The sequence below is a fragment of the Mirounga angustirostris genome, unplaced genomic scaffold (genome assembly GCF_029215605.1).
Source record: "Mirounga angustirostris isolate CCGP_5_RB_7025 unplaced genomic scaffold, mMirAng1.0.hap1 SCAF_17, whole genome shotgun sequence".
NCBI classification, from domain to species: domain Eukaryota; kingdom Metazoa; phylum Chordata; class Mammalia; order Carnivora; family Phocidae; genus Mirounga; species Mirounga angustirostris.
The window spans coordinates 30,766,241-30,889,599 of NW_026991725.1; the positions used below are offsets into that span (position 1 = coordinate 30,766,241).

General features: G+C 36.5%; 2 protein-coding genes across 3 annotated transcripts; one reads left to right on the top strand and one right to left on the bottom strand.

Moving 5' to 3' along the window:
• Positions 1-8,513: 8,513 nt before the first annotated feature.
• EFCAB13 (EF-hand calcium binding domain 13) lies at positions 8,514-107,023 on the top strand. 2 transcript variants are annotated; one of them, XM_064582291.1, is made up of 15 exons: positions 14,857-14,953; positions 24,584-24,698; positions 27,312-27,394; positions 29,375-29,518; positions 68,113-68,250; positions 69,499-69,570; positions 74,892-75,035; positions 78,183-78,257; positions 83,122-83,265; positions 85,840-85,911; positions 89,143-89,286; positions 89,875-89,946; positions 93,826-93,975; positions 95,498-95,548; positions 106,785-107,023. In XM_064582291.1, exons 2-15 carry the CDS (start codon positions 24,586-24,588, stop codon positions 106,982-106,984), a joined length of 1,602 nt encoding a protein of 533 aa, XP_064438361.1. In that variant the 5' UTR covers positions 14,857-14,953; positions 24,584-24,585; the 3' UTR covers positions 106,985-107,023. The 2 variants fall into 2 exon arrangements, with proteins under 2 accessions (XP_064438362.1, XP_064438361.1); XM_064582292.1 differs by lacking the exons at positions 29,375-29,518; positions 68,113-68,250; positions 69,499-69,570; ... (7 more) ...; positions 95,498-95,548; positions 106,785-107,023 and adding exons at positions 8,514-10,827; positions 26,283-26,413 and having other exon boundaries at positions 14,793-14,953; positions 27,312-27,457.
• LOC123853624 (protein boule-like) lies at positions 41,410-42,532 on the bottom strand. Its single transcript, XM_045888195.2, has one exon. The coding sequence runs from the start codon at positions 42,517-42,519 to the stop codon at positions 41,410-41,412; it is 1,110 nt and encodes a 369-aa protein (XP_045744151.2). The 5' UTR covers positions 42,520-42,532.
• Positions 107,024-123,359: the final 16,336 nt, after the last annotated feature.

The following is a 123,359-nucleotide window of genomic DNA, read 5'->3' on the forward strand; positions in this document are numbered from 1 at the left end:
AGAGAGCAAGGAGGAAGCTGCAATGTCTTTTATGACTTAGGTTTTTTTTTTTTTTTTTAAGATTTATTTATTTATTTGAGAGAGAGAGAGAATGGCAGAGAGGGGTAGGGGGAGAGGGAAAGAGAGTCTTAAGGAGACTTTGTGTGGAGCACAGAGCCTGACATAGGGCTTGATCTCATGACCCTGAGATCATGACCTGAGCCGAAACCAAGAGTCAGTCCTTTAACCTACTGCACCCCTATAACTTAGTTTTTTGTTTTTAAAGATTTATTTGAGAGAGAGAGAGAGTGTGCAAGTGAGCATGAGCAGGGGAGGGGCAGACAGAGAGGGAGAGAGAATCTCAAGCAGACTCCCCACTAAGCATGGAGCCAGATGCAGGGCTTGGTCTCAGGACCCTGAGATCATGGCCTGAGCTGAAATCAAGAGCTGGACACCCAACCGACTGAGCCACCCAGGTGCCCCCATGACTTAGTTTTGTGTCATATTATCACTTCTGCCATACTCTATTCATTGTAAGTAGTCTTCTATATCCAGCCCACATTCAAGAAGAGTAGACTCGATGCCATCTTTTGAAGATAACAAGCATTGAAGTAGATAGAATTGTTGCCCCTGCCCACCCCCGTCCCAAGGATATCCACGTCCTAATCCCTAGAACCAGTGAATATGTTATCTTGCATGGAATAAAGGATTTTGTTGGTGTGATTAAGGACAGAAACAGGGAAATCTCATGGATTATCTGGGTAGCCTTAATATCATAAAGGTTTTTATAAGAGGAAGGTAAAGGGTCAGAATGAGAGTAGAAAATGTAATGATGGGAACAGGTCAGAATGAGGTGGCCATGCGTCAAGAAATGCATATAGCTCCTGAAGCTGAAAAAGGTAAGGAATAGATTTTCCTCTAGAGCCTTCAGGAAAGCAGCCTTTGATTTTAGCCCTGTAAGACCAATTTTGAACTTCAGATCTCCAGAAATGTAAGTTCATAAATTGTTGTTTAAGCCACTAAGCTTGTGGTAATTTGTTACAGTAACAAGAAGGAACTAATACACCAAAGAATTTGTGGACATATTTTAAAACGGCCACAGTCCACCCTCTGGTGACAAATTATTTATAGTCCTCCCATACGCAAAATGCACTCACCCCTCCCAAGACCCCAGAGTCTTAACTCATAATAGCATTCACTCAAAATTCAGAGTCTTGTCCTCTAAATAGGTCTTGGGGCAGACAAAGCTTTTTGGATATATTTCCTTATATTCAGCCACTTGAGTACAGTACCTCTCAATTTGAAGTCATACAGAAAAAAGCTATATGCTTCCTTCCTACAACAACCAATGTAAAAGTTAGGGTACTACAGACACTCCTGTTCCAATAGTCAGAAATACAGAAGGTTCACAGAAGTCCCTGGTCCATAGCAGGTCACTGGGTACAGGTTTATAGTTCCACATTCAAGGCCTGGGAATAATTTTTCATGGATTTTTGTTCCACCCTCTAGGCTCTTGGTTTTACGCCGTAAGTCATTTTTCTATTAAAGGTAGCATGTGTTTACATCTAAGTAGTTTTCTCGGCCTGCTTCCTGCTTACAGAACTTGGGGGCCAAAAGGCCTCTTTCCTTTTTGTACTTGGACTCTTTCAGCCCAAGCTAGCGGGGTTTCTGACAATACAATAGTCTAAAAAATTATGAATCTCCTTTGAATCTTTTTGGGTTTCAGTCCATTAGATAAGAGCCCTACCCATAAATATCTTTGAGCTAAATCTTTTTGTACCTTGGGCTTCTGCAGAAGGACAAAAGCCTTAAGCTTCTTCGAAGGCGTATTATTTGAATGAGAGGATCCAAGAAACATAACCTTAAAATCTTTACAGAGGCTTTTGTCTGATTGAAGGGTACTCTGTCATACCTCCCTGAAGCTGCCACTGGAATGAAAGCCAGTGGAGCAATTAAATAGAAGATGGTGTGCCTGCAACTGTGTAAACAATTATCTTGCCTCCCAAGTGGCTATTTCTGAATCTCCTAAATGTGAGAAATAAAAGTCTATCTTGTTTGGCCACTATTATTTAGGGATTTTCTGTTACTGGTAAAAGAATCTAATACTAACCAATATACTCTTGGTGCTACTTTGGGGGGGGTGTCCTGTGAAACCTACTAATACAGAAACTAACTCGTCAATAAATTCAGTACTAAAAACCACAAGTGTTCAATATTTGTGAAGCATCCACAATCTGTTGGTCAACACACAGACCGAAACCATTATAATCCTTACACATTAGAAGTTGATGGTTTATGAATAGGTGGAAAACGGGCCGAGTCCCTTAATAGATGTGACTGTAAACAGTGTAGGGGGTGGGGAAGTAGGGAATGGAGGGTGGGGTGTTTACAAAAAAAAAAGACATGGTCTCAGCACTCAGATTATTTATAGACTTATGGGAGATAAACCACATACATGTTAAAAGTACTAAAGAATACCTACAAGCAGGATTTAAGATACAAACAGGCACAATAGTATCTCCGAAGGAGTTAATTATTTTAGCATTTATTGAGCACTACATATACATTTTTGAATTATCACAATCCTGAAAGAATGGGAAAATTGGGGCTTAGAGAGCCTAAGAAGTTTGCTCCACTGCATACAGTAAGTAATTCGGATAATTGGCTGAATAACTGAATTTGAATAGATCTGTCTCTAAAGCCCATGCTGTTCACCACAATGTTAACGGAGATCCACCAACAATGAATCAATTCATGTGAATAAATTTACCTCTGCGTAAAGAACATATACCTCAAATCGTGGGCTTTTTTGGGGAGAGTACTGCAAAACGCTCTTTGCTTGACAGAACACTTACTAAATTTAGTTTAGCAAACCTTAAAAATGATTAATTTCACTGAATTGGATTCCTAAATTTTAGTGACACAATAATCGGGGAAAGCCATGAAAAATCGCTTTGTGTCTTTTACCAATATCATCTGGTCTGCAGGATGCACACACACAAGAAGCTGATTTTCAAAGAAAAACAAAGTATCTCTTCCCAAAGGAAGCGTTAGCCGTCTGAAAGGCAGCCTGGAACAAATTTCTGCAAAGTAGCAGAACAAGGGACCTTGCGCCGAAGTCCGTTGTAGAGTAGTAGAAACCCAAGAAGGATGGAATGTTTTAGAAGGGAGGGCGGGAAGTATTCAAAGGATGGATAGAAGAGAACATTGAAAAGCGGTCAGACCAGGGCGGGACAGCGCACCGGAGAAGGAGAGCAGCAGGAAGGGTAGGGAGTGCAGGATGGAGGGCGAAACTGAGGTGCCCGGAGGAGAGCCCGCGGGGAGCAGCCCCTCCATTCGGGTCCAGGCCGCCGAGCCCGGCCGGGTGAGGTCACAGGCCCTTGTGAGGTGGGGTAGAGCGGTGGGGCCGTAAGGCTGCCCAGTCGGCGCAGAGGCGGCAGCGAGCTCGGCCGCTCCTCGCGGCCCCGGAGCCCCTGCGCCGCGACGGCGGCGGCGGCGGTGGTAGCGGCGGCAGCGGCAGCCTGGGTGCAGCGCTCGACCAGCGCCCGGGGCTCGGTGGGCGGAGGGTCGGCCTCGGTCAGGTGACCTGGGGGCGGGGCCTCGCCGCGTGGGAGGCCGGGAAGGCGGCGGAGCGAGAACGCGCGACTGCGCGAGGGGCTGTGGGGTTTGCGGCGAGGACCCACTGATCCCGGAGGATTAGGGCCTTCGGGCCGTGAGGCGGGAGGAGGGAGACACCCCTGGGAGCCCCAGGGGGTCCACGCTGGGACCCTCAGGGGACAGAGGTGGGGAAGCAAGACTTGTTGAGAGAGAGAGTAGAGCCTCGGATATTGAGGGAGGAGCGCGCAGCACGGTGCGAGGGACAAAGTAGAACAGTTATGGAGATGGAGGAAGGTTCCAGAAGGGGCAGCGAGGTGACTGGGCCAGACAGTAAAGGGGCAGAAGGGTGACGGGATTGGGTCTGACGGTGCCTCGGAAATGGTGGTGGTTCGGGAAGGGCGGAGGTCATTGTGGTTGGGAAGCTGCCCCGCTCCTTCAGCATATGCTTAAACATGCGTCAGAGCCCTTGTTTTCATCTGGTGGGTAGTTTAACTTGTTTACATGTCTACTTACTTTCTTCCCTAGAAGTCTAAACAAGCAGGGCCTATTGGAATGTTCCACAGCACAGGTTCTTGCATGAAGTGGAAGTTCACTCAGTATTTGTTAAAGGTGGTAATTGGGGGTGATGCGTGTCATGTTTGAACTTTAAGGGCTGCAGGTGCGGTGAAGAGATGTATGCAGTTGCTTTAATGGACGTTTGCGGTCAGCATAGCGAGGGAAGAGTGAGTGAGTGAGGGGGGCGACTTGTGAGGCAAGTCAAATGGAAGGAAAGAGTAGGAAGATTTCATGTAACAAGAAAGAATCCCCCTTAACTTTATTTATTTTAAAATTTGCTTATTTATGTATTTAAATTCCAATATAGTTAACATATAGTGTTAGTTTCAGGTGTACGACACAGTGATTCAACAATTCTATACATTACTCGGTGCTCATTAGGATAAGTATACTCTTAATCCCCATCACCTATGTCACCCACTGCCCCAGCCACCTCCCCTCTGGTAACCGTTAGTTCTCTATAGTTAAGAGCCTGTTTTATGGTTTGTCTCTCTTTTGTTCTTTTTCTTTCTTTCTTAAATTCCACAGATGCGTAAAATCATGTAGTATTTGTCTTTCTCTGACTGACTTATTTCACTTACCATTATACTCTCTAGCTCTATCCATGTTGTTGCAAATGGCAAGATTTCATTCTTTTTTTATGCCTGAGTAATATTCCGTTGTGTGTGTGTATGTATCTTCTTTATCCATTTATCTGTTGATGGACACTTGGGCCACTTCTATAATTTGGCTATTGAAATAATGCTGCAGTAAACATAGGGGTGCATATATCTTTTTGAAAAGAATTGAATTGATTCTTTGGGTAAATATCCAGTAGTGTGATACTGGAGCATATGGTACTTCTTTTTTTTAAGATTTTATTTATTTATTTGAGAGAGAGAGAGAATGAGAGACAGAGAGCATGAGAGGGAGGAGGGTCAGAGGGAGAAGCAGACTCCCCGCCGAGCAGGGAGCCCAACACGGGACTCGATCCCGGGACTCCAGGATCATGACCTGAGCCGAAGGCAGTTGCTTAACCAACTGAGCCACCCAGGCGCCCGCATATGGTACTTCTATTTTTAACTTTTTAAGGAACCTCCATACTGTTTTCCCCAGTGGCTGCACCAGTTTGCATTCCCACCAACAGTGCACAAGAATTCCTTTTTCCCCATATCCTTGCCAACACTTGTTTCTTGTGTTTTTGAGTTTAGCCATTCTGACAGGTGTGAGATGATATCTTATTGTGGTTTTGATTTGCATTTGCCTTACGATTAGTGATGTTGAGCATCTTTCCATGTGTCCTTTGGCCATCTGTATGTCTTCCTCCCATAACTGTAACATATATCTATTATACAATTTTGAAAATTCTATACTTTGCCAAGAATTGGAAAACCCTTTAGTAATAATATGATAGCTTGATCTACATAGGGACTGAATCAATATGATACTTTAAAAAGTACTTGTGATGTATCAGAGGGTTTTGAATTTCCTCATTTCTTTTTGATAGTTTTGATGAATCAGATAGTGACGACCAAGATGTAAAGGAAATGAGGAAGAACAGTGTTTATTTGGGAGCGTGGTGGGCAGAACACAGGTATGGCTGGTGGTGGCTGTTTTCTCTCTCACTCTCCTAGTACCACTGGGACAAGAGGGGGGAGTCGATGACCCCTTCTTGATTCTAATAAGTGCTTCCAGACATTTTTTTCATCCCATTCTCAAAATGCTCAGTTTTGCATCTCACATTATCAGATTATACCACCCACTGCCATTTCCTGTTGTTTCAGTCAAATTTCAGCTCCTGGCTTTCTGTTGCTCTAACTGTACTATCATAATTCTTGTGATTTTAGCATTCATACAGATGATCCTTCTAGTACCCTGATCTCTCAGTTCCTATCCTCCTACAGTAATTTAATCTTTCCTTTGTCACTTGCTCCCTTTTTCATATTCTCAGTCTTGTATTACCAATAAGTGCAACTCTTTTATCTTAATACAGTAGTCCCCCCACCTTATTCTCATTAGTACCCCCTTATTTAGATTTCCATGGTTTCAATTACCCATGGTCAACTGTGGTTCAGCGGAAGATCTTCCTGACCCATCATCAGAAGGTCAGTGGTAGCGTAATGCTGTGTCACAATGCCTATATCATTCACCTCACTTCATCTCATCACGTAGGCCTTTTATCTCACATCATCACAAGAAGAAGGGTGAGTACAGTACAATAAGATACTTTGAGAGAGACAACAGTCACATAAGTTTTATTACAGTATATTGTTATAATCTATTTTATTATTGTTAATCTCTTACTGTGCCTAATTTATAAATTAAACTTTATCATAGGGATGTGTGTATGGGTAAAACAACATTTACTGGGTTTGGTACTCTATAGTTTCAGGCTTCCAATGGGGGTCTTGGAATGGATCCCCCATGGATAAGGGTGGGGGGAGTACTGTATGTCCCACTCTCCAACCATCGCATTCCTATCTTTCAGGCTCACTCTGACTCTAAATAATCCTTGGATCCCACCAGGATCTCCAATCCACTTTTTTTTTTAAATGTCACTCACCCTCTCTTGTACTTATTTCCCACCCACCTATTCAGTTTGTTTCATGGTCAATAATTAAAACCGCTCCCTTGCATTTCCCCCCAGTTCCTTTATCACATTTTCAGTTCGTTTTACTTTCTTGGCTAAATTGTAATCCTAGATTAAATCTAGATCTCTGTCTCAGTGCGAGCATTTCTGCACTGAACATAGCTAGAGAAAGAAACACAACTATGCTTACTGGTTTCACTTTAAATTCATGATCACTTCCTCAAGGGGCCCTGATGCTGCCCAGCAACCTTATCAAGTATCCCTGGGCTATGAATTCTTCCATTCTCCTAGAGGACTGTTTTGTAACAATACCTCTGTCCTCAAACATCTAGCATCTCTTCTCACATCCTTATTCTCAATTGATTATGTTCCTTCACTAAGAAAACTAAAGCAATGAGGGGCCCCTGCTGTCTCAGTTGGTAGAGCATGTGACTCTTGATCACAGGGTCATGAGTTCAAGCCCCTTGTTGGGCCTACTTAAGATAAAAATTTAAAAAAATATATATATATATATAAATATAATAAAAGAAAACTAAAGCAATCAGGTGATTTCCACAAGCCTCCACAACCGCATCTACTCTTCATGTAATTAAGCCAATTACTCTGCCATGTCTACTCCTATGAGTGTATTCTAGGCTAAGAACAAACCCTGCCCTTGTGCCCTAAATCTCATCTCCTTTATCCTTGAGAATATTGTTTCAGTAATTCTCCTCTACTAGATTATTTACCTTTATCTTCCCCCATCCTAAACCCTCATAACCCCTTTACCCCTCAGCTACTATCTCGTTTCTCTTCCCCTTTATAGCATAACTCCTTGAAAGAGTCATCTCTTCTTTTTGTCTCCTATTTCTCTCCCCCACTCTCTCTTGAACTCACTCCAAGGACATTATTTCCTTACCATGCTACCCAGATAGCTTCTGTTTTTGGTGTCTTCCATGTTGGAAAACCTAATCAGTCATTTAGTACTCATCTTACTTGGCAGCATTTGTCCCAGTTCATTACTCATTCTTTTGAAGTATTTTTTTTTCCATTTGGCTTTTAGGAATCTAGATTCACTTGATTTTTCTCTTTGTAGCAAATAGAGTGATTCTTTCAGAAAGGACTTTAGATCATGTCATCTCTGCTCAAAACACTCCAGTAGCTTCCCATCTCAGAGCACAAACCAAAGTTCTTACAATGACCTAGGGGCCTTCTATATCTGCCTCCCTCTCTTGATCCCCCCTGATCCCCTTTACTCCTTTCCCTTTGCTTTCTCTGCTTCAGCTTTGTGGGCCTTTCCACTGTTGCTCGAACAATGAAGTTCCTTCTTACTTCTGAGTCTTTGTACTTGCTTTTCTCTGGCTGAAATGCTTTCCCCTAAGATATTCATTCAGGGCTGTACTTAAGGTCTCCCTCTCAGTAAAGTCTCCCTTGGCTGCCCTATCTGTTCCCTGCATCTTTTCCCCAACACCATACTTCATATTCTTCTCCCCTACTTTACATTTTTTTTTCTTTAGTGCTTATCACAGAAAACACACTACATGTTTTACTTATTTATCTATTTTATCGTCTCTCTTTTTTTTTTCCTTTTCTTTTTCCAGTTTCAATTATTTTTTTTTAATTTATTTTTTATTCTTATGTTAATCCCCATACATTACATCATTAGTTTTAGATGAAGTGTTCCATGATTCATTGTTTGTGCACAACACCCAGTGCTCCATGCAGAATGTGCCCTCCTCAATACCCACCACCAGGCTAAACCCATCCTCCCACCCCCCTCCCCTCTAGAACCCTGTTTGTTTTTCAGAGTCCATCGCCTCTCATGGTTCGTCTACCCCTCCGATTTCCCCCGCTTCATTCTTCCCCTCCCGCTACCTTCTTCTTCTTCTTTTTTTTCTTAACATATATTGCATTATTTGTTTCAGAGGTACAGATCTGAGATTCAACAGTCTTGCACAATTCACAGCGCTTACCAGAGCACATACCCTCCCCAGTGTCTATCACCCAGTCACCCCATCCCTCCCACCCCACCCCCCACTCCAACAACCCTCAGTTTGATTCCTGCGTATTTTATCGTCTCTCTTTGACGAGAAAGTAAGCTCCATGAGGGCAGGATTTATTTTTTCCTGTTTTTACTGGAGGAGAGCCTAGTACATAGTAAGTATACAATATATAAATGTTGAATTCATATGGATTAAATTCATATGAATTTTATGGGTGGAGGGGTGAATGGATAGATGATTGGAAAAGAGGGATACAGCTCTTTGTCTTGGTTTGTCCTTGCAAGTTCACATATGTGTCATAGGATTGAAAGAGTTGAGAAACAATTCTCTTGTCGGATTTATGGGGAAGAGACTTCCTGTACTATTTTTTCTCTTAGCTTGGAGAGGGTTATGGTATGTGGTATCTGATTCATCCAGCAGATTAAAACCTGTCGACTTTTTGATAGGTCAATAAATTATGAAACTTCTTCCTTTCAAGGTTTATTTAAATAAAGCTTACTCTGCTAAATTAAGTACTTTGAGGGGTGCCTAGGTGGCTCAGTCGGTTAAGCATCTGCCTTCGACTCAAGGTCATGATCCCGGAGCCCTGGGATTGAGTCCTGCATCAGGCTTCCTGCTCGGGTGGGGAGGCTGCTTCTCCCTTTGCCCCTCACTCCTGCTTTTGGTGCTCTCTCTCTCTCTCAAAAATAAATAAATAAAATCTTTAAAAAAAATTAAGTACTTTGATACCTTAAGAAACTCTGAGTAAGCTCAATACGGAGGAAATGTCTTCCTTCTTTCACTCCTCTGTCTCTTCCTCCCTCCCTTCTTTCGTTCTTTCATTTATTATATACATATAGCATTGTGTTTGGTATTGTGAGTAATAATTCAAAGAATGATACCAATCCATTTCTTTCAGTCCATCCATGAAATTTAGATTATAGTTGATAGAAGAGATATATATGTGATAAAAATACAAGGCAAATGATTAATGCCAGTTGAATAGTGAAGACAGTAAGCGCTATACCAAGTAGTTTACAAGTAAAGATTGTACCGGTTAGAGAAGATCTAGAAGAGGTTACAGAGACTGGGTTGCTGGGGAAATCTGCATAACCATCTAATGTCTTCTGAGATGGATATTTGTCACATGGTTTCATTTTATTTTAATGTGTTTTGAATTCCAGAAATGTTGGACATATCACATTCAATAATTAGGATAACATTTTAGAAATAAGTGATTTTGAAGTACTGTGTCTATTAGAATATTAATACTTGCAGTTAAACATTACAGTATGAAAATGAGACATAATTACAACTAACAGTGTAATATGACTAGCAATGTAATGAATAACACATCCAATGTGACTCAGATAGGGGTATAAAAATGTGAAAATGTGGGGTATTTCTAAAGTTGCTTGCTATGTGATGTGGAAGTCTCTGGTTTAAAACAGGCTAAGTCATCTTTTGTTTGCAATAGCATTTTTTTTGAGAGGCAATGTTACAGGGTTCTGAAGACCACAGGTGCTTGAGTTAGGCTGCCTAACTTCAAATTCTGACTCCACTGTTTGTTGGCTGTAATCTTGGGCAACTTGATCTAAGTCTTTATTTTCCTCATCTGTAAAATAAGAGTAATAATAATTCCTTAAAAGATATTTATGAGGAATAAATGAAATCATTTATGTCAAAGTGTTTATCATAATGTCTAATACACAGTAAGCATTTAATAACATTAGTGATTGCTTCCATGTTAGTAGTTCTGCTTCTCTGGGTTTATTTGAATAAATCAATTTAACTGGATTTTTCTGCTTTATATGCCATTTGAATTTGGATTTCTCTATTTCTTCTTATACCACAAAAGGTAAAGTTAAGGGACTGGATGATCTTCTGTGAATTACAATCTACGAGCTGTTTTTTCTAGCTTTTGCACACATACCTATTCCGTATTATGCTGTGAGTGTTACATTACAGGGATAACTTCAGGTAGATAAATATAATTACTTAAGTCTCTTAAACAGGCACATGATTTTTTCTTTGTTTCTTTTTTGGACAGGAAATCCTTTTGTGCTATTGCTCATTCATACTTGTTCATCAAGGCCATTGAGTCCTCAAGGGCAGAATTTACCACTAAACTGAAAAATGGAAACTAAAGTACCTTTATTCTGCCAGGTATTTTTTCAAAACAGTTTCTAAAGACTCCTTCCTCTTCTTTTAAAAAAAATTAGTTTACTTTAAAAAATTATTTTACATTATCTCACATCCTTAATCAGTAAGCAGATTTGTAGAGCAATATAGATACAAGATCTTGCCTAACAACCAAGGTGACTTTTGAGGTCTTTTCATGGGCATATACTGAAACTTCTCATCCCAGCAACCTATGTAGTGTCAAGAGATCTGTGGTGTATGGTGAGAGTATTTTGGGGGGTTGGAACTGGGATAATTTTTCAGGAGAATAAAGGATTTAAACCTACATGAGAGGTTGTAGATGACATAATTAATGATGTGGGAATCTAACTAGATGGTAATATAAAAGATACCAAGTTTCTCTAGCCTTCTTATCTGTGATTCAGGGATGTTCTTATCCATTGGCCAGTATTGTGTCAAACAAAAAACCAACCTGGACTTAGGAGAGATTTTATTCAAAAGGATTATTGTGAGAGAGAAAAGGGACTATTTATTGAAATAGCAGGAGGGGGGACTATTGCAATAGGGAGAAGGCTGTGACCAGAAGATCTGCAAACATCTCAAGGGCTAGGCAAAAAGGGCTTTTTTTTCCCTTCTTAATAGACAGGAATCAACAAGGCTAGAAAGAACTGGGTATGGGGAAGTGGAATGAAAGAGTGGCATGATTGGATAAATAGATCAGAGAGTATTTTAGGGGCCTGGAGGAAGGAGAGAAGCTTAACCAAAGTTTGGCTAATAAGCATTTTGTTCTGATTAATCAGTCAGTGGGGTTAAAACAGTTTGGCTAATCATTCATGAAGCAAAGAAAGGGAATTTTGGCCTTGTCATAGGTAAACAAGGAGGGCATCTGTGAGTTTTATCTAAAGTGTATGGGGAAGGATGGTTCTTTGCAGTAAGCCATTTTCCAGAACACAAAGAGTGAGGGGATTCCTTTAATATTCACTGTTTTCTGGAAGCACAGGGCTCAGGTAGAACTCAACATTGTCAACTGAGAGTCTTAACCTTTTAAATTTACACTTTTAATGGATCTGGTGCCACCGGGTAAGACATGTATCTATACTATAATCCAAAAAAAAGAAAAAAAAGAAAGAAAAAAAAAATCAAGGCTTCTTGCTAAGTACTGAGGTGTGTGATATATATATTAACCTATTCTACCTTTTTATACCTAATGCGTTGTTGATTGTGCCCTCATAACCTGATTTTGAAGATGAATTCTTAAAAATTAAAAGAATTAACAATATTAACATATACCAGTTTGTCTTCCTTAGGCTATATAGTTTATACTTCCTACATCTTTAACATAGAGTTTCAGAGGTGGTTTCATTTTCTGTATCATCTAAGTTTCTGTTCACTATTTGACTGCTTCTGTTCATCTGGTCTTTTTTTTTTTTTTTTTTAAGATTTTATTTATTTATTTGAGACAGAGAGAATGAGAGAGAGAGAGCACATGAGAGGGGGGAGGGTCAGAGGGAGAAGCAGGCTCCCTGCCGAGCAGGGAGCCCGATGCGGGACTCGATCCAGGGACTCCAGGATCATGACCTGAGCCGAAAGCAGTCGCTTAACCAACTGAGCCACCCAGGCACCCCAACATCTGGTCTTTGATAACAGGTTTTTGTGCCTAGTTTTTAGATCTTCCTCTTTTTATTTTCCTGGTTTCTATTTTGAGTCATTCTTCTCAATATCCCTAGGAAATTTTTCATCATTCCTAATGAACACCTCGTTAAGGCAGCAAATCCGATTGCCTTTTTGAAGCAAGTTGTTAAAGATGTGTCTCTGTTGTAAGACGCATGTATGCAGACCCTAAAAGTCACTGAAATAGTTCCCTTAATTTCCATTTTATGTAGAAATAGAGGTTCTCTAAACTCCCTTGGTGATCTGCTTTATAAATTGCCTGTGTAATTTGTTCAGGGGTTAAACACTAATATACCTTTGACCCACTAGATGCATTCCAGTTGTTTTAAGCAAACAGCCAAATTTCAAAAGAGTATATTTCTAACTTCATTCCTCTTTTTCTAAACATGTTCATTGCTTCTAGGCTCTAGTTCCTTTTTTGTCGGGGGGCCTGTCTATTTAGAAGTAATATAGCTGCTGCTTATTTTTTTTTTCTCAATAGATTTTATTTTTTAGAGCTGTTTTAGATTCACAACAAAACGGAGTGGAGAGTTCCCATACACCCCCTGCCCCTGTGCATGCGCAGCCTCCTCCAGTATCAACATCCTACACCACAGTGGTACATTTGTTGCAATGAACCCACACTGGCATATCATTGTCACCCAAAGTCCATAGTTTACACTGGGATTGACTCAGAATTGTACATTCTATGAGTTTGGACAAATATATAATTACATGTTGCCATTATTATAATATATAGAAGAGTTTCATCGCCCTATGTATCTTCTGTGCTCTGCTTGTTCAACTCCTGCCATCCCCCCACTCCCCCACCCCAGCAACCACTGGTCTTTTTAGTCTCCATAGTTTTGCCTTTTCAGAATGTCATAGAGTTGGAATCATACAGCATACAGCCTTTACTTTCTTGTTGTGAAAGTTGGGCTCCTTTCACTTAGTGACATGCATTTAAGGTTCCTCCACGTCTTTTCATGGCTCGATAGCTCATTTCTTTTTTTTTTTTTTTAAAGACTTTATTTATTTATTTGAGAGAGAGAGAGAGAGCACAGGAGAGGGGGGAGGGTCAGAGGGAGAAGCAGACTCCCTGCTGAGCAGGGAGCCCGATGCGGGACTCGATCCCGGGACTCCAGGATCATGACCTGAGCTGAAGGCAGTCGCTTAACCAACTGAGCCACCCAGGCGCCCGCTCATTTCTTTTTAGTGCCAAATAGTGTTCCATTTCCTAGACGTATCACAGTTCATTTATCCATTCATCCATTGAAGGACATTTTGTTTTTTTCCAAGTTTTGACAATTATGAATAAAGCTGCTATAAACATCTGTGTGCAGATTTTTGTGTACATATAAGTTTTCAACTCCTTTGGGTAAATACCAGTAAGTGCAATTGCTGTAACATATGGTAAGAGTATGTTTAGTTTTTTAGAGACTATCAAACTGTCTTTCTAAGTGGCTGTACCATTTTGCATTCCCACCAGCAATGGCTGAGAGGTCCTCTTGCTCCACATCCTTGTCAGCATTTGGTTTTGTCAGTGGTATCTTGATAATTTAATTTGTAATTCCCTAATGACATGATGTTGAGCATCTCTTCATGTGCTTTGCCATCTATACATCTTTGGTAAGGTGTCTATTAAGATCTTTTGCCCCCCCTTTTTTTTTTTTTGAGAGAGACCAATGTGCAAGTGGGGGCAGGGGCAGAAGGAGATGGAGAGAGAATCCCAAGCAGGCTCCATGTCCAGGATGGAGTCTGTTGTGGGACTCAGTCTCATGACCTCAAGGTCATGACCTGAGCTGAAACCAAGAGTCAGATGCATAGCCAACTGAACCATCCAGGCGCCTCAGATCTTTTGCCTATTTTTAAGTTGGATTGTGCTTTTTGTTATCATTAAGAGTTCTTTGTATATTTTTTGAATATACAAAAAAAAAATATAGCCATTATCAGATATGTCTTTTGTAAATATTTACTCTCTGTCTATGGCTTGTCCTCTCATCCTCTTTAGAGTGTCTTTCGCAGAGCAGAAGTTTTTAATTTAATGAAGTAAGCTTAAAGATGCTTTAAGAACTAGATTCAACAATTGTTAGATACATTCATGAATGCTGGGCATTTTATAGCTGTATAATGCACTGAAGATAGTTGGTGACATTTAGAATATGTACCTAATCTGAACTAATGCACTAATAATTAAATCCTTTACAACAAAATTCTGTTTGGTAGCATCATTTTAGAAAAAATATTAATCTACAATGAGTGATTTGACCCAGAATGTCATATTTAATTTATATGTGCAAAGAGAACATAGTTGACTATGGATCTTGGTTGCTCCCCAGGGAGAAGAAAATACCAATTTATCAGATAATGGCTGTAATTCATTTGCAGCCAACTTGCCATCAAGACATATTGACAACAAGAAAGACGTCAAGTTTTCTAAAACAACGCAGAAGAGAATGTCGCATGAAATTAGGGGTTTGAGACTAGAATACAAAAAAATGTAAGTTAAACTTTGAACTTATTTAGTTGAATTATACTTCTGTAAGTTTGAGAGAACCAAAAATGTAGCTCATAAGTTCTCCTCTAAAATATATAGGATCATGAATATTTGTGGCCATTCTTTCAGGAGTGTAGTTTTAATTCCTAGATAGCAATTCTTTTCATTTTTTTCTCACTTCTCTCACAACTTTGTGGAAGCCTATGAGCCATCATAGATTTCCAGTTATAGGAGAGCAGTTATCCATATGTCTGTAAGTTTATCTTTTTTTTTGACAAAGTAATATATTTAAATGTACAATATGACGATTTAACATATGTTTGCATTGGGAAATGATTACCACGTTTTACTTATTTCACATATTTACCTTATTTACTTATTTATTTTTGGTGAGAACATTTAAGTTCTATTCTCTTAGTAAATTTCAATTATACAATACAATATTATCAACTATAGTCATCATGTTATATATTAGACCCACAGACCTTATTTATCTTTTAGCTGAAGTTTTGTACCCTTTTACCAGCCTCTCCCTATTCCTTTTTTTTTAAAGAATTTTTTATTTATTCATTTGAGACAGAGAGATACAGAGAGAGAGCAGGAGCAGTGGGGAGAGGCAGAGGAAGAGGGAGAAGCAGACTCCTTGCTAAGCAGGGAGTCTGACATGTGGCTCCATCCCAGGACCTGGAGATCATGAGCTGAGCCAAAGGCAGACGCTTAACCATCTGAGCCACTTAGGCCCCCTCCCTATTCTTATTTACTGTACCTGCAGCCCCTGGAAACCATGATTCTACTCTGTTTCTATGAATTTGGCTTTAAAAAAAAAAAGATTTTACTTATTCATTTGAGAGAAAGAGCGTGAGGGAGAGAGCACGAGCCAGGGAGAGGGCCAGCAAGAGAGGGAGAAGCAGGCTCCCTGCTGAGTAGGGAGCCAGATGTGGGACTCTGATACCTGGACTTGATCCCAGGACCCTGGGATCATGACCTGAGCCGAAGGCAGATGCTTAACTGACTGAGCCACCCAGGTGCCCCTGAATTTGGCTTTTAATAGATTCCACATATAACTGAGATCATCCAGTATTTGCCTTTCTCTGTCTGACTTATTTTACTTCACATAACACCCTCAAGGTCCATCCATGTTGTCACAAATGGCAGGATTTCCTTCTTTCTCATGGCTGGATAGATTCCTCTGTGTGTGTGTGTGTGTGTGTGTGTATGATATATCACATCTTTAACCATTTATCTGTTGATGGACAGATTGTTTCCATATTTTGCCTATTATGAATAATGCTGCAATGAACATGGGGGTACAGATACCTCTTTGAGACCTGTTTTCATTGCCTTTGGATATATACCCAGAAGTGGAATTGCTGGATCATATGGTAGTTATATTTTAAATTTTTTGAGGAAACTCAACAATTTTCCATAGTTGCTGCACCAATTTACATTCCCACCAGCAGTAAACAAGTACTTCCTTTTCTCCACATTCTTGCCAATACTTGTTTCTTGTCTTCTTGAAAATAGCCAATCTAAAAGGTGTAAAGTGATATCTCATTGTGGTTTTGATTTGCATTTCCTTGATGAGGAGCGATGTTGAATACCTTTTCATGTACCCGTTGGCCATTTGTATATCTTTTTTGGAAAAGTGTCTAGTCAAGTCCTTTTTTAAAGTGGATTATTTGTTTATTTGCTGTTGAGTTGCATGAATTCCTTGTATATTTTGAACATTAATTTATCAGATATATGGGTTTGCAAATATTTTCTCCCATTCCATAGGTGGCCTTTTCATTTTGCTGATGGTTTCCTTTGCAGTGCAGAAACTTTTTTAGTTTGATGTAGTCCCATTTGTTTATTTTTGCTTTTGTTGCCTTTGCTTTTGGTATCAAATCCAAAAAATTATTGCCAAGACCCATGTCAAAGAGCTTACTGCCTATGTTCTAGAAGTGTTACTCTTTCTTTCTCAAGATTGCTTTGGCTCTTTGAGGTCTTCTGTTGTTCTATACAAAGTTTAGGATTATTTTTTCTATTTCTGTGAAAAATGCCACTGGAATTTGGATAAGAATTGCATTGATTCTATAGATCACTTTGGATAGTATGGACATTTAAACAATATTAATTCTTCCAAGATACAAACACAGAATATCCTGCCACTTATTTATGTCTTATTCAGTTTTTTTTAATTAATGTTTTATGGTTTTCAGTGTACAGATCTTTCACCTCCTTGGTTAAATCTATTCCTAAATATTTTATTTTTTGATGCTATTGTAAATGGGATTATTTTCTTAATTTCTCTTTCTGATGGCTTGTTGTTAGTTTATAGAAATTTCTGCAACTGATTTTGTATATTGATTTTGTATCTGCAACTTTACTGTATTTATTTATTAGTTCTAACAGTTTTTTGATAGTCTTTAGGGTTTTCTGTAAAAAAGATCATACCATTTGGAAACAGTTTAACTTCTTCCTTTCCATTTGAATTCCTTTTATTTCTTTTTCTTGCCTAATTGCTCTGGCTAGGATTTCAATACTATTTTGAACAAAAGTGGTGAGAGTGGGCACCCTTCTCTTGTTCCTGACCTTAGAGGGAAAGCTTTCAGTTTTTGACTGTTTAGTATGATGCTAGCTCTGGCTTGTCATATATATCCTTTATTGTGTTGATGTATATTCCTTCTACACCCCTTTGCTGAGATCTCTTATCATGAAAGAACACTGAATTTTATCTAATGTTTTTTCTGCATCTTTTGAGATGATCATATTATTTTTATCCTTCATTTTGTTAATGTGGTTATGTTTGGAAAAACCTCAGTTCTCCTATGTTTCTCCTTTACTGTCATACTACAACCATATACATAACACTTCTGAAACCAAATGTGTGGGTTTTTCCCACACCAAGTCATTCTGTGACACCAGTTGAATGTCCTACAATTTAACTCAATTCTAATGCTATCTACCTAGAGATAGCATCAGATCCCACAGGTTAATGGCTCAGTCCCATGATACTGTCCCCCCACCCTGCCTTTATATGCCAATCTCAAGTAGTAAGTTCCCAGGTTCTCCACAACTTCTGTTTGATTTAGATACAAATCAGAGGTTCCCATGACCCCTCCTTTGGTTTAATTAATTGCTAGAACATCTCACAGAACTCAGGTAAACACTCATGTTTACCAGTTTATTAAAGGTTATGAGAGAGTATACAGATGAATAACCAGATGAAGATATACACAAGGTGAGATTTGGGAGGATCCCAAGCATAAGAACTTCTGTCCGCATGGAGTTGGGGTGTGTCACCCTCCCAGTTTGTGGATGTGTTCACCAACCTAGAATCTCTCCAGAGAGGGGAGAAGGGCTGGAAATGGAATTAATAATTCATCATGCCTACATGAGGAAGCCTCCATAAAAATCTCAGTAGTATGGGGTTCAGAGATCTTCCTGGTTGGTGTAAACATCCATATACCAGGAGGGTGATGCACTCTAACTCCGTAAGAACAGAAGCTCCTATGCTGAGATCCTCCCAGACTTTGCCCTATGTATCTCTTCATTCGGCTTTATCTGTATCTTCTATGACTTTTAAAATAAATTGGTAAACATAAGTAACTATTTTTCTGAGTCCTGTGAGCTCTTCTGGCAAATTAATCAAATCCAAGGAGGGGCTTGTAGGAACCTCTGATTTATAGCTGATCAGTCAGAATCATAGGTACAACCTGCTGTGATTGGCACAAGTGGGTTGGGGGCAGTCTTGTGGGACTGAGCCCTTAACCTGTGGAATCTGACAGTATATTCAGGTAGATAGTGTCAGAATGGAGTTAATTTGTAGGACACCTAGCTAGTGTGGCAGAGAATTGCTTCATGGGGGGGTGGGAACCTCACACATCTGGTGTCAGATGTGTTGTGACTATGGTAGTAGTGTGAGAGTAAAGGAGAAACACAGAGGAATGGGTTTTTCCCTATATTGTGGTGTATCACATTTACTGATTGGCCTATGTTGAACCATATTTGCATCCCAGAAATAAATCCCACTAGATCATTAATGTACTGTTCGTTTGGTTTGCCAATATTTTGTTGAGAATTTTTGCATCTATGTTTATCAGGGATACTGGGCTCTAATTTTCTTTTCTTGTAGTGTCCTTGTCTGGCTTTGCTATGCTGAGGCTAATGCTGGCCTCATAAAATGAGTTTGGAAGTGTTCTCTCCTGTTCAATTTTTGGGAAGAGTTTGAGAAGATTTGGCATTAATTCTTTAAATATTTAGTAGAATTCACCAGTGAAGCCATCCTAGACTCTTCTTTGTTGGGAGGTTTCCGATTACTGATTCAATCTCCTTACTAATAATTAGTCTTTTCAGATTTTCTATTTCTTCATGATTCAGTTTTATATGTTTCTAGAAATTTAGAAATTTATATATTTCTTCTAGGTTATCTAATTTGTTGGCATATAATTATTCATAGTTTCTTACGTTCTTTAGTATTTCTGTTATCAATTGAATGTCTCCTCTTTATTTCTTATTTTATTTATTTGAGTCTTCTCTTTTTTTCTTAGTCTAGTAAGATTTGTTAATTTTGGTTATCTTTTCAAAAAACAAGCTCTTAGCTTCTTTGATCTTTTCTACTGTCTTTTTAGTCTATGTTTCACTTGTTTCTGCTCTAATCTTTTTTATTTCCTTTCTTCTGTTAACTCTGGGCTTAATTCTTTTTCTTTCTTCCAATTCCTTGAAGTATAAAATTAGGCTGTTTATTCAAGATCTTTCTTTTTTCCTTATATAGGCATTTATCTCTATAAATGTTTCTCTTAGAACAGTTTTTGCTGCATCCAGTAAGTTTTGGTATGTTGTGTTTTCATTTACTTTGTCTCCAGATGTTTTTTATTTCTCTTTTGATTTTCTCCTTGACCCATTGGTTGTTCAGGAACATGTTGTTTAATCTCTATATATGTGATTTTTCCAGTTTTTTTCTTGTGATTAACTTCTTGTTTTATACCTTTGTGGTCAGAAAAGATGCTTGATATGATTTCAATCTTCTTAAGGTTTTAAAGACTTGTTTTGTGATGATCTACCCTAGAGAATGTTGCATATATGCTTGAGAAGAATGTGTATTCTGCTGCTGTTGGATAGAATGTTCTCTATATGTCTGTCTCTATAGGTCCCTCTGGTCGATGGTGTAGTTGGAATCCAATGTTTCCCTTTGTCTTTCTGTCTAGTTTATCTATCCATTGTTGAAAGTGGGGTATTGAAATGTCTCTTGCTATTGCTGCATTGTTGTCTATTTCTCTCTTCAGATCTATTATTATTTGTTTTATATATTTAGGTGCTCATATGTTGGATGCATAAATATTACAATTGCTATATCCTTTTGATTAACTCATCCCTTTATCATTATATAATGACTCTTGTCTCTTGTTACAATTTTTGGCTTAAAAACATGTACTGAAGGGGTGCCTGGGTGGCTCAGTTGGTTAAGCATCTGCCTTCGGCTCAGGTCATTATCCCCGGGTCCTGGGATCCAGCCCCATGTCGGGCTCCCTGCTCATTGGGGAAACTGCTTCTCCCTCTCCTCCCCACTCGTGCTGTCTCTCGCTATCTCTCTCTCTCAAATAAATAAATAAATAAAATCTTTTAATTAAAAAAGTATTGAAATTTCTTTTGTCTAATATAAATATAGCTACCCCTGCCCTCTTTTGGTTTCCATTTGCATGGAATATCTTTTCCTATCCCTTCACTTTCAGTCTATACTTGTCCTTAAAGCTGAAATGATCCTCGGGTGCCTGGGTGGCTCAGTTGGTTAGGCGACTGCCTTCGGCTCAGGTCATGATCCTGGAGTCCCAGGATCGAGCCCCACATCAGGCTCCCTGTTTAGCAGGGAGTCTGCTTCTCCCTCTGACCCTCTCCCTCTCATGCTCTCTCTCTCTCTCAAATAAATAAATAAAATCTTAAAAAAAAAAACAAACCTGAAGTGATCCTCTTGGAGGCAGCATATATTTGGGTCTTTTTTTTTTTTTTTTTTCTTTAATCTGTTTAGTCACTCCATGTCTTTTGATTGGAGAATTTAGTCCATTTATATTTAAGATAATTATTAATAGGTATGGACTTACTATTGTCATTTTGATTGTTTTCTGGCTGTTTTATAGTCTCTCTGTTCCTTTCTCTTACTCTCTCCGTTTGTGATTTGATGATTTTCTCTAGTGATATACTTAAAATTTTTTAATTTTTATTTTTAAGTAATCTCTACACCCAATGTGGGCCTTGAACTTACAACCCTGATATCAAAAGTCACATGCTCCACCAGCTGAGCCAGCCAGGTGCCCCTCTAGTGATACACTTTGATTCCTTTTTTTTTTTTTTTTAATCTTTTGAGTATTTACTATAGGTTTTTGCTTTGTGGTTACCATAAGGCTTATATAAAACATCTTATAGTTATAAGTTTATTTTAAGCTGATAACAACTTAACTTCAAAGGTTTATAAAAGTTCAACATGTTTACACCTCCCTCTCATTTTGTTTTTGATGTCACAATTTACATCTTTTTATATTGTGTATCCATTAACAGATTATTGTGGTTATAGTTTTTTTTTTTTAGTGCTTTTAAAATTTTTTAACTTTTTTATTAACATATAAATGTATTATTTGTTTCAGGGATACAGGTCTGTGATTCATCAGTCTTACATAATTCACAGCACTCACATAGCACATACCCTCCCCAATGTCCATCACCCAGCCACCCCATCCCTCCCACCCCCCTCTACTCCAGCAACCCTCAGTTTGTTTCCTGAGATTAAGAGTCACTTATGGTTTGTCTTCCTCTCTGGTTTCATCTTGTTTCATTTTTCCCTCCCTTCCCCTATGATCCTCTGTCTTGTTTCTCAAATTCCTCATATCAGTGAGATCATATGATAATTGTCTTTCTCTGATTGACTTATTTCACTTAGCATAATACCCTCTAGTTCCATCCATGTTGTTGCAAATGGCAAGATTTCATTTTTTTTGATGGCTGCATATATTTCATTGTATATATATACCACATCTTCTTTATCCATTTGTCTGTTGATTGGACATCTTGGCTCTTTCCATAGTTTGGCTGGTTATAGTTATTTTTAATATACTTTTGTCTTTTAACCTTTATTTGAGAGTTCTATATGATTTACCTACCACCATTACTATAATAGAGTGTCCTGAATTTAAGTATATATTTACCTCTGTCAGTGAGATTTATACTTTCATTTGTTTTCATGTTACTAATTAGCATCCTTTCATTTTAGCTTGAAGAACTCCCATTAACATTTCTTATAAGGCCAATCTAGTGTGATGAACTCCTTTTACCTTTTTTTTGTCTGTAAAACTCTGTCTTTCCCGAAGGACAACTTTGTGGGGTAGAGTATTCTTGGTTGGCAGTTTTTTCCCCCTAGCACTTTGTTTTTGTTTTTCAAAGATTTTATTTATTTATTTGACAGAGAGAGAGAGAGACAGCGAGAGAGGGAACATAAGCAGGGGGAGTGGGAGAGGGAGAGGCAGGCTTCCCGCTGAGCAGGGTGCCCAATGTGGGGCTCGATCCCAGAACCCCGGGATCATGACCTGAGCTGAAGGCAGACGCCTAATGACTGAGCCACCCAGGTGCCTCTCCCTAGCACTTTGAATATGTCATACCACTCTCTTCTGGCCTGCAGGTTTCTGTTGACGAATCTGCTGATAGTCTTATGGGGATTCTCACTATTCCTTTGTGTTAGATGACAGAAGGCAAGGAAGGAATGGGAGGTGGTATAAGTGTTCCTTTACTTTCTTTCATTAGCATTGTATAAAATAGGTTAACACCTGGGGACACACAATGCCCTCGAGGAAGTGAAGGTCTGGGAAAGGAAATGTATAGATGAGCCTGGAGCATCTGGTGTTACAGAAATAAGGAAACTAACAAAGACTCCTACCAGGGATGCATCAAAAGGACTCAAGAGCCTACTTGAAGAGACTCCCACTATACATGTGATAATTAGGGTATCAATAAGGATAATAATTACAAGGATGAATTTAATGTATATAAATCCAAGTGTACAAAATGATATAAAAATTATTTTGTCACTATTGGAGGTTACAAGTGAGCCAAGTCAGTGTTATGAAAAGTGGCAAATAAGGAAAAGAATAAAGTAATTATCCTGCCTTTCTGTATGAACTATACCACTGAGTAACCAAATAGTTCCTAAGAGGAAGTTTTTCTTTAAAGAAATATTCTAGCTGGGGTGCCTGGGTGGCTCAGTCGTTAAGCATCTGCCTTTGGCTCAGGTCATGATCCCAGGGTCCTGGGATCAAGCCCCACATCGGGCTCCCTGCTCAACAGGAAGCCTGCTTCTCCCTTTCCCACTCCCCCTGCTTGTGTTCCCTCTCTCGCTGTGTCTCTCTGTCAAATAATAAACAAAATCTTTAAAAAAAAAAAAATTCTAGCTAATGAGTGAAGAAGGAATGATGATAGATTTAGGTATAAATATTTTATAGTCCCTGATGATTTGCTGAGTCTAGTTATTATGTATAAATATAGCAGCTAATACCACAGTTAGAGAACCACTTGTACATTATATGCCTCCCAGTGGGAAGCACCGGCATCTATATAGTGGTTTTGCCGAAAAAAACAAACAAAAAATGTTAATCCGATTAAGTCTTTAAAATCCTACAACCAGGGATGCCTGGGTGGCTTAGTCAGTTAAGCGTCTGCCTTTGGCTCTGGTCATGATCCCACATGGGTCTCCTTCCTCAGTGGGGAGCCTGCTTCTCCCTCTGCCTGCCGCTCCCCCTGCCTGTGCTCTCTCTCTCTCTCTCTGACAACTAAATAAATAAAATCTTGAAAAAAAATCCTACAACCATGGTAATACAATTAGCAAAATCCAGACTGGAAAATCTATAAGACGAATTGCCTGAGAATAATGATGATGATGATGATGATCATGATGATGATCATGATGATAAAAGACATGGTAGGAGAACCTATAGATAAATGGAGATTTAAAAGACACATCAACAGGGGCACCTGGGTGGTTCAGTCAGTTAAGCATCTGTCTTTGGCTCAGGTCATGATCCCAGGGTCCTGGGATCGAGCCCCATATTGGGCTCCCTGCTCAGCAGGAAGCCTGCTTCTCCCTCTCCCACTCCCCCTGCTTATGTTCCCTCTCTCGCTGTCTCTCTCTTTCTGTCAAATAAATAAAAGCTTAAAAAAAAAAAAGACACATCAACAAACTGTAATGGGGACCTTATTGAATCCTGATGCAAAGTGTTAAAAAATGTTGACATTTATGAAACAGTTGGAAATTTGAACACTGACTATGTTTGATAATATTAAGAAATTATTATTAATTTTTTGGGTATCATAATTGTGTTTCAAATATATTTTTAAAAGAAAAAACACCTTGTAGAAATTCATACTAAAATCTTTACACATGAAATAATATAACGTTGGAATTTGCTTCAAAATAATAAGAAATGGAATTAGGGATAGGGATATGGATGAAATAGGATTGCCCATTATTGAAGCTGGGTGATGGGTACATGGGAAGATCATCAATTACTCTACTTTTGTATATGTTTGAAAATTCTGCAAATAAAAGATGAAAAAACAAAAAGTAAGGAAAAAAGCAATTCAGGAATTATTCCAATTTTCTGTGCAATTTAGGAATGAAACAACAATATTCCTGTGTGGAGAAGAAAAATCCTCTGATTTTTCAGGAGAAAAAAAGATCAAGAGAAAGAAAAGTTTTCAAGGACAATTGCATACTAAAAGAACTGAGGTAAATAATGATCTGAAAATATTTATTTTACTTTTGAGTGTTGTTTTTAGCTTTCAAACATTCCATCACATTTTAGTTCAAGTATTGAAATGTCACAGTCTTAAATATTTCCTCTTCCTCTTCTTCCCTCTCCCCCTCCTCCCCCTTTCCTCCTTTTCTTCTTCCTTTCCTTTTTTTTTTTTTTAATATAACAAGGAACCCTTTCAGAAGAATATGACATTTTCCCCCTTTTCCTCCATTAGATCTTTATTTTTATTACTGTGCTCTCTGTTAATACTTCTGCTGTTATAACAATGACCCTAGGCATTCCTTGGCTGTGGCAGCATAAATTCAGTCTTGGCCTCCATCTTGCTCCGTATATGGTCTTCTTACCTGTGTCTGTATCTCAGGTCTCCTTCTACTTCTATAAGCACATCATTGTAGATCTCATCTTGAGATCCTTGACTTTGTTCCATCTGCAAAGACCTTTTACCAAATAAAGTCACATATATAGGTTCCAAGAATTAGGATATGGACATATCTTTTTGTGGGGCTGTCATTCAACCTATTACACTCACTATATGATGTACTTAGATACACTCTCTTTTGTCTGGATAATTTCTCCCATCTGTTTTCTAGTTTTTCTTTCTCTAGCTGAATCTAATCTGCAGTTTAACCTGTCTATTGAGATTTTAATTTCATTGCTTATATTTTTTACTTCTAGTGAGGGAGGGAACACAAGCAGGGGGAGTGGGAGAGGGAGAAGGAGGCTTCCAGAGGAACAGGGAGCCCGATGCGGGGCTCGATCCCGGGACCCTGGGATCACAACCCGAGCCAAAGGCAGACGCTTAACTGACTGAGCCACCCAGGCACCCCTAGTCCTCATTTTCTAAAGTGACGCTTTTCTATCTACCTAGCTACTTGCCACTTTTGAATCATGTTTATACATACATGTCAGGTGGATCGTTTTCTCAATCATAAGGATAATTTAAAACGTAACTACCTGTGTTTTTTTTTTTTTTTTAAGATTTTTGTGTACTTATTTATGTGTGAGAGAGAGAGTAGAAGCAGGGGGAGCAGCAGACAGAGTGAGAAGCAGGCTTCCCGCTGAGCAGGGAGCCCTATGCAGGACTCGATCCCAAGACCCCTGGGATCGTGACCTGAGCCGAAGGCAGCCGCTTAACTGGCTGAACCACCCAGGTGTCCCACTACCTGTTTTATTTGAATAACTGTTTTGCTTCTTTACATTATTTTGCTCATATAGTCAAAGCCTGTATATATAGCCAGAATCTGGTGGTCTTGTCTTCACTGTACCATAGATTTGCCCTGCTTTGTAAAATCCATTATTATAAATTGACACAATATTAATATTAATTAGGAGATGATTTAGTTGCATATTTAGAAAAATGTGGCTTTGCAAAAAAAATTTTATAGTTTATTTCAAATTTTAGTATATGTAAACTAATTTCCTTACGAAAAGCAATTTTACATCAGTGAGGAGCCTAGATATGATATGAGGAGCCTATCTTATAACAGGTTTATTGTCCAATAATGCTGGTTTATCAACGTGATCTCAGTCACCAACGTTCTTGTATTTGGCTCTAGATTGCCTCTTCCTCAGTGAAGCTGTTGAAGGAGAAGATGACTAGGGAAGAAAACTCTTTATTCAAGTTGCCGAATCAGTACAGTGTTCATAAGACTTTATCACCCTTTTGTACATCTTCCTCAATTATTCGGTATTTAAGTCATCGTATTTTTTACCCTAAATGTTGCATTCAGACTTGGGTTTTTCTTTTTGGAATCATCTATCCTTTCCACATAAGTATGCAAAGTAGTTTGTGCAAAGTAAGACTCTGCTCTTAGGAAGGATGGTGTAGAGCTGAGCCCACTGTATATGGAAATGAAAGACTTAGAATTGAGTATTTATTGACCTCACATGCTAGCTTAGGCTCTTGTACAATTCACTTTATATCTCTGGGCCTCAGTCTCCACATCTGTACAAGAATCTTGTACTAGATGGACTCTGGAGATTTCTTCTAACACTAACATTTTATGATTTCAGTTATTTATGTGTTATGGGATTAGATAAATCATCTTTTCAAATTGTTTTACTGACAGGTTGTGGAACCTGGGATTCTTTGCTGTTTAAAGATATTCTTGTTTTTCCTTCCTATAATAACTTTCTAAAAATTTGCTGTGACTTGAATTAAGGGTAGCAATAATTGGACCACAGCCAAAGGATTGTGGGTCACGGCCACTACTTACTGACTAGGATAAATTCTGCTCCATAGAGCAGAAAGAAGCAAGGTGGGAGTTCTGGGGTAAAGAATATATAATTCACTATCACTTGGACAGTTCTTTAAGAAAGGTTTTTGTGGAGTAAGACACTGGAGAATCTCAATCCATTGATAGGTTTGTTTTTATTTTTGTTTTTGTTTTTAAATTTAATTTAATTTAATTATGTTATGTTAGTCACCATACAATACATCATTAGTTTTTGATGTAGTGGATAGGTTTGTTAATATTTTAATGGAAAAATGGCATAAATATTGTGTGTGTGTGTGTGTGCGTGTGTGTGTGTGGTGTTTTGTTTTGTTTTTGTGCTGCTTTCTAATGTGGCTGTTTCTTTGACAGGAAAAGGGAAATGATTTCTAGCCTCTACAAGACATTATATAATCAAGTACCTCAAGGAGACTTATACTCACAAGAATTAAGTGGTAATAATAAGTTCTAGAATTTCTTTTTTTTTTTTTTTTGTTGAAGATTTTTATTTATTTATTCATGAGAGACAGAGAGAGAGAGAGAGAGAGAGGCAGAGGGAGAAGCAGGCTCCCAAGGAGCAGGGAGCCCGATGTGGGACTCGATCCCAGGACCCTGGGATCATGACCTGAGCCGAAGGCAGACGCTTAACCATCTGAGCCACCCAGGCGCCCAAGTTCTAGAATTTCTTGAATTAATTTCCTGATTGTGTGCTTTATTAAGAATTGTTTCAGTGGTTAGTATCTCTTTACTCCTAATGGCATATAATATCAACTAATATTACATGATATGGCAAATGCCGTGAGCAAGGCATAAGTAAACTAAACTAAGTATTCATGAATATCTTCTTGTTGTATTGATGATAGGCAAAATAATAATATATGTGCTTATTCTAGTTCAAATTTTTTGGGAAAAAAGTCTGGATATTACACCCAATGAATATATTAGTAAGCACTGGAGTCACTGATTTTACTGGGATTTAGTTCTTGGTATCTTAATATTAAGAATCATAGTACCCTTCACTTCTTGACACTGAGTTCTCCCAAATCTTGGGCCTCTCCTCTATATTTATAGAGTCATTTGGCATATTTTTCCACTTACCTTAACTCTGGTCATCATATTAGACATTTTTTTTAAGTAATCTCTATGCCCAATTTGGGGCTCAAACTCACAACCTCAAGATGTTGCATGTTCTAGTAACTGAGCCAGGCAGGAGCCCTTATACTAGGCATCTTTTGTCCCCCAGTTTTATTGGGATATAATTAAGATGTAGCCCTGTATACGTTTAAGGTGTGCAGCATAATGACTTGACTTACATACATTGTGAAATGATTACCACAGTAAGTTTAGTTAATATCTGTCATCTCATGTAAATACGGAAAAAAAGGAAAACATTTTTCCTTGTGGGGAGAACTCTTAGGATTGTAAACAACATCCATGGCCTTCCCTTTGGTCTCATTGGAGAAAATGCCCTTTCATGAGACTAATCCCTTCACTCTTGATTTTCTTTCCTGCAGTTTTCTTCTGCTTCCTCAGGGACTATGTAAAATTTTTTAAAGATATATTTATTTATTTGAGAGAGAGAGAGCAGGGGGAGGGGCAAAGGGAAAGGGAGAGAGAGAATCTCAAGCAGATTCCCTGCTGAGCATGGAGCCAATGCAGGGCTATGTCTCACAACCCTGAGATCATGAACTGAGCAGAAACCAAGAGTCAGACACTTAACTGACTGAGCCACCTAGGTGCCCCAGGACTATGTCAACTTTATACTCTGCTTTTCAAAGAAGCTTCTTCAGAGTTGTTTTCCTTAATTATTTATTTACTTCCCATAACACTGAAACCTGGTTTCCATCTCCAATACTCTATTAAAACTCCTATTATTAAAATCATTATTATCAATATTTTAGTCTTTCTCTGGTATTTAGCCCTGTCATCCAGCACCTGTTTTTCTGAAAATTACATGTTGTATCCACTGAACTAAATTCAACTCAGCAGACATTTTTTGAGGATCTATCCTGAATTAGACACTGGCACTTGAAGAATGAAAAATCTTGCCCCCTAAAAGTTGACAGTTTAGTGAGGAATATTAACATGCAAACAGTCACAATACCAAGAGCTTTGACTTAGATACATACCAAGTGGTATGGGAGCATGGAAGAAGGATTTAACATTCCTAGGTAAAGTTGTGGAAGCCTTAACGATGTGAATTTTGCATGACTTTCTCACAGTTTCTGAGAGTCCTTTAGAACAGATTTAGAGGCCATTCACCCTTGACAGACCTAAATAAGTCACAAGATCCATTTTAAAGCAAAGGATTAGAACACAAAGATTTGATCCTCTTTCTTCTTTTAGTGATTATTGTTGTTTTTCCTTGAGAGAGGGTGTATCAGGGATAAGGATAATTATTCATTTGAATTAACTGTTTTGGTGTGTGTGTTTAGCACTTCAGAAGGCCTGTAAAATTTTCAGCAAAATTCAAAGTGGTAAGATTTATGTGAATGATCTGCCAATGATCCATCATACCTTGAAGATTTCTATAAGTGATTCAGAAATGCGAAAGGCACTAAAGACTATTGATATTGATGGTAAGTTTTATGTTTTCATTATTAGTTTAAGGTCTGCAAACATAGATATAAGTTATATGTTGGTTAGATTAATTGCAAATTATAGGAAAGCTAAGCATTATAATATGTTATAAAAACTGTTTTTTTGCACATTTATGATAATGATATTAAAAATTGGGCCTCAGGTACATAATTGGATTGTTAATTACTGGATTGGATTATGACATACTTTCATCAACATTTGGTATTTTTAGACTTTTGATTTTTGCTAATTACATGGGATAGGGAAAGTTTCTTAAGGCAAAAATGTTTGAGTATAAAAACAGATTAATATAAAATTATTATAAAAATTAATATAAAATTAAGAACTTTTATTTATCAAGACACCTTAAAGTAAAAAGACAAGTTACAAACTTGGAAATATTTGCAATTCACAGAACTGGCGAAGAATTAATTTACAGAATGTGTAAAGAACTCATACAAATCAGTAATAATAGAATAGAAAAATGGGTAAGACACATGGACAAGTATTACACATAAAAGAAAATATGTATAGCCAATAATCATATAAAAATATGTTCCATCATCAGTAGCCAAGGAAATGTAAATAAAAATCCTAATAATTTCATTTGAAATCACTTAGAAAATAATTATTCTTTTGTAGTCGGTGTCCAATACTTTAATCAAAGAAGTAGATAATAGGGAACTGATTACATTTATAGACCATTCCAAGCTTGTTAAGGAGGAGAGACAAGTTTAGAATAAAAATGGCATAGATAAGTTGAAGGGGTGGCCAGAAATAAAATAAATTCAGTACACATAAATGCAAAGTAATACTCTAAGGTTGAAAGCATCAAGCTGCTCAAATATAAGATGTGGATTTATTATTATAGAAGATTTGTAGATGGAAAATCCTAGGATAGGTATGGACCACCAATAGAATGTTACTAAGCAATCTAATAGTATTGAATTGACAAGTTGCAATACTGTGTAGGTATCCATCTGTCCATCTATCCAAGTCATCCCAACATTTTTTGAGTGTCTAATGTAGACAGCTTTCAGAGGGTATAAAAATAAAATGATAAAAATAAATAAAACTTTTAGAAAGGTTAAGAAGCAGCTCTATTCTTTCTGACATGTTTATTTCTCCGTATGTTAATTTTCTTGATGATTTTTTTGAGATTTATATTAAAATAATTATTCAAAGTGGAAATAACTTCATTCTCTGGAAGCACAGGAGAATATAAAGAAGAAAATAAAACTTATGTGTAATCCCACTACATAGAGCTGAACTTTGGTATTTTTGCGTGTATTTTTCTAGGATTTTTCTAAGCATATGAGTGTGTGTGTAAATGTGGTATATACACATGCATGAACACATAATTTAAAAAAATATATATGGACTTATATGCATACAGTTTTGTTACCTTTTTCTGTTAACATTATATGTTAGTCAACTTTCCATGTAAGTATAGATCTAAGTATAGCTCCCTTTTAAATGACTGTGAGTTATTCTGTGGGACAGATCAAAAAATGAAAACAAATTGTTTTGAAAAATAACCTATATAACAAAAAATCTATATAAATATAAATTATTTCTAATATTCTTATAGTTACAAGCAGTGTTTTCTTTCCCATCAGACAAAAGATAGCTAAAGTTGAAATTGCTAGGTCAAAGAATGTGAAATTTTTAAGGTTTTTAGGTAATATTGTTATTAGAAATCCAAAGCAATAAAACTGTAGAACTTTAGGTATTCAAGACATTAGATGTAGCTTCTTCCAATTACCTGGATTTACCATTGGGGAAACTGAAGGATAGAAAGATGAAAGTCTACTCTAAACTATCATATTTGTTTTTATTTCATTTTAATTCCAGTGTTGTTAACATATGGTGTTATATTGATTTCAGGTGTACAATATAGTGATTCAACAATTCCATATATTACTTAGTGCTCATCAAGATAAGTGTACTCTTAATACCCTTCACCTATTTCACCTACCTCCCGTCCACCTTTCCTCTGGTAACCACCAGTTTGTTCTCTAAAGTTAAGGATCTGTTTCTTGGTTTGTCCTTTTCTCCCCACTTTGTTCATTTGTTTTGTTTCTTAAATTCCGCATATGAATGAAATCATATGGTATTTGTGTTCCTCGGACTGGCTTATTTCACTTAGCATTCTACTCTCTAGCTCCATCCATGTTTTTGCAAATGGCAAGATTTCATTCTTTTTATGGCTGAATAATATTCCATTGTATATATATACCACATCTTCTTTGTCCATTCATCTGTTGATGGACATGTGAACTGCTTCCATAATTTGGCTATTGTAAATAATGCAATAAATATAGGGATGCATATATGCCTTTGCATTAATGTTTTCATATTCTTTATAGTAGTGTGATTACTGGATCATATGGTAGTTCTATTTTTAATTTTTTGAGGAAACTCCATATGGTTTTCCACAGTGGCTGCACCAGTTTGCATTGCCAACAACATTGCATGAAGTTTCCTTTTTAGTCACATCATCGCCAATGCTTTTTATTTCTTGTGTTTTTGAATTTAGACATTCTGATAGGTGTGAGATGATATCTCATTGTGGTTTTGATTTGTATTTCCCTGATGATGAGTGATGTTGAGCATCTTTTCATGTGTCTGTTGGCCATCTGTATGTCTTCTTTGGAGAAATGTCTGTTCATGTCTTCTGCCTATTTTTAAATTTGTTTGGATTATTTGTTTTTCTGGTGTTGAGTTGTATAAGTTCTTGATATATTTTGGATACTAACCCTTTATTGGATATGCATTTACAAATACCTTCTCCCATTCAGTAGGTCGTATTTTTGTTTTGTTGATTCTTTCCTTCACTGTTCCAGCCATCTTTTTATTTTGACAGAGTTCCAGTAGCTTATTTTTATTTTTGTTTCCCTTGTCTGAGGAAATATATCTAGAAAGATGTTGCTATGGCTGATGTCAGAGAAATTATTGCCTGTGCTCTTTATTAGGATTCTTATGGTTTCAGGTCTTACATTTAAGTCCTTAATCCATTTTGAGTTTATTTTTGTGTATGGTGTAAGAAAGTGGTCCAGTTTCATTCTTTTGCATGTTGCTGTCCAGTTCCAACACTATTTGTTGAAGAGACTTTTTGCTATTGCATATTCTTGTCTGCTTTGTTGAAGATTAATTGACCATATATTTGTGTGTTCATTTCTGGGTTTTCTATTCTGTTCCATTGATCTGTATGTGTCTATTTTTGTGCCAGTACCATACTGTTTTGATTACTACAGCTTTGTAATATAACTTGAAATCTGAAATTATGATATCTCCAGCTTTGTTTTTCTTTTTCAAGATTGATTTGGCTATTTGGAGTCTTTTGTGGCTCCATACAAAGTTTAGGACTATTAGTTCTAGTTCTATGAAAAATGCTGTTGGTATTTTGATAGGAATTGCATTAAATCTGTAGATTGCTTTGGATAATATGGACATTTTAACAATATTTGTTCTTCTAATCCATGAGCATGGAATGTCTTTCCATTTGTTTGTGTTGTCTTCAAATTCTTCCACCAGTGTTTTATTGTTTTCAGAATACAGGTCTTTTACCTCCTTGGTTAAGTTTATTCCTGGTATTTTATTATTTTTGGTGTGATTTAAATGGGATTGTTTTCTTAACTTCTCTTTCTGCTGCTTTGCGATTAGTGGCCATACAACCAATTTTAGATGATATATGTTAGTTTAAATTTTTGCTCATTAATTTTTACATTGAAAAAATATAAGCCTACATTGAATATCTTGGTGATAATTACAAATACATGAAGAAGTTTCATATGTGAAGTTAAGTTTTTTTGTTTTAATTTAGTATTTTTAGCTTTTGGAAGTTTAGAAATTACAAAATGAAAATTACCTCTTCACCCTAATCTTTCTATATAATTCCTCATGGTAAACACTGTTAATAATCTGGTAGGTATTCTTCCTGGCTATTTGTTATATACATTTTAATTGGCGCATATTGATTAATGGTGAAATCACCTCTAAAATTTTTGCTATAACAAATAATGCTACAAAGAACATTCTTATTCATTAATTCTTGGACATCTGTGTAAATATTTTTATAGGATAGATTCCTAGAAATGAAGAAGCTGGGTCATAGGATATGCATATATCCATAGGAAAATGGTTTATGTCAAATTATATTATTTCATCCAGCTTTATTGAGATATAATTGACAAAATTGTGTATATTGTATATATTTAAGGTGTACAACATGATTTGGTATACATATACATTGTGAAATGTTACCATAATCAAGTAAATAACACGTCCATCACCTCACGTAGTTACTTTTTTGTGTGTATGTGATGAGAACACTAAGATCTCTTAAGATCTACTCTCTCAGCACATTTCAAATATACAATGTAGTATTATCTTTTTTTAAAGATTTTATTTATTTATTCATAAGAGACAAAGAGAGAGGCAGAGGGAGAAGCAGGCTCCCCGCTGAGCAGGGAGCCCAATGCGGGACTCGATCCCAGGACTCTGGGATCATGACCTGAGCCGAAGGCAGATGCTTAACCATCTGAGCCACCCAGGCGCCCACAATGTAGTATTATTAACTGTAGTCACCGTGCTGTAAATTAGATTCCCAGAACTTGTTCATCTTATACCTAAAGTTTGTATCCTTTGATAAACATCTGCCCATTTCCTCCACACCCCAAAATATATCATATAAGTATAGATATAGTTATATAGATATCACATTTTCTTTATCTATTCACCTGTTGGTGAGCATTTAGGCTGTTTCCATTTCATGGCTATTGTGAATAATGCTGCAATGAATATGGAGTGCACATATCTCTTTGAGATAGTGCTTTTATTTCCTTTGGATATATATATAGAAGTGAGCTTGCTGGATGATATGGTAGTTCTGTTTTTAATTTTTTGACACCACCTTTGTACTTTTTTTCATAATTGGTTATAATACCAGTGGATTTTAAAATTATCTGAATATTTTATAGTTTTACTGAGGTATAATCAGAATATTTAAAGTATACAGTTTGAAAATTTTGACATATGTATATACTTATGAAAACTCAATACCTCTTATTCCTACCCCTTTGTAAGTCCTCATTCTCTCTCCACAAGCCCCCTCACCACTCTCCAAGTAAACACTAATCTGCTTCTGTCACTACAGACTGTTTGCACTTTCTAGAATTTTATATAAATGGGATCATGCAGTAAGTACTCATTTTTTAGTCTGATTTCTTTCATTCAGCTTAATTATATTGAGATTAATCTATGCTTTTATACATATAAGTTTATTTCTTTTTGTTGCTAGGTAGTAATCTCTTTTGTGGATATGCCATAATTTGTTTATCCATTCACTAATGATGGACATTTGGGTTGTTTCCAGTTTTTATTTATTACTAATAAAGCTGGTGTAAACATTCATTTGTATGTCTATGTGTGCTGCTATGCTTTCATTTATCTTGGGTAAATACCTGGTGGTAGAAGATTGGGTCATATGGTAGATATATAGTTAAATTTTTTAGAAACTGCTAAACTGTGCTTGCAAAGCAGCTAAATTATTTTACATTGCCATGAGCAATATATGAGAGTTCCAGTTGCTCCTCATCCTTGCCAATCCTGGAATGGGTGGGCCTTTAAAAATTGTAGTCATTCTAATAGTTGTATGGTATTAACTCATTGTGGTTTTAATTTGCACTTCCTGAATGATCAAATGGTGCTTATTTGCTATCTGTATATCTTATGCCCATTAAAAATGTGTTTGTGTTCTTATTATTGCATTTTGTAAGTATATATTCTGAATATGTCCTTTACTACATATGTGATTAGTAAATATTTTCTTCAAGTGTATGGCTTGTCTTTTCATTTTTTGAAGAATGTCTTTCAAAAAGCATAAGTTCATACTTCTGAAGAAGTCTAGTCTACAATTATTTCTTTTATGGATTGTACTTTTGATGTTTTATCTAAAAGGTTTTTGTTTAACCTTAGGTCACATAGAAGTCGGAAAACAAGTCAAACTAGTTGATTGAAATTTGTGCAGATGTTTCATTGTTTTTTGAAGGAGAAACCCCTCTCAAGTTATTATACTGAAAAAGAAGTTTTGAGGCAGACAACTTGACAAACTTTCCAATATTAGAGAAAGTGTTTCTGTGGTTTAGAAATGAGAACCACTAAGCCTTGTCAATTTCTCTGACGTTAGAAGCCTGCAGACTGCTGGAAGCATTGAAATGTTCTTTTATAGGTTACTTTGTTCAGATGACATTAAATTGAATTGTGGGTTTATAATAATTTTCTTCTGAAATAGATAAACCCTTTCAAAGTTGGCCTCATTTACTAAATGAAGAGGGAAATGACTTCGTAGTTACTTAACTTGAAGAATCTTGAAAAATTCAGATGTTCCTTGACACAGATCTATACTTGTCTAGAAAATGGGATTTAAGAACCCTGATTCTGTGTTTTGTCATACTTTGTAAATCTGGATTTTCAACTCTAGTTGCTATTAGACATGACCTGTGCATTATCATGCAAGAAAAGTCATAATTTAAACTTCTCATTCAAGCCAAAGATTTCTTACTGAAATTTTCATTTGTACAATTTAGATTTCTTTTTTTCTTCTTTTAAGAAATAGGCATTACTTTTTGCTTGAGAAATGAGATGATTTTGGGGGGTTAAGGATTGGTTTAATATTGTGCAATATTTTGTGCATTTGTTTTAATGTACTTTGTGTACGTGTATGTAATGAGAGCGAGTGAGAGAGAGGAGAGAGAGGAAAGGAGGACAGGAGAGAGGGAGATGGAACAATGTGAGGCAAAGCTTTCATTAGAATCTCAATTGGATCCACAATCTCCCCCAAAACCATGGGTATAGAGGGCTTTTCTAGAACACAATCAAATCAGTCCTATTCTTTCAAGGTAACACCATTATGTGTGTAAAATTGACATGTTGCATGATTTTTTTTTGCACCTAATTACAAATATAAAAATTAGAGCTTTGAGCAAAGAGCACTGCAGTATCTTTAATTCTAGTCTATATCATTCGTATTATTGCTGAACACTATTTATTATATAATTACAATATGTGAATTTTTTTCTGATAAATTTTCTTTTTACATTCTATATTTAATGTTAATGTTGACTATCCTTGTGTAAAGACTATGGTATTCTAATATCAGTCAATTCTATTCACATTTTTAGTTTGCATTTTTATCTCATGTTCTTAGTGAGTTTGCTAATGCAGTTTTTTTCCTTCTGTTTCTGAACCATTATTATAGTTAATGGAATGCTGGACTTTTCAGATTTCCTTAAGGCTGTGAACGATGTTTGTTATTTGGTCTCTCGGGATCCAGGTAAAAAAAAAAAAGATTCTTCAAAATTAAAGAACAGAATGATTTTGATTGTAACTGATTTTAAGGTGGGGTGGTTATATGAATTTACATTTTTTTCAGAATCTTTTAAGTACTTTTCCCCCCAGGAGTCTAGGTTGAGAAAAATTAGACATGAGTTATTTCATAAAAGGAACTAAAAGTGTGGATCACTTCCATGGTATCCTAATTTTCTTTCTCTAATCTCCATTGGATGCACACAACTGCTAGATTAATTTTCTTTTCTTTTTTTAAAAGATTTTATTTATTTATTTTGAGAGAGAGAGTGAGACAGAGAGCACAAGCAGGGGGAGCAGCAGGTAGAGGGAGAGGGAGAAGCAGGCTCCCCACTGAGCAGGTAGCCCGATGTGGGGGCTCGATCCCAGGACCCTGGGATCATGACCTGAGCCGAAGGCAGATGCTTAACTGACTGAGCCACCCAGGTGCCCTAGATTAATTTTCTTAATGTGATTTTTGTCATGTCATTCACCTGCTCAGAAATTTAGATGTTCTTCCTATGATCAAATGAATGTAGTCCAAGCTCTTATGCTTAGCATCCTCACCTCCTCATAATTTTGCTTGCCATTCCTCCTTTCTCTGTAGAATCTTTTCCAGGCAAGAACCCCATGCTCCAGTTAATCAAAACTCTCTATACATGCCAATTTCATTCTTATTTCCACACCTTTGTTCGTGTGTTTTTTCTTTTTTTCCCTTTGAAGTCTCACATGTTTTCTTCTATATGTTAACAGTACTCTATTCACTGCTTATATTTCTCCCAAAAAATTTCAGATGCTGATGGATCTCCTAACAACTTTTAGTTTACACTACATATAAATTGCAAAGAAAGTGATTGGAAGAACTATTCATGTTAGTGATAGAAACAGTGCTTCCAAAAGTCTGAGATCTCTAGTGTTCATGACCTAATTTTAAGTTTCTTGGTTTAAAACAAAACAAAACAAAACCCAGTTCCTTGGTGTTTTCATTAGGCAAGAGATCAAGTTCCTATAATCAGTCCTTGGGATTATATATTTTTGTAGTCAACCTCACTGTATTTTCTTAGAATGAAGGATGTATGAATGCGATAGTCTTCATATATCTGGATAAGCAAGCAAAAGGCAAGAAAAACTTAATGTTTATGTATTCATTAATGTAATAAATGTTATTAAATGCCTACCATATACAGCAATTAACAATATAGATAAATGCTTGGCTTGCTTTTCTTTTATTAATCCTTACTTCCTACTTGGCATTTTGATTAACTCCTATAGCATTGGTTTTCTCCTGGTTCTCCCTTTGTCTGCTTGGTTTTCACCTTGAAAACCAAGCTTTTTCTTGACTATAGATTTATATGTGTGTTTGGGTTCCTAAGTGCTGCCTACCTTTTAAGCCACAGTTTAGCCCCCATGTATTCCTTTGTTTTTCAAATCCCAGATTCCTATTTTAACCTTATTTTTGTTTATGGTCAAATATTCTGAGACTAACAAAGTCCCAAGTTTATTTTTTACCTCTTATTTATTTATTTATTTATTTATTTATTTATTTTTTATTATGTTATGTTAATCACCATACATCACATCATTAGTTTTTGATGTAGTGTTCCATGATTCATTGTTTGTGTGTAACACCCAGTGCTCCATTCAGTACGTGCCCTCTTTAATACCCATCACCAGGCTAACCCATCCCCCCACCACCCTCCCCTCTAGAACCCTCAGTTTGTTTTTCAGAGTCCATAGTCTCTTATGGTTTGTCTCCCCCTCCGATTTCCCCCCCTTCGTTTTTCACTTCCTATTATCTTCTTCTTCTTTTTTTTTTTTTTAACATATAATGTATTATTTGTTTCAGAGGTACAGGTCTGTGATTCAATAGTCTTACACAATTCACAGCGCTCACCATAGCACATACCCTCCCCAATGTCTATCACCCAGCCACCCCATCCTTCTTATCCCCCCACCATTCCAGCAACCCTCAGTTTGTTTCCTGAGATTAAGAATTCTTCATATCAGTGAGGTCATATGATACATGTCTTTCTCTGATTGGCTTATTTCGCTCAGCATAATACCCTCCAGTTCCATCCACATCATTGCAAATGGCAAGATTTCATTCCTTTTGATGGCTGCATAATATTCCATTGTGTATGTATACCACATCTTCTTTATCCATTCATCTGTCGATGGACATCTTGGCTCTTTCCATAGTTTGGCTATTGTGGACATTGCTGCTATGAGCATCAGGGTGCACGTACCCCTTCAGATCACTACATTTGTATCTTTGGGGTAAATACCCAGTAGTGCAATTGCTGGGTCATAGGGTAGCTCTGTTCTCAACTTTTTGAGGAACCTCCATACTATTTCTAGAGTGGCTGCACCAGCTTGCATCCCACCAACAGTGTAGGAGGGTTCCCCTTTCTCTGCATCCTCGCCAACATCTGTTGTTTCCTGACGTGCTAATTTTAGCCATTCTGACTGGTTTGAGGTGGTATCTCATTGAGGTTTTGATTTGGATTTCCCTGATGCTGAGCGATGATCACTTTTTCATGTGTCTGTTGGCCATTTGGATGTCTTCTTTGGAAAAATGTCTGTTCATGTCTTCTGTCCATTTCTTGATTGGATTTTTTGTTCTTTGGGTGTCGAGTTTAATAAGTTCTTTATAGATTTTGGATACTAGCCCTTTATCTGTTATGTCATTTGCAAATATCTTCTCCCATTCTGTCGGTTGTCTTTTGGTTTTGTTGACTGTTTCCTTTGCTTTGCAAAAGCTTTTTATCTTGATGAAGTCCCAATTGTTCATTTTTGCCCTTGCTTCCCTTGCCTTTGGTGATATTTCTAGGAAGAAGTTCCTGTGGCTGAGGTCGAAGAGGTTGCTGCTTGTGTTCTCCTCTAGGATTTTGATGGACTCCTGTCTCACATTGAGGTCTTTCAACCATTTTGAGTCTATTTTTGTGTGTGGTGTGAGGAAATGGTCCAGTTTCATTCTTCTGCATGTGGCTGTCCAATTTTCCCAACACCATTTGTTGAAGAGACTTTTTCCCATTGGACATTCTTTCCTGCTTTGTCGAAGATTAGTTGACCGTAGAGTTGAGAGTCTATTTCTGGGCTCTCTATTCTGTTCCATTGATCTATGTGTCTGTTTCTGTGCCAGTACCATACTGTCTTGATGATGACAGCTTTGTAATAGAGCTTGAAGTCTGGAATTGTGATGCCGCCGGCTTTGCTTTTCTTTTTCAACATTCCTCTGGTTATTCGGGGTCTTTTCTGGTTCCATACAAATTTTAGGATTATTTGTTCCATTTCTTTGAAAAAAGTGGATGGTACTTTGATAGTGATGGCATTGAATGTGTAGATTGCTCTAGGTAGCATTGACATCTTCACAACATTTGTTCTTCCAATCCATGAGCATGGAACGTTTTTCATTTCTTTGTGTCTTCCTCAATTTCTTTCATGAGTATTTTATAGTTTTCTGAATGCAGATTCTTTGCCTCTTTGGTTAGATCTTTTTCACCTCTTAAAACAATATGCCTAATTCTTGAATATGCTATTTTTATAAAATAGCCAAGCAATATATGAATATAAATATGTAAAAGAGGCTCTTTAATTCTTCCTAGATTGTTAGTTTAATGTTGACTTTGGAATATTTTTATATGTAATTTGAATATATATGTATGTATGCATATTGATATATTTTGGAGGACAAAATGAGTTACCAATTCCTAGGCAGAGTAGAACAAGAGGACCTAAATCTTACAGAGGCAAGTGAAAAGATCAAGCATACAGTTAGGAATCAAGATATCCTAAGAAAATAAAAGGGAAAAATAGAATTCTCTTCTACTTTAAGAGAAAGGGGTCATGCCAAATACATTATTGTCTAGCATGATTTTTTTTTTAACTGAATAATATGTCTTGGAAGGTTTTCCATGCCAGTAGGTGTAGGTCAGCCTATTACTTTTTTTTTTTTTTTCAAGATCTATAAACTACATTTATTGAGTACTTATTGGGCAGTGGGCACAACAGATACAAAAGAGGATGGGGACAGTAAGAACTTAAAAAATTAAATACACATGTTAATTTACCATCTAATTCTACCAGGAAAGTACAACATTTGTACAACTTATACTTTATTATGAAATTGTGATGCCTGTCAAAAGGATAAGCTATACATACAATGCCAAAAATTTTTTAAAATTGTGCTTAACATCATTAGAATTACCCCAAAATGGGTTGATAAAATGCCTATACAGCATTCATTCTTATTACACACATATATTCACTTTAAAGATTGCTTGAAAAGTACGAATCCTTTGACCCCATTGCTAGAAATCTGTGGTCAACACCTACACGTGTCGTTTCTCTAAGAAACAGCATGGCATTTGCGGTCCATTTCTCCCTTAAAGTCACCTTATTTTCAGCTAGCTTAGTAACAAGCTCTCTTAGAACTGTTTATATGTCTTTTGTCTGATCATCTTCTTCAAGTTTCCTGATTTCATTTTTTAAACAATTTATAGTTTCACGACTTGCCTTTAATCTCTCCTTAAGCTCTGCAATTTCAAAGCTTGTTTTTTTTTTTCGCAGCTTCTAATTTTTCTCTGGTTTTCACTTCAAGTTCTGCAAATTCTGTTTCATGCTTATAGGCTCCTAATGTTAGCTGGCGAGATGTTGTTAATAATTGTTGCATCATTGCTGTTGGGTCTTGAAACATCATTTCATCATAGAACTCTGAAACCACTGTCTTTTTTCCCAGCATTGCATTGGTGTCTGACTGAAACAGCTTTAATAAATGATAGAGGGTTACTTTAATTGGTTCAGGCTGCATCACAGGTGCAGTCATAGAGATGGCACTTGGAGCATAAACCTGGTGATATGTTACTTGAACTCCATGATCAGAATAAGGCTCTGGAACTGAAGCTTCCATCAGAGATAGAGGAGGAGGAACACATCCACCATCTTGTGCAATTTCCACTGGTTGATAAATAACCTCAGAAGGTTGCAGGTATAAGAATGGAGCAGAAGAGGCAGGAGACTGAGGAACACCCCACTGCCACTGTCCTGGTAGACACTGTGCAGGGGCCTGGTAGTGATATGTAGGTTGCTGATAAACTGGCTGAGCTACCATCACAGGGGAACTAGATATAGAACGTGAAGGCCAAGATGGTGGGACAGAAGTTACCTCTGGAGTATGAAAATAAGCAACACCATTATGATAAGTGTAAGGATATCCAGTTGAAGTTGTTAGATACATTGTTCCAGCTGCTGGCATTATATTGGAACGAGGGTTTCCTACTTGTTGTTTTCTTATTGCTGGACCAATGTTCAGTTTCTTATCCTTATAATTAAGTTTTTCAGCCTCTTGTAAAATTTTTTGTGCATCTTCTTGTGTTTCAAAAGTGACGAAGCCATACCCTTTGGACACTCCAGCTCTGTCATTTACAATCTTCACTTCTTTTACAGACCCATACTGGGAAAAAAACTTTCTTAAATCATTTTCATTTGTCTTAAAGTCAATTCCTCCTACAAAGATGCGATTAGGGATCACTGTTCCATATCTTGGGGCACTTGTTGGGTTATTCAAAGGCACAGGTGACACAGGATTAGGGGATGGAGATAATGAATCTGTTTGCGTCTGATTTGATGTTTGCGCCCCGGACTCGGTCTCCATCTTCCTCTACGCGCTTCAAACACCGGGGGACAGCCTATTACTTTTTAATAGCTGTATGGTATCTGAAAAATGTAGATATACTAGAATTTATTTAACTAATCCTTTATTATTGAATATTTAATTGGTTTTAATTATCTTAGTATTATAAACAATTTCTCAATGAATATAACTTTTCTTATTTTTTTAAATTTTATATATACTTATTTTTGTATTATATTTTATATTTATATCTGTGCCTATATCTTTATGATGCCTTTATAAAGCAAAATTAGTTATCAATTATTAGGTAGAAGAGAACCAGAGGGATCTGTGCATGCATTGGAGCATGCCTTCAACACTCAGACAGATAGTTTTCAACTCTTCCTTAGCCTTCATTTCCTTCTTAAGTGTATCCTCAATGTAAGCCAGAGGTGAGAGTTCAGGACCTGCTCAGGTTTTCCTGGGTATGGCCCTATCCATGTGTGTGGCCATCTAGATGCTCAGGAATATGTTTTTTTTTTCGTATTTTTTGAATATGAAAAGGCCTTTTCAAAGGCCTCTATGGATATCTCATTCCCCAGATTTTCCTTTTAAGCTTGTTTGCTAGCCTATTGTTTGCTCCAACTGTTTTTATTGACTTGGAAATAGGCCCATGACATATTTTGGGTGGAAAGATAGTAGACTGTATGTACTGTTTTATTTGGGTGAAATGTTCACAATCATTGATGTGCATAAAGAAAAGTAGAAAGGTATCTGAGTAGGATATTAATCAAAATATATCATTTTTTACATGCCCTGAATGGGAAATTTGTGTTGCTTTTATCTTTATTCTTTGTACAGTTGTGGGTTTATTTGACTTTTTAAAATTAGTATGTCATTAGAAGAGCAGCAATAACATTGAAGAGCAGGACTTCAGAATCTGTCTTTTTGTTGTTGTTTGTTTCAAGTTTTATTTAAATTCTAGTTAGTTAACATATAGTGTAATATTGGTTTCAGGAGTAGACTTTAGTGATTCATTACTTACATATAACACCCAGTGCTTGCTCCAACTGTTACCCACCGCTTCAGGCATTCATAAGTTAACTAATTGCCTCTGATTGTTTTTGATGAGTACTCCCAGGGAAAAGACTCTGCCTTGGGCAAATTTTGAGTCAGGTCAAATAAGGATGGTTGTGCAAGTAAGGTCTTCCATGGAACCACCAAACAGGTCTAATAATGATAGTTCTTAGGGAATGGGGCTTTGAAGAAGTTCTAACCTCATTCTTTTTTTTTTTTTTTATATATATATATATTTTTAAATTTTATTCTTATGTTAATCCCCATACATTACATCATTAGTTTTAGATGAAGTGTTCCATGATTCATTGTTTGTGCACAACACCCAGTGCTCCATGCAGAATGTGCCCTCCTCAATACCCACCACCAGGCTAACCCATCCTCGCACCCCCCTCCCCTCTAGAACCCTCAGTTTGTTTTTCAGAGTCTATTGTCTCTCATGAGAAGTTCTAACCTCATTCTTTTCCATTGGCTATCAGGCTGCTGTTTTTCATCATGATTGTAGGCTATTAGTTTTCAAAGTTCCTAGGAAGCTGGGATGGTGAGATGAGAATATGGCAAGTTAAATGCCACAAAGTTCACTATTATTGAGATTCAGCCATTTTTCTTGAAAAAACACCCTTTGGATTGCTGTAAGCCTTTGATTTATATCCAGAGTTTTGAAAAAAGTTGATCTGATAATTTTCGCCAGTGTTCTCATTGCTTTTATGGAGGAGAGGGTTCTCAACGGTCCTTCCTCTGCCACTTTTGCTCACTTGATCAATAACTACTGGTTGAATGAGTGAATAATGCCCAGTTCTTCCTCCCTGCCTGTGCAAATCTAAAACCTTGTGGATCAGTTTGCTCGTTATATCTTGAATTCCAAGAAAATGTGATCTGACTATAAAGTGATTTGCTCTCTGGTATTGATTATGGGAACTGTGTTTCCTTATCAAATTAAATTAAGGATTGCAGTGGTCTGAGGAGCACTTAAATTCAGCATTAGGACCAGATATCAATCTGTTTAGGTTTTAAGGAAGACATTTGTTTAGGGAAAATTCTCTCATTAATATGAATATTTTCTTCTAACTGTTCTTTCCAATTCACTTTTGATACTAAGGACTGTTAGCATAAGAAAATGAAGTTTCTAGGGATGCCTGGGTGGCTCAGTTGGTTAAAGGTCTGCCTTCGGCTCAGGTCATGATCCCAGGGTCCTGGGATCGAGTCCCACATCGGGCTCCTTGCTCAGCAGGGAGCCTGCTTCTCCCTCTGCCTGCTTGTGTTCCTCCTCTCTCTCTCTCTCTCTGGCAAATAAATAAAATCTTAAAAAAAAAAAAAAAGAAAATGAAGTTTCTATGGAGAAATAGAAATTTTACATCTACTCCATTCTTCTCTCTTTTATACTATGTTTTCAAAATTACATTTTTAAGCAATTAATGATGCTCTCAAATTTTGGTTTAAGCTGCCTTGCTATTATAGATTATACCACTGGTAAGAAATTATTTTAGTTAAAAGTTTTAACTAAGAGGTGACTCTGGTATAATGAGAGAACCCACACCTTTTAGCACAATACCCATAAGCTTTTAGCACAATGCTCAGCATATAAATAGCATTTAATAAATACCAGCTATTGTTGCTCATATTATATCAGTAGTGATAATAGCAAAAATTACAGTTTATACTAAAAATGTGGTCGGAATTGAGCAAATGCCTACTTGCAGATAAATTTTTAGGAAACCCTATGCCTAACCTGGTAGGTTATTGACACAAAATCAGCTCCTCCAAGAAAAGCTATTGGTTCTTATGGTAAAATAATTTCTTTGTTTATTGTATTTTTGCAGCATTCCAAAATGCCTTGAAGATTTTCTGTAGGATAAAAAGTGGTCGAGTTGCAACTGATGAACTGGCTGCTGTTTTGGATAGCATGGATATCCCTGTAATCCCTGAAACTTTTCAGGAAGTGATAAAACATGCTAGTATAGACAGTGAGTTATTTGAATTAATATGTATATATATCTTTCTTGGATATCAGTTTTCTGATTCATCCTTTATTTCTCCTTCTTTTTCTTCTGATTCTTGCCTTTTGCCATCATTACTGCTTACAGGTGTCTATGGTAAGAGATAGTCTAAGAAAATTAAATGAGAAATTTCTAAAATTGTCATATTTTAGTATGTTTGGTGAAAATCTAAGAGAAAAATGGATTTATTTTCTTTTCAAACTTACCTTTCTTTTCCAATAGTCATTTCTTATCTGTGTAGAGATAGTTTCTGTAGTGTCAAGGGCATTGGCTTCTCAAGTTAGGAGACCTAAATTTCTTGAGTTTTTAATTTTTTTGGATAGCTTTGATTATATAATCCTCCTGTGCTATTCAGTTACCTGCAAAATGTAGATTTCTTTTAAACATTATAAATATATTTAGCAGATGTTTTGTATCATATGTTTACATGTCACCAGGGGGTGTCTGATAATAATGGACTGATAAATAATTGATTCATTGATTATCCATTTATTTAATAAGTCAGATAGTCATTTAATAGTTACTGTGCTTGAAACTGTGCTAGGTGATACACAGATAATAGAACACACTTCTTTTTCCAAAGGAGCTCACATTCTAGTGTGGAAAGAGTCAAGTAAAATGAGAATTATAATGTTGTGTAACAAATACTATTATAAAATGTAAATAGGCTGCAAATATATCCTGGAAGCACCAGAGAAAGATTATCAGAGGATGTGATACCTGAGCTAAATCTTGAAGGATCAGTAAGGGTTGGTTGGTTGAAGGTGGTAGTAAAGAGTGAGAAAGATATTTTAGACTGAGGGAAGAGTTTGTGTAAATATGGCAGGAAAATAATGAGACATGACATCTTTTTTAATGGGCTTCCATTAGTTTTTGTCATTTGTTAGTGATGGCTTTTTAGTGGGCCTTTGGCTGCTGAAATGTGTTGTGAAGATAGAACTGGGCTGCATGGATTTTTTGTTTTGTTTTTGTTTTTTGAGAAGGAGAGGAGTGAAGAGGGGCAGAGAGAATCTTAAGCAGACTCCACACTCAGTGGAGAGCCTGATGTGGGGCTCAATCTCACAACCCTAAAATCATGACTTGAGTTGAAATCAAGAGTTGGTCACTTAACTGATGAGCCACCCAGGCACCCCAGGCTGCATGGATTTTACTAGGTAGTCATTTATGGTAGGTTCTGGGTTAGTACACATAAGTGGAGGGATGTTCTGAGGCATGAAGATGTCCATAAAATGGGGATTTTAAAGTTTAATCTCAAGCCATATTATTAAATAGCCTTTAGGGCATGCTCTACCAGAAGAAACAGAAATCATACGTGAGATCACTGCAGCACTTTTTTTTTTTTTTTTTGACTTAGGTAATTCTGGTCTGGACTTCCAGACCTTCTACTTTATTTGGGGAGCTAAACTGAAAAATTATGTTAATTTCATAGGATTGTTATAGGAATTAAATATAAATATTACTGTGTTTGGCACCTAGAACAGTCTCAAGAAATGTGAAGCAGAAACCTGAGAATTATCCTTGACAACTCTGTTTTCTCTGTTCTCCTCATGCAATCATTAGGAATTGCTATTATTTTAAACTCCTAGATGTCTCTTTCTAGCTATCTTTCTATTTTCCAATATTACTACCTTAGTCCAAGTTACCATAATCTTTCCTTAGGACTATCAATGTTCATCCTAACAAGTCCACCCATATCTGGTCTTTCCCCCTTTACACTGTAGCCATAATAATCTTTTCAAAACACATATCTCATCATGTTACCTCCTGCATAAAATCTAAAAATACTTCTTGGGATGAAAAACCCTTTAATGTTGCATACAAGGCCTTGCAATATCTGGCCTTTACTATAGGTCTCCAGCTTTATCACAGACCACAGTCTGCTTTGCTCACTGTGCCTTCACAGAGTTTCAGTTGTATACCCTGCCTCCTCCTGCCATAGCCTTTGCATATGTTCTTTTCTTTCCCTGGAACATTCTGCTCCTCCTAGTTAATTCCTACTTACACTTTAGATTTAAACTCAACTCTATAGGGATGTTTCCATGACTTCTCTAACTTGGTCAAATTCTCATACACTTTCACAGCACTAACCACAGTTGAAATTTTTATTTCTTATTGTTTTATTAAGCTCTGTATCTCAAATAAGACTAAGCAGCAGGAAAGCAGATACCATGTCTACTTTTGCTCAATATTGTATCCTCAGTACCTACTAGTACAGTGCTTATGGTACATATTAACTGCTCAACAAATATATGTTGAATGAGTTAATAAGTCTCACCCTTTACTCCATTTCCTCCAACCAGGGAGAATAAGATTTCTTCACTTTGTCATTTTAATAAGCTGATTGTGACTTAAGGTAAAATTCCTCATAGGGAAGGTCCTTGTCCTTTGACTAGGAAAGTCATTTTAATAGGTTTGTTTGATTATGGGAGCTAAAGCCTATTGGGAGACACCTAGTTTGAGCAAAAAGATAACCTAAAGTACTCTATATAAGAAAATAACAGGAATGGGGCGCCTGGGTGGCTCAGGTGTTAAGCGTCTGCCTTCGGCTTCAGGCTCCCTGCTCAGCGGGAAGCCTGCTTCTCCCTCTCCCACTCCCCTTGCTTGTGTTCCCTCTCTTGCTGTCTTTCTCTGTCAAATAAATAAATAAAGTCTTAAAAAAAAAAAAAAAGAAAATAACAGGAACTTAGAATACCACAGTGGCTAATTGGCAGCTGGAGGAAGAAGACCAAGGGAAGCTAAGAGTGGATTGGGGGTCCTGCAATCAGTAGAGAGTAGCTATAGAACTCTAGGACAATAGTACATAGTTGCTTGTTGTACTATAAAGAACTCCCATACTCCCATTAATTGCGAGTTATCTAGTAGAAGTTGGTTATATACAATAGCCTTGCGTTAGTAGTGTTGGTGGGTGGATTTCAAGGAGAAAAGTCTATAGGTTCTGTGTTAGGTAGGCTTGGGGTGGAGAGAATATAGCACCTATAGAATGTGATAATGTGAGTGAGATCAAGAGTCCAGGGGAACAGAGAAAACAAAAATCAATCACAAGAGTATAAAACACTCAGGAATCCTCAAATTTTGGAGGAAGTATTGATTTATGTTCATATAGTGTATGGTCTGGGGTCTGAACTATTTTTGTTAAATATTAAAGGAAAGGACAACCCCAGAATGCCAAAAGTCTTAGGTTACCCAGGTAGGAGATGTGGATTCTTCTATAACAGAATTTTGAAGTAAGGAGTGAAATAACTAGCAGAAGGCATAGCACCCTGTTATAGGTACTATTTTATCATCTTGTTTTTGTATTTGGTTTGGTTTTTTTGAGTAATAATGATATGTGGAGAATATGTTCATCTTTATGAGTGTTCATAATGAAGAGGAAAGAATTATGCCATTGGAAGTTGCAAGGAAGTTCAACAAGCATTTGCTTCATTAAGATATGGCAAAAGAAATACGGAAAATAACTTGATGACAGTTCTGGGAGTGTCAGGTAGTTTGGTTTCTGAAATAGGATATTGGTGCATTAGTTTTTTCTCTCGTGATTAGTAATCTGATAATTGATCTGGGCGAAAAGTAGTGACTAGCATAATTTTTGATAGAGGAGGTTTTTGATATTGCAGAGCTATTGTGAAGATTATGGAAATGTAGTATTAATAGTCACTTAACACCTTCAAAGTAATGTTGCCCTGAATATGACCTTGATGATTAGGATAATTTTTTTTCACACTAGATGTTTATATTTTCCAGGTTGAATTTCCTCCAGAAGTACATATATAGGAGTGGGAGGTTGTTTTGAACTTCCCTTATGAAATAAATGGTGCCTATAACTATACTGATTGCCTCAATCTCAACCAGGAATTATTCATTAAGGTTTTGATAGGCCCGATAGAGGCCAAAATAGTAATTTCAGATTCTGTAATGTTTATTTGGCCACTAGGGACTATTTAAATAGATTTTAATAATATTTGTTTGGGAGATTTGTGATAGGTATCTATTATTGTGTAGAAGCAAGGAATAAATTTTGAGCAAGAGCTAGTGAATCTATAAATAGTTGGCTACTGCATTCTCATTGGTTGATACTGGACCTCTTTCCAGAGAAGGGAGTTTTTTAAGTGGAGAGCAGATATAAACAATATGGCCTTCTCCACTGGATTAATTTATGTATGGTCGAATACGTTGCACTGATCGAATTCAAGAGTTTGAGGGCTGAAGCCTTGAATTATTTTAGGACTTAAGCTATGATCTAAGAACTTAGGACATGGACTCAATCTACAGTAAGTGCCAGGAATTCCCTGGGGAGTGTAAGGGGGGTGTTAGAACCATAATCAAGAAGAGAATGAGATTAAATACCAAGGAAATAAAAAAACAGAATGTAAGAAGCAGATCCTAATCAGAAGATAACTTAGCATCAATTGGTCTAACACTTCTTTGGGTCAAATATTTACCTTGCTTTGCAGTAATTTAAAAGCCTGCACCTGACATAGCTTACCAATTTTCAAGAATCAGAATGAATCAAACCTACCCAACACCAAAACTATATTGTGTATAATTCTTCTTTGACTCAGAAGGCACATTAAAAGCTTGCATCTTTTTTTCAGGGTCTTCGCTTATGCATATAATTGAGCAGTTGATCTCTTATGCATAGACTAAAGAATAAACCTAGTATTTTTATAGGTAGATAGGTAGATAGGTAGGTAGGTAGATAGGTAGATAGTATTTTTATAGGTAGATAGGTAGATAACTCTTGGTCTTTTTCACCTTGGATGTCAAGCAAACTCAAGCATTTGGAGGCAAGAACTACTGGGAAAAGCATTTTCTACCTCTGTGCACAATTGGAATGACATTATTTGAGGTCACTGCCTCTGAACCCATCCTCTGTCATGCACTGCCCAAGAAGGAAAATGGTCTTAGAAAGAGGCAAGGGCAAGAATGGTAGGAAGTTATAATTATGAGAGTTCTGGGCACCTATAAGGTCCTAAGTAAATGGTTTTGGTTTTCTGCTATCCACAGTGTAGACATTGCATTATTCTTTACAGCCTTCAGTATATTTTATTCATTCAAAAATAATTTTTAAGTGCTGGGAAGTAGATACTTTGCTAGGCATTGGGGAAACAAATGACATTCTCTGCTCTTGAAGAGCTCATGATCTGGTAAGGCAGATAAGAGTTAAAACTTGAAATTCTACCTATGATAAACTCTCAAAAAACTGCTTATTAAAATATTATCTTGATTACCTAGCTTTGGGGCTTAAAATGTGACTAATTTCTTTTGATGGGAAACTCTTTTATTAAGGAGAAAAGAAAATAATGGTCTTAGTCTTATGTTTAGTGTGTACTGAGTTATTAATTCACAATTCCAGGTATTATTCAAGACCTATAATAGCTGGCCCTCTACTCCTCCTTCCACACATCTCTGTGTTGTTTTCATATTAGAATAGGATGAAAGTAATATTTGTGTTCAAAAAAGAAATACAGTATTTGAACTTACTCTATCTATTACAGGTAACCACAGGGTGGATATTAGAGATATTATATTTACTTTGGATGAACTACAGCACCAGTATGAGGATTTTTGTAAGTGAGCTCTTGTTGCTATAACAAGCTTTGTTTATAAATAAATTGTCCTTAAACCCTAATTTATAGGTTTCATCATATGAGTTTTAAAAGCCTTCTCTGAAACCATTGCTCTAACTCTTAAATTAGGGAGATAAAAGTTTAATTCCCTAAATATACTAATTAAAATTAGTTTTATAACTATCTCATAATTTTCTACTTTTATCTTTCCCTTAATATTTTACAACACAAAGTAAACTTTAAAACAAATTAATAACACTGAAGAAAGATATTTAATTTGCAAATTGTGGGTCATTCTGACATCCTGACATTGACAGTTAAACATTTTTAGTATATTCTTCACTATCATTCATGATTTAGTTCAGTTTTTCTCCATTAAATATATATTTTTAAACTCTTCCAATCACACCATGTCATTCCTTATTCTTTCTCTAATTTGTTCAAATATCCTTTGATCAAGATTATCTATGTATATAATTTTAAGAATTATATAGTCGTAATAAGCTTACTGCAAATAAAGCAGCCTCTCGCCTGATCCTTTCCTCAGCATCTCCAGAGGTAAACATTTTAGATGTTTTAGATGATTACTTGACATTTGTCTTCATGACTATAAATAACATGTTTGTATTGTTACTTGTTGATTTTTAAAATTTGGGGTAGACGTAGTAAACTTCCTAATATGAAAAATAAGGATTTAGCTCTGTTTCATCTTTCTTGTCTCCACCACATCTACTTACTCTTCCCATACCTATTCACACTCCCAATATAGTTACATGGTAATTTGATTAAGTTTTAATTCAGTATTTATGCTAATATGTTATGTAAACACTATTCATAGCTGAACTATATAGTATCTTATAGCTACTTTCTTTTTCTCTGCAAATTTTTCCCTCTTTGAATTAATAATTGTCTTATTTATTTATTTGCTTGGTTTAAATATTTATTTATTTATTTATTTATTTATTTATTTATTTATTTATTTATTTATTTTGAGAGGGGGATGAGGGGGAGGAGCAACGGGAGGGGGAGAGAGAGAGAGAGAGAGAGAATCCTAAGCAGTCTCCATACCCAGCATGGAACCCAACGTGGGGCTTGATCTCATGACCCTGAGATCATGACCTGAGCCGAAATCAAGAGTCCAACAAACGCTTAACTGACTGAGTCACCTGGGTGCCCCTATTTCCTTGATTTTTAAATAAGTATATTTATTGCTGATTGAACCCTGAATTCTGCCAACTGTCTAAATATCCTCTCCATAAGTCTACATGCACCAGGTATTCTATTAGTTTTGTCTTCTTGAGGAAATCTTCCTTAGAGTATTCTGATGTTCTTCAGAATGGATTTGTTTCCCTGTACATCTTGTGTGCAGCTGTTATCCTGGGATCTTTCTTCATTAACATTCTGGAGACTTTTCACTTCTCTCCTCCTGTATCAGATTCTGTCTTCACATCTGATTGATAGTTTGGGTATAGAATTCTAGATTGTAAATAATTTTCTGGATTTTCTAGTTTTCAGTATTGCTGTTGATGTCCAAAAATTTCTGACTCCTGACTCTTTGTATGAAACCGATTTTTGTTTTTGCAAGCTTATAGGATATTTTCATTGTGTATAGTGCTGTGAAATTTCATGGTGGTGTACCTTGAAATAAGTTTCTTTGCTGTGATTGTGTTGGATACAGTGTCCTCTGATTCTGGAAAATTAAAACAATTTATTAACGATTTTCTTTCCTCTATTTTTCTGTGAAACTCTTATTATTTGGATATTTGATATTCTGGATTGATTCTTTTTTTTTAAGATTTTATTTATTTATTTGACAGAGAGAGAGACAGCGAGAGAGGGAACACAAACAGAGGGATTGGGAGAGGGAGAAGCAGGCTTCCCGCTGAGCAGGGAGCCCGATGCGGGGCTCAATCCCAGGACCCTGGGATCATGACCTGAGTCGAAGGCAGATGCTTAATGACTGAGCCACCCAGGCGCCCCTCCTTTTTAAAAAAAAAACAAAAACAAAAACCCTTTTCTCTTGTCTCTTTGTTATGCTTCCTGAGAGATTTCCTTAAATTTCTCTTCCAATGCTTCTATTTAGTTTTTCACTTGTAGTTTTTAAATTTCCAAAAATTGCTCTGTTCTCAGATTTGAGAATGGTAAGCTAAAAAGCTATTTGGAAGCTCTGAGATTGAGGGTGGAACTAGCTGACTATGAGCTGTGGAATAGTGGTTCTTAACCAGAGGTGATTTGGGGATTTTTTTTCCCTCCTTCCTCCCTCCCCCAGGAACATGTGGCAGCATTTGGAGACATATGTGGTCATCACACTCTGTGTTACTGGCATCAGGTGATGAGAGGCCAGGGGTGGTTCTAAATATCCTACAATACACAGGACAGCCCCCCCCTCAAAAAAGAATTATCCATCTCCAAATGCTAGTACTGCTGAGTTTGAGAAACCCTGCTAGAGGGTGATCTGGCTGGGTTCTTTGCATAGAAAACCCTTGATATCACTATCTTTAGGATATTTTTCCTTTTGACGGTCAGAGTGTTCAAAGAAGTTTCTTATATCCTTTCTGGAGGTATAGTCTTGCTTACTAAACTTCTAGGTGCTAAATGAGACAAAAGACTGGAGTTCCCATTATTCAATGTAACCCCCCTGCTATTTTTCCATATAATACTCCTACCCTCTATTGTGTTTAGTATTCCATAATTCCAGAGATCCTGTGTTTAACCCTCTCTGATAAATTGTCAGTCTCCTGCTGGAGTGGGAGAAAAATGAACCATCTGGCTGTATGAAGGGAATCTAGGTATCAAACCACTACTTGAATGGACTTTTATCCAATTCTTTATTTTTAGCTTCATTCTTACCCTCACTTTTAGAGGTATCTAAATGCTACTAACTTACGAGCATTTGGAGGTTTTGTGTTATGAATTGGGTTGCTTCTTGGCTTTCCACATTCTACTTTATGGTTCAGCCTTTTCAGGTCTACTAAGTTCATCAACATTCCAGCTTCCAAAATTTAATTGCAGTTGTTTTTTTCATCTGTTCTTTTTATTATTATGGATTTATGATGTTTTAAAATTCTTTTAGTTTTAATGGGGTTTTTGAAGGCTGTTCAGTTTGCTGTCATTACCTGAAAGTTTCAAAGTTTATTTTGAATTCTAATTTTGTCTTTGGTTTAGATTTTTTTCATTAATTTTTTTTCTTACATAGATATTACTAGTAATCACATACCCACTCTCATGCATGATTCTACTAATTTATGTTATTCATTTCTTCTGTATCTTTGCTAATTTTTTACCAGTTCTATTATGGAGAAAGGAATATTGTCTCCAAATATAATTGTGGATTAGTCTATTTCTCCTTTCAGTTTTGTTAGGTTTTGTTTCATGCATTTTGAAGCTCTGTTACTAGGTGAACTCACATTTAGGATAGTTATATCTTTTTATTAAGACTTATTAATTTATTTGAGAGAGAGAGAGAAAAAAAACACATGTGGGGGGGAGGGGCAGAAAGAGAGGGAGAAACTCAAGCAGACTCCACGCTGAGTATGGAGCCACCTGCAGAGCTCAATCCCATGACCCTGAGATCACGATCTGAGCTGAAACCAAGAGTTGGATGCTTAACCAATTGTGCCACCCAGGCACCCCAGGAGAGTTTTCTCTTCTTTGTGAATTGACTCTTTATCATTATGTAGTATGTATGTAATCACTGGTAATTTTCTTTTCTCTGAAGCTTACTTGTTCTGATTCTAATATAACTCCAGTTTTCTTTTGATTAGTGCTTACATGGTATATATTTTCTATCCTTTTACTTTTAACATTCCTATATCACATATTTGAAGTTTTTGTGAACCACATAGAGTTGGGTGATATTTTTGTATTTATTTTAATAATCTCTATTTTAATTGGAGTGTTTAAATCATTTTTTCAATGTTATTTTTTTAATTTAAATTCAGTTAATTGACATATAGCATATTAATAGTTTCAGAGGTACACTTCAATGATTCATCAGTCTTATGTAACACACAGTGCTCATTACATCATGTGCCCTCTTTAATGTTCATCATCCAGTTACCCCATGCCCCTACTCCCCTCACCTCCAGCAACTTTCAGTTTGTTTCCTATGGTTAAGAGTCTCTTATGGCTTGTTTCCCTCTGATTTTGTCTTGTGTTATTTTTTCCTCCCTTCCACAATGATCCTCTATTTTGTTTCTTAAATTCCACGTTAGAGTGAGATCATATGATAATTATCTTTCTCTGATTTTTTTTATCTTACTTCGCTCAGCACAATACCCTATATTTCCATCCATGTTATTACAAATGGTAAGATCTCATTCTTTTTGATGGCTGAGTAGTATTCCATTGTATATATACCACATCTTCTTTATCCATTCACCTGTCGATGGACATCTGGGCTCTTTCCATAGTTTGGCTATTGTGGACATTGCTGCTATAAACATTGGGGTGCATGGGCCCCTTCGGATCACTACATTTGTATCTTTGGGATAAATACCTAGTACATCAATTGCTGGATTGTAGGGTAGTTCTATCTTCAACTTTTTGGGGAACCTCCATACTGTTCTCCAGAGTGGCTGCACCAGCTTGCATTCCCACCAACAGTGTAAGAGGGTTCCCCTTTCTCTGCATCCTCGCCAACATCTGTTGTTTCCTGATTTGCTAATTTTAGCCATTCTGACTGGTTTGAGGTGGTATCTCATTGTGGTTTTGATTTGTATTTCCCTGATGCCGAGTGATGTTGAGCACTTTTTCATGTGTCTGTTGGCCATTTGGATGTCTTCTTTGCAGAAATGTCTGTTCATGTCTTCTGCCCATCTCTTGATTGAATTATTTGTTCTTTGAGTGTTGAGTTTGATAAGTTCTTTATAGATTTTGATACTAGCCCTTTATCTGATAAGTCATTTGCAAATATCTTCTCCCATTCTGTCGGTTGTCTTTTGGTTTCGTTGACTCTTTCCTTCGCTGTGCAAAAGCTTTTTATCTTGATGAAATCCCAATAGTTCATTTTTGCCTTTGCTTCCCTTGCCTTTTGAGAGGTGTCTAGCAAGAAGTTGCTGTGGCCAAGGTCGAAGAGGTTGCTGCCTGTGTTCTCCTCTCACGTTTAGGTCTTTCACCCATTTTGAGTCTGTTTTTGTGTATGATATAAGAAAATGATCCAGTTTCATTCTTCTGCATGTGGCTGTCCAAATTTTCCAACACCATTTGTTGAAGAGACTGTCTTTTTTCCATTGGATATTTTTTCCTGCTTTGTCAAAGATTAGTTGACCATGGAGTTGAGGGTCCATTTCTGGGCTCTCTGTTCTGTTCCATTGATCTGTGTGTCTGTTTTTGTGCCAATACCATACCATCTTGATGATTACAGCTTTGTAATAGAGCCTGACTTCCAGAATTGTGATGCCCCCAGCTTTCGTTTTCTTTTTCAACATTCCTCTGGCTATTTGGGGTCTTTTCTGGTTCCATACAAATGTTATGATTCTTTGTTCCAGCTCTGTGAAAAAAGTTGGTGGTATTTTGATAGGGATTGCATTGCATGCATAGAATGCTCTAGGTAGCATAGACATTTTAACAATATTTGTTCTTCCAATCCATGAGCATGGAATGTTTTTCCATTTCTTTCTGTCTTCCTCAATTTCTTTCATGAGTATTCTATAGTTTTCTGAGTACAGATCCTTTGCCTCTTTGTTTAGGTTTATTCCTAGGTATCTTATGGTTTTGGGTGCAGTTGTAAATGGGATCCACTCCTTAATTTCTCTTTCTTCTGTCTCACTGTTAGTGTATAGAAATGCAACTGATTTCTGTGCATTGATTTTATATCCTGCCACTGTGCTGAATTCCTGTATGAGTTCTAGCAATTTTGGGGTGGAGTCTTTTGAGTTTTCCACATAGAGTATCATGTCATCTTCGAAGAGTGAGAGTTTGACTTCTTCTTTGCTGATTCGGATGCCTTTTATTTCTTTTTGTTGTCTGATTGCTGAGGCTAGGACTTCTAGTACTATGTTGAACAGCAGTGGTGAGAGTGGACATCCCTGCCATGTTCCTAACTTTAGGGGAAAAGCTCTTAGTTTTTCCCCATTGAGAATGATATTCGCTGTGGCCTTTTCATATATGCTTTTATGATGTTGAGGTGTGTTCCTGCTATCCCTACACTGTGAAGAGTTTTAATCAAGAAAGGATGCTGTACTTTGTCAAACACCTCTTCTGCATCTATTGGGAGGATCATATGATTCTTGTCCTTTCTTTTATTAATGTAGTGTATCACATTGATTGATTTGTGGATGTTGAACCACCCTTGCAGCCCAGGAATAAATCCCACTTGGTCATGGTGAATAATCCTTTTAATGTACTGTTGGATCCTATTGGTTAGTATTTTGGTGAGAATATTTGCATCCATGTTCATCAGGGATATAAGTCTGTAATTCTCATTTTTAGTGGGATCTTTGTCTGGTTTTGGGACCAAGGTAATCCTGGCCTCATAGAAAGGGTTTGGAAGTTTTCCTTTAATTTCTGCTTTTTAAAAACAGCTTCACAAGAATAGGTATTAATTCTTCTTTAAATGTTTGGTAGAATTCTCCTGGGGAGCCATCTGGTCTTGGGCTCTTGTTTGTTGGGAGATTTTTGATTACTGCCTCAATCTCCTTGCTGGTTATGGGTCTGTTCAGGTTTTCTATTTCTGCCTGTTTCAGTTTTGGTAGTTTATATGTCTCTAGGAATGCATCCATTTCTTCCAGATTGCCTAATTTGTTGCATATAGTTGCTCATAATATGTTCTTATATTTGCTTGTATTTCTTCGGTGTTGGTTGTGATTTCTCCTCTTTCGTTCATGATTTTATTTATTTGAGTCCTTTCTCTTTTCTTTTTGATAAGTCTGGCCAGGGGTTTATCAATCTTACTAATTCTTACCTACTTTTGTTGATCTGTTCCACTGTTCTGTGTGTGTGTGTGTGTGTGTGTGTTCTGTTTCATTAATTTCTGTTCTAATCTTCATTACTTCTCTTCTCCTGCTGGGTTTAGGCTTTATCTGCTGTTCTTTCTCCAGCTCCTTTAGGTGTATGGTTAGGTTGTGTATTTGAGACCTTTCTCGTTTCTTGAGAAAGGCTTGTATTGCTATATACTTCCTTCTTAGGACTGCCTTTGCTTCATCCCAAAGGTTTTGAACAGTTGTGTTCATTTTCATTTGTTTCCATGAATTTTTCAAATTCTTTAATTTCCTGGTTGACCCATTCGTTCTTTAGTAGGATGCTCTTTAGGCTCCATGTATTTGAGTTCTTTCTAAATTTCCTCTTGGGATTAGGTTCCAGTTTCAAAGCCTGTGGTTTGATAATATGCAGGGAATGATCCCAATCTTTTGGTACTGGTTGAGACCTGATTTGTGACCCAGTATGTGGTCTATTCTGGAGAATGTTCCATATGCACTCCAGAAGAATGTGTATTCTGTTGTTTTAGGATGGAATGCTCTGAATATATCTGTGAAGTCTATCTGGTCCAGTATGTCATTCAAAGCCCTTGATTCCTTGTTGATCTTCTGCTTAGATGATCTGTCCATTGCCGTGAGTGGGGTGTTGAAGTCCCCTACTATTATTGTATTATTATCAATGTGTTTCTTTAATTTTGTTATTAATTGGTTTATATAATTGGCTGCTCCCATATTAGGGGCATAAATATTTACATTTGTTAGATCTTCTTGTTGGATAGACCCTTTAATTATGATATAGTATCCTTCCTCATCTCTTATTACAGTCTTTGGTTTAAAATCTAATTTGTCTGATATAATGATTGCCACCCCTTTGATGTCCGTTAGAATGACAAATGGTTTCCCACCCCCCACTTTCAATCCAGAGGTGTCTTTGGGTCTAAAATGAGGCTTTTGCAGACAGCATATGGATGGGTCTTGCTTTTTTATCCAATCTGATACCCTGCATCTTTTGATTGGGACATTTAGCCCATTCACATTCAGGGTAACTATTGAAAGATACGAATTTTGTGCCATTGTATTACCTATGAAGTCACTGTTTCTGTATATTGTTTCTATATCTTTCTGATCTATGTTACTTTTGGGCTCTCTCTTTGCTTAAAAGATCCCCTTTAATATTTCTTGCAGGGCTGGTTTAATGATCACAAGTTCTTTTAGTTTCTGTTTGTCCTGGAAGCTTTTAATCTCTCCTTCTATTTTGAATGACAGCCTTGCTGGATAAGTTATTCTTGGCTGCATATTTTTCTCATTAGGACCCTGAATATATCATGCCAGTCCTTTCTGGTCTGCCAGGTCTCTGTGGATAGGTCTACTGCTAGCCTAATGTTTCTATCCTTGTTACAGACCTCTTGTCCTGAGCTGCTTTCAGGATTTTCTCTTTGATTCTGAGATTATGCAAGCTTCACTATTATATGTCGAGGTGTTGATCTATTTTTTATTGATTTTGAGGGGGGTTCTCTGTGCCCGTTAGGGAAGTTCTCTGCTATAATTTGCTCCAATATACCTTTTGCCCCCCTCTCTCTTTCCTGCTCTTCTGGGATCCCAATTATTCTAATATTGTTTCGCTTTATGATATCACTTATCTCTCGAATTCTCCCCTCATGATCCAGTAGTTGTTTATCTCTTTTTTTCTCAGCTTTTTTATTCTCCATCATTTTGTCTTCTATATCACTAATTCTCTCTTCTGCCTCATTTATCCTAGCAGTTGGAGCCTCCAGTTTTTATTGCATCTCATTAATAGCCTTTTTGATTTCGACTTGGTTAAATTTTTGTTTTTTTATTTCTCCAGAAAGGGATTCTCTAGTGTCTTCTCTACTTTTTTCAAGCCCAGCTAGTATCTTTATAATGGTTATTCTGAACTCTACTTCTGACATCTTACTTATATCCATACGGATTAGGTCCCTGGCAGTTGGTACTTCCTCTTGTTCTCTTTTTTGAGGTGAGTTTTTCTGTCTTGTCATTCTGTCCAGAGAAGAATAAGTGAATGAGAGAAGAAAATGCTAAAATGACAACACCCCAGATAAATATACACTAAAGAAATCAGAAGATACCCAAAACAAAAACAAACAAACAAACAAAAAATTAAAAAAAGAGAAAAAGAGAGAATATAATGAGACAATTGAACAGAACAGAGCAATACTCTGGATTCTGTGTGTATTCTGGACTGTTTATTAGAAGAAACTGTATCTCAAAATTGTAAAGAAAGAAAACACTGTGTATACACACACACACAATATAAATTTATCTATATTTATGTATATCTATATATAACATATATACACAAAATATATGCAAAAATAAAATTAAATACATTGAAATGATAGAATATAACTGTAAAGATGAAAATTAAAAAAGACTTTAAAAAAGAGAGAATATAATCAGTCTGGTGAAGAGAGCAAAGCAGTACACTAGATTGTGTGAGTATTTTAGTCTGTTCGTTAGAAGAAACCGCATCCCAAAATTGTAAAGAAAGAAAAAAATGTATATATATAATTAAATACTATATATATATATGTGTGTGTGTGTGTATATATATATATATGCAATCAAAGGATAGAATATAATTAAATACAATCAAAGGATAGAATATAATTATAAAAATGAAAATTAAAAGACTTTAAAAAAGAGTTAATATAATCAGAAATTGGTTGAAAAGAGAAAAAAATTAAAATTGAAAGACTAAAGAATCATGAGGAAAAAAACCATAAGTTTTATATACTAAATTCCCCTAGCGCTGGAGTTTTGCAATTCTTTGTGATTGGTAAACTTAGTCTTAGCTGGATGTTCCTGGGGGAGGGGCCTGTTGTGCTGATTCTCAGGTATCTTTGCCTGGGCAGAACTGCACCACCCTTGCCACGGGGCCAGACTAAGTAAACTGCTCCAGATTGCTCTATGTGGCTTTTGTTCCCTGAAGGCTTTCTGTGTGGCTTTAGAGGATGAGAATGAAAATGGCGGCTTCCCAACCTCCAGCCCCGGAGCTGAGAGCTCCCACCCTCCCACTCCTCAGTGCACCCTCAGGGAAAAGCAGTTAATCACTCCTGTCTCCCTGGTCTCTGTCTGCACTCCGTGCTCACTCAGCCTGCAACCCAGCATTTCTATCTCGGGCATGCAACCCTGCTTTGAGTCTCCAAACCCTGCAGACTCGTATGGCTCCTCCTGTGGGAGGTAGATGGGTCTCACCATGGTTCTACTGCTTGCTGGACCCCTGCTTAGAGAGTGGTTGCCCGACTGTGCCGGAGTTCATGGTTTATGGCAATGCCGAGCTGAAAGCCCACTCCTGGGCTCACTGATTGCAGCTGGCTTCCCCGCTCCAATACCTGGGAATTGTGCTGCACTCAGGCACCCCTATTCTTTCTATGACCCCAGGGATTCTGAGACCACACTGTCCCACCTAGGATTCTGCCCTGCTTTGCTGCCTTAGCACCTTTCAGGCAGGGATGCCCCTCACTGGAGCAGACTTCTAAATGTTCTGATTTTGCGCTCTGCTGCTATATCACTTTCTGATAGCTGGCCTCTGGAGGCTCCCTCCCTCTGTGATTTATCTTCCAATATATTGCCTCGGATTCACTTCTCTGCACCTCCTACTTTGCAGAAAATGGTCCCTTTTCTATTTGTAGAATTGCAGCACTTCTTTTCTTAGATCCCCGGTTGAGTTCACAGGTGTTCAGAATGATTTGATAGCTATCTAGCTGAATTCCTGGGACCAGACAAAACTAAGGTCTCCTACTCCTCTGCCATCTTGGACTCTTCTCTCTGAGTGTTTAAATCATATTTAGTGTAATCTTTTATACATTCAGATCTAAGTATACCATATTATTATTTGTTTCTATTTTTTTCCTGCTTTCAACCATTTTCTGCCTTCTTTTTTTGGAACATTTTTAGTATGCTTGTAAATTTATTTTTTATGTATTTTCGCTATATTTCTGCATGTTTCTGGGGGTTGTTCTAAGGATTACCCTATACATACGTAATCTTTTACAGAATACTTACATAAATATTTTACCAATTCAAGTGGAATATAGAAGTTTTACCATTATATAGCTCTTTTTATCCTCCCTCTTTTATGCTGTGGTTTTCTTATGTATTACCATAACACACATTGAAAACATCAGACAATGTTTGTAAGTTTTGCTTTCAATGATCAAACATCTTTTAAACTTCCGAGAGGAGAATAATAGTTTGTTACATTTAACCTAGTCTTAACTATTCTATATTTCTCTTCCTTCATTCTTGACTGCCCAGATGTCTTTTGGGTATCATTTCCATTCTGCATGAATAACTTCTTTTAAATTTTGAAAAGAGCAAATCTACTAAAAATGAATTAGCTTAGTTTTTCTTCATTTGAGAATATCTTTATTCTCTTTAATTCCTGAAGGATATTATCATTGGATATAGGACTCTGGGTTGACAGCTTTTTCTTTTAGCATTTTTTTTTAAAATTTATTTTTAAGCAATTTCTACACCCAATGTGAGGCTTGAACGCACAACCCCGAGATCAAGAGTCCCACACTCCACTGAGTCAGGCAGATGCTCCTCTTTTAGCACTTTAAAAATGTTATTTCTTTTACTTCTGTATTCCACAATTTCTGATGAGAAATCTGATATTATTCAAATCATAAAATGGGTTTTTTTCTCTAGTTGCTTTCAAGATATTTGTCTTTAGTTTTTGGCAGTTTGATTATGATTTGTTTGGTAGTAGATTTTTTGAGTTTATCCTGTTGAGATTCACTGAGCTTTTGAATCTTTCTTTTGCCAAATTTGAAGTTTTTTTTGCCACTATAATTTCAAATATTTGTTCTGCACCACACATTTTCTACTGTCTTTCTGAGACTCCACTGACATAAATATCAGACCTCTTTCATACTGCCCCAAAGGTGTTTGAGACTCTGTTCATTCTTATTTTCCTCTGCTTGTTCAGATAATTTCTATTGATGTATCTTCAAATTCATGAACTCTTCCTATGACAATTCCATTCTACTATTGAGCCTATCTGATGAGTTTTTTCTTTTTTGCTTTGGTTATTACATTTTTGAGCTTGAAAATTACAATTTGGTTCTTCTTTATGTCTTTTATGTTGTTTTCTGAGACTTTCTTTCTATTAATTTCAAAAATGTTTTTTTCTTTGTGTGTTGGAACATTTTTATAATAGTTGCTTTGAAGTCTTTATCAGATAGTTCCAACATCTTTGTCATCTTGGTTGTGTCAGCGTCTATTGGTTGTCTTTTCCAAAGCAGATTGAGATTTTCTTGGTTCTTCATATGTGAAGTGATTTTGAATTAATATCATGGACATTTTGAATGTTAAGTTATGAGACTGTAGATCTTAAACCCTTTGGAAAATGTTTAAATTTTGTTTTTGCAGGAATTTGCCTTGGTTTGGTTCAGGCTACAAGTTTCAATCAATTTTCTGTGTTTTATAGTTTCAACGTCAATTTGTTTTTCACAGCCTTTGCAGTACTATTCAGAGATATGGGACATCCAGTGGCCAATCTGGTGGTTTATCTTAGAGTTCAGTTCTCAGAATTTATGGTGTACTGTTTAGGGTCAAATCCATGTAGCTCAGGGCGAACCCAGGAGTTCATAAACAATGTTATGAAGTTATTTTCCTGAGCTCTCCCTCTTCACAATTTACTTGGTGCTTTATAGTCTCCTAGAGCTCCTTTAATTAGTGTTGGATTTGGTTCTGATGCAGTTGAATTACTTGGAATCAGTTGGGTCCTTTTGAAGCTTGCTTTTTAAAGCTTTTTAATGATGATCTCAGAGCAACTTTTATACTAATTTAGCTCTACTACTAAGGCAGCATTCTTCAGATGAGTCTACTGAATGCCCCATGTATTATGAGATCTTTTTGCTCTGGCTGATGGAATCACAAATCATTCTCAATTCTTAGTGAGCTACAGGAATTGTTCTACCTACAATTTTCTGGTAATTCTTTCCTTGTCATTGGGTAGTAATCCTCTCATGTATGTGTAGATTAATACTCAGCCAAAGAGTTAATGCTAATCTCCAGAACTCAGCAGTTCTCTCTTCTTTGGCACTCTACTCCCATATTCTAGATTCTTTGGCCTTCCTCTTATCTCTTTCCTCTACTCATTCAGACCATCAAGCTCTGTTCAGGTTTTACTTTCCTATGCTGTGGCATGGAAACTACATCCAGACAGTAAGCTGGTGCAGTTGTAAGGTTTCCAGCTGGATTGTTTACCTTTTTTAGAGGATTACTTAGTCCTGTGCTGCCTATTGTCCAATGCCTGAAAACTGTTTTTTTTCCCCCACATAAATTGTCCAATTTTTTAGTTATTTAAGGCTTGAGGATAAAGTTGGTCCCTATTGCAATGTCTTAGCCCAAAGCAGAAGTGTCAAAGATTTTATTTTTTTACCCATTCACTAGCCTATTTCTTTTTGATAGAACCTAGAGATCCATGTCACCATCTTTAAAGATTTCCAAACTTTTTACACCTAAAACTAATACAATGTTATATGGCAACATAAAAGAAATGAATTAATTTTGAAAAAGATTTCCAGACATTTAAAATCCAAATATTTTCTTTTACTTGTTCATTTTAACACACACTAAACTAAGAAACTTTCTGTTTTTTCTAAGTGAGATGACTTCATAGTCAAGATTGTACTGCTACTCTGGTGAAGTTTCTTGGTTTTCTTTGACTTATTTGATGAGCTCATGGAGTTGTTTTGAGGATCAAGTAGTATAACATTTGAAATACTTTAAAATGTGTTATTCAAATGTAACATACTATTCTGAGCCATCAGGTGGACTTTACAAATGAAGCCCTAGTGGACATTGTATTAATATTTTTCTAAAGGGCGCCTGGGTGGCTCAGACGGTTAAGCGTCTGCCTTCGGCTCAGGTCATGATCTCAGGGTCCTGGGATTGAGCCCTGCATCGGGCTCCCTGCTCCTTGGGAGCCTGCTTCTCCCTCTGCCTCTCTCTCTCTTTGTCTCTCATGAATAAATAAATAATATCTTTAAAAAAATACTTTTCTAAAGATATTATTTATATAAAAAGTTATCCCCCCCCCACAAGTACTGAGAATCTTTAGGAGAGTAAATATTTGTATTCTGATTTTATAAATAAAAATTTCCCCACTACAACTTCCTTTTAGTTTGGTATGCTCATAATTAAGGGATTTGTAACTGTATTGACATAACAGCCTGTTATCTTTCAAAATTGGCAAAGAGTGGGGAGTGAGAACTATGTGCTTTAGGAGGCTATCACTTTTGATTCAGTGTAACTTTGAATAGCTCTGGATGGAAGAATTTAAATATATTAAGCCAGAAGATTATATTTAACTTAGTTAATAGTTCAATCTTTTGGTTACCACCTCTGTAATTTTTTTAACATAGTAACTTTATGTATTTAAGCAACTGATAATTTCTTGAATAGCTTTCATGAGGACTTAGTTTTTTTTTTTAAAGAACGATTTCAAATTGTACAGGTAAATGAAATAATTAAATATGTTTCTCTTGCTTAGCAATTATGGAATGGTCAGGCTTGGATGAATCTCCTTCTAACAGAAAGTTATCAAATATATCAGAATGCTATCTACAATATAGGAAGAAAAGCACTTTATCTTCCAGACTGTTTGAACCATCATTATTCCCAAAGTTAAATAAAAAAACCCTCCAACATTATAAAATTATGGAGGACAATGATTACCTTGAATTTAAAAGATCAAAAAATCCTTCGCAAATAAAAAAATTCCTAAATGGGGTTGATAGCAGTAATACAGGATTCCAGGAACCATATTCAAAGGATGGCATAAACTTTAAGAAATATTCAGAGAAGATTGAAATTCATGACTCAAAGTCTATACCACATAACTTGAAGAGTATTACAAGCCTCAAAAAGTCTCTGGATAAAAGTGATACTTTTAGTATCCCCAAACTTCAGAAGCCAACTGTGAGAAGGCATTCCAGCCCCCTAAAACAGGTTTCATTAAAGGAAAAAGCTACAACGAATGCTCTGGGTCAGTATCATATACGTAAGTCAAAATCTAGCTCCTTGAGTTCTTGAGTTATCACCAAAACAAGCTGAATTAATCAGTTAATAGATAGTTGTATGCATTTCAATTGTCAGTACTTTCGAGTAACTCCCACTTCTGGTCTATAGGCCAATGCATATAACACTGTGGTTTTGATCGTTGTGCCTTTCCAGATGCTCCCTTTTTCAGATGCCTAACTTTGACCAAGAAGCTTATTTGTGATTAACTGGACTCACTCAAGTTCCCTAGAAAATAGAGGGCCTGTTTTCTTTTGGAAATAGTTATTTTATAATTTATTTAACAAAGTATGTAAGAAGTCTATGTGAAATTTTTGCTCAGGTTCCATAATTTAAATATATGATATCCATATCCAGTATAATATGATAATACTTCAGATATTATCTCTTATGGATGTGGGAACATCAAGAGAAAATTAATATTAAACATCTCAGCCGCCCAGGGCTTTATGGACTTCCTCAAAGATGAGCAAGGTTTCCCAACCAATATATGTTTTATTCCTTCTGTGGTACCTCTATCACAGAAATACTGTGTATGGAACTCCTTCCTGTAGTCCTTAGCTGAAGTTACTTAGGTTATGTTTATTTTTTTTAAAGAAACGTAGTGATCTTTTTATTGCATTTCATATTACATGTAATTGCTAAAATGGGTGCTTAGTGAAATATTAGTGATTCTTATACAGCAATACATGTTTTCAATAACTCAGTTGAAAAGGGAGTGTGCTCTATTAAGGAGGCACAATGATATTTATTTTGATTCCTTTACCAATGCACTACTATTACTCTGTGCCCCATTCCTATTTCTGAGTTCTTTATATTCCAGGAAGAATTAAAACCCTGCTAAAAGAATAATGGAGTAGTAGGCATTTAGCCATTGAGTAGAAGACTGTGGAAGAAAGTGGTTATCTATCTTCCTGGTGTCACTAAAATCAAACCACCTACCATTGCCGTACTTAATGTTCTGTGCATAGAGAAGTGTGAAATAGTTTATCTGATAACTTCTTAAAATAAATTGGTGGTAATTTAGCATCTATGAAATGTGACTGTCACTTGATTTACATTTTAAAAACATTTTTAACTTTTCATTCAAAATCATTAAATAATTTTAAAATCATAATAATTACACAAAAGTAAAGACATTCCTATTTACTCCTCATCTAGTTTTCCCACGTGTTAAGATCTTGTATAACTACAGTAAATGCACTAAACAAGGAAATTAACACTGATACAATATTATTTACTGTTCTGAAGACCTTATTTGATTTTTTTCATTTGTTCCATAAATGTTCTTTGTCTGGTTCAAGGTCTCATCCAGGATCACACATTACATTTAGTAGTCATGTGTCCTTAGTCTCCTCCAATCTGGGATGGTTTCATGACTGTGACACTTTTGAAGAGTATTGACTAGTTATTTTGTATAATGTCCCTCATTTGAAGTTTTCCTTGTATTTCTTCATGAATAAGTTCAGGTTATGCATTTTTGGCTGGAATACCACCAAAATGATATTGTACCCATCCCAGTGCATGATATTAGGGGGCTTATCATGAGGCCATGTATATCTGCTTCTAAAATTTTATGATTTTGAAGTTTGTGAACTGAAAGCGTGGTAGACTAAAGTGATGATGGGAAGGGGAAGAACTCTCATTTTTTGCTTGGAATCCTAGAATTTGAACACATTGATGTTTTGATCTCTTGAACTCATTCATTATATCTTAATCAGAACCAAGCAGCATTGGCTGAGCCACTTGAACAAGTTGTTCCTCCAAACAAGTAGTTTATAAGTGTTTATAGAATTTTCAATATTGTTTTCTGTTTGAACTATAAAGGAAGTATTTAGATATAATGTAAGATACAACAGAAATATGAAGAAAAAAGCAGTCCTATGAAATAATATTAAGTAGATAAAACTTGCTTTCTGACTACTAGATAAAGATTTTGGGTGCTAATTGTTGCTTAAGACACATAAATTCTGTTGCTGAATAGTACTTTACATTTTGTATATTTAGAAAATATCTGTGAAGCTATCAGTAAACTCCAAGAAAATTACATTGCTGCAGAAGAACTTAAGTCCATTTTGCCTTCAATAGGAATTACTTTATCAGACAAAGTGTTCAAGAAGATTGTGACAGACACTACTCAAAATGGTGAGACTAATAATGCCAAACTTCTTGAGAAAATAGATACTTTTATGGGATAGTTTTAAATGATGGAATAAGTTCTCTCAACTAGGAATGGAGCAAAATGGGCTAAAGAAGATTCTAAAAGAACAGATATAAAAATGGAAAGTAGTATATAAAAAAAAGTTCCTGGAAAGTCTTACCTAATGGATTGGTTTGGAGAAGCTAAGCCTTTTGTATCTCAATTGTTTATGTAAGACTCCATGACTATCCCTAGCTATGTCTGCTAGTATGGGACAGGTACTGGGGAAGTCTGATCCAGTTGTAGGGAGGTTCAGGCAGTAAGATCACAATATCCAAGGGGTACAAAAATCTCTAAGCAAATAGCTTAAGGATCCAAGAAGAAATAATTGGAGATTCCAAAATGGAGAAGGAGTGCTACAGCTAGGAATTTAGGGCTAGTGCTACTTATACAAGTAGGCAGGCAGTTAGCATCTAGATGATGTTAAATGGCACATCCCAGTCACCAGCGTAAATTCAATGCAGAGTTTAAGTTTCCAGGAAGGGTTGTTGTATTAGAGAAGTTGTTTTATCATTAAGAACTGTCCATAGCAGAAGTTCAGTTGAGGAGAAGGCAGAGGCAACATTTTGGGGAAAGAATGACTTGGGAATATGTTAGAAATGAATTCTTAGAACCTGAGCAAAATTTCCTAGCTAAGGCAAAGAGAAAGAAGATTTGATTAAAAAAAATATCTAAAGAATAGGTGCTACTAAAATTATTGAGCTCTTTATGTTGCTTATCAGGATTGATATAAGCACTATGAAGGGTTTGTACCTAAAAATAGATAATTATTTGGATTAGCTGGATACTAGGGGTAGAGATGGGGACACTTGGGTATATAAGGACTGGTTAGTATTGTCAAGGTATCTTAATGGATAGCATATTGACTGGGTTTTCATGATGGTATGAAATAGACTCAAATTTCTCATGGTCCATCTATATGGGCACTTTTCCTTTTTCCTATATCTATCAAGAACTAAGTACCTAATCCAGTCCATTGCACTTTATAGTAGATATTTAAAAATTGTTGAGTAATTGTTGAAATGAAATGAACTGACCTAATTTAGAAAGACTCATCTTGGGAAACAAGATATGACGACTCAATAGGATGATGATGAAGTGAGGGAGAATTCTTTCATAGTTGTATTAAAATATGAATTTACCTTTTATGCAAAAACACAACAGAGTGCATAATCCAACTCTTTATTTTACAGAAAGTGGAATGGTGAACTTAGATGACTTTATGAATGCTCTCGCCATAGACCAAAGTCTTCCTGAATATGATGGTAGGTGGGAAGTTTATTTTAAAATGATTTGGAGGAAAGAAGCAGTTAGGTTGAAAAGAGTTAGGTTCAACTGAACTGAGTTTGCTTTTCAGATAGAGACTTAATAGTCCTGAAATCCTCAGGCAAGCCATTTGCCAGTTTTTTAAAGACTTGTTCTATCAAGGTAATAATAGCTAACTTGTTTACTTCACAGAGTTGTTAAGTGGATTTTAAAAACTGTACTATATAAACGTACAGTAATAGTAAGGTAATGAGATGAAATAGGTACTTAGCTCCATTCTTAGCAATTGATGGTTGATTTGATTTTTAATTTTTTAAAGATTTTATTTATTTGTGAGAGAGAGAGAGACAGAGAGAGGGACAGCACAAGCAGGGGGAGCGACAGGCAGAGGGAGAAGTAGGGTCCCCACTGAGTAAGTAACCCAATGCAGGGCTCCATCCCAAGACCCTGGGATCATGACCTGAGCCAAAGGCAGATGTTTAACCAACTGAGTCACCCAGGTGTCCCTGATTTTTAATTTTTTATAATGAACTTGTTTGAATGAAATACTGGTTTGGTTTGCCTTTGTTTTAGAGCATTTCTAAAAGCAGTTCTATTGACATACAATTTACATACATAAATTTCACCCATCCAATTTTTATGAAATTCAGAGTCCTACAACTGTTACCACAAACCAGTTTTTAAAATTTTTGCTTGCAATGATTTTATTTTTTATACAAATAATTAATTATTTTTCAGCAAGATTAAAAGAAATGGAAGATAATAAGGCTTGCTCTTTTATTTATTCATATGCTAAAGAAGAAAGATAAGCTTTTTGTCTCTTCCCAAAAGATTTCTCAGATAAGGAAAAATTAATCCAAAGGAAAAGATTTTCTCTTATACTTAGATAAAAAGTCTCATGTTAAAAGCTACATTATCATTTGTCATTTCTGATGAATGTAAGTGCTTAAGTGTCTGGATTTCTTGAAGACACTATTAGCAAATCAATTTTTTTTTAAAAGATTTTATTTATTTATTTGAGACAGAGAGAATGAGATACAGAGAGCATGAGAGGGAGGAGGGTCAGAGGGAGAAGCGGACTCCCCGCTGAGCAGGGAGCCCGATGCAGGACTTGATCCCGGGACTCCAGGATCATGACCTGAGCCGAAAGCAGTTGCTTAACCAACTGAGCCACCCAGGCGCCCCTAGCAAATCAATTTCTTGAATGCTTCACCGTGCATTTTTTCACCAACTCAGTCATTGTTTCATTGCTGTTTTTTGAAGTAATGTCTTGGTCACAACTAACTACCCTCCCCCCCGCTGCACCCTTTCCCCATTATACTATTTTTGTTTTTATTTTTAATTTTTTTTAAAGATTTTATTTATTTTTTGACAGAGAGAGAGAGACAGTGAGAGAGGGAACACAAGCAGGGGGAGTGGGAGAGGGAGAAGCAGGCTTCCCGCGGAGCAGGGAGCCCAATGAGGGGCTCAATCCCAGGACCCTGGGATCATGACCTGAGCCGAAGGCAGGTGCTTAACGACTGAGCCACCCAGTCGCACCCCCATTATACTATTTTTAAATTTTATTTTTAATTGTATTTAACACATAACAAAATTTACCATCTTAGCCATTTGTAAGTGTATAATTCAATAATGTTAGGGTTAAATATATTCACACTGTTGTACCACCAATCTCCAGAATTTTTTCACCTTGCAAAACTGAAACTCTGTACCCATTAAACAACAACTACCCATCCCTGCCCCTCCAGTTTCTGGCAGCCATCATTCTACTTTCTGTTTCTGTGAATTTGCCCACTCCAGATGTTTGAGTGGAATCATACAGTATTTGTCTTTTTGTGAAGACAAATAGACACTTATTTCACTTATCATAATACGCTCAAGATTCATCTATGTTGTAGTGTATGTCAGAATTTCCTTCCCTTTTATTCTAACTAATATTCTATTGCATGTGTATACCATATTTAGTTTGTCCTTTCATTCATTAATAGACAGTTGTGTTAATTCTACCTCTTGGCAGTTGTGCCTAGTGCTGCTGTGAATGTGGGTGTGCAAATACCTCTTTTGAATTCCTGCATTCAATTCTTTGGAAATTGGACCAGAAGTGGACACAATCCAGTTTTATAACATTTCCATCATTCCTAAAATTCTCTCGTGCCCATTTGCAGTTAAATCTCTACCTACATCCCCATACAACCACTTATCTACTTTTTTTTTTTTTAAGATTTTATTTATTTATTTGAGAGAGAACAAGCATGAGCGGGGTGGGAGTGGGGAGGGGCAAAGAGAGCAGGAGAAGCAGACTCCCTGCTGAGTAGGAAGCCCCACCAGCGGGGCGGAAGGGGGGTGCGTGGGCTCCATCCCAGGACCCTGAGATCATGTTGGAAGCTGAAGGCAGATGCTTAACCGACTGAGCCACCTAGGCACCCCACTTATCTACTTTCTATCTCTATAAATTTGCTTCTTTTTTTACATTTAATATAAACAAAATCATATAACATGTGGTCTTTTGTGCCTGACTTTCTTCACTTTTTTCACTTTCATTAGCCATTCATAGGTCTACTGGCAACAAATTCTCTTAGTTTTCCTTCATCTGAGAACATCTTGATTTCCTTCTTACGCCTGAATATTTTTTTCTGAGTACGGGATCTTACGTTGACAGTACTTTCCTTTCAGTACTTGAAAAATATTGTGCAAATTTATTCCAGCTTCAACTGTTTCTGATATAAATCCTGTCATTCAGATTGGTTTTCTTTCCCTACAATGTTTTTCCTTGGATGCTTTCAAGGTTTTTTCCCTTGTCTTTAGTTTTTAGAAGTTTAATTATGATGTTTCTTGACATGGATTTCTTGGGATTTATCCTGTTTGAGGTTCACTTTTTTTTTTTTTTTTTTTTTTGGATCTATAGGCTGGTGTTTCTTGCTAAAAATTTGGGAAATGTTCAGGCATTATTTCTTTGAGTACCTTTTTAACCGTGGTCTCTTTCTCTTCTTCTGGGACACAAATGTTAGATTTTTTTTTAAGGGTTTTTTTTTTTTTTTTTTTTTTTAAAGACAGCGAGCTAGCGAGTGGGAGCATGGGCAGAGGTAGAGGGATAAGCAGACTCCTGGCTGAGCAGGGAGCCCGACGACAATGTGGGACTTGATCCCAGGACCCTGAGATCATGACCTGAGCTGAAGTCACATGCTTAACTGACTGAGCCACCCAGGTGCCCCATTAGATTGTTTTTTTATTCCTACAGGTCCCTGAAATGGTTCATTTTTTTGGTCAATTTTCTCAGTGTTGTTCATTGGGTGATTTCCATTGCTGTCTTTCCGTTCATTGATTCTTTTTAATTTTTTTAATTTTTTTAATTTTTTTTATTCTTATGTTAATCCCCATACATTACATCATTAGTTTTAGATGAAGTGTTTCATGATTCATTGTTTGTGCATAACACCCAGTGCTCCATCCAGAATGTGCCCTCCTCAATACCCACCACCAGGCTAACCCATCCTCCCACCCCCACCCCTCCAGAACCCTGTTTGTTTTTCAGAGTCCATCGTCTCTCATGGTTCGTCTACCCCTCTGTTCATTGATTCTTTCCTTTCTTTCCTCCCTTCAGCTCTTGAGTTGATCCACTGAGCTTTTTATTTTAGTTATTGTATTTTTTAGTTATGAAATTTCCATTTGGACTTTGTGTGTTGGTGTCTGTGCAATAGACAAAGCACACTGCTTTCTCAGTCTTCACATACTGGCCTTGTACAGGAGAAGACCCTCACCAGTCAGTCCAGCCATATATTCTCTGGGCCTCTATGGACTTTTTCCTTCTCCAGGCTCCAGGACTGACAAGACACATGCTGGTTCTTGAAAAGCTGTGGTGCTGGATGCATGGATAATCTCTTTCCCTCTCCAGGGGGAAACTAAGAGCTGAGATTTTTAATCTACTCTGCTCAGCAGAGGGGAGGATCACTGGCATCTACCAGCCCAAGCCACCACCTTTATTTTATCTAAACAACGAGGCTGTGCTAGAATCATCAGAGCTCCAAGCCTGGCAAGACAAGAGCAAGTCTTCTGGGGAGGCCTTTTGGAAAAGTTGGACTGGTGGATGTGTGAACCAATGGCTCTTTTTCCTTGGGTGAAGCTGGGAGCTCTTCTGGATCATATGGTGCTGCACTGGGGGGCAGGGTCTCCAGCTTTTGTGGGAGGTTTTCCCAAATCTTCCTACCAGCTTCAATGCATCTGGTTTTGTCTTCTCCTAGGGTGTAAGAGCCTTTCAGTTAGTTTCTGGTTTCTCACAAAGGGAATTTATTTTTGAATTTCTGCTGAATCAGTGTGTTTGTGGGAAGAAGGGTCCAAGACTTCCTACTCAACCAGCTTGCTGATGTCACTCATCAGCTGTTTACTTTTAAATGAGAATTTCTTTCACCTAAAAGTTCCTTTCACGAGATAGGAACATGTATCTTGTACATATTTATATATAAGAATCATCTTTTTAAGAATCATCTAATTCAGACATCATTTTGATGATCATTTCTTTGTTTAGCAATCCATAATGATTTCCAGCGACTGCCTAAAGTTGATAAACTCCTGATAATGGCTTTAATGCCCTCCACTGCCCAACTTCCTCACTTTACCTATCCTAATCTTCTATTAGAGGAAGTCTATTTGAGTTTAAGTTGTTCCAAAGTTTACACACACATACACACACACACATGCGTGTCTATCAACCCCCTTAATAATTCTATATATTTGCAAGTTATTTTAAGAAAGTTTTCATTGCAGTAAAAATTTACCTGTTTAAATTTAATGAATGGAATACTGCCCAAATTTGTGAAGCATATATTCCAAAGTATTATAAAAAGACATGTAGGATAGTTATTTCTAAGTAAAAATATTTATATACACACAAGATAAACTAAGATAAATTTACCAAAGACTGAGCCATGTATTGCTACAAAACCTTACCACAATTCATCATTTGGGATTGAGGGTTTTCTACTTCTGTTTCTGCTACTGAGAAACAGACTGCTAGGAAATTTTAAATTATTAGAGAATTAAATGAGGAAATTGTATAATATTTTTCTTCCTATGCATTTAAACTGTAATTAAATTGGCACTTCCTTAAATAAAGAGACTATAACAAAGTAGAATATATTTTTGGCTCTGATTTTGTACCTTGTTGGTTTTCAGTATTATTAAGAATTCTGGTAATTCTTTTTATACATAACATTTCTAAAGTTCTTGTTTGTTAACTTAGTGTTAGAACTAAAATTCATCTTACTATTGGTGTTTTCTTTTTGACTTATATTTAATACTTAATAGCATACTGCTTTATTTTCAGTGTTGACTGATATCATTAAAGCCATTGATAAAATTAAAGATGAAAATATGGACTATGAGGATCTGAATACTTGTCTTCAGGGTTTTGGAGTTTACCTTTCTAAGCCAGAATTTGAAAAGATCACAGAGTTGACTGAAGCTAATGGTAAGTGATATATTTTCAGGAAAACTGGGTTTACACGTATGAAAGAGGGTCATTTGCTATTTTTTCTCTTCAGAATAATGACTTTTATTTTTATTAGAATAAAGATCATTAAAATTAAACCAATACAGAAAAATACTCAAAAGTACAACAAAACACACAAAATCCCATTACCCAGAAATAACCAGTAATAACCATCTTTTCAGACATTTTTTTTCCTATAGGCAAACATGCAAACAAAAAGAAGGATTTCTGATTTTCCTTTCTGATAAGGTAGACATCAGGACAAAAGGCATTAAATGGGACAAAGGACTCTGTATTATGTCAAAGCCCACAATTAATAATGAAGGTACCAGTATTGACCCTTATAACTAGCTAACTTTGTTATAGTTATGAATAACTAACTTTGACTAGTTTCACCCTTATAACTTAGCAACAACTTTTCTAAAGGGGATGGGTGGTAGTGAGGTAGACAAATGTGTGGGGTTATAGGTGAAATGCGAATAGCCATGAATTGATAATACTTGCAGCTAGAGGGAGAGTAAATGAGCTTTTATTATAATATACTTTTTATTTTGTGTATATTTAAAATTTTCCATAAAAAAAGTAAAAAAGAAATAGGAACAAATACAAGATATGTAAGAAAATGATAAGACTTTGTTAAGACATTATAGAATATCTAAATAAATGGGAATATATCCCATATTCATGGATTCAGAGACCCAAGACAGTCAATTCTCCTAATTAATTTATTTATCCAAAGCAGTTCTGTTAAAACCTTTACTTTTTTGATGAGTTAATTCTAGTATTATTATTATAAAGGCCAAGAATAGCTAAAACACTCTTGAGGAAAAAAAAAAAAAACATGTGTATAGGGGTGTGTGAGTGGTGTTGGAGGGAACTTGCTCTCCTGGATGTCAAAACTCATTATAAAGCTATAGTAAGTAAAACAGTGTGAGAATGGCACAGGGATAGAGAAATTGACTGATAGGACAGGATAAGAAACTTCCAAACATATCCACACATATATATGGAAACATATATAATGAGGTGGCTGATCACTGGGGGGAAAAACACCATTTAATAAATGGTGCTGGAATAATTAATTATTCAAATGCAAAAAATGAAATCAGATCCCTATCTATGTATCATATTCAGTAATAATTTCCAGACGTGAACAGTAAAAGTTTTAGAAAAAGAAGAAAATTTTTCTGGCTTACAGTTAGGAAGGATTATTTTTAAGAGACAAAATCACTAACCAGAAAAAAAAGATTGATAAATTTGACTACATTAAAGACTTTTCTTTATTAAAAGATAATACAAACAGAATGAAAATACAAGCCACAAATGGAGTGAAGATTATTTGCAATACTCGTAACAGCAAAAGATCATTGTGGAGAATATAGAGGGAACCCCTATAAATTAACAACCCAATAGAAAAATGACTAAATTACAAGAACAGCCATTGCCAGATGAAGGAACACAAGTTGCTAATAATCATATGAAAAGACTCTCAACATCATTAGTAATTAGGGAAATGCAAAATTTAGGTCACAATGAAATATCTTTTTATACCCACTACACTGGCAAAAATTAAGAAGTCTGTTAATTTAATTGTTGGTAAATAAGACAAAAGTGGTAAAAGAACTTTGAAAAACATTATGTAGTATTTTGAATAGTTTTCATATTTCATGACTTAGAAAATCCACATTTAGCTATAGATCTCAGAAAATCTCTTGCACTGATATACAAGGAGACATGTTTAAGAATGTTCATGGCAGCACTGATCTTAATAGCAAACAAAAAAAAAAGAAAAAATAGAAAAGAAACAACATGATCAGTGGTAGAATATATAAATAAGTTGTGGTATTTGCCATTGGTGCATAATGGAATACTAATTGTGTATACATTAGTGAAAACAATATACTATATGGATGATTCTTAGAAATACATTGAATGAGAAAAGCAAGTCTCAGATTGCTATAGCAGTCTGACAATTTTTATCGAACTCTAAAACAAAATTAAGGAATAGTTTGTTTATCCTGTTTAAAATTATATGTAAAAAAACAAGAGATTGGTAAATTTGAAAAATTCAGCAATGCTCTCTCTGTAGAGAAACAGTAGAATGGAATGGGAAAAGCACAGAAGCAGATGTAGTGGTATTAATAATGTTCTTCAAGTGGATGGTGGGTTCAGTGCTTCAGCTGAAACATATGTGTATCAAATAGACATTATCAAAAATAAGGGAATCTATTGCTTTAGAAATTTATATGTTCCTCTTAGTGAATATAAATCTTCATTAACTCTATCATTCCCCCAGAATTTTTTAAAGTCTCATTTTTTTTTTAAGTCACTAAATATTTGGGTAAGAATATAAAGTGATTTGGTGCTCCTTAAAGTAAAGTTTTCCAAGATATTTAATCTTTGGAATAGGACAATAGGCTGTGCCTTATCTTTCAAAGATTAGAATTAGAATTTTTTTGAAAAAGTGGGATAAGCAAAGGAGTAGAGTTATCAAAAGCTCATTATATTTATATAAAACCTTTAATGTGGCCTTCGAAAATTCTTAGAGATTGTTTTATCCATTCTAATATTGGGATATTATATATAATCAAGGAGAGACATTTTCTAAGTATAAAATGACTATTAAAGTGTTTAATAGTTTAAATAGTGTACTGGAATAAAGACAGCGATGTGAATGGTAGCCTGATGTGGAAGAAACCAGAAGTTGAAAGAGCTTACTTCTGATCTCTGATCTTGTATTTCCTTTTGTGACCTTGGGAAAAAGTCATGATATCTATAATGTATAAGTATTTTTTCTAAATATGTAAAATAACATACTAATTCTTCACCTACATATCTTAGTGAATTGTTGCAAGGCCAAGTCAAGGTCATGTAAGTTAAAATTTAAAATGTTGTACACCTGTGACTAGGAAGATTTTGATTAATTTTCCTGGCAATTTTCAGCATTTACTTTCTCCCTGTAAGTTGAATTGCTTTTTCTCTTATACCCTTATATTTTTAGTGATATTAGCTGATGGTTATAATTATATTAACTCCCTAAATAGAGAATTTATTTTACATAATTCAATATTTGTCCTAATAACTTAGTACTTGAAGATAATGAAAAAAATGTTCTTTTCCCTTTAGAAACAAAAAAGGCGAATTTTAAAGAATTCATTGATATAATGATGACCAATACGGAACGCTTCTCTGAAAAATTATGTATGTAAGAACATCATATTTTATGCTTTTAGTGGACCAAATGGTGTGACAGATTTTAGAAGAATATAATATACCAAAAGACATCCTACAGGTTATCAGGCAAATAAATGCCTGGCTTACTGCTGATATGTTTGGCCTTAATCTTCTCCAGTAATGATCCAGAACAACCTCCACGTGCAAATGAGTTGAAAGCTATCATAATCTCACACTTACTATAGAGAGTTAGAACCACATATATAAAATTCATTTTGGGAAGAGCCAAAATGTCTTCCCAATTTGGGGAAGTGATGCCATCTAGTGACTATAGTTGAGTACTCGTAAGCAGATTTTCTACTTTAAGCTGTATTTTTTTTCCATTTTCCAATTTATTCAGTAACATTTATCGAGCCATTGTTATGTATCAGGCTTTATGTTAAGCTGTGAGTATGGTAAGCTGAGAAAGACAGTCTTTGTCACTCAGAAGCTCACTCTAAAGAAATATAAGGTCAGGGGCGCCTGGGTGGCTCAGTCGTTAAGCGTCTGCTTTCGGCTCAGGTCATGGTCCCAGGGTCCTGGGATCGAGCCCCGCATAGGGCTCCCTGCTCAGCAGGAAGCCTGCTTCTCCCTCTCCCACTCACCCTGCTTGTGTTCCCTCTCTCGCTGTCTCTCTCTGTCAAATAAATAAATAAAATCTTAAAAAAAAAAAAAGAACTATAAGGTCATATATGTATATTTTAAATGGAGTGAAGTTAGTACTTTAAAAATTGGGGCTAAGGGGTACGTAGATGGCTCAGTCGATTAAGCATCTGTCTCTTGATCTCAGCTTAGGTCTTTTTTTTTTTTTCTTCTTATGTTAATCCCCATACATTACATCATTAGTTTTAGATGAAGTGTTCCATGATTCATTGTTTGTGCACAACACCCAGTGCTCCATGCAGAATGTGCCCTCCTCAATACCCACCACCAGGCTAACCCATCCTCCCACCCCCCTCCCCTCTAGAACCTTCAGTTTGTTTTTCAGAGTCTATCGTCTCTCATGGTTCGTCTACCCCTCCGATTTCCCCCGCTTCATTCTTGCCCTCCCGCTACCTTCTTCTTCTTTTTTTTTTTTCTTAACATATAGTGCATTATTTGTTTCAGAGGTACAGATTTGAGATTCAACAGTCTTGCACAATTCACAGCGCTTACCAGAGCACACACCCTCCCCAGTGTCCATCACCCAGTCACCCCATCCCTCCCACCCCACCCCCCACTCCAACAACACTCAGTTTGTTTCCTGCGATTAAGAATTCCTCATATCAGTGAGATCATATGATACATGTCTTTCTCTGTTTGACTTATTTCACTCAACATAATACCCTCCAGTTCCATCCACGTCGTTGCAAATGGCAAGATCTCATTCCTTTTGATGGCTGCGTAATATTCCGTTGTATATATATATACCACATCTTCTTTATCCATTCATCTGTCGATGAACATCTTGGCTCTTTCCACAGTTTGGCTATTGCGGACATTGCTGCTATAAACATCGGGGTGCACGTAGCCCTTCGGATCCCTACTTTTGTATCTTTGGGGTAAATACCCAGTAGTGCAATTGCTGGATCATATGGTTCAGCTTAGGTCTTGATCTCAGGGTCATGAGTTCAAGTCCCACACTGGGCTCCATGCTGGGCGTGGAGCTACTTAAAAAAAATTGGGGTTAAAAGTAGCATTTTGTTATTTTGTGCTTAGTATTGAGTAATAGCACATTTTAAGTAAGTTATTTTACCTTATAAATCCATTTAATTTGTTTTTATAAATGGAAACAATAGATTAATTGGATGAAGAGATTATTTGCATTGTTAGTTACTTCATTTTTCCGAGGAATTTCAGTTTCATGGAGATAAAAAATTTTATTAGCACAGAGTTGTATAGTATAGTATCTTATTTGTATCTGTAGTTATATTTCCTTTCTCATTTTTAATATTGCACATTTATGTTTAATGCTTTTCCTTTTTTCTTCATTTGACTGCTCATATCTTCATCAGACTGCTTATTGGTTTTGTATACCTCCTTGGGACCTTCCATCCATCTACCCCTCTACTTTCTCCTTACCCACCGGTCTCTTCCTGTTTTCACTTTTCAGTTGTTTAGCCCCCAAAGTTAGGAGTCATTCTTGATCTTTTTTCCCTTGTGGCCCTAGCTCCACCAACCCCTTCCCTCATTCAGTTCATTTCCAAATATTATTTTTAGTGATATTTTAACTTAATATAGAATATGTTTTGTGTTGGAAATTGAAGGAGAATGTGGCTATCATCAGAATACTATATTGCCAGTTCTCTAAAAATACTCATTCAGGTTTTGACCTTGCCGCCCATACTAGCTTTTTTCACAAAAGTTAAATCTCATTTTGTTAAATCTAATCAAGTTTTTGTTTTCATCTTGTTTACCTCCAGCAGTTTTTTTACTTCAAGTATCATTTACATACAGTGTTATGTTAGTTTCAGGTGTACAGCATAATGATTCAACCATTCTTATGTTTTAATTTAATATATTTATTCAAAATTTTCTCTTCTTGTGGGCACCTGGGTGGCTCAGTTGTTAAGTGGCTGCCTTCGGCTCAGGTCATGATCCCGGGGTCTTGGGATCGAGCCCCGCATCGGGCTCCCTACTTGGCAGGAAGCCTGCTTCTCCCTCTCCCACTCCCCCTGCTTGTGTTCCCTCTCTCGCTGTGTCTCTCCCTCTCTCTCTGTCAAATAAATAAAAAATCTTTAAGGGGCGCCTGGGTGGCTCAGTCGTTAAGCATCTGCCTTCAGCTTGGGTCATGATCCTGGGGTCCTGGGTTCGAGCCCCACATCGGGCTCCTTGCTCAGCGGGAAGCCTGCTTCTCCCTCTCCCACTCCCCCTGCTTGTGTTCCCTCTCTCGCTATATTTCTCTCTGTCAAATAAATAAATAAAATCTGAAAAAAAATTTTTTTTCTTCTTGTGTTTTCTGTGACACTGTAATCTCCTAATTTTTCTTCCATCTTATTGGCTCTTTCTTTTTTAAAAAAATTGAGATTTAATTGACATATAACATTGTGTAAATTTAGCTGTACAAAGTGCTGATTTGATACACATATATTGCAATATGATCACCACTATAGTGTTAACTAACACCTTCATCACATCATGTAATTATAAAGTAATTATCATTTCCTTTTTTGTGGTGAGAACACTAAGATTTAGTCTCTTAGCAACTTTCAAGTATATAATACAGTATTGTTAATTATAATCACAGTGCTGTGCATTAGATCCCCAGAACTTTTTCATCTTCTAATTATAAGTTCATACCCTTTGACCAACATAGTCCCAGTTTCCCTACCCCTCAGCCCCTGGTAACCAGTATCCTACTCTGTTTCTGAACTCTGCTTTTTAAAAATGTAATTAATTAACTAATTAATTAATTTTTTGGAGTTCTGCTTTTTAGATGTGAGACCTTACAGTGTTTGTCTTTCTCTGTCTGCTTTATCTTACTAAGCATAGTGCCCTTAAGGTCCATCCATGTTGTCACTAATGTAAAGATTTCCTTCTTTCTTGTAGCTGAATAATATTCTATTGTAAAAATCACTCATCTTTTTTGGTCTTGTTTGCTGGCTGCTTCCTTTATGGCTGACTTTTAAATGTTAGCGTGATCCCAAAATCCATTCTGAGCCTCATTCTTTAAGCCTCTTCCTGAATAATCTTACTACTTTAAATAATATCTCTATCCTTTTGACTCCCCATTTATCTCATACTTAATATGTATAAAAAGGAATTCTTGCTCTCCAACAATCTTATTCTTTCCTAGTCTCTGTTACCTCAGTTTCTGACACTACTATCCACCCAGTTGCTCAGTTATTGAACCTAGCAGTTCTTCATGGCGCCAGGCTCTCATTCAATTCATCACTAAATACTCTCAGCTTTGGCGCATCTGGCTGGTTCAGTTGGTAGAGCGTGCAATGCTTGATCTCTGGGTTGTAAGTTTGAGCCCCACATTGGATGTAGAGATTACTTAAAAATAAAATCTTAAAAAAAATATTCTCAGCTTCATTCTCAAAACACATCCTTTATTTGTCCACTTCTCATTATCTTTATCACTATTATCTTTATCACTATTACCACTTCTCATTATCTTTATCACTATTACCACTATTTGAAGTCACTGTCATCTTTTTCTCTGAACTACTACAGTACCTAACTGCCTGATCTTCCAGAGAGTCCATTCTCTATACAGCAGCAGAGTGATCTTTTACGCATTTGTGATGAGATAATTTCACCCCCCCGACACACACACATTAAACCTTCCATTAAATTCTATTGGAATTTTTTAAAAAACAGAATTTCTTCCCATGGTCTGCAGTGGTGGATTGAAGAGAAAGTAAGATCCAGGGAAGAATTTGGGGGGGGAGATGTAGAGCAAAAGCTATTTAATTCATGTTTTTATCAATTGGACTTGTTTATGAATTCAGACTTCTATAAATCTATATAGTTCAATGCAAATTACTCTATAGTGGTTATTCAGGGGTGGGGTCACCATAAGTTCTAGAAATGTTTCAGAATCCTCAAAGACACACTAATTTTGGTGTTAAATATTTTATTGTATTTTAATATTTGAAAATTGGCAGGGGCACCTGGTTGCCTCCCAGTTGGTAGAGCGTGGGACTCTTGATCCTGGGGTTGTGAGTTCGAGGCCCACATTGGGTATAGAGATTACATAAAAATAAAATCTTTAAAAAAAAGAAAGAAAATTGGCAACCATTTATGCTGTATTTGTTACTCTTCTTAACCATAAAAACCTTAATTCCTGACTAGTCCAGATAATAGTTTACTGTACTAACTTCTTGGACAAGAATGTTGTAAAACTTGTGTGTTATCTACCCTTCAGTATTGCCTGAGACTATTGAAAACCTCCACAATCTCAGCAAAGAAAAGATGAATGCTTCTTACCTATGGAACACTCTGTCCAGGAAGAATAATAACTTGAAAAAAAAAGAATTCCTAGATGCACTGAAATTAACAATAATTGATGGTAAGTACTCTAAATATTAAAATTAAAAGATTTACAAGCATATGGTTCTATCTTCTATCAAACTTTATTTTTCCTTCTATCTTGTATTTGGTTGATATGCCAATATATACAGTTAGGAAATATAAAGAAAGCTCAGATTGTTTGTCCTACAGAAAAAAAATGTTAATATCTAATTTATTATTACTCTAAATTGATTGAATATGCATTGACTATCTTCAGGTTGTGTTACATGTTACTGGAAAATGGCACAACCCAGTGAACACAGAAGGGATTGTTAGGAAATATTAAGAGATCTATTCCTTTTTTTTTTTTTTTAACACTATTTGGGATGTCCATACAGTTTTGTTGAAATAGGTTTTCATTTAATTTGCTAGAAAAACACACCTGATGGTGGCTACCACTTCTACTTAGTTCGCAAGTAAAAAAAAGATTCAAAACAAAAAGTAAGTTCCCAAAAGTACTGTAAAACAAAGACTATAGACTAAAAGTTTAAAAATAAGACTATCATTTACTGCTGATGTTCTGTAGGCAGGAGAGAGGTAATACGCAACCACAGGTGAACATTTCCACTCCCTCATGAAGTTACAAATGTATTATTGTACTCTTGTATGTGGAATGTTTATGCCAAACTAGCCTAGTAACATAAGCATGCGTCTGGGGTCTTTGTCAAAGAACTGTCTTTCCCTGTGAGGATTACTTACCCCTTTTTCTCTGTTAAGCTCCTGTGTTTTTTTTGTTTTTTTTAAATTTTTTTATTGTTATGTTAATCCCCATACATTACATCATTAGATTTAGATGTAGTGTTCCATGATTCATTGTTTGTGCATAACACCCAGTTGTTAAGCTCCTGTTTAAGTGACACTGGTAATTTTGGACTTTAAGTGTGTTGATTGTTTTGTTTAGTGAGATATTTGAGATGAGGAGGGTTGATCAAAATAGAAGGATACTTACCACCTGATAGTAGGGATTTTTCCCCCCCTCTCTTTTCTTTTATTGCAAAGCTTCAGTTTCTCTTGATAGAGTGAGTGGAATTTGAAGGCAACACATACCAGAGAAAGTATTATGTAGCATTTATTTTAATCAGACCAGTAAGGTATCATTTTATGAGCTATAAAAATAACTCAGCTATCTCTAAAATTACTTATTGTGATAATAAAAACCCCATATACTGTATCTGATTTATTATTATATACTTATAAAGCAAAAACACAGTGTGTAAAATGTAGGTTATTCTACCATCTAAATCCAAATACATGCATGATATTGAAAACTTTGTGTACCCCATCTGTCATACCATTTTTTCTCGTAACATTGGACCTTCAGTACAAAGATTTAATTCTTATTTTAATGTAGTGGTTTGCAAAGTTTTGAACCTTGTTATTTTTGGTTTTGTATTTATATTTGGTGCTGTTAAAGCAGGAGAATTCTTTTCTTCTAAATGAAATCTTACAGAGTACGTCAATATATAAATCCTAAGAGTTGCGTTTCTCTGATTAAAGTGGGGGAAATGATCAAGTGAACTGCTTAAGTAGCTCAACAGAGACTTAGAAACATGAAGAAAAACTTAAAAATTACTGACCTAGGATATACTTTTTTGACCATGTTATGTTAAAAAGGAAAAAAAAAACTGATTTAGATTTCCTATACTTAGTGAGATTGAAGAATTACTTCTTGGTTATTGATGGTATTCTGTATTGACTCATTAATATTTTAAAGTATATTTAAAGTTTTTAAAAAATAATTTTAAAAAGATTTTATTTATTTGTCAGAGAAAGAGAGAGAGAGAGAGAGAGAAACAGGGGGAGTGGCAGGCAGAGGGAGAAGCAGGCTCCCCGCTGAGCACGGAGCCTGATGTGGTGCTCCATCCCAGGACCCTGGGATCATGGCCTGGGCTGAACGCAGACAGTTAGCCAACTAAGCCATCCAGGCGTCCCTAAAAAATATTTTTATGATGGTTACAAAAAGGCATTGAAAAACAGAAAGGGTATTTATCATTTGGCAAATTTAGAAATGCTTCCCCAATATCTCATTTTATAGCACCTGTATTCTATCCTATGATCATAAACTACAGTAATTCTAAATCCTTGCACTAAGTTTCCCTGTTCCTGACTGGGAAAGCAAAGCTGTCTCTGTCCCCTGTGTTTGTCACTTTGGCTTTCTAGTATCTGTGTGTTCTTGTGTACAAAATGGGTGTAAACGTGTTAGAAATTGCAGAACCATCTGGCATTGGAAAAATCTTTAATCTAGTACAGCATTTTTATCTTCAAACATTTGAAAGGTTAAACTAAAACAGGTTTGTCTCTTAGTGTTCTCCCTAGGAATATGGATTACACAGTTTCTCCTGATTGATGGGAATTGAAAACTCAGCCCTTCTCCTATAATCTTAAGGTTTATTCATTCCATAAAATTAATCTTTTGGAGAGCCAACAATATGAAAAGGAAATATGATTCTTATGAATACATCAAATAATTTACCTTTTTAGAGATTGCTGCATTGGATCCTGACTTTTGCTTAGCAAGGCTGATCTATCACAAATGTTTGAACATAATAATAAAAAAATGTTTTTCTTGCAGAAGATGATGAAGTACAAGTAGAAGAATTTGGAAAAGTGGTAAAGGATATGCGTGATGCCTCCAGGTTAAAAGGTAAGTACTAGATTATTTGTGACTGTTAAATTTACTTTTATTGAATGGATGTCTTTTTGTTTTGTTTTTTAGTGTTTCTAGTTCTGCTAATTTCTGGTTAACATGTTGGTATTGATCTGTTTTAAAGCAGGCAAAAATTAAAAGTTGGCAGCTTCCATGAAAGAAAAAAGGCTTTTTCTGGAATGGGGTCTGTGTAAAGCTATTTTAAATCCCCTTTTTGTTTTTGGGCTTTATATAAAGTCAGCTACTGGCTTTAAATTTTTTCAGATATGAATATTTTCTATATAATTTTATGCCTCAGACTTAGGACTCCACCCAGTGTATAGGCTTCTATATTATTCTATAGAATTTCTCAGAAATCTACTGCTTCCTTTAGTAGACATTCCTCATGTTCTTTCTTTGGTTTTTGTGACCATGGCACTCTTGTATTTTAACATTTTGATAGCATGGGTATTTTCTACTACTTGACTTCCATTTTTGCTTAAAAGTTAAAAAATAGAACTAAAACCAATGAAGATTATAGTCGTGGAGTTTGTGTACTTTTTTGTTTGGAAAATAAGTTTTAAACTTAGTATCACTGGTAATTTATTTGAATAACCACTCAAATGAGGATTTGGTCAATAAGCACTATCAGGAAAAGAATACAACATAGGTATATATTTAAGGAAACAGAGTCATTTCTGGGTATAAAGAAATAGACAAATACTTCTCAGATTTTCAGTAACCACTCTGCCCTGCATAGGAAATTTCTGACATTATTGTTTCTCTTTTAGGTTAAGAAAAGTGTTTAATAATTCCCTGCTGACATATAAATATGTTACCTGGGTCACATAACATAATTAGAATCAACATAGTATAGTTACCTGTGCTCTAGGAAACAATGCATAGAGGTAGAAAAGAACATAGGCTATGGAGTATGATATATGATGGTTTGTGGTTTTTTGACTTATCAGCTGGGTAATCTCTCTAGGCCATTCTGGTTTCCTCACCTTTAAAAGAAGGAAGCTAATAAAATCATGTTTCTCATAGAGTTTTCAGGATCAAGTACAAAAACACATGTAAAGCATATAACCTAATTATTAGGCACATATTATATACTTGGTAAATGGTAGTTAATTTTGAAATCAGAGAGCAGAGCTCAGAAAGAGACTGGTATTCAGAACAGGTAACTTTTTATGAGGAGGAAGGAAAAAATTTTGAAATTAAGCCATTGGAAAAGGAGAACAGATACAGTTTAGGTACCTGAATCTGGGAGATGGTCACATTAGGAAGATGGCACTGGAATTTTTCAGCTAGTGCAGTGTAAGGCCAGTAACTACAGGGAAGAGTTAGGAAGTGCCACTCTAGAAGACAAGTGTTAACGTAGCAGGCCTGAAGCTGCTCTCTTTAGAAAAGCCTGCTTTCAAGGTTGACTAGCACATGAGAACTTGGCTTTCAGAATGTTCCCTTCATTACTAATGGATAAGGCTAGTTCACTGTGCCTTGACTATTTGTTGGCGAACTTGGAGGGGCCTAGAAAATAGGCATATTGTGAATAAAGTTCTATGCTTTCCTTCAACATGCACACATAATTATAAGGGATTATGGTCAGGTGTCTGATCTTGTAGTTTAATATTTTAGAGGTGGGGCAGGCAGTTCTAGGTAATGATGAGGATTAAGGATAGCCATTGGTTTGGATGACTTTGGAAAGGAAGTGAAGGCTTTTTGGAGTTAAGAGGGCAAGGTCATCCTTATTGTCATCAGATGATAACGGGAAATGGGGTTGAGGGAGGATTATGAGCAAGGTGCCCAAATCCTCAGAGATGGTGAAGGTGTGCTCAGAAAGTAATAGATGATGGTGTCAGGAGGGTGGCTTAGGTGAATGACAGGCCTGAGCCTCAGAGGGGAGGGCTGAGGTTTGATTGAAGGTGGAACTAAAGTAGCCTGACAGCAGCAGCAGAAATTTAGGGGTGTTTCTCTGCTTCCTGGTCCTATGTGGAGCATGGGAGGATGAGCAGCCTCCACTCAAGATGGTTGTGCAGGGAAACCGTATTTTGAAGGAAACCAAGTTTTAGTTAAAACAAAGAAACAGAACTCATACAGGTTTTTAGGTGCCGGCAAAGCTCAGATTGCCATTTTCAGTTGCCTCCCCATGATGTTAGGAGGACAGAAAATGAGGCAGGATCAAAGGTACTAAGGAGCTGTGGTTACTATTTATAGTAGTTCCTGATGGCTTTAGTAATAATCATAGTAGTAGTAGTGACTTTATTGCTACTAATATGACATATTTATTAAGTGCTTGCCATGTATCTAGTATTGTTTTAAGTGTTTTTCATACCTCATCATATTTAATCTCCACATCAACCTTGTGAGGTAGATAGTAGTATTATCTCATTTCAGATATAAGACTACGGAATTTTATAGAGGGGTTAAGTAGTAATAATTTGCTCAAGGTCACATAGTTCCAGGTGACAAATCCTGGAGCCTGGATATGAATGCAAGTCTATCTGACTTAACACTGCCTCCTTTGAAAGGGCTGAAAATGAAGGAAAATTCCAGATGCCAGGGTACTAGTGGATTGTGGTAGAATTGAAAAAAAAAAAAAGGCTAATGAGTCTTTGTAATACTTGTGTTTCATATTTTACATTTCTCATGATTCTAAAATTCATTTCACTTCAATCAGGATGAGTTAATTTTGTTGACTACCATTAGAGCTTCATGGTAAAATAACTACTTTGTGTAATTGCGGTGAAAAATTCAGCTATATGAATCATTTTGGTTGTGCCAATTTTATATTAGCACCAAAGAAACATGACAGACCAAGCATATTGTGCTGCTGGACTTAGAATTCCCTGAGGCCTGGGTTCTTCATTGAAATTTCTTATTCTTCAGTTCAGGATGTGATAATAAATCTTGGACTGCCTCTGACAAAAGTCTTTAGTGATGGCTACTGTTGTTTTTTAAATCAGAGGTTAGGGGGCACCTGGGTTGCTTAGTCAGTTAAGCGTTTGCCTTTGGCTTGGGTCGTGATCTTGGGGTCCTGGGATCGAGCTCTGCACTGGGCTCCCTGCTTGGCAGGGAGTCTGCTTCTCCCTCTCATACTGCCCCTGCTCGTGCTTCCTCTCTCTCAAATAAATAAATAAAAATCTTTGAAAAAAGAAATAGTTCATTCCTTTAACAACAACAAAAAAATAAAATAAAAGATAAATCAGAGGTTAGTCCATTTACCAAATAACTTTCTTCTATTTCTAGAGTTACAGGACATTGTCTTAGCTCTTGATGTGCTTGAAGGTGACACGATACCTGGGAAGAACTTGGAGAGCTTTCTAAGAAATATTGGGATTAAGTCACCTGAAGAAGAGATAGAGAAAATTCTTCAATCAGATTTTGTTTCTGGTAAGCATTTAAATATTACTATCAGGTTTTCTTTGTTTTGTTTGGGTAGGAGACCCTATAAAGAGAGTAGGCAAGGTCTTTGTTTAAGTAAATGGGGTTCCTTTGTTGAGCAAATAAATATAGGTATTTGCTTGTATTACTGTAAACATCTAAAAAGGAGCCTTTCTTCTTTTACATTCCTCTTTTGCAGTTATGAGAATACTTTTTTAAGAAGCAGTTCGAAATTTTGTGGGGGTTGGGCTTGTTGGTATCCACTTCCTCAGATATGTCTTGATTTAGTGACTAATGAATAGTTTGGAAATTCCGGTTCTGTGACTAGAAAACCTAGCTTTGCCACTTTGCGCCAAGTGAAGTTATTGAACTTCTAACTTTCTCGGTATTTTAGTTCCCTTAAAGGTAGAATCAGAAATAGTATATCTACAATCTTGTAAGGTTAATTGCAAAGCATAATGGGTGAAAATGAATCCAAAGTATCTTGTATATAAAGTGTTTAAGAAATTGTATGCTGATTTTGATTTTCATACTAGCTTTTTAATATTATTTTATCCAGGGATTCTTGTCTATCACCTCTCTCTCTCTTTCTTCCAGACGACAACATGGTGAATGTTAAAGACTGTATGAAGGCTTTGAAGGACAACCAGAAATTTTCCAATTTTCTTGGTAAGAGCATTATGGTAAAACTGTTGAATGGCTGGCCACAGCACAGGACTCATTCAGAGGTCACCTAGTCAAATACCATATTTGGTGCTTAAATCTTCTTTGTAGTAGTATTTGTGCCAAATGTTTTTTCATTTATATTTGAACATTTCCACTTACGGCAAACTTTACTACAGTTTTTTTCATTTAAGTATTTTTACTTGAGGGGCGCTCAGTCTGTTAAGCGTGCAACCCTTGATTTCAGCTCAGGTCATGATCTCAGGGTCATGGGATTGAGCCCCACGTGGGATTGAGCACACACACACATGCACGCACTCTCTCTCTCAATAAATAAATAAATAAATAAATAAATAAATAAATAAATAAATAAATAAATAAATAAATAAATAAAATCTTTTAAAAAAAAGGACTTTTTACTTCAATGGAAACGATTGGGAAAATCATGAGGTTGTAATGTTTTCCAATAGCTAAATAAGAAAACTTTATTACATAATAATAGCAGTTTTTAAACTGTTATGAAAAAAACATAGTGGCCAGAAATGTAAGAAATATAAAGCATAAGGCTCTTGTAATGTCACCCTCTGGAAATATCCCTGTTAATGTTTGGTAAGTATCCTTTTAGGCTTTTTTATTGGCATCTATGAATATTTGTGTATTCTTAAATTATTATTTAAAAATTAAATTACTATGTCCATAATATTCCACAACTTGCTTTTTTTAAAGAAATTAACAGTGTATCTTAGATATTGTTTCATGTTCCATTATATCATATAAACTACCTCATTCTTTTTATTTATTTATTTTTATTTTATTTTATTTTATTTTTTTTAAAGATTTTATTTATTTATTTGAGACAGAGAGAATGAGAGACAGAGAGCATGAGAGGGAGGAGGGTCAGAGGGAGAAGCAGACTCCCTGCCGAGCAGGGAGCCCGATGCGGGACTCGATCCCGGGACTCCAGGATCATGACCTGAGCCGAAGGCAGTCGCTCAACCGACTGAGCCACCCAGGCGCCCCTACCTCATTCTTTTTAAAGACTGCATAATATTCCATTGTGGGGATGTACTATAATTTTATCCACAACACTTTTGATAGTATTTAGGTTATTGCCAATTCTTAGCCATTCAAACATTTTGATGAGCATCCTTATATGTGTATATGTGCACAAAGTTTTCTTGGAGGATAAATTCCCCAGAAGTCACAGTGCTAGACCAAAATATATGCAGATACAAGATGTTAACAGCTACTGCTTAATTATCCTCCCAAAGGGGTGTAAAAAATTCACTTTTATCAATAATGGGTATTAGCTATTGAAAATTCTGGTAAAAAAATTCTATTGTTTTAATACATACTTCTTTAAATGACTAGTGAGGTAAAACATATTTTTCATGATTGTCAAGTGTGCTTTGATTATATTTTAATTAGATTGTCTTTTTCATATGAATTTGTAAAGAGCTCTTTATATATTAGGCACAATAATGTTCTGTCCTATCGTAGTTTTTTTTCTAGTTTATAATTCATCTTTGATTTTGGTGGATTGCTTTTTGCCATTTTCTGTCTTATTTTGTCAGTGTTGGTAGTTTTTATTCCCCTAGGAAATTTATTTTATTCAGGTGTTTTACTGGAATATTAATACAGCCCGGATAATTCTTTTGATTTTTTTTGTATCTGGTTTTTTTCTCATTCTTGAATTTGCACATATGTACACCTTACCTTTTTCTATGTTTACTAACAAATCATTTTAATTATCTCTCTTTTTAAAGCACTACCTCTTAATTTATCTTTAGTGTTTCTGTTTATAGTTAAAAAATTAATTTCTGCTTTTGTCTTTATGAAATCCTTTCTATTGTTCTCTTTTGCCCATTTTATAGTTTTTCTAAGTTGTTTAAATTATTAATTTTTTTCTTACTGGACATTAAATGTTTATCATTTTCATTTTAGTAAAACTTTGGTTTATCTAATGGTCTTTGTTTATCATTGTTGTTATATTCAAGTATTTTCAGTCATATTTTGATTTTCTCCTTGATGTAAGAGTTGTTTAAGAGAAAACTTTAAAATTTAAAGCAATTTTAAAAAAATTTTAAAGCAGTTTGAATTTCCTTATTGCTCTATCTTTGTTGTTTAATTTTAGCTATGTTTTTTGTGGTCAGAGAATGAGGTCTATAGTAGAGGATTTGATAGTTTCATGCTCATTAGATATGGAGTTTCTTCAATTATTATATGTTTATTTAAAAGCCACATTAGGGGCGCCTGGGTGGCTCAGTCGGTTGAGCGTCTGCCTTCGGCTCAGGTCATGATCTCAGGGTCCTGGGATCGAGCCCCGCATGGCGGGAAGCCTGCTTCTCCCTCTCCCACTCTCCCTGCTTGTGTTCCCTCTCTCGCTGTGTCTCTCTCTGTCAAATAAATAAATAAAATCTTAAAAAAAAAAAAAAAGAAAGGTGACAGTGATATACAAGCAATATAAATATAACTGAAGAAAAGTCCCCATTTAAAATAGCAACAAATGGGGCGCCTGGGTGGCTCAGTCGTTAAGCGTCTGCCTTCGGCTCAGGTCATGATCCCAGGGTCCTGGGATCGAGCCCCGCATCGGGCTCCCTGCTCAGCAGGAAGCCTGCTTCTCCCACTCCCACTACCCCCGCTTGTGTTCCCTCTCTCACTGTCTCTCTCTCTCTGTCAAAAAATAAATAAAATCTTAAAAAAAATAAAAAATAAAAGCCACATTGTGGTTTTCAGGGACAGGCTAGTGGTAATTCGCATTCATCCTACTATTTGTCTGAGAAACCCTCATGACTTTTTCAAGCAGCCTGTTCCATAATTTTGGACAGCTGCAGAACCGGTCAGTTATTCTACATATTTGGTGGAAATCCTGCCTTATCATTCCATTCCCAAACCATATTTAACATTTGGACTCTTCCTCCTATCAGTAGCCCTCCAGAGATGTGAAATGAACTCATTTTTTTTTTCTTTCACATTGAATCATCTTTTCTCTAGACTCACACTTCCCTTCAGCCCTTCCTCACATGGCCGGTTTGAAACTTCTTACCAATGACTAATGACTAAATCATGGAACAACATCATGAGTTAAATTATACTTCTACATAAACTAGCTAATTTTAAAGTAACTTATTATACATTTCTCTTAATGAATCCTGAGAGATGATTTTTTAGATATATACTTTAGAAATGTGAAGGGTTTTTAAAAAATTTTTATTTATTCATTTATTTATTTGAGAGAGAGAGAGAGAGGGAGCCAGTGGGGGGAGGAGGAGAGGGAGAGAGAATCCCAAGCAGACCCCATTCTGGGCGTGGAGCCCAACGTGGGGCTCTGTCCCAAGACCCTGAGATCATGACCCAAGCCAAAATCAAAAGTCAGATGCCCAACTGACTGAGCCATTCTGGGAGGTCAGTTGTGGATTTCCTCTTCTAGATGTTTGATGTTATTGTGCTAAACATAATAACCTTTGCTGATTCTCTAAATTGGGTAAGTGAGATGACAGGAGCAAGGGGTGTAGGGAAAGAAAGTGGAAAGGGAAGGATTGGGGTTTGAGAGCGGTTATGAAGAATGAGGGTATTTTTTACTGAAATGGTGAGCTCATTAATAGATAACTAGAGAAACTTTGGCATACTTTTTTGTTCATATAGGAATAGCCCACCCAGAACCCAGAATTTTAAGAAAATAATTTTAAGAATAAAGATAAGGGGTTATAGAAAACTGTAGTGGAGAATGGATTGCTCTACTTATTTAAATGGCCACATGTGGTTAGTGGCTGCCATTTAGGACAGTGCAAATCTGGAAGAGTCCATCAGTTTTATTGTTATGTTCCAAAGATTTGGATCCATGGACTGAAGTACATGTTGTATATATATTCTCTCTGTTTGTAGCATTGAATGACATCATCAATTCATTGGACTCTATGGAAGAAAGTGATCAATCTGATAAGGACAAATATGCAGATGTACTTGGAAACACCAATAGAATTTATTTCACTGATGATAGTCTTCAAGAAATACTGGATGATTCCTTTGTTGAGGGTGAGTTAATTGAGTGACTTGTAATAAAAATTTCTTCTAAAATGTTATCCAAGGATTTTTAAATATTTTACCAAACACTAATTAAATCTTAATACTTAGTTCCTAATATTTAGTTAATATTGTAATATTTAGTTCCTAAATAATAGCATAAATGTATTGAAATGTGATTTAGTACAGACCAAATTTAGGGATATACCTTATATTCTATATCCACAGATATATCCATTTAGTAATTACAGTATCAAATTCCTGGATGATCTCTTGGACTGGATTGTAAAGTTGGTCTCAAAGTATTTATATATGTTGTTGTATGGCTTTGAAATGTTTCTTTTTAGAGTAATTTTATTTCAAAGTTAATCCCTTTCCTTTTATGAATTTTAGAGAGGTCTTAATAGTTTTCTAGCTTTTTTTTTTTAGGTGAAAGGCCCTTTGAAAAGCGCAAGTTATTGTTGGAACAATTAAAACATTTGTCTATATAACACTCATATATAAGTGTTGAGCTGCTTTTTGATCTATTTACAAAGAATTTACCTGACCTATCTATATTCTCAGCTGGAATATATCCTTATTTAGAAAGCCATTTCTTGCCTTAAATTTAGCTTCAGGTAAAAAATAAAATCAGATCTGCCTCTCAGGGAACAATTGGCAATGTGTGAAGACAGTTTAGATTGTCAAAACTGATAGGTGAGGGCTGCTGGCATCTAGTGAGTAGAAGCAAGGGATGCTGCTAACCATCCTATAATGCATGGGACAGTATCCCCCCAAACAATTATCTGGACCCAAATGTAATTTTGCTGAGGTTGAGAAATCCTGTTTTAGAATTATCTTATAAAATTGCCAAACATACTATTTTGAAAGTACTTTTTAATAGGTTAGTTGTTGTTGCTGTTGTTTAATCCTGCTTAGAACAAGTAAAAAAAAATTAAGGTGAATATAATGTATTTTTATTCTAACCTCCTTTTGTTTTAAGGTAATACCTGGACTAGTTGTGAGTTATTCTAAACTGCTCTCTAACTGTAATATGGTCCATCTATGCAAATGGACATATTTTATTTCTATCACTTGTCTCTCAAATAGATCTCTGTAACAATTTGCATTTTTGTAGAAAGTGTATATGATGAAGGGTATAACTGCAACTTGTCCCAAGGAAAAGCTCCAGGATTAGACAGATAGGTAGGCAAGCAGAACCAGAGAAGGACAATTCAGACTAATAATTAAATATTTTACTGAATATATGGGCCTGGGGATTAACCTGCCCTCTTAGGGAGAAAGGAAACATTTGTGACATTAGAATCTCAGTCACATTTAAGGAGCTTGGTGGAGGTTGACAAATCCACGGAGTCTAAGAAGTAAGAGGAAGATGAGTAGAGAATAATATTCTGGAAGCCAGTGGAAGATTTTGAGAAGAAGGGAATGGTCAATGAGAAATGAAGTATTTAATCTATCCATTGGCTTTCTTTCAAACTGGATAAAATCAGGATGCTGTTCCTATGGCATAATCTCTCTCCCTCTAAATTTGCAGATTTTAGGAAAGAAGCTTTGTCTTCAAATCTGAGACTACCAAAAGCAGATGGTAAGAACTTTATATATACATATATCTATATATATATCTATATATATAGATATATAGATATATGAAAGCATTCCCTATAAAAGAGTTATTTTTTAGGATCATTGCCAGGTGCCAGTGGATTCCTAGTCCATTTTTCCCACTCCAGCCAGAGTAATATTTTTTTCAAAAAAGTAATCTGATCATGTTATGTCTCCCTATTTATAACTCCTTAAACATTTTCCATTGCTGTTAGATAAAGATCAAAATCCTGCATGTCCTAGTCCTCTAGCACAATTTTGTACCATTACCCTTGTTTTCTATACTTTCAAATACATTGGCTTTCTTTCATTTCCTTAGATCTCTCTTTTCCTCCCACCACAAAGCTTTTGCATATTTTATTCCCTGGAATATTTTTCCCTGACCCTCTTTGCCTAGTTAATGTTTACTCATCTTTCAGATGGGTGTCAGATTCCTCTAGGGAGCCTATCATTATCTGCTAGTCTAGGTCAGCTTTCTTTGTTATATGCTTTCATTAAACCATGTCTAATTCATAGCATTTATTTCATATTATAAGTACCCATTCATATTTTTTAAATGATACTAGAAATGCTCAGTATTTTTACCGTATAAAGTAACAAAAATAAGGGCATCTGGCTGGCTCAGTCAGTAGAGCATATGACTTTTTTTTTTAAATTTATTGTTATGTTAATCCCCATACATTACATCATTAGTTTTAGATGTAGTGTTCCATGATTCATTGTTTGTGCATAACACCCAGTGCTCCATGCAGAACGTGCCCTCCTCAATACCCATCACCAGGCTAACCCATCCTTCCACCCCCTACCCTCTAGAACCCTCAGTTTGTTTTTCAGAGTCCATCATCTCTCATAGTTCATCTACCCCTCCGATTTCCCCCCCTTCATTCTTCCCCTCCTGCTATCTTCTTCTTTTTTTTTTTTCTTAACATATATTGCATTATTTGTTTCAGAGGTACAGATCTGAGATTCAATAGTCTTGCACAATTCACGGCGCTTACCAGAGCACATACCCTTCCCAGTGTCTATCACCCAGTCACCCCATCCCTCCCACCCCACCCCCCACTCCAGCGACCCTCAGTTTGTTTCCTGAGATTAAGAATTCCTCCTATCAGTGAGGTCATATGATACATGTCTTTCTCTGTTTGACTTATTTCGCTCAGCATAATACCCTCCAGTTCCATCCACATCGTTGCAAATGGCAAGATCTCATTCCTTTTGATGGCTGCATAATATTCCATTGTATATATATACCACATCTTCTTTATCCAGTCATCTGTCAATGGACATCTTGGCTCTTTCCACAGTTTGGCTATTGTGGGCATTGCTGCTATAAACATCGGGGTGCACGTACCCTTTTGGATCCCTACTTTTGTATCTTTGGGGTAAATACCCAGTAGTGCAATTGCTGGGTCGTAGGGTAGCTCTATTTTCAACTTTTTGAGGAACCTCCATACTGTTTTCCAGAGTGGCTGCACCAGTTGCATTCCCACCAACAGTGTAGGAGGGTTCCCCTTTCTCTGCATCCCTGCCAACATCTGTCATTTCCTGACTTGTTAATTTTAGCCATTCTGAGGGTGTGAGGTGGTATCTCATTGAGGTTTTGATTTGGATTTCCCTGATGCCGAGCGATATTGAGCTCTTTTTCATGTGTCTGCTGGCCATTTGGATGTCTTCTTTGGAAAAATGTCTGTTCATGTCTTCTGCCCATTTCTTGATTGGATCATTTGTTCTTTGGGTGTTGAGTTTGATAAGTTCTTTATAGATTTTGGATACTAGCCCTTTATCTGATATGTCATTTGCAAATATCTTCTCCCATTCTGTCGGTTGTCTTTTGGTTTTGTTGACTGTTTCCTTTGCTTTGCAAAAGCTTTTTATCTTGATGAAGTTCCAATAGTTCATTTTTGCCCTTGCTTCCCTTGCCTTTGGCAATGTTTCTAGGAAGAAGTTGCTTCGGCTGAGGTCAAAGAGGTTGCTGCCTGTGTTCTCCTTTAGGATTTTGATGGACTCCTGTCTCACATTGAGGTCTTTCAACCATTTGGAGTCTATTTTTGTGTGTGGTGTAAGGAAATGGTCCAGTTTCATTCTTCTGCATGTGGCTATCCAATTTTCCCAACACCATTTGTTGAAGAGACTGTCTTTGTTCCATTGGACATTCTTTCCTGCTTTGTCGAAGATGAGTTGACCATAGAGTTGAGGGTCCATTTCTGGGCTCTCTGTTCTATTCCATTGATCTATGTGTCTGTTTTTGTGCCAGTACCATACTGTCTTGATGATGACAGCTTTGTAATAGAGCTGGAAGTCTGGAGTTGTGATGCCACCAGCTTTGCTTTTCTTTTTCAAAATTCCTCTGGCTATTCGGGGTCTTTTGTGGTTCCATACAAATTTTAGGATTATTTGTTCCATTTCTTTGAAAAAAGTGGATGCTATTTTGATGGGGATTGCATTGAATGTGTAGAGTGCTCCAGGTAGCATTGACATCTTCACAATATTTGTTCTTGCAATCCATGAGCATGGAACGTTTTTCCATTTCTTTGTGTCTTCCTCAATTTCTTTCATGAGTATTTTATAGTTTTCTGAGTACAGATCCTTTGCATCTTTGGTTAGATTTATGCCTAGGTAGCTTATGGTTTTGGGTGCAATTGTAAATGGGATTGACTCCTTAATTTCTCTTTCTTCTGTCTTGTTGTTGGTGTATAGGAATGCCACTGACTTCTGTGCATTGATTTTATATCCTGCCACTTGACTGAATTCCTGTATGAGTTGTAGCAGTTTTGGGGTGGAGTCTTTTGGGTTTTCCACATAAAGTATCATATCATCTGCAAAAAGTGACAGTTTGACTTCTTCTTTGCCTATTCAGATGCCTTTTATTTCTTTTTGTTGTCTGACTGCTGTGGCTAGGACTTCCAATACTATGTTGAATAGCAGTGGTGATAGTGGGCATCCCTGCCGCATTCCTGACCTTAGGGGGAAAGCTCTCAGTTTTTCCCCATTGAGAGTGATATTCGCTGTAGGTTTTTCATAGATGGCTTTTATGATATTGAGGTATGTACCCTCGATCCCTATACTCTGAAGAGTTTTGATCAAGAAAGGATGCTGTACTTTGTCAAAAGCTTTTTCTGCATCTGTTGAGAGGATCATATGATTCTTGTTCTTTCTTTTGTTAATGTATTGTATCACATTGATTTGTGGATGTTGAACCAACCTTGCAGCCCAGGGATAAATCCCACTTGGTCATGGTGAATAATCCTTTTAATGTACTCTTGGATCCTATTGGCTAGTATTTTGATGAGAATTTTTGCATCCATGTTCATCAGGGATATTGGTCTGTAGTTCTCCTTTTTTTTTTTTAAAGATTTTATTTATTTATTTGAGAGAGAGAATGAGATGGAGAGAGAGAGAGCATGAGAGGGGGGAGGGTCAGAGGGAGAAGCAGACTCCCTGCTGAGCAGGGAGCCCGATGTGGGACTCGATCCCAGGACTCCAGGATCATGACCTGAGCCGAAGGCAGTCACTTAACCAACTGAGCCACCCAGGCGCCCCTGTAGTTCTCCTTTTTGATGGGGTCTTTGTCTGGTTTGGGGATCAAGGTAATGGTGGCCTCATAAAATGAGTTTGGAAGTTTTCCTTCCATTTCTATTTTTTGGAACAGTTTCAGAAGAATAGGTATTAATTCTTCTTGAAATGTTTGGTAGAATTCCCCTGGGAAGCCATCTGGCCCTGGGCTTTTGTTTGTTGGGAGATTTTTGATGACTGCTTCAATTTCCTTAGTGGTTATAGGTCTGTTGAGGTTTTCTATTTCTTTCTGGTTCAGTTTTGGTAGTTGATACATCTCTAGGAATGCATCCATTTCTTCCAGGTTATCTAATTTGCTGGCATAGAGTTGCTCATAATATGTTCTTATAATTGTTTGTATTTCTTTGGTGTTGGTTGTGATCTGTCCTCTTTCATTCATGATTTTGTTGATTTGGGTCATTTCTCTTTTCTTTTTGATAAGTCTGGCCAGGGGTTTATCAATCTTGTTAATTCTTTCAAAGAACCAGCTCCTAGTTTCGTTGATCTGTTCTACTGTTCTTTTGGTTTCTATTTCATTGATTTCTGCTCTGATCTTTATTATTTCTCTTCTCCTGCTGGGTTTAGGCTTTATTTGCTGTTCTTTCTCCAGCTCCTTTAGGTGTAGGGTTAGGTTGTGTACTTGAGACCTTTCTTGTTTCTTGAGAAAGGCTTGTATTGCTATATACTTTCCTCTTAGGACTGCCTTTGCTGCATCCCAAAGATTTTGAATAGTTGTGTTTTCATTTTTCATTGGTTTCCATGAATTTTTTTAATTCTTCTTTAATTTCCTGGTTGACCCATTCATTTTTTAGTAGGATGCTCTTTAGCCTCCATGTATTTGAGTTCTTTCTGACCTTCCTCTTGTGATTGAGTTCTAGTTTCAAAGCATTGTGGTCTGAAAATAGGCAGGGAATGATCCCAATCTTTTGGTACCAGTTGAGACCTGATTTATGACCTAGGATGTGATCGATTCTGGAGAATGTTCCATGGGCACTAGAGAAGAGTGTGTATTCTGTTGCTTTGGGATGGAATGTTCTGAATATGTCTGTGAAGTCCATTTGGTCCAGTGTGTCATTTAAAGTCTTTATTTCCTTGTTGATCTTTTGCTTAGACGATCTGTCCATTTCAGTGAGGGGGGTGTTAAAGTCCCCCACTATTATTGTATTGTTGTTGATGTGTTTCTTTGCTTTTGTTATTAATTGTCTTATATAATTGGCTGCTCCCATGTTAGGGGCATAGATATTTACAATTGTTAGATCTTCTTGTTGGATAGACCCTTTAAGTAGGATATAGTGTCCTTCTTCATCTCTTATTACAGTCTTTGGTTTAAAATCTAACTTGTCTGATATAAGGATTGCCACCCCAGCTTTCTTTTGGTGTCCATTAGCATGGTAAATGGTTTTCCACCCCCTCACTTTAAATTGGGGGGTGTCTTTGGTTCTAAAATGAGTCTCTTGCAGACAGCATATCGATGGGTCTTGTTTTTTAATCCAATCTGATAGCCTGTGTCTTTTGATTGGGGCATTTAGCCCATTTACATTCAGGGTAACTATTGAAAGAGATGAATTTAGTGCCATTGTATTTCCTGTAAGGTGACTGTTACTGTATATTGTCTGTGTTCCTTTTTGGTCTATGTTGCTTTCAGGCTCTCTCTTTGCTTAGAGGACCCCTTTCAAGATTTCTTGTAGGGCTGGTTTCGTGTTTGCAAATTCCTTTAGTTTTTGTTTGTCCTGGAAGCTTTTTATCTTTCCTTCTATTTTCAATGACAGCCTAGCTGGATATAGTATTCTTGGCTACATATTTTTCTCATTTAGTGCTCTGAATATATCATGCCAGTCCTTTCTGGCCTGCCAGGTCTCTGTGGATAGGTCTGTTGCCAATCTAATGTTTCTACCATTGTAGGTTACATATCTCTTCTCCCAAGCTGCTTTCAGGATTTTCTCTTTGTCTCTGAGACTCGTAAGTTTTACTATATTAGATGTCGGGGTGTTGACCTATTTTTATTGATTTTGAGAGGGGTTCTCTGTGCTTCCTGGATTTTCATGCCTGTTTCCTTCCCCAAATTAGGGAAGTTCTCTGCTATAATGTGCTCCATTATACCTTCTGCCCCTCTCTCTCTTTCTTCTTCTTCTGGGATCCCAATTATTCTAATGTTGTTTCGTCTTATGGTATCGCTTATCTCTCAAATTCTGCCCTCGTGATCCAGTAGTTGTTTATCTCTCTTTTTCTCAGCTTCTTTACTTTCCATCATTTGGTCTTCTATATCACTGATTCTCTCTTCTGCCTCATTTATCCTAGCAGTTAGTGCCCCCATATTTAATTGCACCTCATTAATAGCCTTTTTGATTTCTACTTGGTTAGATTTTAGTTCTTTTACTTCTCCAGAAAGGGTTTCTCTAATAACTTCCATGCTTTTTTCAAGCCCAGCTAGTATCTTTAAAGTGATGATTCTGAAGTCTAGATCTGACATCGTACTAATGTCCGTATTGAGTAGGTCCCTGGCAGTCGGTACTACCTCTTGTTCTCTTTCTTGAGGTGATTTTTTCCGTCTTGTCATTTTATCCAGAGGATAATAGATTAATGAGAGAACAAAATGCTAACAGGGTAACAACGTTCCCAGGAAATATACTCTAAACAAATCAGAAAAGACCTGAAGCAGTGGGAAAAGAAAGGGAAAGAGAGAAAAAAGAAAAAAAAGAAAAAGATAAAGATAAAAACAAACAAAAGCAGAAAAAAACAAACAAAAAAAACCAGAATGTGATCAAATATGATCAGGCTGGTATATAGATCAGTGCCACACACTAGATTTTGGGTGCAGTTGGTCTGTTAGAAGAAAGTGCCTCCCAAAATTTTAAAGAAAGAAAAACTTATATATGTACAAAAATAAGGGTTGATATGATGAAGGGATGGAATATGACTGTAAAGATGGAAATTATAAAAAATTTTATAAAAGGAATTGATAAGAAGTTGTTTGAAAAAAGAAAGAAGAGGATTTAAAAAAAAAGAGAGAAAAAAAAGGGAGAGAATGTGATCAGGCAGGGAAGTAGGAAAAAACCATACAATAGAGATTTAGGGTATATTTTGATCTGTTAGAAGAAACTATCTCAAAATTTTAAAGAGAGAACACTTATATATATATGCCAAAAATACAGGTAACTACTATGAAGGGATAGAATATGACTCTAAAAATAAAAAATAAAAATGAAAAATAAAATTTTTTTTTTTAAAAAGGGATTGATAAGATGTTGGTTGAAAAAGGGAAAAAGAAAAATTCAAAAAAAAAAAAAAAGACAGTTAAAAAAAAACAACTTTGAAAGACTAAAGAATCATGGTAAAAAAGCCATGAATTCTATGTGCATTATTCCTTCCCCTAGCGCTGGAGTTCTGCCGTTCTCATTGATTGGTAAACTTGGTCTTGGCTGGCTGTTCTTGCTGATCTTCTGGGGGAGGGGCCTGTTGCCGTGGTTTCCAAAAGTCTTTGCCGGAGGCGGAATTGCCCCACCCTTGCCCGGTCTGGACTAAGTAATCTGCTCGGGTTTGCTCTCCGGAGCTTTTGTTCCCTTCAAGCTTTCTGTACAGTTTTGGAGATGGAGAGTGAAAATGGCGGCCTCCCAGTCTCTGCCTCAGAGGAGCCGAGAACTCGGGGCCCCACTCCTCAGTGAGCCCCCAGAGAAAAGCCGCCAGTCACTCCCGTCTCCCCGGTCTCCGGCTGCACTCCGTGCTCACCCGGCCTGTGACTGCGCGTTTCTGTCTCTGGCACCAAACCCCGTGTGGAGTCTCCAAACCCAGCAGATCCCTGCGGTGCACTCCCACACCTCTCCTCCCAGGGGAAGAAAGTGAGTCTCCCCAGATCTGCCGCTTATTGGGTCCCTGCTGGAGGAGCAGTGGCCCGAACTGTGCCGTGGATCACGGTTTATGGCAACCCCGAGCTGAGAGCCCGCACCTGGGCTCCGTCTCTGCAGCCGGCTTCCCCACTCCGATACCTGGGAGCTCTGCCGTACTCAGGCACCCCCGGTCTTTCTGTGACCCCGAGGGTCCTGAGACCATCCTGTCCCACGAGGGTTCCATCCCCTGCTTAGCCACCGGAGTGACGTCCCTCAGCAGAGCCGACTTCTAAAAGCTCCGATTTTGTGCTCCATGGTTCTATCACTTTCCAGAAGCGGCTGATGGAGGCCCCTCCCCGCCGTCTATCCTCCCAAATATTGCCTCGGATTCACTTCTTCGCACGTCCTACCTTCCAGAAAGTGGTCGCTTTTCTGTTCAGAGAGTTGTTGCTCTTCTTTTCTTCGATCTCCTGTTGAGTTCGTAGGTGTTCAGATTGGTTTGATCCCTATCCAGCTGAATTCCTGAGAGGAGACAAAATCCAGGTTTCCTACTCCTCCGCTATCTTGCTCCGCTTCTCCGAGCATGTGACTCTTGATCTCAGGGTCAGAAGTTCAAGTCCCATGTTGGGTATAGAGCTTACTTAGAAAAAAATAAAGTAACAAAAATATGAAATAAATCATATTAATTTGTTAATACCAAAATAATATAATTTTTCATTAAAAATTTTTTATTTGAGTATAGTGAACATACAATGTTATATTTGCTTCAGGTGTACAACATAGTGATTCAACTTCTCTATACATTATGCCATGCTCACCACAAATGTAACTAGCATCGGTCACCATACAAAGCGATTACAATATCATTGACTATATTCCCTACACTGTGCCATGACATATTCATTACATAACTGGAAGCCTGTCTCTCCTACTCCCCCTCACCCATTTTGCCCATCTTACCCCCCTTCTTTCTGGACACCATCTGTTTGTTCTCTATATTGATAGGTCTGATTCTGCTTTTTTTTTTTTTTTTAAGATTTTATTTATTTATTTGACAGAGAGAGAGAGCACAAGCAGGGGGAACAGCAGAGGGAAAGGGAGAAGCAGGTTCCCCGCTGAGCAAGGAGCCCTACACGGGGCTCGATCCCAGGACCCTGGGATCATGACCTGAGCTTAAGGCAGATGTTTAACTGACTGAACCACTCAGGCACCCCCTGATTCTGCTTTTTGTTTGTTTTTTTATTTGTTTTGTTTTTGAGATTCGACGTATGAGTACAATCATATGGTTTTTCTCAGTCTGACATATTTCACTTAGCATAATACCCTTTAGGTCCATCCATGTTGGCAAAATAGCAAAAAAACAAAACAAAAACAAAACAATGAACAACAAAACTCATCTTTTTTCATGGCTGTGTCATATTCCACAATATACTACATCTTTATTCATTCACTGACTGATGGACACTTGAGATACTTCATATCTTGGCTTTTTTTAAGAGATTTAATTTATTTATTTGACAGAGAGAGACACAGCAAGAGAGGGAGCACAACAAGGGGACTGGGAGAGGGAGAAGCAGACTTCCCAGTGAGCAGGGAGCCCGATGTGGGTCTCGATCCCAGGACCCTGGGATCATGACCTGAGCTGAAGGCAGATGCTTAATGACTGAGCCACCCAGGCACCCCCATATCTTGGCTTTTGTAAATAATACTGCAATACACATAGGAGTGCATATATCTTTTTGAATTAGTGTTTTGTTTTCTTTGGGTAAATACCCAGTAGTGGAATTATTGGGTCATATGGTATTTCTATTTTTAATTTTTCGAGGAAACTCCACATTGTTTTTCACAGCAGCTGTACCAATTTATATTCCAGCAACAGCGCACAAGGGCTCCTTTTTCTCCACATCCTTGCCAACACTTGTTATTTCTTATGTTTTTGATTCTAGCCATTCTGACAAGTGTAAGGTGACATCTCATTGTGATTTTGATTTGCATTTCCCTGAGATTAGTGATGTTGAATATCTTTTCTTATGTCTGTTGGCCATCTGTAATGTCTTCTTCAGAGTCCTCTGCCCATATTAAAATCTGACTGTTTTATAGTCATATTTTTAATTATTTGATTAATGATTCTTTCTCTTACGTGCCTGGAAGGGTCATTGAGCCAAGGACTGTGTCTCCAGTTTGCTCCAGTTCCTAGCATTGTTTCTCCAGATCCTAGCACAATCCTGGCTTTCAGCAGGCTCTTAGTAGTAGCTACTATTAATAATTAATATTATATAATATTTACTGTGCTAGGTATTTTTCCAAATCTTTTATGTTATCAACTTATAATTGTAAATATTTATGGAATGAATGAATGACAATAAATCTGTCTTATCTCATTAGTTTCATCTCTCATCACTTCTGCATTTGTATTTATTTTATAGCCATACTACTTATTACAATTTAAATTAGCTCTATTTGCTTTTGGTTCCATATCTTTGTATGTGCTGTTTCCTTTCTACACATTTTCTATCAGACACACTCATATTTTTTCCCCTACACTCAGCTCAAATGTCACTTCTCATCCCATAAGACTTTTCAGAGTTGTAGGTTAGGTGAACTGTCTCAGTGCTTTCATAATATCTTGTGCATATTTTTCTCATCGTACCAAGTATATAATGTATTATAATTTTATTTACAGACACGACAGATTCAGTCTCTGTCTTCAAGGAATTTATAGGAAACCTTTTTTTTAATAGGAAACTCTTTGATGAGAGGGCTGAAATTTTCATTGTTGGTCTTAGTAGCTGCAAAATAAATGTTAGTAGAATGAATAAAGGTCTAGAATGGTATTATGGTATTCTTTCCAAGTGAAGGTTTAGATCTCTTGGTTTAACGCATCAATTTTCAGACTGTGGAAACATATACAATTACTTCATTTTGGGATTGAGAGAGAAATAGAGTGGGAAATGGTCTTGATGAAAAATTAAAACACCCAATAATGATCATGTTTTATATTTTAAATTGGTGTGGTATCAACAGGACTACCCCATTTGGTTGTATGAGCTGTGCCTTGCCCAAAGACGCTTGGTTGAGAGGGTACACGTAGAGACTGAAAAGCACTCTGTATTTCACTGTGCTCTTCAGGCTTGGACCCCCAGTGCTAGCCTGCAGCTGCCCAGAGGAAGGTGTGCCTCTTTGTAATTGATGCATACAGAGTGGTGCCCTTTTTCAGTCACACAAAAGCACAACATGGACTGGTAGTGGCCCTGGGGATCAAGAGCTTTAATCTCAAATTTTAGCCTTTTTTTGTTTATCAGTTGATAGAAATCTTTAGACCTACATGTAGAGGACTTAACTATTATATAAGAAAGGCTTACAGCTCATTCAGAATTTAATGGATTAATGGATTCAGATAACCCATCATATTCTCTTCGGCAGGTAATTTTTTGGTTTTAAATGCTGCTTGAGATAATTGGTTGTTATTTATTTATTTATTTATTTATTTATTTATTTATTTATTTATTTATTTAAACAGAGAGAGATACAGAGAGAGAGGGAACACAAGCAGGGGGAGGGGAGAGGGAGAAGCAGGCTTCCCGCGGAGCCAGGAGCCTGATGCGGGGCTCGATCCCAGGACCCCGGGATCATGACCTGAGCCGAAGGCAAACACTTAACGACTGAGCCACCCAGGCACCCCGGTTGTTAGTTTTAAATAGAAAATATTTTACTTTTTTTCTACAGAGATTTTAGTTAAATATATATACTTAATTTGATAGTTCACTTATAATGGACTTTGGACAAAATATTTTGCACTTTTTAAAACAATAGTATCTTATATATATTTATTTATCTTTGTAGAGATTAAAGAAGCTGCTCATATCTTGTCAAGTGTTGATAATGGCAAGATTGGTATACCTAACTTGGAACGTGCCCTGGAAAGTTTGAATGTTAATTTGACTGAGGAGGACATCAGTGAAGCCCTTAAATGTTGTGACATCAGTGGTGAGCATTTTTTTGGCTTGAGATTCTTTTCATTTTTCCCTGTTTATGAGAAATAGTCTTAAAGCATATATATGTGGGTAAAATGCTAAGGGTAGTCACACTGGAGACTTAGGCTGATAAAAATTAGAGCCAAATAGTCTTCTAATTTAAATATTTATTGACCATATCTATCTGTTCATACTTATCTGGATATGTATGCTTATTTAGATAATTACCATTCATTTCTTATAAGCATGGGTGGGAAAATACCATTGTGTTAAAACAAAGACATGATACCAGCAGCTTCATTTTGATACGCAGTCTTTCTTCAGAGGGGATCCACCTTCATCTGTCCTTCTATAGTACTTGTCTCATTCTGTTTTTTAACCAAAGGAAATACCCAAAGTTTCACTACATTTTAGAAGAACAGTTATTTAGTTTTGGTCATTGTTTCCAAGTGGGTATATATTTATCTGTGTTTTCCATTTTTAACTTCATGTAATATGTACTTGATCTCCTTTCCTATATATATTCACTCTTAAGTGTCAAATCAAGTGGGAATACTTTTAGAATCTGATGAGTTTCACTGGTTTTAGGTGGCTTTTTATTTGGGGCTTATCTTAACCAGCTTGTTTTTTCTATGGGAATCCCATGAGTCTGGGTTTAGGAGTACCTCCCCATCACAGTTTGGTTATTGCCTTTGCCAGGTACCCTAGATTATTATTGACAGTCAATTTATGTTTTGACCTGGTGTTTCTCATATCATGAGCGCAGTATAAATTTAGACTCTAAACCCGCAAGAGATGCAAGAGATTCTTCAAGAATACAGGAGATTTTTTTTCCCCACTGAGTCTCAGAATTAGGAAGATTTAGGTCTCCTTGTTGTTTACCTGGGCCTGTGAATACAGTATTTTAATCTCCCTTTCACTGGATTGAACTTCTTTAAGCATCCCAGTTGGTTTTTTTTTTTATTAACATATAATGTATTATTTGTTTCAGGGGTACAGGTCTGTGATTCATCAGTCTTACACAATTCACAGCTCTCACCATAGTACCTACCCTCCCTGATGTCCATCATCCAGCCACCTCATCCCTCCCACCACCCTCCACTCCAGCAACCCTCACTTTGTTTCCTGAGACCAAGAGTCTCTTATGGTTTGTCTCCCTCTCCGGTTTTGTCTTGTTTCATTTTTCCCTCCCTTCCCTATGATCCTCTGTCTTGTTTCTCAAATTCCTCGTATCAGTGAGATCATATGATAATTGTCTTTCTCTGATTGACTTATTTCGCTCAGCATAATACCCTCTAGTTCCATCCCCATCATTGCAAATGGCAAGATTTCATTTTTTTGATGGCTGCGTAATATTCCATTGTATATATACACCACATCTTCTTTATCCATTCATCTGTTGATGGACATCTAGGCTCTTTCCATAGTTTGGCTATTGTGGACATTGCTGCTATAAACATTGAGGTGCATGTGACCCTTCGGATCACTACATTTGTATCTTTGGGGTAAATACCCAGTAGTGCAATTGCTGGGTCATAGGGTGGCTCTATTTTCAACTTTTTTTTTTTTTAAAGATTTTATTTATTTATTTGACAGAGAGAGGCACAGCGAGAGAGGGAACACAAGCAGGGGGAGGGGGAAAGGGAGAGGCAGGCTTCCCGCTGAGCAGGAAGCCCGATGTGGGGCTCGATCCCAGGACCCTGAGGATCATGACCTGAGCCGAAGGCAGACGCTTAACAACTGAGCCACCCAGGTGCCCTATTTTCAACTTTTTGAGGAACCTCCAGACTGTTTTCCAGAGTGGCTACACCAGCTTGCATTCCCACCAACAGTGTAGGAGGGTTCCCCTTTCTCTGCATCCGTTTCTCTGCAACATCTGTCATTTCCTGACTTGTTAATTTTAGCCATTCTGACTGGTGTGAGGTGGTATCTCATTGAGGTTTTGATTTGGATTTCCCTGATGCCAAGAGATGTTGAGCACTTTTTCATTTGTCTGTTGGCCATTTGGATGTCTTCTTTGGAAAAATGTCTGTTCACGTCTTCTGCCCATTTCTTGATTGGATCATTTGTTCTTTGGGTGTTGAGTTTAATAAGTTCTTTATAGATTTTGGATACTAGCCCTTTATCTGATATGTCATTTGCAAATATCTTCTCCCATTCTGTTGGTTGTCTTTTGGTTTTGTTGACTATTTCCTTTGCTGTGCAAAAGCTTTTTATCTTGATGAAGTCCCAATAGTTCATTTTTGCCCTTGTTTCCCTTGCCTTTGGTGATGTTTCTAGGAAGAAGTTGCTGCAGCTGAGGTTGAAGAGGTTGCTGCCTGTGTTCTCCTCAAGGATTTTGTTGGACTCCTGTCTCACATTGAGGTCTTTCAACCATTTTGAGTCTATTTTTGTGTGTGGTGTAAGGAAATGGTCCAGTTTCATTCTTCTGCATGTGGCTGTCCAATTTTCCTAACACCATTTGTTGAAGAGACTGTCTTTTTCCCATTGGATATTTTTTCCTGCTTTGTCGAAGATGAGTTGACCATAGAGTTGAGGGTCCATTTCTGGGCTCTCTGTTCTATTCCATTGATCTATGTGTCTGTTTTTGTGCCAGTACCATACTGTCTTGATGATTACAGCTTTGTAATAGAGCTTGAAGTCTGGAATTGTGATGCCACCGGCTTTGCTTTTCTTTTTCAACATTCCTCTGGCTATTGGGGGTCTTTTCTGGTTCCATACAAATTTTAGGATTATTTGTTCCATTTCTTTGAAAAAAGTGGATGCTATTTTGATGGGGATTGCATTGAATGTGTAGATTGCTCTATGCAGCATTGACATCTTCACAATATTTTTTCTTGCAATCCATGAGCATGGAACGTTTTTCCATTTCTTTGTGTCTTCCTCCATTTCTTTCATGAGTATTCTATAGTTTTCTGAGTACAGATTCTTTGCCTCTTTGGTTAGATTTATGCCTAGGTAGCTTATGGTTTTGGGTGCAATTGTAAATGGGATCGACTCCTTAATTTCTCTTTCTTCTGTCTTGTTGTTGGTGTATAGAAATGCCACTGACTTCTGTGCATTGATTTTATATCCTGCCACTTGACTGAATTCCTGTATGAGTTGTAGCAGTTTTGGGGTGGAGTCTTTTGGGTTTTCCACATAAAGTATCATATCATCTGTAAAAAGTGACAGTTTCACTTCTTCTCTGCTGATTCGGATGCCTTTTATTTCTTTTTGTTGTCTGATTACTGAGGCTAGGGCTTCTAGTACTATGCTGAACAGCAGTGGTGATAGTGGACATCCCTGCCGTGTTCCTGACCTTGGGGAAAGCTCTCAGTTTTTCCCCATTGAGAATGATATTCGCTGTAGGTTTTTCATAGATGGCTTTTATGATATTGAGGTATGTACTCTCTATCCCTACACTGTGAAGAGTTTTAATCAAGAAAGGATGCTGTACTTTGTCAAATGCTTTTTCTGCATCTATTGAGAGGATCATATGGTTCTTGTTCTTTCTTTTATTAATGTGTTGTATCACATTGATTGATTTGCAAAGCATCCCAGTTTTATTTGGTATCTAAATTCAAACTCTCAATGTAGCATGGACCCAAGTTTTCTTTTATGAATATGCATGAGCATTTAAATCAAGCACCTTGCCACTTTGGGTTCTGATATGTATCCCCAAATAGCAGTAGGCTTAGTACTCACTGTTTTCCACTCTTGATCTCTGTGCCCACTTAACGTATTATTATTTACTTTTCCTATAACTTAGTCATGCATTTATAGAATATTGTAGTTCATACAGCATCTCTAGGGATTTGTAGTGTGATGATTTCTGTGCTACCCAGCTTGCCATTTTGTTATAAGTTAAAGTCTCCTTAATGTAGTTGATAGTTCTATATTTTCTGCTGTGGTAACATTATTGTGTCTTACTTCAAGTGTGTGTGTGTCCTAATAGTTAACATTGTCACCTCTGGCCTGAGACTACCTCGTTCAATACCACATCCTCTAGCACTTTCTGGCTTTTGTGACCTAGACAAGTTATTTAATTTCTCTTTGCTTTCATCTTTTAAAGATAGGCATATCAGCATACCCATGTTATAGAATTATTTTGAAGATTTTGGTTAATAAATGTAAAGCATCATAAAAGGATCCTTAGTATGTATAAGGAACTGAAAAGTTATGTAAGTTTTTTTCTTTTTGTTATTATGTTCAATTAGACAACATATAGTAGAACTCAAAAAAAAATAGCTATTGGGATCATTAACTGTTCAATGGATAGTTCCTAAAAGTATGAAAAATTATATTAAAATAGTTTCAGTCGTTTGAGATAGAAAATAAGGTAGAGTGGAATTTTAGGTGTTGTAAGTTAGAACGTTTATTTTGTGTACAAATTCACAGTATCAGGTTTTTAATGTCAGCATGCTTGATTTTAACTTTACAGATAATAAGGAGGTGAATTTAAAAGATTTCTTTGAAAGAATTAAAGAAAGTCCACATTTCAAAGAGTCCATAGGTAAGTGAATACTACTAGTTCAAAGACAAATGACTGTAAAATAAAGATATGAAATGATATTTAAAAATCAATATCTGGATTTCAAGTTTTTACTCTGTAGTCTCTATAGTTTTAAAAAAGGATTTTAAGCAGCTTATAAAATATAAATAATATAGGAACATAAAAGACAAGTGAGGAAAATTGGACAAAGTTATAATGTAGGGAAAAGAAATAAAACAGGGTTGAAGAAGATACGTAGTAAACACCTTTTCTGTTATTACAAAGTCCTTCCTCAAGAGGAGGTAAGTTTTTCTTCATTCAAAGGGTTCTGGATCTATGAAGGAAATCCGGTCTGGAAATCAGGTAAGGGATCACTACTCTCTGTTGTGTCATCTCAGGTTAGGCCTCTGGAGTTTTCAGGTCTCCTCAGCTGGACTGCCCATCTACTTCATTTATGGAAATCTTAACTTCAACTAATCGGTTTCTCTAAATCCTCGTGGTATTGATCCCCGTATCATTCTTATTGCCATATCATCTCTGTTGCCTAACCACATCATTTTGCCCCTGCTGCATAAAGACTGTTGCTTGGTCTTTGTCCCCAAAGTTCCTCTCGTCCTCCTTAAAATTAGGGAGGTATTGAAATTTCAATACCGGCATCTTTTCCTAACCCCCACGTCTACAGGGAACAACTACAAAGAACTCTTCACAGATGCAGACACCCCTGTCACAATGTATTTCTCAATGCTTTGGTGAAACAAATGTCTTTTCTTTTTTTACATTTTAGTATCTCTAAAATTAGAACACCTTTATAATTGATGGCATTATTTATCAGATGTACATTTTTATTGAGATATAATTCAATACCATAAAATCCATCCTTTTTAAGTGTACAGTTCAGTGGGTTTTGGCATATTCACAAAGTTGTGCAACCAGCACACTCTAATTCTGGGACATTTTCATTGCCTCAAAAAGAACCCTGTAGCCTTTAGTAGTTATTTCCACCTCTCCCCGGCCACTGACAACCACTAATCTACTTTCTGTCTATATTGATTTGCCTATTATGAATGTTTCATATAACTGGAATCCTATTACATGTGACTTTTGTGTCTGACTTCTTTCATTTAGCATACTGTTTTCAAGATTCATTTGTATTATAGCATAAATGAGTACTTCATTCCTTTTTTGGTGGAATAACACTCTATTATATGGTTATACCACATTTTCTTTGGCCATTTATCAGCTCATAGACATTTGGGTTGTTTCCATTTTGGGGCTATTATTATCAATAGTACTGCTATGAATATTTTTGTACTTTGAGTACAGATTTTTGTGTGGACGTATATTTTCATTTCTCTTGGGTATATACCTGGGAATGGAATTGCTGAGTCATGTGATAACTTTATGTTCAACTTGAGGAACTGCTGGAGTGTTTTCCGAAGCAGCCGCCCCATTTTACATTCTCACAAGCAATGTACATTTCTTTATATCCTTGTCAACACTTATTATTGTCTTTTTTATTATAGCCTAGTCTAACAAGGATCTCACCATGATTTTGTTTCGCATTTCCTTGGTGGCTAATGATGTTGAACATCTTTTCATGTATTTATTGGCCATTTGTATATCTTCTTTGGAGACATGTATCTTTTGCTTATTTTAAAATTGCGTTATTTGTCAAGTTGTAAGAGTTCATATATTTTGGATACTACACCTTTATCAGATACATGATTTGCAAATATTTTCTCCCATTTCATGGGTCTTTTTTATTTCTTGATGGTGTCCTTTGAAGCAATCATCATACATTACATCATTAGTTTTTGATGAAGTGTTCCATGATTCATTGTTTGCGTATAACACCCAGTGCTCCATTCAATATGTGCCCTCTTTAATACCCATCACCAGGCTAACCCATCCCCCCACCACCCTCCCCTCTAGAACCCTCAGTTTGTTTTTCAGAGTCCATCGTCTCTCATGGTTCGTCTCCCTCTCCGATTCCCTCCCCCTTCATTTTACCCTTCCTACTATCTTCTTCTTTTTTTTTAACATGTAATGTATTATTTGTTTCAGAGGTACAGGTCTGTGATTCAACAGTCTTACACAGTTCACAGTGCTCACCAGAGTACATACCCTCCCCAATGTCTGTCACCCAGCCACCCCATCCCTCCCACCCCCCACCACTACAGCAACCCTCAGTTTGTTTCCTGAGATTAAGAATTCCTCCTATCAGTGAGGTCATATGATACATGTCTTTCTCTGAATGACTTATTTCGCTCAGCATAATACCCTCCAGTTCCATCCATGTTGTTGCAAATGGCAAGATTTCATTTTTTGATGGCTGCATAATATTCCATTGTATATATATACATCTTCTTTATCCATTCATCTGTCGATGGACATCTTGGCTCTTTCCATAGTTTAGCTATTGTGGACATTGCTGCTATAAACGTCGGGGTGCATGTACCCCTTCGGATCACTACATTAATATCTTTGGGGTAAATACCCAGTAGTGCAATTGCTGGATCATAGGGTAGCTCTATTTTCAACTTTTTGAGGAACTTCCAGACTGTTTTCCAGAGTGGCTGCACCAGCTTGCATTCCCACCAACAGTGTAGGAGGGTTCCCTTTTCTCCGCATCCCCGCCAACATCTGTCGTTTCCTGACTTGTTAATGTTAGCCATTCTGACTGGTGTGAGGTGGTATCTCATTGAGGTTTTGATTTGGATTTCCCTGATGCTGAGCAATGTTGAGCACTTTTTCATGTGTCTGTTGGCCACCTGGATGTCTTCTTTGGAAAAATGTCTGTTCATGTCTTCTGTCCATTTCTTGATTGGATCATTTGTTCTTTGGGTGTTGAGTTTGATAAGTTCTTTATAGATTTTGGATACTAGCCCTTTATCTGATATGTCATTTGCAAATATCTTCTCCCATTCTGTCCATCGTCTTCTGGTTTTGTTGACTGTTTCTTTTGCTGTGCAAAAGTTTTTTATCTTGATGAAGTCCCAATAGTTCATTTTTGCCCTTGTTTCCCTTGCCTTTGGTGATGTTTCTAGGAAGAAGTTGCTGCAGCTGAGGTTGAAGAGGTTGCTGCCTGTGTTCTCCTCAAGGATTTTGTTGGACTCCTGTCTCACATTGAGGTCTTTCAACCATTTTGAGTCTATTTTTGTGTGTGGTGTAAGGAAATGGTCCAGTTTCATTCTTCTGCATGTGGCTGTCCAATTTTCCCAACACCATTTGTTGAAGAGACTGTCTTTTTCCCATTGGACATTCTTTCCTGCTTTGTCGAAGATGAGTTGACCATAGAGTTGAGGGTCCATTTCTGGGCTCTCTGTTCTATTCCATTGATCTATGTGTCTGTTTTTGTGCCAGTACCATACTGTCTTGATGATTACAGCTTTGTAATAGAGCTTGAAGTCTGGAATTGTGATGCCACCGGCTTTGCTTTTCTTTTTCAACATTCCTCTGGCTATTGGGGGTCTTTTCTGGTTCCATACAAATTTTAGGATTATTTGTTCCATTTCTTTGAAAAAAGTGGATGCTATTTTGATGGGGATTGCATTGAATGTGTAGATTGCTCCAGGTAGCATTGACATCTTCACAATATTTGTTCTTGCAATCCATGAGCATGGAACGTTTTTCCATTTCTTTGTGTCTTCCTCCATTTCTTTCATGAGTATTCTATAGTTTTCTGAGTACAGATCCTTTGCATCTTTGGTTAGATTTATGCCTAGGTAGCTTATGGTTTTGGGTGCAGTTGTAAATGGGATCGACTCCTTAATTTCTCTTTTTTCTGTCTTGTTGTTGGTGTATAGAAATGCCAACTGATTTCAGCACAGAAGTTTTTAAGTTGGGTGAAATCCAATTTATATTTTCTTTTGTCACTTCTTTTGATGTCACATCTAAAGATAATCCAAGATCATGAAGATTTATACTGTTTTCTTTTAAGAGTTTTACAGTTTTAGCCTTTTAATTTCAATCTTTGATTCGAGTTAATGTTTGTATGTAGTGTGAGATGGGAGTCCACTTTAATTCTTTTGTATGCAGATATTTTATCCCAGCATCATTTGTTGACAAGATTATACTTTCCCCATTAAAGGGTTTTGGCATCCTTGTCAAAAATCAATTGATCGTAAGTGTATGATTTATTTCTCGACTCTCAATTCCATTCCATTGATTTTTATTTATTCTTATGCCAGTACCACATGGTCATGATTACTACAGCTTTATGGTAAAGTAATAACGTAAGCAATAATCTTTAACCAGAGCAGGGCGTCAGAATTACGTGTAAGCTTGATCCACCTGGTTCTACTTCTGGGCTATGATGGAGTAGCTTATATCAAACCAACCCTCCTGCTGAGAATAACTAGTAATATCTGGCCTAAATTAAACAGCATCAACAACCACAACTGTTTGAAGGCATTGGAAAGCAACCAAAGCTGTCAGGGTTTGTGGGGCTATAAGACAAATACAAAGAGTGTGACTTGTAGCAGCAACAGCAGCTGCTGCTGCTTCTTGTCTGTTTTGTCTCTGTAACATAACTTTAAGTGAAATAATGCAAATTTTGATATAAACTCATTTGAAATGCTTCACAGTTATTTCAGAGGCCACATATGAAGTATTATGTAGCCAAAGGCAGAAAGGTTGACCACTTACTTACATATGTCAACTTGAAAGGCACATTAGTTAAGAGCATGGATTTTGGAACTATGGTGCCTGGACTTGAATCCTGGCCCTGCCACTTACTACCAATATATTCTTTAGTAAATCACTTAACCTCAGTTTCTTCATCTGAAAAATAGGGATAATAATGCCTATCTTGGAATTGTAATAAGGCTTAAATATGTAAAGTAGAAGTATTTAAAACAGTCTGTAGCACTTAGTAAGTTTTCAGTAACTGCTAGCTATTATAATACATAATGGTTTTCAAAACTATACTAGTAGTTTCATGTAAAATTCTTTTATGCTGGGGCACTGGGTGACTCAGTCAGTTGGGCATCTGCCTTCAGCTCGGGTGATGATCCCGGGGTCCTGGGATCAAGCCCTGCATTGGGATCCCTGCTCAGTGGGGAGCCTGCTTCTCCCTCTCCCTTTGCCTCACCCCTCCTCCCTGCTCGAGCTCTCTTGTGCATGCGCTCTCTCGCACACACACTCTCTCTCTCTCAAATAAAATCTTTAAAAAAATAAAACAAAATAAAATTCTGTTATGCAACCCAAGCTTTTTAAGTGAAAGTGAATAATATACTCTTATTTCTGCTGTTGAAATATTTGTTTTTGCTCTTTTTTTGCAGCTACACAGCTACTCTTAGCTACTACCCAAATTCTCCAGAATGATCTAATTGATGCCTCTGAACTCAAAGCATTATTGATGAACAATGACTTTTATGCAGCTAATGTTTTACTTAATGAAATGTTAAGACATGAACCTGAACCTGGTGAGTAGTTTGAATGCATCTGTGTTATAAATGCATCTCCTACCAGTGGGGGTGGGAGATGTATGGATGGGATACACAGCAATGGAAGGCATCCTGTGGGAGCTGCAGGGGCATGACTGGGGAACATCAGTGCTGCCCTGGTGTGCCAAGCCTGAGCCCTGTGAAACCAAATGGAGGGGTAAGTCAGGGCCTACTTTATACCTGTAGGTGGCAGTACTTGGGAGATGAGGTTACTTTGAACTGACTGGCATGGGTAGTACTCAATCAGAATGCCATGCACAGAATACAACAGAGTCCTTGAAGCCCTTCGCCAGGTGTCAGCCCTTTGGAAGGTAAACTGTGCTGATATCCAGGAATACCTCTGGGGGTATTGCACATGGTGTTGGCTCAGGGAAGCAGATATTTATAAATGTACAAAATAATTTCATTATTTTAATGACTGATACTGTTGAATATTATCTTTGCTATATTTTCAAAAGAGATGGAGAGTAGTCTTTATTTTTCTACTCTCTGTTAAGAGATTCCTCAGATGTTAAGTAGAACCCACAGGTGAAGCCTAATGGGCCTAGAGATTTATTTATGGGAAAGTTCTGGATTATTGATTTAATTTCTTAAATTGGGATTACAAAGAAAACATTATATTTTCTTGTTAATATTGGCAGGCTCTATTTTTATAGGAATTTGTCCATTTCATCTGACTTTTCAAATTTATTGGATAAAGTTGTCCTTGACCTCACTTTTTATCTTTTTTGATGTCTGCCTGATCTGTAATAATATCTTCACTTTCATTCTCGGTATTAGTGATTTGGAGCTTTTTTTTTCACTCAGTCTCCACAGAATTTTTCTTTTCCTTTTTGTAAAATTGAGATACAATGGACATAGAATATTTTGTAAGTTTAGGGTGTACATTGTGTTGATTTGATACATATATATTGCACTATGATTATCACCATAGTGCTAGCTAACACCTCTATCACATCACATAATTATAATTTCTTTTTTGTGGTGAGAACATTTAAGGTCTAGTCTCTTAGCAAACTTTCAAGTATATAATACAGTATTAGGTCAGCACAGCATTAAATTTCCAGAACTTACTCATCTTCTAACTGCAAATTTGTACCTTTAACAACATCTCCCCAACTCACCGCACTCCCCAAGTTGCTGGTAACTACCATTCTACTCTGTTTCTACGAGACTGGCTTTTTTTAGATTCCACATATTGGTGATATATACAGTATTTGTCCTTGTCTGGCTTATCTCCTCTAAGCATAATGCCCTCGAGACCTATCCATGTTATTGCAAATGGCAGAATTTCCTTCTTTCTCATGGTGGAATAATATTCCGTTGTATATATATATATGCTACATCTGTTTATTCATCTGTGATGGACACTTAGGTTGTTTCCATATCTTGGCTTTTGTGAATAATGCTACAAAATACATGGGAGTGTAGATATCTCTTAAAGATCTTTTTTCATTTCCTTTACATATATACCCATAAGGGGGATTGATGGATCATATGGTAGTTCTATTTTTAATTTTGGGGCAAGCCTCCATACTGTTATCCATAGTGGCTGCATCAATTTCCATTGCCATCAACAGTGTATGAGGGTTCCCTTTCTCCACATCCATGCAAACCTTCATCTCTTGTATTCTTGATGATGGCCACTCTAACAGGTGTGAATGATATCTCATTGTGGTTTTGATTTGCATTTCCCTGATGATTAGTGATGTCAAACACCTTTTCATGTACCTGTTGGCCATTGGGATGTCTTCTTTGGAAAAAAATGTCTGTTCAGTTACTCTGCCCATTTTTTTCATCATTTTGTTTGCTTGCTTGTTTGTTATTGAGCGGTGTGAATTATATGTTTTGGATACTATTTATCAGATATATGGTTTGCAAATATTTTCTCTCACTCTGTAGGTTGTCTTTTCATTTTGCTGATTTTGTTTTCTGTACAAAAGCTTTTAAGTTGGATGTAGTCCCACTTGTTGATTTTTGCTTTTGTTGTTTGTGCTTTTGGTGTCATGTCCAAAAAATCATTGCCAAGACCGGTGTCTGAAAGCTGCTTCCTTATGTTTTCTTCTAGGAATTTTACAATATCAGATCTTACAGTCTTTAATCTATTTTGAGGTAACTTTTTTGTGAGTGGTATAAGATGGAGGCCTAATTTCATTTTTCTGGATATAGTTATCCAGTTTCCCAACACCATTTATTGAAGAGACTATCCTGTCTCCATTAAATGTTCTTGGCTCCCTTGTTATATATTGGTTGAGTATATGTGGGGGTTTATTTCTGGACTCTGGACATTTTTGTTCTTTTTTACCACCCCACAGCCCATGAACATTTAACACCACAGATAAATATTTGCTGATGTACTGTGGCCACAAACCATTGTAATAGCTAAGTTTTTTTCTCCTCCTCTAAGAACTGGTTTTCCTCCTTGAAAGCCTGTTGCTCTCCATGAGAATGTATGTCTTGAAAGTATCTAGAACTTTAATTTCTAGATATACTGCTAAATCCTACTTTCTAGTATTTTACTTAGACTTTAACACATTTGTAAGGAATATTGGTCTATAGCCTCTTACCCTACCCATGATGTGTTTTTTTGTTTGTTTGTTTTTGGTTTTTTTTTGTAGTTTTGGGGCAAGTAGGAGCTACTGAAGGGTTTTATTCAGAGGAGTAACCAGATTTTTTTTTTAAAGATAAAGACCTCTCTTGCTGCACTGCAGAAAATAAATGTAGAGAAATGAGACTAATGGCATAGAGTTTTAACGATGCTGTTGGAATAGCACAGGCATTTACTAGCATAGTGATACATTCAAGAAGTATCTGGAAGTAATTAAATGGAAATTGGTAATCATATGTATGCAGAAGTTAAGGAAGAAGGAATAGTATAGGCTGACTCCTAGGCTTTTCACTTTTATTATAATTTGACTATTAGCTTCTGACATATTAATTCAGAATCAGTAACTCTTTCAGCCAAACTTTACTTTGCATTACAGAAAATGGCAAGATTACCATTCAAGAATTTTTAACTAAGTTCTGTAATACATTGAGAATTCCTAAAGTCGCAGGTGAGTTTTACTTAATATGTATCCACTGCCTATATCTGGAAGGACAGGCAGTGGTTTTCATGGTAAGACAACACAGGAACAGATAGTTAAAACACAGGTGAGTAAGAAACAATATGAAGATAAAACAATACAATATTGGGTTATATAATTTTTGTCCAGATTATATGGCAAAGACTGCTCAGCTTTCCCCAAACTCAGAATTGTGGGTAGTTTTACTCTAGTAGTGCTAGAAAATTACTAGATTATATATTATTCTCTGAGATTATTCTCTAGGTATACCTGACCTAAATTTATTGGAAAATTATAAATGATTAGAAAATAATTTTTAGAACTTTTGACAAACCTAGCAAAGTGGATTTTATGCCTATCTTTTTTTGTTTTTAATGTATCCTCAGCCACTCTCTTGACTACATTGTTTTAGGGCAAATTTATGTTTATTACACTGTAACTTATATATAGTAAAATCACCTGTTTTTAGGTATACTGTTCTTTGAATTCTTGAAAATAATGTCATGTAACCATTACTAAATAGCACATAGAATTTATCACCCCAGACATTCCTTTATGTCTTTTTATAGTCCATCGCCTCCCCTAACCCTCATTCCTGGTAACCACAGATCTGTTCTTTGACTCTAAAGTTTTGCCTTTTCTAGAATGTCACATAAATGAAATCATAACATAAGAAGCTCATTTGAGTCTGGCTTCTTTCACATAGCATATTATACTTTATATTCATTAACCTTTTGCATGTAATTTGTTTAATTTTATTGATGAGTATTATTCCATTATATGAATGTACAATTTATCCATTTACCAATTGATAGACTATTGAATTGTTTCTGGGTTTTGGTGATTATGAATGAAGCTTCTAAACATTTATGTACAGGGGTGCCTGGGTGGCTCAGTCGTTAAGCATCTGCCTTCGGCTCAGGTCATGATCCCAGGGTCCTGGGATCGAGCCCTGCATCAGGCTCCCTGCTTGGCGGGAAGCCTGCTTCTCCCTCTCCCCTCCCCCTGCTTGTGTTCCCTCTCTCGTTGTGTCTCTGTAAAAAAAAATAAGTAAATAAACATTTATGTACAGGTTTTTGTGTGTACATATATTTTCATATCTCTTAGTTGAATACCAAGAAGTAGGATTTCTGGGATATATGATAAGTGTATATTTAAATTGATAGAAACTGCCAAATATGATTTTATGATAGATAACATCCATTTATGATAAAAACTCTCAACAAAGTGGGTATAGAGAGAACATACATCAACATAATGAAGGCCATATATGACAAGGCCGCAGCTAACATCATACTCAATGGTGAAAAACTGAAAGCTTTTCTTCTAAGATCAGGAACAAGACAAGGATGCCCATTCTTGTCACTTTTTAAATTTGTTTTATTTATTGAAGTACAGTTAACATGCAATGTTGTATTAGTTTCAGGTGTACATCATAGTGATTCAACAATTCTGTGTATTACTTAGTTCTACCCATGGGAAGTGTAGTTACCATCTGTCACCACAAAATGGTATTACAGTATTATTGACTATATTCCCTATGCTGTAATTTTTCTCACCACTTTTATTCAGCTTTTATTCATAATATTAGAAGTCCTACTGAGGACAATTAGACAAAAAAAAGAAATAAAAGGCATCCAAATTGGAAAGAAAGAAGTAAAATGGTTACTATTTGCAGATAATAAGACATTATATATAGAAAACTAAAGGTCCTAACAAAAAAACTTAGAACTAATAAACAAATTCCATAAAGTTGTAAAATATAAAATCAATATAGAAAAACCAGTTGCATTCTATTCACTAATAAACTATCAGAAAAAGATATTAAGAAAGCTATCCCATTATAATTGCACCAAAAAGAATAAAAAATTTAACCAAGGAGGTGAAAGACCTGTACACTGAAAACTATAAGACACTGACAAAAGAAATTGAAGATGACACAAACAAATGGAAAGATATTCCATGCTCAGGGATTGGAAAGACAAATATTGTTAAAATATCCATACTACCCAAAGCAATCTACACACTCATTGTAATCCCTATCAAAATTCCAGTGGCATTTTTCACAGACCTAGAACAAATAATCCTAAAATTTGTATGGAACCACAGAAGACCCTGAATAGCCAAAGCAATCTTGAGAAAGAACAAAGCTAGAGCCACCCTACTTTCTGATTTCAAACTTTATTACAAAGCCATAGTAATAAAAACTGTATGGTACTGGCATAAAAACAGACACATAGATCAATGGAACAGAACAGAGAGTGCAGAAATAAGCCCTTGCATATTTGGTCAATGTGTTCATGACAGAGCAGCCAAGAATATACAATTGGAAACGACAGACTCTTTGATAAGTGGTGCTGGGAAAACTGGACAGCTGTATGCAAAAGAATGAAACTGGACTGCTATCTTAGACCATGCACAAAAATTAGCTCAAAATGGATTAAAGACTTGCATATAAGCCCTGAAACCACAAAACTTCTAGAAGAAAACATAGGCAGTAAGCTCTCTGACATCGGTCTTTGAAAACATTTTAAAAACCCCAAATTTTGTCTATTAATACAATAGCATAGGTAAAGTCAAAGAACAAATAACAAAATGGGAGAAACTATTTGCAATATATATCACAGAAGAAATATAGAAAAGCGGGCAAAAGTCATGGATATACAAATCATAAAAAAGATATAAAATGGCCCATGAACATATTAAGAGATGTTTGATTTTACTTATAATAAGAAATATGCAAAAAAAAAGAAATATGCAAACTAAAATAGAGATGCAATTTCTCACCCATTAGACTGACAAAAATTGAAAACCTTGACAACATATTCTGTTTGTCAGGTTGTAGAGAAAAAGGCATTTATCTATAACTCATGATCATGTAAAATACTACCATTCTTCTGGAGGGAATTTGGCAATGTCTAACAAAACTATACATGCATTTATCTTTTGACTCAGCAATTCCACTTCTAGGAATTTTCCCTGAAGATACCCTGCACCAATGTGAAAATACAGATGCATAAGGTTATTCATTACAGAATTATTTGAAATTGCAAAATTATGGAAAATACTTAAAGTGTAAACATTGGAGATTAGTTAAATAAACTATAGCTTCTATATTGTACAACTATAAAAAGGAATTTTAAAAAAAGAATTTAATACCAGTACTTTTTATACCACTGATTTTATGCCTTTCCAACATTTAAAGCTACAGATTTCCCTCTGAGCACTTTTACTGCATCTCACAAAATTTTATATGTTATGCTTTGATCATAACTTATTTAAAATATTTTCTAATTTACCTTGTGATAGCTTTTTGAAATATGAGCTGTTTAGAAATGTACTATTTAATTTCCAAATATTTGGACAATTTCTAGGTATCTTCTTGTTACTGGTTTCTAATTTAATAACCTTTGTCAGAGAATTTATTTTGCACAATTTAAAAGCTTTTAAATTGATTA

Bases quoted from the DNA above. Each gene is read 5' to 3' on its own strand.
- LOC123853624 (XM_045888195.2), bottom strand. From the start codon at position 42,519: ATGGAGACCGAGTCCGGGGCGCAAACATCAAATCAGACGCAAACAGAT.
- EFCAB13 (XM_064582291.1), top strand. From the start codon at position 24,586: ATGAAACAACAATATTCCTGTGTGGAGAAGAAAAATCCTCTGATTTTT. The intron at 24,699-27,311 runs GTAAATAATGAT...TTTCTTTGACAG, and splicing joins TGCATACTAAAAGAACTGAG to GAAAAGGGAAATGATTTCTA. The intron at 27,395-29,374 runs GTAATAATAAGT...GTGTGTGTTTAG, and splicing joins ATACTCACAAGAATTAAGTG to CACTTCAGAAGGCCTGTAAA.